The sequence below is a fragment of the Bemisia tabaci genome, chromosome 5 (assembly GCF_918797505.1).
Source record: "Bemisia tabaci chromosome 5, PGI_BMITA_v3".
Lineage (NCBI taxonomy): Eukaryota > Metazoa > Arthropoda > Insecta > Hemiptera > Aleyrodidae > Bemisia > Bemisia tabaci.
Genome location: NC_092797.1, coordinates 10,339,563 through 10,483,741, shown reverse-complemented (window position 1 = coordinate 10,483,741; position 144,179 = coordinate 10,339,563). Strand labels below are relative to the sequence as shown.

General features: G+C 38.8%; 2 protein-coding genes across 2 annotated transcripts; one reads left to right on the top strand and one right to left on the bottom strand.

The window, feature by feature from the left end:
• Positions 1-10,693: 10,693 nt before the first annotated feature.
• Positions 10,694-15,403, bottom strand: LOC109034557 (uncharacterized). The gene is made up of 3 exons (XM_019047777.2): positions 15,233-15,403; positions 13,332-13,823; positions 10,694-11,608 (listed from the first exon to the last, which is right to left on the bottom strand). Exons 1-3 carry the CDS (start codon positions 15,284-15,286, stop codon positions 11,330-11,332), a joined length of 825 nt encoding a protein of 274 aa, XP_018903322.2. The 5' UTR covers positions 15,287-15,403; the 3' UTR covers positions 10,694-11,329.
• Positions 15,404-61,316: 45,913 nt separating this feature from the next.
• On the top strand, positions 61,317-125,713 carry LOC109034500 (uncharacterized). The gene is made up of 3 exons (XM_019047700.2): positions 61,317-61,485; positions 100,349-100,840; positions 121,386-125,713. Exons 1-3 carry the CDS (start codon positions 61,468-61,470, stop codon positions 121,743-121,745), a joined length of 870 nt encoding a protein of 289 aa, XP_018903245.1. The 5' UTR covers positions 61,317-61,467; the 3' UTR covers positions 121,746-125,713.
• Positions 125,714-144,179: the final 18,466 nt, after the last annotated feature.

The window sequence follows — 144,179 nt, the reverse complement described above, 5'->3', positions numbered from 1 at the left end:
TATTGGTGATGATGCTTTTTCCAATTTAACTCTTGCCCCTCCATTTGACTATACCGAGCACAAGTATATACTTCCGACGAAGAATGAAATATACGGAAACGTGAATGAGGAAGTATTAGAAAATGTACGTTCAGTGGGAGAAACAGACGCATTTCTTGTGGAAGTACCTTTCTCATCGTCGTCCAAAGAAAATCTCCGAATAAGAAACATCCTTACATATGAGTGGTTTAATTATCATCTTGTAAGAGACTGCATGATGACGTATCCAGTGATGATCCCATTCATGAGAGGTTCTTTTTACTTTGAGACGGTTAATTGGATGCTCGCGCAGTATTTTGAAAATGGACTAGCCCGAAGGCTCTTGGATGATTTCGAGCAAAACTGCAGAATATGTTTAGAAGAACCCGAGGTTGAGGATAGTGGGGAGCCACGTCCGTTTACCATGAATGATCTACAATCGGCGTTCATTGGCCTCAGTATTGGCTTGTTTTTGAGTTTTCTAGCATTTTTAGGAGAACTATTAGTTGATCACTTTCAACACTCGACCTTCATGAAATTTCTCGCGCGATTGAAGGGGACTGTCTTCAGGAAAATTGGGAATGGAGTTTAAGCTCGAACTCCTGGTGCATCGAGAGAAAAGATGTTTGTATTTGTTCTTTTGATTTACTTTGGGTTACTAAAAAACTGGTGGGTCCCGTTTCAGGCCAATCAGGTGCCATTCCGCGAACTTCCAAAGAGCTTATTAGGAATGCGTAAATCTATCAATAGATATCGGGGTTTTTCAGGTTCGCCTTCAATTTTGTCACATATGCAACAAACATACCGTGGATCGTGACCAGTTATCTACTCGGAACATTTCCACCTATCTTGCTCTGCAATAACTCCGCTAAAGCCCAAAAAAGATGCTCAAACCTAACGGCAAATATCATCTACTCGATTTTCAGCCCCCAACTTTAGCGCATAGAGCACAAATATACCGAGTAGTCAAAAACTTGAAAGAAGAAGAAAAAAAACCCATATGTACCTATTAAACCTTGCTCCAAAAACTTTGGAAAAGCCAATTATCAGAGGGTTGGGCTGAATAGTAGACAGAAGGCCTCAATAATAATATACACTGGAAAAAAAACACATTGGGTCTAGAGTCTAGACTCTTAAAACCATCGACAAGAAAAAGCACTCTTGATTCAATCAGAATCTAGCTTAAATCAAGAACCAAGCCTCTTAATTTAGGCGGATTTTGTCTTGATTCAAGCAAAAATCCGATTGAAACAAGAGTATTTTTTCTTGTCAATGTTTTCAAGAGTCTGGACTCTAGATGTGTTTTTTTCAAGTGTAATCCCCAGCTCTGTGCCCCTTTGACCCGTGCTCAAAGTCAACCAATCGATGTCAAACGGATGACTGCCGGACGCGTGCTCCTTGAAAAGAAACGTCAGACGGCTATCGACGAATTTACGACCCTAGGAAGCAATCTGCAGAGAAGCCGTTCCGGTAGGTCGGGTGGCTTATAACTCAATTGAACAACTCAATTTCAAAACAACACGAACACCTCACCAACCACATTGTACTTACGTTCTTATTCGAATAAAACCGTCCAATTGAAATATGATTGATAAGGCTCGGACAGCGGTAGTTGGAGCGAGCATTTCAACGATGACTACAGTTGAATTATGGGCCGCGCGGTCGTATTTGCCTACCATTTGCTCGTCGCCGGGTTTGTTCGATGAAGAACCACGAAAATTGAGTGGGAATACCTATGCAGTTGCTTTGTTTTTGCCCGGTGTGGTGATGTTCGATACTCGGCTGGAAGATTTATCGGAGTCCCTGTCCGTGACTCTGGGACCCGAACTAGTCCCATCGTTGCCTCTAAGCACAAAAGCTATGTAAAGAAGTTTGTTCGCGCAAATATCCGACTCGATGTTCAACATCGCCTGGAGTAAGTCCTGCTGAAATGTTAAAAAAGAAATTGAAAGTAATGAAAAGGTTTGAATTTCTGACCATTATGCTGCGAATTGTTTTATGTTATTTAATTCATCCCTGAAGCCTTTCAGCTTGCGCCATCATCAGAAGGAACATATCGGAGTTGAGTATGCGCACACAAAATTCTGATGATGGCGCAAGCCAAAAAACCTCAGGGATGAATTAAATAATATATATGTAAAAAAATTTGCGGCATAATGGTCAGAAATTTAATTCTTTTTATTTCGTTTAATTTTATTTTTATTTTCATATTGGCTACATCTCCAAGCATGTGTAAATATACGGAAATTTTGGTAAGATGAGTTTTGAGTTTTGCCTTTTTTTCCTTTATGAAGAGGAAAAACTATTTTTTCTTCTGTCTCATTTAGAATTTTAAAGCGAGAACCAAATACCAGAGGGCTGATTGTGGAGCTTGATAGACAAAGTGGTTGGCCAAGAAGACGAAGAGAAAATAGAGCGATCTCATTGGTGGAAGCAGGTGGTTAAAATGGACAAATAATATAAATTATGGACCAACTAAATGCAACCTACAAAAGACTCTGTCCATCATGTTCTCTTTTAGCCTATAAAAACTACCCGTTTCAACCAATATTTCCCTTTCGCCTTCCTTGTCTATCGCTTTATTTATCTAATTCAATAACCAACTTGCTAATTACTCAAGCTGAAAGTTTGATTGTACATCAAACTTTTAAGTCGGTCGAGCGGGTAATCAAACTTCCGTTCCCAAGTGGTTTATTTGCATTCACTACTTCTAATGCAAAAAATGAAAATTAATATTTTTTTATTACTAAATATCGGAAACTTCCCTTATGCCCGCAATGCATTCCGAGTGAAATTGTTTTGGAGCATTAATACAGTGCTTTGAGGCTCACTCTGTCTGGTGGTCAAGGAATGCGGTCATTTCACTATTTTATGTATCAGCGAGCTAAATTTGACAACCACAAATGCTGCAGAATAAAGTCCTCTATCCCTCCTTTTGAACTTTATTCTCCCCACCAGGGCGAGGGGAACAACCGGGAATAGGGTGTTCAGGTCGGAGGTAACGTGATGCACGAATTGCGCTGGATCGCTAATCAATGGTGACGAATTTCATTCTTCTGATTAATTGCCCGCGTTTACCACCCACGTAGTAACTAAACGCGGAAAACGCCAGAGATCAAAGCCACTTGTTGGTTTTGTGCACTACTCTTTTGCTCCTCACCAGCGGCGATTTCACAAGTTAGCCATACTGTGTTTCCTCCATTTAAATCGTTTATAACATGGATTTTAGGTTGCCTCACCTAAAATCCATATTTTAAATGATGTAACCGTATGCTTTACCAAGAATCGATAGTTTTACACACATTTGGACAACATTTTGCAAATATTAGCTAAAATTAGAAACGACGTATGTAGTTTTAGTTGCCCTATGCAGATAAGTGCTTTTATTGGTGAGGCTGCAACCTTTATTGCAAAATGTAGTCCATTTAAATGTGTGAGAAAAAACAGCGTTGCCAACTTTCAAGAATCACCACGATCCTGTAAATTTTAACTTTGATTTTCCTCTTCCCTATTGGTGATAAGAAAAAATGCATTTATTCTTAAACATGATTTTGAAATAGAAAAACAATGCTCCTTCCAAATATCTCAAAAATCATACCTCGTAGCTAACGAAATAAGAAATTCTTATTAAGTGATTTCAGATCTCTAGCTACCCCTGAATGTGATATATATTGTCGCTCTATTTACGTAACAGCGTATCTCGAGTTACCAGTGAACTCTGTTTTACGTATAAATCCAAGCTTCCTCGGGTTCATGTGGAAATCGTGCCTGTATGTCAGAAAAACGACCATGTGTGCCTAAAAATTTGAGGTTCGAATTCAGCGATATTCAGCAACAAGGAACCAATTGACGTAGACTTGACACACAGGAAAATGGATTTTAAGTCCCCAAAGTGGATGGTCTCTCCATGCGACACAAAGTAACAATCAAACGATCGGTCCGCATTTTACATACCTGCTCGATAGGCGCATTTTGCGAACTTCAGATTTTTGCTGCCAAACTAAACAGCCTCAAAGCTATACTCAATTTTTCAATAATTTCTCTCGATTTCCTCTTGTTAAACACTGTCTAATTGAACTTTGGAGTTGATCTCTACTGAAAAGCTCCATGTCAAAAGTGACATACAAATCCAAATACATCGTCAAAGCAATCAATTATAGGTAGCTTACAACTCTTCACACTGGAATGTTCATTCACTTTCGACAATGAGATAATTTGTAAGAGTGACTGACATTACAAAATCCGCGAGACGAGTACTCAGTAACTTCAGCGCTCTCGTCTTACGCAAAATTAGATCTCAAAATTGTCGCCACTAATGATTGGAACGGTGTGACACTCCCCTGGCTACCTGGCTGGTGACTTACCTGGCGATCTCTACAACTAAGCGGTGAGTTTGCGGGATTAATTTCCACACAACTCCAGACGAGCTGTAATTTTGCGCCCAAGACACAACTCTTGCAAATCTTTCGGCAAAATTGAATTTTTGATTATTCCGCGAGGAATGCAACGCCGATGCTTCAACTCACGGTGGAGAGAAGCAATGGCGTGACGCATTTTGCGATATAATGATTTATCTGCCATTTAAACCTATAGAAACGAATCGATAAACAAGGTGTTCGCAACGAACATCTTAATAATCGATTTTTTATCATAGCTGCAAATGAGGAAATACCGATAGTCGATCGTTCACGCCTCGCTGCTGGAGAAAAGAGGCGGTGAAGGTGAGAAGTATTTGTTGCAAGATAGAAAGGGGAGCTCTTAAGTCGTATCTTCTTATAAGCTCCGAGACCTCCTAAATTTGCATATCTGGTAACGCTTAGTTCCAGCGTTCTACTCGGCCGATTTGCATGATTTTTGAGGGTTATAGATGGGCATTTATCTCTAAATGACCCAGCTATATTAAAATTTTGAAAATATGACCCAGGTTTTTTTCGTCCAAGTATCTCCGACTAACTTACTTGAAGTGTCTCTTCTGTGCGAAAAAAACTCAGTGAAAACTTCAAGGAATGCCTTTGATTTTTTTCTCCCTCAAAGAAAAGAAGAAAAAAAGGAGCGGAGATTTTTTGCCGAAAACTTGGAAACTTTGGTCACAGTAATCCAAAAGCATTGGGCCAGAAAATTTTCTCTCCAGGTCAATAATTCTTTGGTGCCACGGAGATAATTATTTTCTCTCCGGAGAAAGTAGTTGGGAAACAAACACAATATGGAAAAAGAGGAAGGGAAAGGATGCGCGTTTACGACGGCGCAGAGATACAACTATTCGTACTTAATGGACGTCCGTGCTGCATCTGAAAAATTGAAGGCGCGTTGACGCGAAGCGTGAGCTCTCAATGTTCTGCTATGCTGCCAATGAGGTGTCGCTCAGATTCGGGAGAAAAGCTAAAAAAAAAGAAGCTCAAACAAATCTCTCCTACCTTTGGCTGTGTTACTCACGTAGTACTTGAAGCACCATTACGAATAAGACGAAGGGGAACAAACACAAAATGGAAATAGAGCTAGGGAAAGGATGCGCGTTTACGACGGCGCAGAGATACAACTATTCGTATTTGATGGACGTCCGTGCTGAATCTGAAAAATTGAAGGCGCGATGACGCGAAGAGTGAGCTCTCGATGCTCTGATATGCGCTGTCAATAAGGTGTCGCTCAGATTCGAAAGAAAAGTTGAAAAAGAGGCCCGAGCACGTCTCTTCTACCTTTGGCTCGGTTGATACTCGTTCTTCCTTCTTTTTCCAGGTTCTTGTCTGATTCTTTTTTAGGATGGATTTTCATAGACCCGCGTCTTAAGCTCGTGTAAACTGCAGCAATGGCTTGGTTCTTTTGGAAAGAATGGTGCTTGGATGCGTCTAGTGGCTTTAATTTCTTAAGTTTTCTTTACTTTCAGAAGTCTGTCGGTTACTTTAATACATTCAATTTTGCAATTTTTACTCTGTGCGATTAATTGACTTTGAACCTGAAAATAGCGTAAGCTGCGTTGCCAAAATTTTCCGAGCCCATCGCCACGTAGGGGATGCCCAACCAGGGAATATCATATAACGCCCATTTAACAAGCCAAGGGTCTACGCCCTTAGAAGCGAGCCAGTCCGACCCTGATCGTCCTCCAAGCCTCTTTTATACAATGTTTGATTGGAAAATATTACACCTGAAAATATTTCCACATTGAACGAACAAGTAGCACAGGAGTTTGCGATGGACTGGTACTCCAGAGTGTGTGCACTGGGACAATTAGAACATAAATTCTGTTCTGAAAGAGAATTTTGTGTGAAAACGTTTCGGCGGAGAGATTCACGCAGTTATTTTGAAATGGCACTCTGAGATGTTTGTGGCTCATTCTACGCTCATCGTTTCACGCAACAAGGTTGTTTACACTACGTTTCTGTTTTTCTCAATCTACATTTTGCACGTCAACTGTTGGTAATCATGTGCTCATGAAATGAACATTCTTTGTGAAAGAATATTGTCGATTTTCTCCAAAAGAGTTTTTTAATTGCGTTTATCAGAACAGTCACAATATTCATGGTGGTACTCTACAAATTTTTTTTCAACAATCTTGAATGATCGCTTAATCTACTTTATTTTAAAAGATAATTTCAGGTTCGTTCAGCAACAGGTTTGTATCTTTTGCTAGTACTAAAGGCTAAAAGCTTAACTACAGTTCATATGATTTTATAAATGAGTGCAAAATGTTGCTAAAATATGATCCTTGCCCTATAGTGTCCATATTGTCCCGCTTAATAGGATCAAGGATCTTTTGCGCAAGCCAAAAGATGATTTGATTAGACAATTAATTAGGAATAATTTCCAATTAAACGTTTTGATACAAACAGAGCAACTCATTTACCGTACCTCTATCGATTGGATACCAAAAAATAATGAAATGAGAGGAAGCCGATGATGTATGTTTGTAACTGCTTGTTCAAAATATCAGAATGAAACACAAATTTCAGCATGTTGATAAGTCGCAGAAGTTGAAACAATTATGATTATTGGTTGCATACAATAAATTTGGTCATTTCATCATGAGTTTAGCGCCCGTGTAAAGAAGCGCGCACACATATACACATACATAAACCACACTAAAGTTTTTTTTTCTTACAAATTAGATTCTTTGATTTTACATATTACTCATATCTTCACTATTATACAAGCCACGAATCATTGAAACTGATTATTATATGTTCATCCAATAAACAATCAATAGAAATGAGTGTTTGTTAATGAAAAAAAGCTTAAGTGTGAAAATCATACTAACATTTGGAGACGGAATAGAATTTCGGCTGAATTGATTTCAGACGTGGTATCAGACATACATCAGTTCTACGTAGGATTGCGTGAGCAAAGCAAATATTTGAGCGTTACATTGTGTACTCTCTTAATTCCAGCACCTAGTTTTCCTCGGTTTGATGTAATTAGGGTGAACCAGACTTGCCAAATTTAGGAACGAGACAGTCCAAACTAGTAATTACCCACTATTATTTTTAATATCGCAGAGGTAGTTATGTAAAATATCTTGGCATACTCAATTATAAAATAATTACTAAGTATAGGTTAATGATTATCGATTTCAAACTTTAGATCGTTACATCAGCGATCGAGTGTTAATAAATGGTTAATTTTATCCGGATATTGACTACCCTGCATTTCGCTTAATGTTGTCTCTTCACACGACGTGAACATAGTGCGCTGAATGAATTGCTCGTCATCATCAACGTACTTTGAGACGTGCAATTTTCGGCTAGCACGTCACTCCGCGGATGATGACGTTAATTTTTTAATACGTCGCAACACCTACGTAAATGGATCACGCTCCGCAGTAAATCTCAATAGTTCTCTCAATAATTATAAGCTTTATTTGATCACGTTTCATTATTCATTTTGCTCCTAATCAGGATGAATTTCCTTTAATGAGATAGCCAAACGACATAATTGACATGGGACGAAAGGGAGCATGTGTAAATTTCTAGTACCAGATACCGTATGGACTGCATTTTCAAGAGAGGACTAGTAGTCCCCTCTTGAAACAGTGGTCCTGGACTGTTGTCACTACATCATCCATAAAATCACTTATCTGCATAAGAAAGCTAATGTCACATTCGTTGTTTCGAACGTGGCCCACAAATGGACGTATTTCTGCCAAAGGAAACTATGTGTATTAAGACATGAGCCCTGAGACCTATAAGAATGTATGTACAACAGGGCTCACATCATAATGCACGTAGTTCCGTTTGACAGAAATACGTCCAAGTAGTAGTTCCTCATTGCAAAATGCAGTTTAATTGTAAAATAATAAATCAACGTTTCAATATTCCTCTAATTCTTTGCATGTATAAGGAAAAAAATATAATTTATCCTAGATAATTTAAGAAACATCCGGAGAATTTTGAATTATTAATTGAAACTGTTTGTAGGGTTCATTTTCAGTTTTTTCTGGTGGGTTTAAATATTTAAAGAAAAAATATTGAGTTCATCACCGAAGGAAATGTGGCAAATTTGAAATGCTCACAGGGGTTTTTACTTGGGTGATATTCAGGAGTTAAGCTCCCTGGGAACTTAAATGAAATGCATTTCCCTCACGCAATGACCGATCAAGTTGCTGCAAATTTATTAGCGTATTGTCAAGGGATTAGGTTGCGATCCAGGTTTTTTTTTTTTTTTTTTTTTTTTTTTTTTTATAAATCTCAAGGTCCTTCGAGTTAAATGGTCAGACCGGTCCCTCTTCACTGAAATTGACCGTTTCATTTGTGTCTATCCGAGAACGTTGTATCTCCTTTTGATAATCCTACGCATGGCTGAATATTATTCAAAGTTCATCAATTTCCTTTCCATATTTTTAATGCCGTCAAATCAAACCGTAAAAAAAAAATAACTTGGGGTTTTTTACGCACCCAACTAAGGTTCAAAACAATGTTTTGGGAGTAAACGACTGAACTGTGCTTGTATGCATAATATATGTAGATCCGATTTTGCCAAAAATTTACAATAAATAAACTAGTCATTCGGCAGAATGATTCAAGATTTCGATATCTTAACCTTCCAGCCAAAGTATCACAAGTGGCATGCGACGTTTCAAAATGTCTGCCATTTCTTCTTCTTACAGAGAAATTGTTGGTTGAATCTGTTTGAAAATTCCCGAAATTTTATCGGCAGCACAAAAAAAATTCAGTGAAATTTTCCGGCAACTTCGTTGAACAATTGCTCTGTAAAAAAATAAAATTGCGGCGGAAATTTTGAAACGTCGTATGGCGCTCGTGATACTTTGGTCGGAAGGTGACGATATTCGTTGACTTATAATGTAGATTCATTGGCGGATCTAGCAAATTAATTGAAAACATCGTTTTTTCTCCATTCAAACCCAAGGAAATGTATCGATTCTTGGAGGGGTCTGATGCTCTGATAAAAATCGATTATTTAACATGAGTTGAAATGGAGGAAATCCGGTGTTGCCAAATTGCTAGATCCGCTTCTGTGTAGATTCGCTTTAATTTTACTATGCTATGACTACTTACTGTAAAAAATTAGCCATTTCTTAAAGGAATTCCGCGATATAGTAGACGACAGTAGGGGATTTTTTGATGCAGAGTATATGGAAACAAAGTACCCTCTGGTTTTAAAAAATACTTACATGGAACTTTTCGACTTATTTCAAGTCATTCATGAGGAAGTTTGGCATTTCAGTCTTATGCTAAGGTATTAAAAATATGATTCAATCACATAAAAAATAGTGTCAGCCATAAAGAGCGGGACATTTCAGGTCGAAATTCTTTAGAACAAGTGCCTGGCTGACCGTTACGGCCGTCCAAACCAGTCAAAGAGCCCTCCAGGAAGTTCGCGATCTGCCATTCGCGGACGTCTATGGCGGCACCGAACCAACCGCCGCACCGCGCCATCATAACGTCAAAAAGCTGACCCAATTGACCTTTTCATACTGATATGGGAGCAATGTTCGATAGTTTAAAATTTCACGAGTCAAACTTTCCTGCGTTGCGCCATCAGCACCGCAACGTCACCAAGTGGGCAAAAACGAACCAGATTCTTGAATACCTCAGAGATGAGCGCGCAAACAACTATACCGCCGTGCTAAGTAGAAATGCCGCATGAGCATTTGAATTTTGAGAAATTTCCTCTAAGAAAATATGTATTTTCAAAGAAAGTTATGAATATTTTCTTTTAAAATTTCAGACTTTTGACATCAATTTAAGAACCAAATCCTTCGAAAAATCGAAAGTGAAATATTTACACATTTTTATGGGTATTTCCGATTTGTCAGGGAAATTTGGCAACGCCCGACGGCTCGCACGGTGTTCTTTTTAGCATGGCAGTGCATACTTTCTGAATTTACGCTCGACACGTGACTGTCCTCTGCGAAAAAAGCCTTTGCGAAAAAAGTAAGAATTTATGGTAATTTCGACAACACTTTGGATTGATATTGGCACCAAATAGGCGTCTACTTGCATTAGCTAGAAGTATGGTTTGGTCAGACAGAAATGTGGTAGCACATAGCAATCATAGTTCTGGCTGGTGAAACTGTACCAATGGCTGACACCATAATTATCCAAGAACGTATTTGAAATTACCATAATTTTTTCCATATCCGCTTTGAGAAGAGATTTTGAAAAGTCTCAAAAGTGGCATAAGCTTAAAAGAAGGGAACACATGGAAAATAGAAAACTCGTGACAATTTGTAAATCATTGTACAGTAACTTCATTAGTAAATTTATAGTTATATACATTTTAGGAACTTCCTTTGAGACATCAACTGGACCGAGTTTAACAGAGACACACTAAGTTGCAGATCAAGTTTTCACCGAGAAAAATATGTTTGAAGTTTTCTTCCTCCATGGAACTCAACGTGAAAGACAAATTTTAAAAACTTTTTTCTCTCTCAACTTTTTACAACTTTGAATTTTTATTGGGACATAATGCACGAATAGAATTCAATGGTACTCCAAACTAATTTTCTCTCCCAAAATGCGAGGATTGTTGGTGTGGCTCAGTTAAACTTGGCAAAACGATTGTCTACCATACATATATAATAATAATGTTACAGTTAACCAAAATATATGAATTTATTCTATTTATTCGATAAAAATAGAGGAAAAAATTTAACATTTTCATTTTATCTCAACTGCACAGAAAATTTGAAGATGCATGAATTTGAAGTATGTATTGCTTTTAATTATGTTCCCCCCTCCCTCGTCATGCTTGAAGATAATTTATTGCCTACAAGACGAAGCAGGTAAAAAGAGCGCCGCATGTTTTAAAAACTCCCGAACAGATTTCGAAAAAACGACTTGATCAAACTAGAATATCTCGTTCACCATCCAAACCAACTTCCTGGTTTCGGTTTGGTTTCCTCGGCCGGTTTTTTCGGCTCCTCTTTCACTGGTGTTGGCGCTGATGGGCTCTGGGTCTGGGGCATCTGGTTTTGAATGGTTGCATCTGGGAGTTGTCCCCCTTTGACCCTTTTCCTTGCCTCCTGCATGCCCGCTTTAATGCTTCCTATGGACGATAGACCAAGGTCTTTCCAAGTTCGCACCCCTTCTTTCACCAAATCGGTACTGGCATCATGGATAGCGCCTGCAGTATCGGCAACCTGTCACACGAGAAATTTAACAAATTATAGACCTGTATTTTCTCGCTGGGTACGATATCGTAACTTACGGGAGTGAGGTCTGGCAACTCAAGAAAAGAACTGAAGACATGCTTAGGGCAACTGAGATGGACTTTTGGCGAAGGTCTGCTGGGATATCGAGAAGAGAGCGTATCCGCAATGAAAAGGTACGCGAGATAATGGGTGTGGAGAAGGACATCGTGCACGATATCAGGTCCAAGCAGTTGGTCTGGTATGGACATGTGCGAAGGATGGCAGATGATTGGTTGCCCAAGCAGGTCTTCGATTGGGTTCCTCCCGGAGGGCGACGGCGTGGACGTCCTGTGAAAGGTTGGCGACAAGGGGTGGAGGAGGAGATCAGAAGGTGCCAATTGCCTGATAATCTCTGGGAGGATAGGGGGCAATGGCGATTGGGCGTCGCAGAGCATGAGGCGGCGCTATAAAAGCGACTTTATGTATGTGTATGTATTTTCTCGCTGGGTTCTCGCTGGACTTTTGGATGAACGGTTTTGCACTTCAGACGCATCAACACAGAAACAATTTTTGACCATCCCAATTTAAAATCTATGACCTTTCGATTTGTCGTTGACGAATCTATGACGTTCCTAAACATAATTTTTAACCAATCCTGGGTACTCCTTAGTATTTTATGGAAGACTAACTTGGGACATAACAAATGTAAAGTTATTTACTGTTTTAGATGAGACTTTGGGTCCTGAAACTAATTGAAAAAAATTTTTTTCTGAGAGGAAATGAACTTTGTACTGAACTAAAAGCCGAATTAAGAAATGGGAGAAGCTCTGATCATTATAAGTTGGAAAATTTGGAACGTTTTAAACAAATTAGCCTTCGTAATCAATCAAGTTCTAATGTTCCTAGCAGTCTAAGATTTTTAACAAAATAATTCAGCTGTGATATCATGGTTGCATTTTTTATCAGCCATCAGGACAATATTATCGGCAGCAATACCAAACTCGTATTTTGAAACGCAGCAATGGAGATATGAGGGGCTTGGAGGACAAGGTGCATACGTGCAGTTTTTGCTGTTTCGAGAAATACGTGTTTGAAGTTTCAAAATTATATGGATCCTTATGGTGAAAAAAAGATCAAACTATCTTTTTGACGCTTAATGATCGAAATTCGGGAGCGAATTCTTCACAGCATAAGTATGCATTAAAACTAGTTTTACTTAATATCAGTAATATCTCAACTTTTTCGAAAACTCCACATATGCGTCTTGTCCTCAAAGCCCCTTATATGTGGTTTCGTACTTCAACCAACCATGTGCGTGTCGCAGGCAAATAGTCAAATCAGGCATACGTTGAAATTTTGATTCTTTTCCTAATTTCAGACAAAATAATTCATTGCTCCTGCAAGAAAAATTTCTCAGTAAAATTTAACATCACACAATAGTATTTTATACGATTTTTAGCTCCTGGATAGACACTGGTCTTGAAATTTTCAGCATATCATAGAATACAGAAGTTTTGGAATTTCAACATTAGAAAATAAGAGCATCAATTGAAGAGGAAGAGACAAAAAAAGTTCGTAGGTTTGATGAGTTATTTTTCCAAAAATAGAGAAAATCATGAGCTCTTCGCCATAAATTCACAAAATTTTGTAGACTGTTATTTGACTATCTGCCTAGGCATTTGACAAAATGCCTGATTTCATTAATTGCCTGCGACATACGCACGAAACTTACCTCTTCGCGGACTTCTCCACCCTTATCGACGACATTGCCAACCCCGTTGAGGACATTAACAAAACTGCCAGACGTATTGGACACGAGAGACTTGGCGACCCTCTTGCTAGCACCATGGACCTTATCCGATTCACCGAGAACGAATTCAGTAGCGCGCCTGGTAGCATCAACGGCCTCAGCGCCCCTGCGCAAGATCCCGGTGAGGGCGCCCATGCTCAGGTCCGCGAGAGACGCCCCGAAGCGACCGGCCGCGTGGCGGGCTTGCCGCAAGGCGTCGAACTTCATCTGCTGGACGTTGTTGGCCAGGTCGGCGGCGCCGCCCAGCGTCTTCACCCCGTTCGCCATCGAGTTAGTCGTCAGTTCCACCCCGGAGGCCGTCGCGTGCGCCCCGCTGTTCAGCAGGGTGCCCACCCCCTTCAATGAGCTAGACGCCAGCCGAGCGATGCCATTGGTTGAAGGTGGAACCGTTGGGTCTTCCACAGGCGGATCAGGCTGCAATATCATATTAGAGGGTACATGAATAGAGGCGTAACTAACAAATGGGTCAGTTGCGCTGGTCACAGAATCGCGTTTTGATGCTTGATTCTTGTAAATTAGCTAAGAATAATAAGATCTGTCCAAACCGCAATTTTCTACGTGCAATAATAACCGAGGTATCGCCCTTTTAAAAGTTGGGTTTTTGACGTCATCCACCGCGGCAGTGACACCCTTGGTTTCTCCCATCTTGCTTTCATCAGTCAGCGTGACGCACATTTTGCACTGGTTGTTCAACGTGAAACTCGGATAAAAGCAAGGTGGGAGAAACCAAGCGTGCCACTCCCGCGGTGGATGACTTCGAAAATCCGACTTTTCAAAGGGTGGGTGATGTTTTGGTCATTATTGAACGTGGAAAATTGCGATTTAGACAGGTCTCATTATTTTTAGCTTATATACAAAAATCAAGCATCAAAACACAATTTTGTGACCAGCGCAACTGACCCATTCGCAACAGGCCTGTTGCAAACTTCAGGTGGAGCAAAAAGGAGGGATATGTCTCAGAGGAATTCGTTCATAAATGCACTAGGATTCTACACAATATCGACGGTGAAACTACCAAACCACGTATCTCGGTTTGCGACGTCGCAGACTTTCTGTCATACTTTATTTTTTAAATGAAAAGCTACTTAACGTCCAGTCTTGAAAATTTCCGTGATTTTTCCTCTTCGTGCGGAGAAAATTCTGTGAAAATTTCAAGGAATGATATTGATTTGGTCTACTTCAAAAAAATAAAATGTGAGCGGAGATTTTTAAACACCGCAAACGAGACACGTGGTTTGGTAGTTTCACCGTCGATATTTAACATGGCTAACGCTTCCGTGCGCAAATCGTGAAGAAGCACCACGTGCATCATTGCAGCATTTTGTACCGCAATTTTTGTTTTCAGGCACCTAGGTTCTGAATGTCGGAAAGCGAACACCGATGTGACAGTCAACGGGAATACAAACTTTGGCTTATACAGCAAAAATTTCAAAAATAAAAAAATGGTTTGTGCCGGGTTTTTGCCCAAAAAACGGAGACTGAGATTTAGATAGAAACTTTTTTTTTTAGTTTTGTAAAGCAAAAATGACGATCACTTTCATCTTCACCATTAAAGCTGCATTATGATAAGGACATGGCATACCTTGCAATTTCAAATAGGATTTTATGGAAAACACGTTCTCTGAATTGCAAAACTCTATTCCTCTGATTTCGTTCAACATTTTTCATCAAAAAATTATCTTTGGAGACTCCACTAAGCTCTGGCATCAATAATTATATTTTGAATATTTCGAGTATGTAAACCTCTTGTTGGCCCAAGAAAATTAACTTATATTTTTAAAATTTTCATAACAATTTCGATTTGAAGGAAATTTTAAATTTACCTGTGAGAACACGAAACCCACGAGCGTGAAAATTAAAATCTCCTTCGCAAACATGTTTGCGTCTGGAGCACTCACGAACGCTCTCGGCACTGTTTGGGTTAACTGAACTAGAAGAAAAGCACAGCTGTTTTTATACAGCTCACTATTAGGACTGAGCGAAATGTGAAGTTGAAATGGGAACACCTGTGACTTTTGTACCTCGCGTTTCAGCGCTTATTAAGAGCGTTTTCCGGCGGCAAATTTAATTTACTTTTTGTCGCGTTTTCGGGGTGATTCAAACCCACGGAAGGATCGTTCTCGAAATTCCCTGTAAGGTGTTGTCATTTTGGTGTTTGCGAAGTTTTCAAAAGTGCAATTTTTCACTGAGTGACCATGCACGGCCATATGATTGGCCAGGGCAAGCCGATTTTGAACTAATACGTACGAATTCCGATCGAAATTTTCCGTCATTTTGCAATTATTGGAATGCGTTCACGTCTAAGGTGGCGAATCGCGTTTTTATAAAGAAAGAATCACCTTAAAATGTGGTATTCCATCATTTGGAAATTTTTGAATGTGCTTATAACTTTGATAAAAATCACGTTTTTTAAAAGAGACGAGAATAATCTTTTCAAACGTGCAGTGTGCCCCGATTCATTGGAAATTAATTTGTAAATGAGTGTTGTTTTTGCTATTGGTCTATCTTGATTTTTTCGTCATCCGTTTGGGCCCAATCCAACCATTTCAGATAAGCGAAAGTCTATTTCAGTTCAAAATAGCAGTTGATATTGATGGGGATTAATTTGTTGGACACGATATAATTAATGTCTTAGAAAAAGCAATCGGCTGAGAAAAAATCGTTTCTGGTATCAGCCAAAACAAATGCCTTCTCTTTTGCTAAACTCAGTCCAATTTTTGTGCATGATTAAGGTAGAGGGAGAGTAAATTGTGGCAACATTGCAACAAGTAAGTGCAAAGTAAAAAAAATTAATCATGGTTGCTGAGGCAAACAACGTCTGCGAGGAAGAAACACAACAATGTAAGAATGGTACGACAATTTGTTCCTGTTCAGCCATACCTCGATAGCGCCTGTTGCTGAATGAGTATGCAACAAGCTACACGAAAAATTGAAGTTTGCAGCAGTTCTGCAACAGTTTGCATATTGATCAATCTCACATACTTTCCGAGATCTTATTAAGATACGAAGCACTGAAAACAAGTTCATGCAGTTTTACATACTAATATTTCAGACCTTCCTTTCTGCTCTATTTACTTCTCAAAATTCAAAAAAAGAAAGATAGAGCTTTGAAATCTACATCTAAAGGAATTAATAAGTGCAATTCAGTGTTAAAACTAAAAAATCGTGTACGTATAGATCAATGATATCTAACAGCTAAAAAATTTGTCGGCAACTTCTAGATGGTATTTTTAATAATTTCTGTCATTCAAAAGCATTGGAAAGTTACTGCACCTAGCATTGTCATTGAACGCCGTCTATCATATGACCATTTTCTGAGCCTGCCGAAGGGGTACAATGCATTCGTGAGGCAGCATTTAAATCTCCCTCCCCCACTTGTCCAGTCATTTGCAAACCAACCGTTCAAATTTTCTCGGGCGATGACTGAACTAATTTAATTGACCTGTTACTCCTCCCATTCTCCTCCACCTCTTCACCTCACCCTTTTATCAACCCTTCCTCACATTGCGTTTGCTGGTGCAATTTTATTAGTGTGACATTTTAGCGGGTGTGCATCATAATAGGTCCATTCCTTACTGACTAGCTGTCTATGGCTTGCGGTAAAGCTGCGCAGCCAAATTTAAGTCGGCCGAGGTTACATTCAGGATAAAACGCTGGAAATTTGTAATAATACACACTTCAATTAAGAGTTCCTCTCACGTGTGGCAGAATCATGTTTAGATGGTTAGCTCTCAAGTCACAGAACATTTTGTGGTATTTGTCTAAACCTCATGGTTCTTCAACTCATACCCCCTGCTCCCTCGGAAAAGCACTGCTGGAATTGAAATGGGATTCTTTTTAGACCTTGTAAGTCCTCGCCAAGCTGAGTAATGAAATTGTGTTTTCTGAGCGTGATTTTTCGGGACTTGACGACTCAACATGTGCCCTAGACCTCACCCTGCATATCAAAAAACATTTTTGAAATATTTCAAAAATGATTATAAACTTGTCAAAAATATTACCGTAACACTCTACGAATGGTTTAAAATGCTTTGGAAATATTTACGCAATATAGTTATGTGAACAATTTGAGGCTGTCAACGATAGTTTAAAAAGATTTTTAAAAGATTTTTGACAACGTTTAGAAAATAATATCAGAGCATTTCGAAAACATTTTAAAAATATTGCCGACAAGATTGCTGACAATATTGTCGACAATGTTGTGACATTCTGATGTTTTCAAGAAGTTGAAAGCGTAAACCAAAAATTTAGTAAAAATGTCTGATTTCTTTAGATTTGCTTACTTCCGGCACGACTTTATCCCGCTATGAATACCATCTACATGGACGGCCAATAAGTTCCATTTTTAGAACGTCCGAGACCCGCATTTTTCGGAGCGGATGACACAAACGGCACCGTGGATGATGGGCTATTTTATTGGTCCGAGTTGGGTCTTAATTACACAACGCCCGCCCGCCGCACACATCGCGACGCCGGGTCACGACGACGCGACGGCGACGCGCCGCACAATGTCCGATGATTTATGGATAATTTTGGCGGGAATCTCGTTCTCGCCCGCACGGCACAGGCGCGATAAACCGGGTATTTACGGCAGGATCGTATTCCTCCCGGCGCCTCATAACTAATATTCGCCGCATAGTTCCACGCTTTCATGACCAAACGACGTATCTTCAGTTTGAAATGAGTCTCTATTGACTGTAAACTTCGAAGTTTTTCAGAGTTCACGTAAAAATAAAGTTACGCTGTTACGTCGGTGGTGCGACGATTTGTATGCGATGCAAGTCGATGAGTCCAGATCGATATACTGTCGTGCTACGTAGGAACGGCGTATGGACATCCTATAATTGCCGAATTTCTCCGATTAATAATTTTATTTTTATTGACTGTAGGAACTTAGATGAATCTAAATCAAGCCAAAAAACCATAAATTCAATGGCAGACTTGACTCAAATTTAGTCTGTATGCCTATCTCGATATTCGCAAGAGCCCCAGAAAGCATAGATTGATACGTAAAACAGGGCTCATGCGTAAATTGAGATACAAGCTTTCGTCAGAGGAAGGACGCTTTATCTATTATAACCACCCTCTTTCACCGATAGGATCGCTCCAATTTCGTTTTGTCTTATTATTTGGTTGTAGGTTTATTATTCTATAAATCTCAATAATCAGCCAACAATTTACTATTAGCAAAATGGGTATCGAATTATGTGATGCACTCCAAATATAGCTCCTAGGTTTCTGAGACAATGTTCTTCGAACCTCTCATTCTTGCCTTATTTTATTTTTTCTCGAATTGTGACCTACTTAATGACACTGGCGTCCTTCAGTTCAGGTAATTTTCTCTGCTAAACCCAGAGAATCAATTTTGCAAATTTTCGAACAACATTATATTTTATTCGAGAAAATGTGACAACATCAGAATAATCATACGCCGTTCCTTCTCAGCACGGTATCACACAATCGACGGTCTTCCCATCATATATCGAAGATCGATAGGAATATCGCTTAGTCGGAGAGGAATGTTGGAATATATAGATTATGATTTTTTATTCGGGTGAACGATGCGACTCATAAGGCGATCTTTGGCGCACGACCCTTTGCATGCTCCACCGATCTGGATCAAAGTTGATGCGGGTCAGGAACGAACTGATTGTGGCCGACGCTCGACCGTTTTGTAATATGCCGCGCGTCGATCCACTCAGCGGCTCGATTTGCGGCCTAAAGACAAAAGGATTCTGTAGGATCGCATCAAAGAAATTGGACTCTATGCGGTACACTCCTTTTAAATTGGGAGTTAAGACGCATTGCAGTGCTCTTATACTAGGTTCGTCAAAAGTTCCGGAATTCGGACCTTTTTTGCTCCAATTTCTTCCACTCCATGTCCGTCAAAAGTTCCGGGATTCGGAAATGTTTTGCTCCAATTTTTCCACTCCATGTCCGTCAAAAGTTTCGGGATTCCTAATATACTGGAAAAAAAAAACACATTGGATCCAGAGTCCAGACTCTTGAAAACATTGACAAGAAAAAATACTCTTGATTCAATCGGATTTTTGCTTGAATCAAAACGAAATCCGCTTATGGTTCTTGATTTAAGCTATATTCTGATTGAATCAAGAGTACTTTTTCTTGTCCGTGTTTTTAAGAGTCTAGAGTCTAGATCCAATGTGTTTTTTTTTTCCAAAGTAGATTTTCCCGGAAATTCCGGAAAATGCAAAAAAAATCCGGAACATTTCGGAAATTTCAAAAGTACCGGAATTCGGAACTAGTTTCGAGAAATGGGAGCACTGGCATAATGAGTCTATTTCTGATTTGCCTCTAAATTTCAAGTCTCCACAGTGTAACAAACGCGCGAATAAAGATTACATTTTCACTAATTTTAAAGACTATAAACTGGAATGAACTGGGGAATTGAGGGCACGTCGGGGAGGGAACGGAGGAAAAGGACTTAGGAATAAGTTGATCAAAGATTATGAAAATCGTTCAAGCCGAGTGATCTTTCTTCCCAATGCGATTTAATGCGATTTGCGATTTTATCATTGTAAAGTGTCTAATTTTGCAAATCGGCTTGACTCATGTAGACCCTAAGTTTTTGGCGAAGCTAAAGGAAGTTTTGATAGATGTATAGAATAGACAACTCTTAATTCTCATTAGATATAATATAAAATGGCAAATTTCGGATGTGTCCATTGTATTTGAATTTTGATTAAAAAATCGCACTTTAGTGCACCTTGTTGAGTCGTCCATCCAGACCCAGACGCTAGAAATCCACGAAGAGGCTATCCGACGCACAGTGGAACGAGTCAATAAGAGAGGTCGGACATGATATTTTGGACTGAAACTGCAAATTTTAATGTTTATTACGCTACATTTTAAATTTAAAGGGGTGCTGCTGGAAGAAAATTTCACCAGGAAACCAATGCAACCACTTTTAGAACCTCAAAGTTTTGTAAAACGGAATTTTGAGCTTTGGAAGTTTCCAAATTATATCCGACCTCTCCCATTGACTCGATCCACCGTGCGACGGTGCAAAAATCCCCTCGGAGGTTGGACTGCGCAGCGGTCAGGGATACCCCCCCCCCCCATTTACAAATATACACTGAAAAAAAATCTCGGTGTACTTACTAAGAAAAGGGTAAAATTACAAAGCATTAAGGGTTCTATTTGATCCCAGTTTTTTCTTGGTAAAATTACCATATATGGAATTGGTAATTTTACCGAGAAATCTCGGTAAAATCATTGAACTTTCTCGGTAATTTTACTGGACCTTGGTAAAAACGCCAATATTTTTTATCGACTGTGGTAGAATTACCGAGATAAAATGGCAAAGTTACCGGGAATTGATTACCAATAAAAGTGGTATTCTTACCTGAAAAAAAAACGGTAAAAATACCGGTTTCTAGGTAAGCTTACCAGTCTGTCTTGGTAAAATTATCAATAATTGGTAAAAAAAGTGAGATGGTAATGGTACCAACGGACCTTGATAAAAACGCCGAGAATTTTTTTTCAGTGATAATGGCACATTAAAAATAATCGCCGGGTCCTAATGAGCACCTTCGGCGAAACTCTGCGCAACTTGGCTACGTGGAGTTACCCGTCAACACGGATAATAACGAGATCGAGGCGTAGCGCTCTTACTAGTAGCGGCTCCATTTGCTCATGATTAAGCGGTCCGCGAAATAATTGCACTTTCTCATATTTCACGACTTGGTCGGGGGAGTCTGGATGACCGCTGCCGCTGACGGGCTCATGTTGTTCGAACCTTGGTCAACCTTTCAAAGGTGCCTCCTGCATCAATCATCCGCTGCAACGGGCAGGGCAGATCCTTGCGCTCATCGTTTACGGTTTCATGAATGAACTGGAGTATTCATTCAATTAAATCATCGCCGTGTTGTCATGTTGGGATTTTGTGACTCCGCGGAAACGAATTACGTGAACTTTGTGTTTTGATCAATATGCGGGAAAAAGTTGAAATCTCGCTTTACCTTGGTTGAAGAAGGTGCGTTTGGATAACCTTCCGGTTTGGTGGGTTTGGTGGTATTCTAAGAAATTTGGACTGAATATTTACCTCAAACACCCAGTGACATATAAATAGGAGTTTCTTTTCATTAGCGGATTATAAAAATTGATAGAAAGAGCGATAGACACAAAAGAGACAACCGAGAGAAATTGGAGGGGTCCTATTGGTTGAAGCAGGTGGTTGTATTATTGAAAGGAAGAAAGTGATAGACTAACTAAAAGCAACCCTTGAGCGACCCTTTAGTCCATAATTTTCCCCCTTTGTCTATAACGACCACCCGTTCTATCCGCTAGGATCTCGCAATTTTCCCTTTACCTTCTTTGTCTATCGCTTAGTGAATCAATTGCAATAATCAGCCTGATTATGACGATGTGGCAGATTTAGCTATATAGAATGAAGAGACCTTTCGAATCTGGGTATACATTTCAAAAGTTACCCGTTTGCACACAGCCGGCAAATTGCCTCGCGACTCGCGAGCAAAAAATGAACCTGAATCCGTCATCAATCATAATGAAAATTTGAAAACGGTGAACTCACCTGGAAATCTGACCGCCCAGTCACAATATGCAGCTCTTTAAAATGAAAACTAGGAATTGCGACATTTTTTAGTGTTAAAAGTGTGTAAAGTGATGTTCTAATGGGTGCAAAAATTGGTGCAGCCACTATTGATGATCTATTGAAAACTGTGAAATTCAGAGTCTGAACTTATGAACTGTGAAAATAACCACTAGTGCAATCTATGGAAGTTAACATAGACGTTTTGTTTCTTCGATCATCGTCCAATTATGGAGCAAAAGCAAAAGCTCTCTTGAGAACATCATTCACAGATAAGTTCCAAAGCATGCGAACTTCACTGGCCGATGAAAACCCCTGCATGAATACAACTTTACGTGCTCAACGGACGTCCGTATTGCTTATTCAAAAAAATGCAGGAGCTCTGGGTTTCTTTCCGTCCTCGCACTAAGCTGACAATAAGAGTCCTTAATGTTGATGGAAAGTTTCACACACGATAAGTGCTTTATGGACACATTCACACTTTAAGGGTCACACCAGTTATAGTTCTAGTTTACGTGCTGATCATTGAAAGTGATGGACAAAACAATAGCCATAAAAAGGTTTCAGGACATTTTGTCAACGATATTTGTCCGCGCGCCTTTTTCGTCCAGTAGTTTACGCCCACACGTAAAATAAGCAACAGTGACTTGGTCCTAGCGTTATATTTTAGTCGGTATATGTAAAATTATATTGACAATATGGAAGGAAATGAGCAATTGAGAGAGAAGGAGGTGTTGTTATGGTTGCTCATTTTCTAAATAAAATGTTATTACTTTCTCCTTTTGAATCATCTTTTTAAATTGTCATTGGTGAATATTTGGTTTTTTTTCTATCCTTAAAATGTTGCATGTACAATATACCTTATATATGTATGGGTACTTTTTTTCTTTTTTCTTCACGAAATTATTACTTCATTTTGAAAACATTTATATTTTTAAAACGCGACAAATATTTGTAAAACCTTTTCCAAGCGACATTAATCTCAATGAGCCGCAGTTGTGCCGACAGAAACTGCAAAAGTGAATAAAAGAGGAAAAAAAAAACAGAAAACACTCAATCTTTAGTTTTAACCAATTATTTTTGTACATCGATCTTTTAGGGTCAAATAGTTTTATTTTGAGCGTTTCGTTGCGCGTACACCTCGCTGCAGCACAATAAAAGCACAAAATATAAAAGAAAAAGTTAAAATGCTTTGGAAATCATTAAAATTGACACGGAACCACCAATATTTAAAAAACACACAATTTATTATTATTCTCCTTTGATAAATTGATACATATTTTTCCCCATCAATTTAAATGAGAAAAATCAATGCAGAGTGTGCTAACATTTCAAAATCATGAGTTAAAAAACGCTGACTATGCAAGTAAAAATATTAAAGCCTAACAGAGCGGAGCAGCGTGCTGCCAGCGCGAGAGGCTCACTGGCGCCTACAAACCTAAGTAGATACTTCACGCATTGCACAATACTGGAAGTATCCACTTAGGTTTGTAGGCGCCAATGCGCTTTTCGCGCTCGCCGCCCGCCCGCCCGCCATGCGGCGGCGCCTGAAGCAACTATTTCACAACAGAGGTATTGCACAGTATTATACGAAATTGAACGTATTAAGAATGACAGGCATCCTCTAAAATATGATTAATATAAGAAGAGATTAGCCAAGGTATTATGTGTTTTCACTGATTTATTTATTTAATAAACGTGCTAAAGCTTTTCGAGTAAAGCTTTCTAAAAGTACATATCTTTCCTCGCAAAATAAATCAAGATATTTATCGTACACAGGAAAAATCTAAGAGCCTTCAGCTGAGGCAAATATAGAGGTTTATCCGGTTCAGGTATAACAAGGTGGGACTTTCTTGAAAGATAATTGAGTCCTGTTACACCGAAGATGTGTAGAGAGTTTTAGTGAATTTTGTCTAATGGAATTGACGCTCCCCCATTTTTACCAAAACTCTCAACTATTTATTATTTTCCGTTGGACCAAACAGACAAAACAAAAAAACAAGCAAACCCTCATTCTTCCAAGACATTATATATTTTCATCCTTAAACGTCGCGAGCAATTGTCGTTTGTATTTACATGTGGGCCAATTAACTTTGGGTCTCAACTGGCACGTGGATTAAAACTCCCGTGCCGAAAAAACGCGTGGACGTAAATTACTGGAAAAAACAGGTGCGCGGACAAAAAATCGTTGACGAAATGTCCTATAATCCATTAAAGACAGAGGGAAAATTGAGTTTTTCTATTGATAGCAGAAGCGGTCGTTGAAATGGACAAAATATAGCCTAACTAACGGCAACCGCTCATCATTTTACCCTCAGTCAAAAACCTGTCATTTCAACCATTAGGATCGCTTCATCATCCCTTCGTCTTTTTCGTTCATAGCTTTGTCTATCAATTCCCGCTAGCTGAACACGAACCGAAATTCGGTCTTTGGAATCAAAGGCTGTGTCCCCTAGATTATTGCTCTAATTTTCCGAAATCTTCATACATACATATAAGTCGCTTTACAGCACTCCCTCGCGCTCCACGACTCCTAACCTCCACTGCTCTCTTTCAAACCACAAATCATGAGGGATTGAGCACCTTAACATTTCCGCTTCAATCCCTTCCCCCCGAAATCTTCATAAAAACTAAATTACTTGGCATAGTCGGAGGGGGGAACACGAGTTCTGCGGGCCGATTATTGAAATTGATAGACAAAGCTATAGACAAAGACGACAAAAGGGATTTGGAGGGATCCTATTGGTGGAGGCAGGTGGTGGCAATGGAAATAGGAGGTAGGTAATGGACTAACTAACGGCAACCCACTGAAGACCCGACAGTTAGTCCATCATTTTCTTCCTTAGTCTATAAGAACCAACCATGTCAACCAATAAGATCGCTCCATACTCCCTATGTCTTCTTTGTCTATCGCTTTGTCCATCAGTTTCAATAATCGCCCCGCTGGCGTGAGAGTGACGTCACTCGTGGAGAATGACGTCATGACCGATCTTGGCTACTGGCAACACGGTGCCCTCCACGGTAGTTGCGAGGAAAGTAAATGCATCTTTGATGAAGTCGGGACGCGGCGAACCTTGGCAGTGTGGCTCTGGAATTAAATCTGACATTAGAATGAGTAACTACGGTTTCACTTTCTTTTCGGCCGCTCTTTGCGCTTCCTCCCGCATTGTTTCTTTGCCTTTTTGACATTAGTCGGCACGGGTCGTCGCCTCTGACGGCCGTTTCGTGCACGGACATCATTTCGTCACTCCTCTGACGTAAGGGCGTATCTCTATTCTCTCATGAGCCCCAAAAAGCATAGAATTATACGGAGAACAGGGCTCACGTGGAAATCGAGAGACGCTCTTACGTCAGAGGAGCGACGATTTGAACGCTCCGTATGAAGAAAGACGTAAAAACCGTAAGACTCCAGTAGCACGTACGCTTTTCTATCAAACCTCCACGTTTATATTCGGTGATTCACACCTCCTCTGCTCTACCGCGCCTAGGAAAACGCCGTATGAACTTTTGAACGTTGCCAAATTGCATGCGAAGAAATATTTAATTGTGAATAGAGTTATGAATATTTTTCTTTGAATTTTTCGACGGATGCTCAAAAATTTGGCAATAAATTTTTTTGAAAATTTCGAAGGAATATAATTACAAGTTTTTATAGAAATTCGCGTCCAATAGAAAGGAACACTGGCAACTTCCGGGTGTTCATATGATGTTTCTCCGTAGCACTAGTGCTGCTCCAAATCCTGCACTCTTAGTAGAAAGCTGAAGCAGCATCGTTTTAAGATTAAGATTAAGCTCCCTGCCCCCTCTCTTGTAGTCTACAAACCTCTTTTTTCGAAAAAATACCATTATTTGCAATTTTTAGACTTGTTTAATCTTGTTTCCCCATGAGTAAACTTAAATGCCGCTGATTTAATCTAAAAATATTTGACCGCCACACTGATTAAACAGTAGTTCCTAAGTCTATGTTATCCACATGCTTAATTCATTCAACATTTCCAATCTAAACCGACGAACAAAATATCAGTTAGAATCAGTAAATTTATACATCCCTCTCACACAGAAAACCACGATCAATGTAAGCCGAATCAGTAATTTCAACCTAATTTATTTTTGGCATATAATTAAAGTTGTATACATTAAAATATCTATGATCTTCTGGTGATGCACGCGTAATTTTGTCAATCACAATGCTGCACACAGAAAAGAAGCATTAACTTTTTGTGTGTAAATCTCGGTAAAATTAGTTCAGAGCTTAATTCGGTCTTACGTAGATTTTGGTATTTTGGCGATATTGATGTGGGAATTGACGGATACAAGAACGCTAATCTCTCGTGCATGAGGTGACATGGCAACTCGTAGGAGTGCATTTTATATGCATAATACGTAAACTTTCGAGGAAAATGCAAACATTGTGATGCTTTGTTTCTAGCCTCGTCTATCAGTTCATTTTGGTTATGCCACAAAGAAAGGCCATATATGTAGAACCAGAGGCAAGAGACCCTCCACTGGCCTCTTGGCGACAGGTGGAAGCTTTTACCTCCTGGGACTCAACAATTTCCTATGGACAATTATAAGGGAGCAACAGCCACCACTCTAATTTCGACTGTTGACCTACCTACATGGTGGATGATGAGCTTCGGGTGACGTTATAAGCCAAACAAGTTTACCAAACTTTGGCTTTGTCTGCAAAACGAAACTGCCAACATGTTCTTAACCATCAATCATGTAGGTAGGTCAACAACAGAATGATGAAGTCCCGAAAGTAAAAGCTTCCACCATTGCCAAGTTACTAGCGGAGGGTCTCTTGTCCCTGTGTAGAACTTTGGACTTGCGCAAATTTTAATTGTGTTGATGATTTATAATTTCAATATTCAGGTATTTTTGTATTGCTTCTTGTTCAATACTGTCATTTTGGCTCTGACAATTTTATTTCAGTGCGATTGTTCTCGATCGTTTTGCATAATAAGTTGAAATCTTAGCCGGTGGTTTTGCAATAGACTTTTGATTCATGCCAAATGTAAGTGGTACATGACGCACGGATCATCAGGCTGGATGAAAAAAAATTCTGGCAGTCAGCGTCATTTTGTGAGTCAAATCGCGTGGATGCAGATGCCGGGATTTCCAATTATGATGGATCCTCATCGCGTTTTTGCGCAAGTGCTCTGAGTCTCTTTTTCAGCTCGCAAATGAACATTAGCTCTATCAAATGCAATCATAGAACCTGTAAAAGGACCTAAAACCCTTGCACTAAAACCGTAAATGAACATTCATCGAGATTTCAAAAATGAAAATCAAAACAAGATGCAGCTAATTTTAGTCTTTAGAGATCGTTCAGCGCACTGAAAAAAAATCTCGGTGTATTTACTAAGAGAAGGGTAAAATTACCAAGAATTCAGGGTTCTATTTAGTCCCAGTTTTTTCTTGGTAAAATTATTATTTATAGCATTGGTACTTTTACCGAGAAATTTCGGTAAAATTATTGACTTTCTCGGTAATTTTACTAGACCCCGGTAAAAACACTATTATTTTGTATCGACTGTGGTAGAATTACCGAGATAAAATGGCAAAGTTACCGGGAATTGATTACCAATAAAAGTGGTATTCTTACCTGATAAGAAACAGTAAAAATACCGGTTTTTAGGTAAGCTTACCAGTCTGTCTTGGTAAAATTACCAATAATTGGTAAAAAAAAGTGAGATGGTAAAGGTACCAACGGATCATGGTAAAAACGCCGAGAGAATTTTTTTTCTGTGCGTTCACCCAAAAAATTTCATAATTTGCATTGGTCCAGAGGGAAATTTTCGTAACGGTACATTCGTCTTATTTTATCGTGAGAGGGTTGAATTTGACGCGTTGGGTGCAAAAAGGGCATTTCTCGATTGCGGTGTCTCAGAATTGTATCTGATTTTTCATGGAAATTCATGAAATTTGTTGGAACTTTTACCGAATTTTCTTTATTTTACAATGCGGAATAAATGAAAAATGTCAGAAAATTCGCCCAATAGTTTCCTTTCTGAAATATAAATTAGCACTGGAGATTCTGGAACATCGCAACCAGGAAATGCCTTTTCTGCACCCAACGCCTCAATTGAGGCATATCTACAGATACGTGCGGTTTTACTGAAGACTGCAAAAACTGCACGAGAATCTAAAACTTGTGGACTGATGGAAAAAGAAAAAAGACGCAGAATTTCATTTTCCAGCGCTAAATGATGTACGCGGGGCTACAGTCTTCCAATATAAATACATTGTAGGTTAAAATACCTTTATGGCAGCGGATGGTAAAATAGTGTATGAAACCTTAAAATGAACTCTTAACTCGGGAAGAGACATTCGCAAACTTTCCAAAAGCATTTGAGTTCAATTAAACCCCTGCGGGCTCAAATTCTCCATTGTCCTCCTCTGGTAGATTTAGACTTGAACACTCAGTTTCGGGGCCGGATTTACCTACTTGCCGCCCATGGGCCGCCTGTATTTTGCCGCCCCCTTCTCATTCGTTTTGAAACATCAATAAAAATCATCAAGTGAACGTGCCGGAGGGAAAGGGGTGTATAAGACGCGTTTACATACTCGTGTTGGATACATTTTTTGCGAAAGCCCTGTCAACACTACAAGCAAAATTTCACGGAACTTTGCGCAAAATTTAAGTTCCGTAAACCTATCTCTATGTGGACAAGGTCCTTCATTTATAAGAAATAAACCAGAAAATTATAAAAGAGCAAATATAAATGTGGTTTAATGATTTTAACTTCCGCCGCTGCGCCGCGCTAATCATACTGTGATTGGCGCAATGCGTGAAGTATTCCTGCAGTCTTGTAGGCACTATACGTTTCACGCCAACCGCTGCTGACCGCACTGTGTTTGGCGCAATGGGTGAAGTATTCATGCAGTCTTGTAGGCGCTAGTATGTGTTACATGCCGACTGCCGTGCGGAAGGCTTGTCTTTTCATCTCAAGTCCTCGTCATCATTCCACTCTGCGTTGAGCTCCTGGCCAAACTGCGTGTTTAGTTCCTCTCTTCACTCTACTAATTAAAGATGCCACTTCTTGTATCACCGAAAAACAACAAAATTAGAAATTACTATACTCTCAGGAAAGCTAGATTTCGTCCCATTTTCTTAATGATAATTTTATTTCTGAATCCGATTTTTTTATACTTACATTTGAAAAATTGCAAAATTTGCCGCCATGGGCCGCGGCCCGCGGCCCATGTGGCCACCCCCTTAATCCGGCCCTGCTTAGTTTTCATTTTACACGAGGGAACCACAATTTTTGACTCATCCATGAAAGCACCTGTCTACATAGAGGACCTAATTATACATACATTGCTCTGCATTAGTCAATAATAGTGGGTTCATTCATTGCAAACTCCAGTCCAATTTTTATCAAAATATTTTGCAACTTTTTGAAATTTCTTTTTTTTCTTTAAATATTATATATTCACATGTACATGAATCACAAAAAAGCAATTTGAATTTTGTGACTTTTCTTATTTCCTGCGAGGGGAAAAGAAGATAAGCTGAACCGTAATCGCAATTGATTTACATACCAACCAAGATATCTACGTGTCATTATAGGTATCCCATGATTCATCCAGTGATTAATTTATTAAATTTTTCTTTACATTCTACCCCTTCTATGAAGTCTGTAAAGGTATTATTTTCACCCCCCCCCTCCCTGCGATGGTCCATACTCGCAAAAGCAACATGGCAAATGAAACTCAAAGGCACGCCGGCCGTCACGCAAGGTGCTTCCGCCTCCGTACTCCGTAGTAGTGCGTGACGCAACGTCATCCACGAGACAGTTATTAATAAACGGAGCGGGACTTTCGTTGCGGCTCCGGCTCGGATCGATTGATGAATATCAAGTTGCTATCGGAAATCCATCGGAACTCATCTCCGCGAGCGCGAACTTGACACGATTCAACAGTTGCGCAAGCGTTGATCTCATCGGACCGCCCGGTAATTTGGATCTCCTGGCCGTCGTACAATGGGTCGAGTCTATGAGAGAGATTGGACATAATGTGGAAACTAAAAGCTTACGACTCTGTCAATACCTTTGATCTTTTACTCGTAAAAGTGGTTCCATTGGTTTCCGTAACATTTTCAACTAATTTAAAATTTAAAATTTGATGAAATGGACGTATTTCTGCTCTGTGCAACCAGAAACAAGTGGGAAAGAAGGGCTTATTGCTCATTAGTCGAGGGCCGTAAGAATGAATGAGAATTACAAAGCGTCAGTGCGAAAGACCGAGATGAGGATCTTAACGTACGGAGTCTTTAACTCATGAGCCCCGTCCGCAACACTATTTTCACATGCCTACGGCTCACGTACAATTGGCGCTTAGTTCTGTTTGACAGAATGTAAAATTCCGCTTTCCCATTTTCCCGAGGGGAATTCCGCCCACTTTAAAATTGTTTCTTGTGCAGCTTCCTAGAGCAGGCCCGGTCTTTCCCACTTGTCTGCAGAAAAACGTCCAAATAACCATCAAAATTTCAAGCTTTAGTAAAAAAATTCGTGTTCGACCTCCCCCCGTGACTCAATCCACTGTGCGACGCCATAACAAGGTTTCTTATTTTGATGCTATCTCCGGCTACCGTAGCGTCAAGTCGGTGAAGTCGGTTCCTGGAGCTTCAAAAGTCTGATGGATGCGGTAGCGCTTGCAAGTATTTTTAGGCAAAGTTGTGTGACAGGAGACAAATCGAATTAGTCATTTTGTCAAATGTGTGGACGAGTAAGAGTGACCAGTGAAAGCGCTCATTTTGAATACCTCTCAATTTTGAGAAAAAATGCAAAAAACTAAAAATAAAAAAAAGTAAAAACTGATAACGGGTTTGAGAATATATTGCTAATTTTTCATAAGTAAAGAAACTAGAAGGCAGTGGTAACTATGTCTTCAATTTTCTCTCCTCACCTCACCGAAGTCTTTATATTTACCAATTTTGAACCAAATAGTTATTTAAATTGCATACAGATCCGTTTCAAATGATTTCCAGAGCTTTCATGATCAATTTTGTTTAGCATTCTATAAAATGCAGAGTATTTACATTACAACTTTCGCACTTTCAATCATGAGAAAAGTATTTATGGTGTAAATAGGAAATCGTGAGAATGGTAAGTAAGAATTTTGCTTCGATAATGATTTTCAACGCACGATGGCAAAAACTGCAAACTATTGTGTGAGCAAATAAAAAAATGCACAAATTCCAATAATTTTTTATGTCTGAAATATGCAAGAACATGCTAACCCCATGATCTCTTCAAAATTCGACCATCTGCCTCAGAATTAGGCGCATTACTTCCGTGCCAAGGAAATACACCGCATGAGTATTCATATGTTGCCAAATTTCATTGCAGAAAATACCTATTTTTGAATTTGTTTTAGAAAATTTTACCTTGAAATTTTCAGACACCTTGGATCAAATTACAAACATCGAAGCACAAATGGTCGCAGACTCTCCCGAAAATTCGTGATTTTCCCAAGGAAATTTAGCAACATCTGAAAGCTCATACGACGTTTTACCTCAGCAAGGCATGAACCGAGTTGAATTTTTTGCCCGCGACACTTACTTGACAACGGCGGAGAACCTAGAGAGGAGGGGGGGGGGGGAGAGTGCGGGCGGTCAGACTTCCTCTCGCGCGCCGGTCAGTGGTAAACCGGTTGGCATAAATGATTGTTCGCATGTTACGCACACCCACATCGATAGATCCGCGAATGATTTGAAGGCTGAGCGAGGAGGGGGAGGGCTCGGGGAACGCGGCGGGGGACCCGGCACCTGATCAGGGTCCGCGGGGGGCTCTCGGCGAACCGGTGGAGGTGCCCCCGAATCCGCTGGCGTGGCGTGAAGGATCGATTATCGATATATAGCCATTTGAAGCTATGGTAAAGAATCGATTGTTAAGGTGTTCGCTGCGAACACCCTGTTTATAGATCCTTTTCCATAGGTTTAAATGGCATAACAATCTATAAATCGCAAAGCACGCCACGCCACTGCCCGAATCCGCTGGCGCCACCACCGGCCACCGGCCATCGGCCACCTCTCTTACCGCACGGACATTCCACCGGTGAGGAGGTCACCTGCCGCGACCCCATCAGATATTCGCGTTCGGATTTACCACCTTCGTGAAGAGAGTGTCGCCGGGTAATGGAGATTGTGCGTGCGTCTGGCGCGGCAATCGGGACGCGTAATTGGACGTATTGAAATCAGAAAGAACTCCGTCCATTCTGGTATGAGCCCTGAAATTCATGAGAATACACGCGTGAAAAGACTCGTGATACAATGGATGTGTCGCAGACACGTGGTGAAATCACGCACTTTAACAAATGGCTAGGCATTTCGTCAAATTCTGCAGATATACGAGGTTGTCTATGTTTTTGACGTGGAGCTCTCAATCGGTTTTTAAATAATTGAAACGTGTATCCCGTTCAAACTGCGAATTTCTGTGGGATTGCACCATTTAATTGGCCTCTCAGAAATTTTAGAATTTAAAATTAAAAATGTACCGTATTTTCCGAAATTTTGCGAAATTTGACATAATTACTCAAACAAGCACTGAAAACTTTTGAAACAGCCGTGAAATAGTTCAAAATTCAACTGAAAAATTCTTCTTTACGCTCTTAAAGTCTTAAATCGTCACAATTGAGCAATTAATTGGTTTTTGTAATGTAGTAGAGGATATTTTCCTATTTGCCTAGGCATTTCACAAAATGCCTAATTTGACAGATACTGACTGTGACAGATATAGTTCTTTTTGATTTAAATACATCCAATTGACCAGTAGAAAGGACAGGAATTGGGCTGAATTGAACGGAATGAAGGCGCTAAGGTTGAAATGGAAAAAACGTGTTATCCCGAAAGGTGATAGAGATAACAAAACAAGAGCATATACAATACATAGATGACCAAGGTAAAAAATGTAATGCTTTGAAAGGCCAGATTTTTCAGCCTCCTAGGAGCCTCATCAACGACCGGATGAAAATAATGTAAAATAAACAAAAGCTTGATAAAGCCGGAAAAATTCAACTTGTTTTAATCGTGCATAAAATATCTGGTAATTTGGCAGTGTAACTGGCTGATAGGTGATGTTCGATAAAATATTGTAAAAAATATGGTCAATTCCATCAGAAATCGGGTTCACTTGGTCTGATGTCCACATATTGAACCGGATTTCCGATGTTTGAAATGTTTAATACGACTGAGGCGTGTTTGTCTTTCACTCATCAATTTGGCGACGTTTTAACAACACATTTAGCCATTAAAATAACCTCCTAACTCTACGCGATGTAGCAAACCACCGCAAGCCTTTTGGCTGCTGCATCCGCATGACCCTTGAATGCAATGTCTTGGAGTGAATGATCGACATTTCTCCATTGAAGCTACATGGTAAAGAATCGAGTATTAAGGCGTTCGTTGCGAACACCCTATTCATCGATTCTTTTCCTTAGGTTTAAATGGCAGATCAATCGATACATCGCAAAGCACGTCACGCCACTGCTTGAATGCATGTCTTTGTTGCGCCTCTCAGAGTTCAATTTTTTGTCATATACTCTCTCACTCCCTCTTCAAAATGTATTCATTTTAATGGCACACGCATCCATTTCAGTAGCCCTGATAAATATAGAACTCCAAGGAGAAGTTATGTTACTTTTTGCTCGTTTCGACAGGTCAGCCGTTGTTCATTAGTTATGGGCTGTAAATTGGCTATAAATGCGATGTATACTCCATGTTAGTTATCGCCTTTGACCTGTCCTGCGAACCAAGGATTCTTATTAATGGGAGAAATAGTTACACGTGTACTTAGCAGAGAATTTAGTCGCAATAAGTCTATGAGGATCTTATGGTTGATTGAAGCTCAAATTTTATGATACTCCGAGACTACTTCCAGTCCTAGTAAAATATAAGTGATCCATCGATCAAATTTAAGGGGGAAAGCTGTACAGGAGTAGGCTAGTTTTTTAAATTATAGATTTAGAAAAAAAGCTTCAAAATTTGCCCTCCTCAGAAAAAAAAATAAATAAATAACTGAAAAAGATATCCATGGAATGTTCAAATCTTCGTGAAAAGGTTTTCACCTCATTTTCCCCTTATAAAATTGTTATCTTATTTTAGTTATTCACATACAGTCAGTGGAATTTAATCAAAATATTTACAAAAATGAGGAATTAAATGCATATTAACATTAATTGTCGCCTGTTTAAGAGCTAAGTTTTTTTTTTAAAGTTTTTTTCTGGTTTTTTGCCCTGTTAGGGCACTGCAATCTTGTACGGCAAAGCCAAGTTTAATACAATAAAATGTGAAGTAATAGTAGTTTTAAGGACAGAATAACTATAGCTATCGGCACAGGTCTCCCAGTTTGATTCTTCACAGCCAAACAGTAGCGAAACATATCGATTTATGCCAGCCGCTACTGAAAACCGGTTGTTTCGGGAGGGCGTCAGTCAAACCATTTTGCGTCCAATAAGAGTTTATGTAACATGTTTATGTACAGAGAATGCAAAGAGCCAGACACGGCAGATAAAAAACCTCGCCATTCACCACTGTCTGCATTCGTGGTGAGGGAATATCTGCCGCTGAAGGTGCAAAAACTTCGCTAATTAAAATTTGCTACTTTATGTCCTGTCGCTTCTATGCCTTTTTTATAGGCCTATTTCTCGTTACTTGACCCTTTTTTGCTCAGATCGAAGCCTCATTTGGATTTTCTAATTGTCATCCGTCAACAGGTGTAGTGATTGAGTAGGGTTATAGGTTGACCATATCACGAAATCGTTATACTCATTACATGAGGCATGTGAAGTACTATTTGATAGTGAGGATCAATCTTACACTATTTGGAAATAAATCACCTCATATTTATGCTGAAAGTAATTATATGTTATCGTTCACGGAAAGGTGAATTGTAGCGCGCGGAGGCAATTTTTTTTGGATGAGCGATCTTTGTCAGGCAGCTAGTTTAAAAAGAATGGAATCACAAGTTTCATGGGTAAGAATATTTAGTACAAATATACTATCTTCAAAATGTTCAGCGTGTTTAAGATATCTTCAACTGCCAAGAAGGGCCATTTTTCTTTTAGGAATAAAAATTTAAAAAAAGTTATTTCCTCTGCCTTGAAGTAGACCCCTGTCAATCTCTTTGCCAACACGAAGATCTTGCACTGAGATTATCAGAGTGAGGATACGCACTGCCTAGCCGCACGCGACCAAATCCGTAGGGGACGCTTTATCGTCCTGAAAGGACCCTTTTCTTGGTCATAAGTTTCAAAAATCTGAAGAGAGCAAACTGTTTTGGAGGTTACAGTATTTCCTGAGATGCAATCTGGCCGATTAAATTCTCTAGAAGGAACTAATCAGTAATCAGTTAGAAAAAAATAACTTACATTTTGTGTTAAAATGGGAAGTAGCACACAAAGTAACCTAAACGAGCGGTTAATATACTTTGGTTACCTTTTCTTGGGATTACATCAACCAAATCATTAGGTTGCTTTTGCAACTGCGTTAAAAGTCAGGTGTAAGGCGCACGAGCCGAAGGTAAGGTGGTGAGTGCCTGGACAGTCAAAACGCCTTCAAATCCGCACGTATGCAACACGGACATCCATGGAGCTCGAATAGTTGCATGCAGGAGTTAAAATGAAATGTGTAGTGTTCGTCGCATAACTTTGAGCGGTTCAAACTACTGCTCAAAGCAACAAAAAGAAAACTGGAATTCATTCTTGTGCGTAGACGAATCATTTTTTAAATTTTTTGTTTTAAAAAAAAGAAAAATGCGAGGAATTTCATAGGTTCGAATCTGTGGCAACTACATAATTAGACGCATCACTTAATCACTCAAAAAAAAATCGTTTTTGAGAATCGGCCTGACAGCTCTCCAGATCTTATGTACTGGTACAACCAATTGCTTCATTTTTAAATGTATAAATGGAACTCAAAAGTTTTTGGTACGGGTAACGGAATTTTTTGGTCATAGGAATAGAACTTCGCTTCTAATAACCGAATTTCTTGGTGAAGAATACAAGTCTTAGTTTGGCTAAAAAAAACTCTAAAATACTACTTAAAGCAAAGTTTAGTTCCTTTGACTGAACACCTCAGTCACCTGGATCAAAAACTTCAGTGTTCCATATGAATTGAAGTCTTATCTCCGTGACAAATTCACAACATGACCGAGAGATGAAACCTAGTCTTAATAGTTCCACGAAAATATTGCCTGGCAATCGATTATTGAAACATTGCACAATCTAATGATCAACCATTTTCTTTCATGGCGGATGCATTAATATTTTGTAAATGCAGAAGACAGGTGAATATAAGCTTTCAAAAAAGCCGAGATGCACCAATCAACGAAAATTTCATTGCACCACAGACGCCCGGTGCATGTAAGTTGACTGCACTTTTGAAGGTCGCAGTCGTAAAGAAATGTTGATGAAAAGGCCTAACTTGAAGTTCACTTGAGCTTCGAGAGTATTGAGTCTAATCAGACTAAACGGTTACTCCATAAATGTACTTACGCCTTTTTTCCGTGGCGTAAAAAAGAGATGCGCGATGATTCCATCAGGCTTGTGCTACCCTCAGGCTCTCGCACTTCAGCTGTCATAACCGGACTTTGATGAGCGCCGAAATCGCTTAATCTGATCGGCAGAGCGCTCTCGGATACGCCCGAAAATCATATTTTGAAACTAATTGGAGCTAATTAGAGAGCTGTAAATTAATTTATCTCCCGATAGAGAGCGTTGAACGGGGTTCGGCCGCTCACCACATAATCGAAGGGAAGCGGAATTAAATTCCAACTCGCGCGGTTCCTTCATCCTACTCATCGAGGTGAAGGTGCGTTTATCAAAGTGGTTCTATAGAGTCATTTGTCTCAGAGCACTTTTCCACCACATGATGATATTGAAATGATTGATGGTCTCTACAATTCAAAAGTTTTAAAGTACTCTCTAGCTTATTTACTATTTAATATAAAATCATAAGAGTAACACACAATGCATAAAGCCCAAGGCGCACTCATTGAAACACATCGGCAAATATTTTAAAATTAAAATTTTTAGTATGTTGGAGTTTTTTGCCGACGTGCGTTAAAAATTCAACATAAAGCTGAAAATCTCAATTCAGAGGGAAAAATGTCATATGAGCACAATTTTCCCTCAAAGAGATATGGCGCATGGTGGTGTTGGTTTGCACCAAACAGCATATCTCTTTGAGAGAAAACTGTGCTCATATTATGAGCTTTTTCCCTCTGTATTGAGATTTTCAGCTTTATACTGAATTTTAACACAAGTTGGTAAAAAACTTTAACATACTGTCTTATGACCCGTGCGTCCACCGCAAACAGTTTGTAAAATTTTTAATTGAAAAAAAAAATTTAATTAAAATTGTTTATATTTATTTACTTGGCAAATATTTGGAACAATATCTATCCATTGTCTGGAGGTGTCAAAAATAGGGGGAAGGTGGGGTTGCAGAAAAAAACTGATTTCCGATGGATTGATTGTTGATACCGATACACGCACGTTAGAGATAATCCGGTGATAGCGACTGTGTATGCTATGTTCAAAAGATTTAATGATAATTGAATTAGCGCGTAATATGTAAATAGGGGGTATGGCCCCTGACCGCTACGCGGTCCAACTCCACGAAATTTGTCGCACCTGAGGCGTTATGTGTTACGCGTTACTCTCATGATTTTCTATTATAAAGTATGATTTGGACTGCATTTTGAAATTTGGACGTATAAATTCTGTCTCATCTGAAAAAACACTTATGTGCATATGGAAACTAATGCCACATACGTTGTTTTTAAACCGGGCCGGAATCTATAGGTCCAAATTGCAAAATGCGGTCCATATGATATAGGATAGCAAAAACTGCAACAAACATATATATGTGTGTTGGATTGCTAGGAGTTACCTATCATAGCTCAATGTCAACATTCTCCGATCTAAAATAAAATACATTCGTAGATGCTGAGAAACCTTCATGCCAAGCAATTCGTACCCGTTAACCTGATGGATAATTGAATCACTTTCAGTTAGACTGGCGGTAGACCAAAAAATCATTAGCCCTGGCTGTAGTTGCTCTCAATGGACGCTAGGGCTCATGAGTTTTTGAACTCTAATAGAAACCGATTATATTGGAGGTGCGATACACGTTCTTTAGTTCCCTCTACTCTGCTTTCCCACATCTATCGAGATGTGTAGGTAATGGCGACGGGATCTGTCTGCACATGCGGTGAGCATACTTTTTAACTGTCGTGAGAATGAGGATTAATGAACTTTTTTACTTATTCGCTCTGAAAACATAATCCCGCTGCACCGCGTTCACACACGGTTGCATCAATCAGACCTTGCTAAAATAACTCCGGTCTCTAGAGCGAACTATTGCAATGGACCAACGAACAGCAGGGTAAGATACGAGACACCACAAGATACGTTTCCTAATTAAAATTTCTCGTGAAACATAAAAAAAAAATTCAGAATATCCAAAATTAAATCATATTAATGCCACTGAAAAAAGTATGGTAACATCTACTATGAGTCTACTTTATTTTTTACACAGTGATACTATTTAGTGAACATAACCAAAATTACGGGAATATTCACCAGAGCTCTGGGGATACTTACCATAATATGGTAAATGCTACCGTAGAGTCTGGTGTCTATTACAATACACGTATCACTGTGTCCAAGTATGGTAAAATCTATCATATTTGTTTTTCAGTGATGGGGCGAATGTGTGAAACTTCGTAATTTTCATGTATCTCCGTTTGTGATGTTGTAGAATTCTTGTTATAAATTATTTTAACTATTTGGAAAAATAGTTAACGTAATTTCTTGAAAAATTCCTCAATTTTTTTCTCTCTGTTAGCAAAATATTCTGTGAAACTTTCCAGCCATGAGTTTCTCTTCGCAAAAATAAAATAGGAGCGAAAATTTTGAAAAATCGTGATGGAGGTACGTGTTTTTGCTTTTTGGCCATCGACGTGCGAAGAATTGGCGTTTAGAGTTTCGTAGGAGCCTCTAAATCGCTGAGGGGCTCAAAAAAGTATCCAGCTCCGCTTTGCTGCAATAATCTTGGTAATAATCCGAAAATATGAGGACAGAAGACTTAAATTTAGAGATTATTTGCTGCTTTTATAGCGACAAAGTCATGAAAATCGGTTAGTTTCATTCTGTTTATGACTGAAACAGAACAGTTTTGGAGAAGTTACGGAACCTAAACCGTCCGTATGGACAGGAATTTTGGTATTAAAAAACTCTAAATTGAGATATTAACACCACCCTATTGAGTCGGTATTGTGTTAAGCCGCTTAGCGGCCAACTCATCACTCCTCTGACGTAAGGGCGTACCTCGATTGCCACGTGAGCCCTGTTGTTCACATAACTTCATGCTTCCTGGGATCATGCGGCAATAGATTTGCGCGATATCGATTTTCACGTCATAGGAACGACAAGCTGAGAACCTATACATTAACAACGGCATCATTTTTAATATGCCGTGGGTATTTTTTGGATATTTATTTATGCACAATTTTAATAGAAAATTTCGAAATATTCATCAAATTTTACAATCAATACATTTGATGACACTTTTTCCCATAGAGATACTAGCGATGCAAATTGTTACTTTAAATTTTTGAGGGTATTCTTTGAAATAGATAGAAAATTAAAAGGGATTTAAAGAGTTGTGACTTTCAGCTCTTTGTGAGATAATAAAACGCGAGATGCGTCGAGGCAATCCAAATTGTACGCAGGCTGATTCAGGTTAAAACCACTCAGAGAGAAATCCGTCGACAAATTCGCCAAACCTGGTAAAATTTGCAACCCCCCCCCCCCCCGCCCCCATCAAAAAGAAGTTTTCAATATTCATCACAAAAATTTTCAAGCTTAAACTCTGAAACCTTGTAAGCATCATCACCTCCAAATTTTGCTGCATTGGTAAAAATACGAAAGCTTCAGTGGAGCATTGACCTAGTTCTTTGGCATTGATGGCTGATGATTTTGGGTGGGAGGGGGGGGGGCTGACACAGTAATTTTTTAAACAATAAACAAATCACTATGGATTTTTTTTTTCCAAATTTGACAACATTGTGATACATTTACACTACCATAGGTGAGACGTCTCAATTACTTGATAATCAAAATGAATTCATGTCTTGTTGCGACATACCCTTCATCACCAGTGGTTCGGATCAAAGGGAATCTCTCGGATTGCTTTGACAACGATGCAAAATGCGCTCGAGTCAGCAGAGCTACGCGACGCTAAGTGCGGCAATAACCATCAAAACCCTCATATACGCATTGACTGTTAAGACTGAAGAATGCAGTGCAGAGTCATCCCACTCATTTTTCTGCAATGTCTGGTGCAATCATAATGCCACACTTCGGAAGACTGCTGTAAGGACATTCAAATTTTGCAAAATTTCTTCAAGTAAAATATTTGTTTTTGAGTAAATTTAGCAATAATTTGCCTCCATACTTTATGGTTGAAATTATTAAAAAGTGAAGAACATTCTCTGCAAAATTCAAAGGAAACAAGTCACATACTGCTAGGGAAATTCTTATTTTATCAAGAAACGTTTAGCAACATCCAAATGTCCTTACGACGTTTTTCCGTAACATCAGTCCACTTGTCAGCACGTTCCATGGAGGTGTATTGACGCTTGTGACGGAAGTCGGACTGAACGGTTTGAGGCTGAACAGTTGTAAGTACGTTGAGCTATGTTGTGGACTTCGTGATTCGTTGTAAATGTACGACTTTCTACAGTACATCTGACACCATCTCAGCGTGGTCTTTTTGCCGCACTAAACGATTTGAGTTTCCACCTTAAGAAAAATTTTACCCGACTCAATTGCATTTATTCAATTTGCTTTTATCTGATCTTTTGTTCAGAACCTTGTTTGCTTCAAACCTTAAAATGAGGAATACGAAAATAAAAATAAACAAGCGGGAAAAATCTAATACTGTCGTATAAGAAAAGCGCTCAGGTGTTAGTAAATGTATTTAGTGAAGAAAGGAAGTATAAACTCCGTCGACTTGGCTGGGAAATGGAAATAAAACATCAGCTGATAGCAAACAAAGGTTACTAAGGAAACCGTAAACGCGTTTTTTCGTTTCCCGAAAATGATAGCCACCGTTGAGCTCATCAGGCGCGTTTTTTTTAGGCTTCATTTAAGTTCAACGATCAATTTCGATAAGAATTACTCTACCGCTAAGAAATGTTCTTATAGACAAACGATCGAAACTACCTGCGCATTACGTTAAAAGCATATAAAATACAGTTTTCACAGCCTTATTTATTTTAAAAATGGACCCCCCTAAAAAGCCTACACATCGATGAGCTGGTGCGCCATTTAAACGAATTAGCACTAGTATACTAGTACTCTAGAGGCAAGTCGAAATCAAAAAGCGCTGCCTATCGGCTGAGCGCTTAAAATCGAAGAACTTTCGCCTTGGAGGCCGCACAAGGAAATGATCCAAATTTTGTCTTAAAATATAAAAAATATTTTAAAATGAGGTCTGATATCTTATTTTTTCATCTTCTTTTTCCAGAATGGAAAAAATTATTAAGATGAAAAAAATACTTTTTAAAATCTGTACTCAGTTTCTTTTTTAATTAGTCAATAAATACGAGGGGTTCTAAATTGCAAAAAACAAAGTAACTCAATTTCAATCGACCGATCCGATTCCCGAAACGCATACTTCAAATTTGAAGTTAGCATGGCGTAACAGTAGGTACTGGTCGATAACTTTATGCAACAATCGACTAGAATTAGCGGCCTCATTGCCAAATAATTCACTGGCACGCTCGAAGAGAACACCGAATTGAGCGACCGGAGTTCACAACTCGGTAAAAATGTGCATTTTATTTTGACACGGCTGTAAATTACCGTTCCGTGATTTAAGGTGCTTTAAAGAGGAGACGCGTGACCAGGCTGTATACTTGCACGTATTGATCAAACCTCTCTAAATCTCTGACCTAGCATCGCGATGCCGCCAGCAGCGTGAAGTGTGCAATACCGACTATTGGTGTTCTACTGGTCCATGTTCTTAGTTTTTGGGTTATTGGTCCTTGCCGGGCAGTAGCCCGGTCAGAGGTATTATCAGAGTTGAATCATAACACAATATCGTTCAGAGTACCCATATACGGGTGAGTATTGTCACCTCAATCATTCTACTACACAGAAAGTGTGCCGCTCTCTGATTGGTCGGCGAGTTTCATTCTTTCATGGTTGCCCTACGCTAGTAGTTTGGTCCAATCTAAGTAAAGAGGATGGCGACAGAGCTCTATACGTGCTAGAAGTTTTCTTATATCCGACATTTGAACTGAGTTCTGATCAAACTTTGATTGATATACTTGCCGAAAAGTATCCACTAAGAATGCTTATTATTAATTGGTCACCCAAAAACAGGAACTCCTCTTCATCGGGTTTTCAACGTTGGGTCAGAAGAGACCTATGAAAAGCCTAAGCCTGGTGAACCAAATCAAAGCCTTTACCTCATTGTCGGAGTGCCTTCAGTTTTCAGTGTAGGCAACCCGAGCTCCTACGTGGCCGAATAGTGGTATCACTCCCAGATGTCACGATTACTCGAAGAAGAAAGCTGGAAAATATGTGGAGTGTGGCGTCATGACCTTCATTCACCGTCGGTTGTCGGTGTGCCTTCAGTTGTGCGTGTAGGCAACCCGAGCTCCCGTGTGGCTGAATAATAGTATCACCCTCAAATATAATTTAACCTTGAAAAAGAAAGTAGGATAGTTCCTTAAACGTCCAGCTAGCCTTGGAGCGATGACTGTGCCTCAATTTTTTATTTTTTGCGAGATGTTTTGCTTTAATGCATATCCAAATTCATCTATTAAGGGCAACTCGATTTCTTGGAGATCATACATAATCGAAAATCTATTGACCCTCTTTTTCATCCCTGCAACCCTCGGAGACGCGGAGCGCAGTGGTCAGCGAAGGTTGGGCCCCGTAGTGATGAAAGCGGTACCTTCCACTAGTATTCTACCGTGATAAGGAGGAACCGTATGAACATTCGGGAGTTGCCAAATTTCCCTCAATGAAATTTTTATTTTTTAGGAAAATTATGAATATTTTGCCTTGAGATTTTCAGGAACTTTAGGTGAAATTGCGAAAAAAATTATCTGAGAAATTGGAAGAAAAATATTCATAAGTTCACCAGGGAATTCATGTTTTATCAGAGGGAATTTAGCAATGTCTGAAGGTTCATACGGCGTTCTTCCTTAGCACCGCAGTATTGTTAATAGATAAGACAAACGTCGAGCTGGTCATTGGGCCAGAAGCAACATAAGTTTGATCCATAGTTATTCTTACGAGAGTCGTCTGCCAAGAGAGACCGCAGCTTTATAATATGATGGTTGAATGTGTACGGCCCGTGCGCGAAACGCACTGTCTGCTCACAAATTAATCGCAGGCTTTTCCCGGTCTCCCACGATGTAGCAATATGAGTTTGTAAATAGCTAGAGTGTTAAAATTGTTTCCATTAAAATCGGAATCAGGTCTCCCGAAGGAAACAATAATGCAATTAGGCTGTGCTCGAAGAAGAATGGGTATCACACTAGCTTATCACTCAGCTTTGGTTTGTGAGAATGGCGGTGCAATGCTGCGACCAAGCTCAGCTTTTGCTGTACTGCCAAATTGTGCTGGAAAACATTGATTATCCAGCTGGTTGCCTAGCTTATAATGTGCCACGCTAGCAGGCGCAGAGATCTTAATTCTCAACGAAGAATTTTTAAGAGGTACGGTTATAGCACGATTTGGGTGATAAATTAGGTTTTTGAGATATTGACAGAAAACTCTCTATATTTTTGCAAAAAGTTAATATTCCAGATTCTAAATTTGAAATTGTCTATTTTGATTTTGATTTTTTGAGTAACGATCGTAGAAATTGTTGATTGTCGTGGCTCTAAAAATCTTCGTACGTTGCGTAATTGACTTTGCGGTTCGATAGGGCCAAAGATTGGTACAATTTCGGCAAATCCAATGGGTCAAAAGTAAATCCTGAAAATTGTAGGGTCTTGAAGAACCTTGATGCCGCAGTGAAGTGCGGAACATATTTGATATCTGCGCTTGACCAATTAGCAACAGAACGAAGCTTCGAATGTCATTTCAAAACCTGCCATTTTTCTAACCCCGCGTTTAAGTCTCCGAAAATTCATCACTGAAGAATCAGCAGGTCAACTATTGAACTAACAGCACCATAATTGATAAATTGAGGGTATGTGAACCAGCAATATTTTCCACTCAACTAATCTGTGGTTTTTAAGTAAATCATAATTTTACAAATATCTTTCGCCTGTGAGGCTTTGAGCCGTTAATAATGTTTTCATAGGTTCGTATTTTGTAATTTTTTTATTATTCTTATTTTATCAAAATATAATTCCTGAGTGTCTAACCGATACATTTAAGTGTTCCCTTTACAATTCTAGAATTTTTCCCCATTTTTTACGTGTTTATTAACCTTTGACACTATTCCATAAACATGTTTATTTCATCTATACAGCTTAGCGGCGCATTGCGTCAGTTAGCAGGGTTCTCGGAAGGGAATCTTCCGAACTTTTTTTTTATTATTTTTTTTTAAATAAAAATGTATCAACAATTTCAGTAAAATGACCTCAAGATGGCGTTGAAATAGAGCATCGTGCGCACGAATCTGACAACTTTGCTCAACACAAGTTGAGCGCGGTCAGGATTACATGAGAATCCCTCCTTTATCTTGTTCCAAAATAATCTCGGCACTTATCTCAGCTGACTCTCGAAATGTCCCTAATTGTGAGCCAGTTGTATTCTTCAGTCTTTGACATCCTCCGAGTTGCAGTTTAATGACGCCTTTTGATGAGGCCGCGGGACTGGACCGCTTGCATCGAAAATTATCATTTTTCTCTCGCAGGCTCCATTTTTTCTGGGTCAGACTTTATTGTAGGTATTTTTTTATACACTGTTAAAAATCAAGGAGTGGAATTCGGTGCCATATTCTTATAGCGCACAAAAACTCCGAGTGGTATGAGTGCAAAGTGAAATTAGCACCTCAAAAGGGGATAAACTTCCGCAAAAAGAGTTAAGATTCCACTCCGTAATAGTGGAAGTCACTCCGTTAGGAGAATAGGTTCCGCTTCGCATTCATATCACTCGGAGGTTTTAGGCGCTATATCGATTCCGGCACAGAATTGCACTCCAAAATGTTTAACAGTGTGACCTGATGATCCTTAATCGCGTAACTTAAGTACAGACCTGCGGTTTTTCAAAGGAACGTATATGAGAATAAAAGAAGTCTCATTCGGGCTTCCAAAACACTCTCAAAACCATAAAAGGCCCCATTTAACTCTAAAGCCACCTAAGTGTTGCCAAAACTCCAGTAGATATGACCCGTTTCCTAAATGCGGTTTCCTATACAACGCAGTTTGATAATACGGCTAAATTTAGTAAATTTATAAAGGAAAAATGTTCTTTCTACCTAAGGCCACCGTCAATACTGTTTTAATTTTAATATTTCATTAAGCGAGGATTTTTGTATGAAATTACCCCAAATCCAAGCCTAAAACGGCTTAGTTTAACCCAAATTCATCCACTAAGAAGCAGATAGGACCTTTTTTGTCAATGCTAGATCTGGATAAAGCCGGTTTGCTCAGAGTATGTCGATGGCCAAAGAACGAAACCACATATTTCCGTTTGCAAAGTTGCAGAATTCTCGTCGTACTTTACTGTTCCTTTAGGAAACTGATCAACGTAATTTCTCGAAAAATTCCTTCATTTTTCCTCCTTATTAGTAGAGTACTCTAAAAAATATCAAACTATGAAGTTGGCTTGTTCCCCCCCGAAAAAAGTAAATAGGAGCCGGTATTTTGAAGCACCGCAATAGAGATACGTGGTTTCGCACTTTTGACATCGATGTAATTGAGGATATTAAGGCTGAAAATTAATCGCTCATTTCATCCTTATTGACATCGCCATAGCACAAAGTTCAGCATTTAACCGCGAAGTAAATGACACCAAACCCTTAAGGCTTACCAGTGCATTAACACATTTCAAGGTGCCGTTCCACCCGTTCGCGGTCCGGGGGGGGGGGGGGGTGGCTGAGGCGGGCGGCGAGTTAAAAGGAATCTCGCGCTTGTAATTAAGCGGATGAGAAACTAGGTACATCTTGCACTGATTCGTTATTGTCAAGTCACGCTCGCATCGCGTATTCACGTCGCTCAGAATGGGAGTTTCCTCCCCGGTCCGACAGCGATGGGTCAAACACCGATGCGCCATGCGCGGTTATTGGTGTCTGACCTTGAAAGATGAGGTAACGTGTCACATTATCATAGTTGGTCTGAATCCACAAGGAACGGCTCGGCTGTACTTAACCTACTGACGCTCCTCGTCATATCTGCAGATTCTCTTGTCTTGTCTGGGACTCTCCGTAATTGGAGCCGAAAACGAGGTGGGGGGAGGGAGGGTGTGTGCGTGTGTGTGTTAGAGATGGGGACTTGGAGGACAACGTCCATAAGTGCAGTTTTTGAAAAACTTGAGATATTATGAAGTGGACTTCATTTTGTAATAAGGAACCAAAATTTGTGACAGATCCGTAAAATCACCTATCTGCATTCCGAAACTAATTGCACGTACGTCGCTTTTCAAATGAGTCAGAAATAGTAGTTCCTTATTTCAAAATGAAGTCCAATTTAACGCTAATCTTAAAATATCACGGAGAAAAAAACTTCATGTGCGGGACCCGGAGTTTAGCCTATTGAAATTGGTAGAAAAAACGATGGACTAAGAAGACATTGGGAGTATGGATCGATCCTATTGGTTCTAATGGGTGGTTTCCCATACACTAAGGGAGAACATGATGGACGAACTAAAGAGTTTCTCGTGGGTTGCCGCTAGTTGGTCTGTTACCTACCCCCTTTGTCTATTGCAACCACCCGCTTCCACCTATAGGATCCCTTCATATCCCTCTTGTCTTTTTTGTCTGTAGCTTTATCTATCAATTTCAATAATGGGCCCGCAGGTTGATTTCTGAGGTTCTCGGACCTTGAATCCAACTTGAGGTCCAACTGCCAAGGTTTGGGTCACGTACCTAAAGTACCAAAGAACCTCAAGTATGTAACCCGAGCTTTGGCAGCTGGGCCTCATGCTTTGGATTCAAGGTCCGGGAACTTTAGTGATCCATATGATCTGAACTTTGGGTTCCATGCACCAAGTTTTTTTCTCCGTGATATTCTTTAAAAAATTCACTATTAAAATCCAATTTATAAGCATCAGAAAGTAAGTTCAAACTTTCTTTTCGCCATGAAGCCCTCAGGCCCGGATTTACCTACTTGCCGCCCATGGGCCGCCAGTATTTTGCCGCCCCTTTCTCATTCGTTTTGAAACATCAATGAAAACCATCAAATGAACGTTCCAGCGGGGGAGGGGTGCATAAGACGCGTTTACTTGTGTTGAATACATTTTTTGGGAAAGCCCTGTCAACACTACTAGCAAAAGTTCACGGAACTTGACGCCAAAATTAAGTTTCGTGAATCTATCTCTGTGTGGACAATGCCTTTCACTCATAAGAAATGAACGAAAAAATTATGAAAGAACAAACATAAATGTGGATTAATGTTTTTAACTTCCGCCGCCGCGCCTCGCAGACCGCACTGTGTTTGACGCAATGCTTGAAGTATTCACGCAGTCTTGTAGGCGCTATGCGTTTCACGCTGATCGCACTGTGTATGCCGCAATGCGTGAGGTATTCATGCATTCTTGTAGGCGCTATCAGTTTCACGCTGTCCGTAATGACCGCACTGTGTTTGATGCAATGCGTGAAGTATTCGTGCAGTCTTGTAGGCGCTAATATGTGTTACATGCCGATCGCCGCGCCGAGGGCCTCTCCTTTTCATCTCAAGTCCTCGTCATCATTTCTCTCCAAGCCAAATTGCATGTTTGGTTTCTCTCTTAACTCGACTAATTAATAAAGGAGCTGTCTCTTGTATCACTGAAAGACGACAAAAGTAGAAATTACTATACTCACAGAAAATTAGAGATTTTGTCGCCTTTTCTCGTTTGTAATTTTTTTTTCTAAATCCAAATTTTTTTCATACCTACATTTAAAAAAATTGCAAAATTTGTCGTCCCTTATAGATTTGCCGCCATGGGCCGCGGCCTATTTGGCCACCCCCTTAATTTGGCCTTGGAAGCCCTATGTAATTTTTAAACTTAAACACTTTTTTTAAAAAAAAATAATAATAATAAAACTATACTTACGCATCTTGGTCTCCACGCTTCTCGAATTTTTAATTTAAATCAACAAAAACCCGAACTTCGAACCGTCTGGTTTTAATTGAATAGTTTCTGCGTCAAAGTTATTGGCCCTGTCAAAGATTTGAACCAATCCAATTTTTTACCTCCGTTAATATGATTGTTTTTTGTTTCTCTGTTGTTATTTGAGAGCTGACTAGGTGACGACAGAAATTCTAATGTCTTCAACCCACACGGGTCTAAAACAACAATATTTTGAGTTAGGTTCGAATACGTCAGGTTTTGATTGATCAGGTAGCAAAACTGACAAAATATACGCCCCTCCATATACGAAAAGAGATATCCTTCTTTTAATTTGAGCCGTAGGACGTATGAACTTACACAGACGACACAGCTCATCTCATTTAGTAACTACATGCATGCTCTCTTTTTCCGATGAGCGACGATTATGTGCTGGTTTAAAATTTTTCGACATGCTCCTGTTTGATTGCTGGTTTGATCACGTAATGGTAAATTCACCATTTTAAACAATTATGTAAATATATTGCGATAAACGATACTCACTTCCATGATTCGGCCACAAGTGCGGATATTTATCAGAGGCCTCAGCCACTCACGTCAAAACTTTGCTACAATCCATCACTTTTAGCGCTCTTGCCAAGTTGAACTTCAACAAAACTCGACGAAGCATGCCCGAGAATAAGAGAGAGCTTTTAAAAATAAGATTTTCTCCTAAATGCCCTGCTACTGAGTAAAAAATTCATAAGAGGAAGTGATTATAATAAGAAAAGGAAGTTACAAATATTATATTGGACACTTTTGTTTATCCTCCTGTACAATCAGTAACTTTTTTTATAATATAACAGAATATACTACTAAAAATTCTACGGAAATAATTTGAGGCATAATTTTGTATAATATAAAGTATGTAAATAAAGTTTTATAAAAAAAGAAAATAAATGAGCAAAAAATAAAAAGATAATTTTTTTTAAAAAAAAAATGAAAAATAACTACGAAGACAACGAATTTCACGTTCCATGTAGTACGTTAGCCTAGTAACTTAAGTGGCCTATATTTAAATGAAACAAATCAACGCACTTTTTAAATCCCACACCATGAAGTGCAAAATATTTAATCTTGCATACTGCACGTGCAAGAATGTAATATTCTCAGCAAAAATGCAGTCCGTTGAAATTATGAGGCTAGCTTTCAAACTATTCAAAGAGAAACATTATTTCTGAATCTTTAATTTCCCCTAACTCCCGCGCCGAAGGATGGACCACGTACCGGCCACGGATCATAGCCCTCTAATAATAAACAGTATAAATATCTTAAAGCTGCACAGTTTGATAAGTTGAAATGATTTACTATAATGCTTGGGTTGCATTTAAGTTTCTAAAGTTCAGTGTAGTTTAAGCGCAGTTTATGTGATAAACTCAAAGTTATAACTTCATAGTTTTTTCCCAAAAAAAATCGTCAGATTGCCGCAAAATCTGGCGGGGGTGACTGCACTCCCATTTCGAGCAGACACGTTGCCTTCTTCGACATAATAACCCACAGACATATCATAGCAGACCTGAACTCCCGCATAGAGTATTGATGCCTTACGGAGGTAAAGGAAGGCCGAGAAATAAATCATCACCACAAACCTGATGAATTGCAGAGGCGTCGGTGTATTTGGTCTCTCGATTTGCATGCCGTAACCGGCATTGCCAGATTAACATTTTTTTAAGGAAAAATATGCGTGTATTGCGCGGAATTACTTAATTTACTGTGCAATCCGGCAAGATGGTGGGGAAATATTCAAGTGGATACTATTGACGAGTTAATTTGTTTCTTTTGTAGCGCAACTGTGAGATCGTTGTTTCACAGTCCACACGTAACGCTTTGTGTGCTGCTAAATATGTTTTGGTATGTAAAAAGCAATTTAAAAAGCTGTTATATTTTATGTAAGGCTCCGAAGATAATAGCTCTGAAATAAACTACCCATATGAAAAGGATTTTACGGACGGGGATGAACGAAATCTTATCTTGGTTTCAACGATAATCGAAATTTCTTTAAGCCTCAGTCATTTTTAGATCGATCATTTAAGTTAAAGATTCTTCTGAAGGCTTAATGGTTCATTTAGCAGAAAAATTATGCGATTTTAATGCGCTGACAGTAATTTTTCGATTTTCATTCGATACACAGATCTGTTACACGGATAAAATAATGTGAATTATACTGTTTCAATTCAGCATAGTGAAAATTGTCTTGCGCTGTAGGAAAAAACAATTAAAAAGTATCGACAACACGGTAAAATCGTCCCATAAATTACGCATCTTTGCGACATTTCTCATGACTATATTCCTTAAGAATCCTGTGAGGAGGCATTCAATGGTAGAAAATAGTCATCTCTATAAGCGGCAGTCGACTAAAAAATAGTTTATGTAAAGTTCAGTAAGTCAATTAGTATTTTATGGCAAAGTATTATTAAACACAAAACGGCAACGTCGATTTATTGTATCAATTAGGATACCATAAATTACGGTGTGGCATAATAGTATCGTAATAAGTATTAAATTATTCCCGAGCTGTGCACGACATAAATACTTGTTTCTAAATATGGTAACGTCTACCGCACATATTGCCTCTTCGTTCCAATTTTTTCGTTATTATAGGTCAGTGAATGAGAATCGATCATTCCTGGAAAGATATGAATAGGCAATCATACCTGCGTTCTGCAAGATCTATTCTAAAATATTTTAAAAGTTTAAGCTTGTTTGTGACAGTTCCTATTGAATGGAAGGAACATTTACATTCAACATTAAAATTATTTAAATTTGTAGACAATATTTCCAAACTTGAAAAAACATTTTAAATGTGAATATTTAAAAGGAAAAACTTTTTGTGAGTAATAGTCACTTTTTCATCGCACAAAAGCGCTTTGCGACGCCTTCGGCACGGAGATCTGTCAAGGCAAGGTAGAAATTTTCTGGAGCTGGGCATATCCTCATCTCTATCTACATACCATCAATGGAAACCTTGTAGCTTGTTACCCTCTATGACACCTACCTGGAGGAACGCACTCAAGAACCTTTCAAGCTGAAACTAGAAAAAAACTAAGATCCGAATAATGTCGCGGTGCTTTTTTTTTAAATCACGGAAAAAATGGAGAATAATTTAAAATCCTGATAAGGATAAGTCTTCAATTTCTATCAATTAGACAAAAACAATTTCCAACTTGTTTTGACGTCTCCTCCTAAGTTGTCGATTGCCGGCGACTCCAGGAAAAGGGCCTCAGGACGCGGAAAATATGAAAATACGTGATGTAGTCGGATTTCACGCATACGTTAGACTTTTTTAATTTGCTCATTTTAACATGGAAAATATACGTATAAAAATACAGTGCCACAGACCCATTTTGCCGTGATAAGGAAAAACGCCGTATGAATCCTTAGGCGTTGCCAAGTATCCTTTGATAAAACACGAATTTCCAAGTAAACATATGAAAAGTTTTTTACAATTTTTCATATAATTTTGTCTGCAATTTCACCTAAAGTTCTTGAAAATTTCAAGGAAAAATATGTATGACTTGCCTCAAAAATAAACGTGTTATCGAAGGAAATTTGGCAACTCTCGAATGTTCATATGACATTCTTCCTTAGCACGGCAGCATTGAAAAGCCATGCGCCTTCATAGTATTCTGCAATTTCAAGATGACAATATATCAGCTAGTTTCATTCAAGTATTCCAATTCCATCTCTTTTTTGCGGCCTTTTAACTGGCCACAAAAGACCCTTAAATATCGTCCATAAATCTTAACACGAGGACTGCAGTAAGGCTTCTGCGCTTCTGTTGGTCTGCCAGCGTATTTCAAAACGAATCATTCTATCGCCTCGCAGATAAAATGTACCGTTTCGCTCCTTAGAATCCTTTCACAGAGATTTTACGACAATTCCGTGCCAAAATGCAGGAACTATGCACGACGATGGACTTGATATTCGCGATCTTATTGGTTTTATTAGCCCATTAAAAATACTCTAGAGCAAGTCGTAACGTGAATGTAATATCTTCATTCTTTGGCAGCTGACCGATTATTAATAACAATGCTTGTTAAGTTGATATTTAATAGATTGAGATCAATCGTAAAATGATTGAAACATCATTGCACGATTTGCAAATTGCTGTGGGAATTAAGTGCTTAAAACTAACTTAGGCAAGCAGCTCTCCTTGATAAAGTCATGTTTTCTGAGCATGCATTTTACTCTTATGGTAGATAAACGTGATTTTATGAAACATATATTTCAAATCGAACGTGTCTGCCCAAAATGGTTCCCAATCTTGATATATCACACTTGATTGATGTGTCATGAAAACCCTTCAATGATGGAGAAAATGAAATAGTTTTTACTGTGATTTTAGTCGTTCGTTTTCTTGAAATCATCATGAGAAAATTTTTTGAAACGCGTGTTGCCTTTTCCTTTTTTCTCATTAGTTTATTTGCAAAACAATCAGAAGAATATCGACGTTTTATTTCTCTTATTCTGATTTTTTCCACGAGAAAAGGAGAAGTTTGAAGTATGCTCAAAAGTTTTTTATACATATTCGTTTTTGCACCAATCTACACAAGTTTTTTTTTCACTAAATATTATCCATAAGTACATTTATCATTGACGAGAATTAGCTGAGACGTAAGTATGCTTTTTTCCTTTATTGTTCTGAAAATAAATGGACATTTATCGCTAAAGGGCTAAAGTGAGAAATTTCCCAGTCCCGAAAACAGGAACTTTCTTGAAAAAAAAAAAAAAATCTTTCTATCGAACTTCATTTTAAAGTAAAACCAAAATCCTATAATTCAAAAAGAAAACATGTTCTGAGCCGAAAAATTTTCTCCATACATCAGAGACAAATTTTATTTTTTTTAAAAAAAATAAAAATAAACTGTTTTATCTTGCTTTTAGAGCAACACTAGCTTTATTACGTTTTAAAACTTGCGGTTTCAAAAAACGTAGTTCAAGGGAAACGAAATCAAATCAATCCAATCAAATCAAATTTTAGTGCAAGTCAGATTTTTTTAATTTTAAATATTTTAAGGATCACTTGACAAAATTTCTTCCCTAAATAAATTTCATGCGCTAGAAACTTTCCCCGTGGGTGGACGATCACATTATAAAACAATCTGGCATCAAAGTCTGCTACTCCTTCTGCGGTGGCTCTACTACGGTCACACATGATAAATGATAGCTGATACGATCGACATCTCCGACAACTGGCCCGCCACCTCGCGTCAACTTTAAAATTTGGCTAATTCCGACCAGCAAACGCTTCCGCTCACTATTTGCGCACTGTTGCCACGTTTCCGTTGGAATTTTCTAAATTTAGGAATTATTAGTGATGAAATTAAAAATATTCATTAAATTTGAACTGTGGCCACCTAGACTGGACGAACAGAAAGTTGAATCACGTCATGATATGGCTTAATTTTCTTACGCTGCGTTTAAGTCTCCAAGCTTTCCTTCGTGTTTTCTGCCTCACTCAGGTATTGGAAAATATAAGTTTCTCACCATGGCTATCATGGGCATGCAACTGGATTGGACAGAGGGAGTTATCACGCCATTAAATGGTTTACTTTTCTTCCGCTGCGTTTAAGTCTCCATGCTAAATTATTATTAAAATGATATACCTTTAATGAGCAAAGATGTAGCTTAAGGAATAACAAGGCGAGACTCATGAGATTGCTAACTGTCCTTCACTGCTGCCATTGTAAAAGTCACAAAAGCCTATACAATTTCCCATTCACATGATTTATATTTAAAAAAAACTTTAAATATAAATCATGTTTACATTAATAAAATCAATACATACTTCAATTTTTCTATTGAAGGACAGCTCAATTCAAATACCTATCACATTGGGAATTAAGGGAAGAAAAATGTACTTTCGGCGTTATGAAATCGCCCAAAAAAGGGTCTCTTTCTTCAAGATGAGAGGGCTCGACCTCCATACTTTCATATTTTATTATGCGTACATAAAATGAGAATCTACATCATTAAAAAGGAGAGGCGAAAAATTCTCACTGAGAAATTGATAATGAGTCATCTCATTAACCACGCCACCAACGGATCGTCCGATCTAGTAATTGAATGAGTCTGACCGAGTTGTTACGCATTTGATCGTTAGGTGGCACTCTCGTTGCTCAAGACTCTGGCACTCTTGAACTTCATCGGAAACATCGCTGCTGGTACAAAATCTTAACAAATAATGACTCTGTAAGGTAAAAATATCGATACAGTATGCTTCGCGCAAACGTCACCAGGCTTTCATTTGAAAGGAGTCGAGTTCCTAATGCTTACCTATATAAATAAAAAATGAAATTGTAAAGGTCGAAACCTTGCGATTCTTAATTCTGAGGAACCGCACCGCACAGTGGATCGAGTCAATCAAAGAGGTCGGACATTCACTTTTTGACTAAAACTGCAAATTTTGATATTTATTTCGTCACATTTGAAATTTTATGGGGTGCTATACTGAAAGAGAATTTCACGAGGAAACCAACGAAACCACTTTTAAAACCTCAAAATTTTGCATAGACGGAGTTATAAGCTTCTAAAGTGTCCAAATTTTATCCGACCTCTCCTACTGACTCGATCCACTGTGCGCCGAACCGAATTTCTTGACATTTGATGTAAAAAAAGCTGTTGATGTCCAGATACCAAAAGACCTGAGACTCTTAATATTCGCTCTTGAAAATTTTATTTTTAAAAATAAATTGGATAAAAACTCCTTATTGTGTGTTCTATAATTACGTACTAATACTATGGTATTACTCTTGCATCACTGAGAATTTAGGTCTGAGCACCCAAAATCACAACGTGCACCGTAAATGAGGTTAAGCTACTCGAATAGTGAATTATAGCTGTTTTTATGACCCCGGAGTTTTTAACCGGAGAGTGAGGATCATTGTTTAACAGAGCTCTTTCCGTGTTGTTGCAGTTTATTGTCTCGCAATGCAAAAAATACGGTGAACCCGGTAAAGTGCCAGCAGAGCATATTTTTTGGGGAACATTTGAGATTATACAACCATAGGGAATCGTTAAACTCTCATTCCCACTTTTTAAAATAGGTTTATTCAAAAGTTGATAAGCACGGCCCTCAAAAGAATAAGAGACCGCAACTACTTGAACGGGATATGTTTTTCATTTTTTATTTTTATTTTTTTCATTTTTTTTTTTGAAAAGATCATCATAAGGTATTTGAATCATTTTTGAAGAGTAGGTTTTTCATTTGAATTCTGAAGTCACTGATTCCATGGCTCAGTAGACGTTTTGTTATCATTTTCTCCCCAGTTTCTCCATTTTCTGGATCATTTAAAACAGAATTCCTTTCGCATACGCGATGGCAAAAGCGCAAATCCGCGTGTCTCCGTTTGCGAAGGTCCAGACAACCTTCGATACTTTATTTTCCTTTGGAAAACTAGTCAACGTAATTTCTCGAAAACTTCCATGATTTTATTTCTTTGGTAGTCGAATATTCTGAAAAAAGTTCAAGCAATGAGGTAGACTTTGCTTCTTTTCAAAAGAATGGGATAGGAGCAGAAATTTTGAAACGCCGACATGGAGGTACGTGGTTTCGTCCTTTCGCCATCGATATATCCTTCTTCAATGCAGTTGTCTCCAGGCGGTCGATTTTTTTCAGAACTCATTCCTGCACCTTCGATGTGCTTTAAAATTGCAGCATCCGCAAATGCTCGTATTATTGCTTTATTGCTTGTCCTCCAAATCCTGTAACGTTTGCGAAAATGAATGCAAGCATTCGCCCATCACGTGCTTGTCCAACTTTTCAGCACAGATGTGGTATTTTAGCAAACTTTGATGAATTTACGAGGAATGAGATGCATGTGATTCGCACGTCTTAGCATCCCGCTTGCTTGTAAGGCAGAATGACAAAATTATGATCCTTTTAACTCGAGTGTTGATGAGTATACGACGGCCATCTCAACCGTAGATTTCCTGTACCTGGTCGGGTTTCGAGTATTTTTGGACCTCTCTGACCTCCGCAAAAGAGAACCTTGACCCCTCCATCTGACAATTAGCGAAAAAAACGAAGATCCACTCTGTATAGCTTAGTGTCAGTATTTTTTATGAGTATTTTTCATGTCATCAGTTTCAGGAAAAATATCCTGGAAAACTTAAGAATGATTTGTATTTTTAGAGATTGAGTGAAGTATATTCATGTAGTTAATCAAATTGAAATGTGCAAATTGAAAAGAAAAAGTAATCTAACATGCAAAACATCAACAGAAAAAAGAAGGTGATGCTAATATCTTCAAATGTAGTTGAAAACAGTTTGAAAATCAGTCAATTGGTGCTAAGGAAGCTAATGAACCACTCTTGAGCGGTTGAGGCAAATTCCCAGAGGATATCTTGAATGAGCAAGTTCAGCAGAACGTTTATGATTTCGAAGAAATCGCGTTTAAAGGTGAAAAATTACCTGAAAGTTGATGCGTAGACAGAATTTTAACTTCATCAGCTCCGAACAGTAAAGAAGCCTAGTAGCGGCTCGTTCAGCTGCATAACTATGCATAGGGTCAGAATACACGCGTACGTATCCATTCTTTTTTTTAAAAAATCTTCGAATGTGTTTAAAATTTTTTTTTTTTTCAAGAAAATCAGTCAAAGTAACTCCTTGGAAGTTTCTGCACATAAGTCAAAATATTCACAAACGGTTTTTAGAGGAGCCGTTGGTCCTCTTTCTTCCGGAAAAATAAAATATAAACCGAGATTTGTAACGTATCAATTTTTAGACCTTTGTAGACTAGGTAATAGATTTCATGGGTGATACCTACTACTGTAATTAGCCACAAGACTGTTTAGTAGCCACTACCAGGTTTTTTTCTTGTTTTCCCACAAAGTATAAATTGAAAGAAGGGTTAAATTGAAATGAATACTAGATTTTCCACATAATATTGTAATTTGCCAGACAGTCTAGCAGCCACAACGAGTCTCTTTTATCCGTGTTGTGTTTAAGTTTTCCAGGAGGTATCCTCCGAAAGAACTTTCATTCGAACTGCATTATGCCTTAGTTTTTGAAAAATACACCTAAATCTTTCATCCGCAATTATCAACGGTAGAAATTGCGGCAGTATGTCACGAAGAAGAAGGCCAATCGGTGGATAGAGTGAGCGAGGGAACTTCTGAAACGGACGGTGCCACCCACGCAGTGCAAATCATGAGCACTGCAAGCCATGTTTCATTAACAGAATAAGATTTACTCCCCAACATCGGAAAGGTGTCAGCGCGTCGCGGCGTTCAGCAATTAGTTATTCATCGATTGATTTGTCATTCGAGTGGCTCAGGACCCAGACCCATCTCTCCGGTCACTGGGCTTTCCAGACCACGCTCAAGCCTCCGTTGCCAAATTTAACTCGAGTAAAAAGATGAATTTTTTTCTGAGTTTTTGAATTTTCTTTTGATGGAAATGAATGCAATGAACAACTTCGCGGGTGAATCAACAAAATTTTGCGATTAAGTGGCTTTAGATCATGTTTTCTACTTCCACTCAATCGAATACTGTAGAGAGGAAGTGAAGGGCCTAACAATACTTTTGGAAACAGTTTTTTTAAATCGGAAAGTAAGTTTTTATGTTTTCCTACAGATTTTGTCTATTTAAAAATCTGGCAGCTCGAAAAAAAAAGAGAGGACCAACATTGTCTTGAAGAGAGGAGAAAATCCTTGAAACCAACGGCTAATAATTACTTTTTAAAGTTCGTCTCGCTCCGGTTACCATACATTTTTGTGATAAAAGCTTGAAATTAGTGAAAAATCGTCTTTTCTTCAAATATGAGGATCACTGTATGTGATTAAAGGTAAAAAGTCGAAACTCGTTATTTAATCACCAAAAATTGATTATGAAATCAAGGAGTGAGGCAATCTTGAAACGTGTAACATTAAAATTCCAAACTTAGATAAAATATTTAAAAAAATTCCGAATTGAAAATGTATGTAAAAATAACGAAAATTTTGTGGTCATTATCTTCCTCTTACTCGTGACAGAATTGCAAAGTTTGGCAATTGAAGTCCTTCAAGTAGCGAGCCAGAAACACATTTAGCTCTGTCTCAAATCGACGGACGTGAAAAGTGCATACATTTTTTGAGGTTTTTAATATTTCAAATTTATGAATTGATGTTCTTTATTTACTCAGATTCTAATATAAGACAAAACTAATTATTTTCAAAATCATAAATACATTATAATTTAAATTTCACGTTCAATATTCATAGTTTATTTAAAATTTAGAGAATAATTCAGTTTTTCACCAGAATAATTCCGTAAATTATTCTCTGGGACGGAACCAATAGCAATAAATACAGACAAGAATATTAAAAAACAACGTTGCCACGGTTTACAGAGAAAAAATTGACAGATCCATCGACCAAGTGTTTAATTTCTGCGGACATTTGACAATAATGATTCGTTGCTGCCCTCTTACTTTGCCATCGGTCATAAAGGTATTTACTGTTTCGCACAATTCGTTCGACATGACCTTCGGGGACCATCCCATTCGAATGACGCATCTTTGCTTTTATTTAGCAAGTTCTTGATAATAAAGCGCATGTGTTTCACGCCCCCTTACATGCGGTGATTACTTGTATTGTCCACGAAAGGTTTCAACCCCCCAGTAGGCGCAGTCACCTCTATGCCTCACTCACACACGGCTAAACCGCTTCGCGGGAGACCGTTTCGAAAGCAGTCGGTTTTTAATCATCATTAAACGTTCGAACAAGGCATTTGCGCTGATGAAAATATGGAGATCTTTACGATCCTGGACTTGCTGAAGAGTGTCTGGCATTTGTTTTCTCACATGAGATGATCAAATGAAAGCAACTTCGTGAGTCAAAGAATTTTTCAATTATGATTTCATTACCTCGTTTGCAATTACAATAGTGATTTGGGTAGACAAATAGAACGCATCCTTTCGTGAAATCTTCGGAGGATTTTATTACCACCAGTAGCTGCACACCTGTGCTTTGCATGAAGTTCAAAAGTGTGGTTGAGAGGGAATTTATAAGTATGAAATGTTGAGATAGGTTAGTGATGAATTCAGAATTTTGGAATCAATAAATCGAGAAATATTGGGAAAATGAAGGGTACTTTTTTAGGCAAAACTGCCTTCATATAGAATTCGGGTCATCAATTATTTGAACGTAATGTATCGTTCTCTATGCCAAGATGAGAGAGGGAAAATCTCTGAATTTATCTTTTTTCATCTCTATCTGTTTCGGTTCACCCCAATATAGTAACCTCACAATTCCACCCATTATAGGCGCAAAAGAAAAAAAAATCATCGATTTTGTTCCAAATTCCATGCGACTTGCATAAGGATTGTTCTCTGAAAATTTCGCACGGGAACTCCAAAATTAGGTTTTCCGAAGGAAAAAAAATTCAAACAAAGTAGACCATCTCCAAAGTAGGTTAAATGAAACTTCACATGTCATGCTCAAGTATACCTAATTTTTTCCGATTTCGAGGGTCGGATACATATACTTAATGCATATCTCGGAAAATTAGCAATGTCGAGATAAAATTAAGTACAAGTTTTATTCATCGGCACAAAATGCAACGCTGGCATTAAGTGAATGAGTAAGACACACAATCAGAGCTTGATATAGTGTTGCATGGGACGGATACCAAACGAATCTCATATTAACGCGTAGATGCAACTATTCGAGCTCCAATGATGTCCGTATTGCATACGCACGGAGTTGAAGGCGTTTTGACTGTCCAAGTACTCACCACTTCACCCGCTGTGCAGTACCAACGGCGGGTCTTACTGCGAGGATCCAAAATGGCAGAGCGCTTGTTTGTACTCGCGTGTTTGTACTATAATAAAGATATCTCCCAAGCACAGTTAGTTTCATTTAGACATAGGATTTAAGTATATTTATATGAAAGGTCCGGGGGTCTTTTCGAGAAAATTTGTGCAAGATTTACCCATCTCTATACATCTAGTGCTTTAAAAAAATTGAAAAAATGAAAAAAGTATTCTTTCTCTCCGCGAACGGAATACGGAAAAATATCGGATAATCGGTAATCGTCAAGGGGTAAATAACATGATATTTTCCTAATTTTTGGAGTTAAAAATACGAACATTTTTAGAATATACCAGTCCATGAGTTTAAATTGATTCTCAGATTTCATTCCATTCCATCAAAGAAAAAGCTTCCAGCTACTGAAAAAAAACTGCGGATAGTTGAGGCTCTACTGCATTTCCGGGTTTTTCCATGTGAAATTATGAAAGATTTAACAATCTCAGGATGTCTACAGGTTCCATGTGAAATTATGAAAGATGTAACAATCTCAGGATGTCTACAGGTTTAAAAAGAAAAAAATTTATATAATATTATTATATTATTTTATAAAATATTAATATTTTCCGAGGAAGAAATTTTCCTAATTTTTGGAGTCAAAATGACGAAAATTCCCAGATCATTAGTCCGAATGTTTAAAAAGAGTTTGCTTTAAATTTGATTGGATTGACCCTCAAATTTCTATCCATATCAAAATTATTTGAAACCGATAATATCATTGGAGAAAATCGCGTGATATTTCCCTACTTTTTGAAATGGAAGAGTCAAAAATTCTCAGATTATCCATTTGTCCATGCGTTTAAAAGGAGTTTTCCTGAAAGTTGATTGGATTGACCCCCAAATTTCCATCCTTACCAAAATTACCTGATAATCGGTAATTTCCGTAAAGGAAATGACGTGATATTTCCCTAACTTTTATAAAAAAAAGACTGGAATTCCCAGATTATTGGTCCATGCGTTTAAAAGAGTTTTTCTAAAATTGGTTAGATTGACCCCCTAAATTTCTTTCCATACCATAAAGAAAGCCACTCGAAAAAAAGAAGAAAAACAGAAAGAAAAATATGGTTCATCTGAATCGCGGATAGTCAAGGCTCTCCTCCACTTGTTGAAATTTTATTTTTTCGTAGACGTATTTTGGGAGTCCGAGTCGGGGGCGGGGGAGCGCCGCCCCCTCTCGGACTCCGGGATGCTCCGGCGGGCGAGGATGGACGCGGCGGCGGTGCGGTGGCGGCGATATAAAAGTGACGTGGTTGCGCCAGGATCGCTTATTAGTGGTGAATCCCAGCGTCCGCTCGCCGATAGACTTTACCGACACTCGATATTACTCGTCCGACTCGCAGACTCGTGCGCGCGTGAAGTGATTTTACTCTTGTTTCATCCCCAACTTCCTCAAAGGACTAATCAATGGCTATACACTTCCAGGTAACACTCGCAGTTTCTCCGCACTTTTTCACTTTGAGCACAACTAAAACCGATGGGCTTTGAATTCGGTGAAATTGTTCCCTTTTTTGAGTAAAAACCAAAGATTCGGTTTGAGGGTAATAAGTATCAACATTTTTCAACGAAAAAACCTAAAGCTCGTCTCAATGTAGGTCTAATGGTCCCGGGTAACTTTCGTGTAACTTTATGGGTAACTTTTTAGATAACTTTGATGTCCGATGGTACTTTAAGAAGGGAAACATGTCACCTAATGCAAATTAGGTGGCATGCATAGGCAATATCGGTGAATTTTTTACGGTATTAAGTATTGACATTTTTTAACGCAAATAAGTGGCGAGCGTAAAGTTCGTCTGACTCTAGGTCAAAAAGTTCTAGGGTAACTTTGGGGTACCTTTCGGGTAGCTCTGATGACCGATCGGCTTTGAATTATGTTGAATTTTTCTCTTTTTTCAGCAAAAACCAAATATTCAGTTTATTTTTTAAGGTAATAAGTATTCACATTTTTTTTTTTTACATAAATTAAGTGGTAAGCCTGAAGCTCGTCTGACTCTAAGTTGAAAGGTCTCGGATACCTTCGAGGTGACTTTTCGGGTAACTCGGATGACTGACGGGCTTTGAATTCGGTGAAATATTTCCCCTTTTCAAGTAAAATCCAAATATTCGGTTTATTTTTCAGGGCAATACCTAAGTATTAACATTTTTCGACGAAGATTAAGTGCTGAGCCTGTAGCTCGTCTGATCTTACGTTAAAAGGTCTCGAGTATCTTGCGAGTAAACTCACTCCGAATTCCTCTGCAATCAATCACCCTTGACAGAGGGACTTCTTACACAGATGGGCTTTAAGTGGATGAAAGTCCAATTTTTTTTAGTAAAAGATTTATCTAGTCTATAATCAACGGCTTTACACTGATAGGTAAACCAAGTGGTAAAAAAGTGCTGGGCCCTCACCCTTCGGGGGGGGGGGGGGGGGGTTCAAAAAGTTAGGCAATTTCAATTTGAATCAAAATTTTCAAAAAATTTCAGGTAAAGTGGGCGCCAAAGTGCACAGCAGTTCGAATTTTACTCATGATTTTCAATGCTGTAGTGAGTTCAGCGCACCTGGCTTTAGATCAATAGAACCCGGCGTTGGACTCCTGTAGGGGCGAAAAAATTGTGGTTAGACTGACGTTTGGGTCTGATGAAACGGATTCTCCTCAGTTTCATTCTATAAAAATGTGAACGCATTTAAATCAAAAGGAAATTTATTCATTTTAACATGAGCCTTGAGATCTATAAGCATAGATCCATGACAGCTGGAGCTTATGTCACATTGGGTATAGACCCCTTTGATTCAAATGAATGCATTTGAGAACCTGGAGCATTGGTGTGTGTAGCCCCTTTCTCAAAGCAGCAGTCCATGCGTGGCCGGAGATTCTCCTCAGAATATTAGGCAAAAAAAAGAACCTCCTCATCACCTTAAGTTTTGCGTCATTATCATGAATACTTTGATTTCTTAAATTTTCATTTGTTATCTCAGTTCGTTGTCTAGAAATCCAGATGACTTCGTTTAAAAGTACATCCAAACTTCATTTCAAGTGGTCTACCACAACTTTTTTGGATCGAGTAACTGAAAGTTTCGGCCATAGAATTTCGAATCTTGATGCAAATAACCGATCTTTTCGGCCGCCTCACTAAGAGACACTAAAGACCTTTATATTCCAAACCTGAAAGTTTCATTACGTCAACCAAAGTTCGGTTTCTACGACCGAAGTCTTAGTTTACTTAATCCTTAAACATTGGCGGGTTGTACAAATCGAAACTATTGCATAGGAAAACATTCTCTACATGACACCTCTTACTTTACAAACTTTACAATTATGATAAAGTTTTTTTTTTTTTTGCTGCTAGAAAGGCCCTTTCAGGGTGTGCAGATTCGTTGGAGTGGGAGGTTGTTTTACACAGTGGCCAGGGCAGGACCCTTTAGAAAGAGTTTAATGAAATGCGTTTGGTGAAAAAAAAAAACTGTGTTATTACTTTTTATGATTTTCCCGGGGTCATTATACTGAGAGAGAAAACCAGTCAACAGGCAACTGTTTTTATAAATCTGCTCCTCTTTTACCTAAACAAATGAATGGGTTCTTCCATATATTATCAATGGAGCAATGTATACATTAACGTATTTTTTTTCGGTTTTCGACCTCAGGCTTGCCAACCTTATGTAGAAAATTTAACAACTCTCAAGTCACAAAAAGTTGTATCGTGTTTCATTTACCATTTATAAATGATCTCTACAACATTCATGCAAACATGTTGGCTTATTTTCATTTGAAAAACATTAAAGAACAAATCTTTTTTTTTTTTAACATTGCGATCTATGTACATATTTTCCAGTTTCTCATCGGTATGAAATTTGAACCGTTATGAAAATGGTTAAAACTACCAACCATACATACCAGACTCCAAATCTTTTAAATCTAATTGAAAAGTCTTTAAATTTTGTTATCTGTTTCTTAATGACTTCCTTCAGAACAAATAGAATATTTTTGATTTGAAAGAAAATAAATCATGGGGGAGAGCGAATCCTCAATATTCAGCGAAAAAGATACTAGCACTTTATTTCAAAGAGAGGAGTAATTGGACATTTTTCAGACATATGTCAGTATGGATTAATATATGCGTTCCCACTCATCTTTCTAATAATGCAGAAGCGCTAAACTTGGCATAAACACATACTGATCATCTTCTCCCACATTTTCCTCTCACTTTGACCTTATTACGTCTCTTCGCTCGCTTGGGTATTGTTTAGCATACATTGGCAGCGGCTGAAAGGGCCTATTAAAAATGGTCATAAAATATCAGCAAAGGTCACGTCAATTAGCTTAGCATGCGTGTAATTAACGCAATTAGGAAATTATCTTACGGACAAAAATGCATCAACATCGGCACTCGCACGGTACAAAATATAAAAATTAGGAATGTTGATGGCCACAATCATCATTTTCAGAGTTTTTCCTCTTTGGAGGCCCGTGCAGCAATTGAGTTTCATTTAAATGGTACAACTATCACGGAAGGAATTAGCAAGTATGATGTGGTAACGGATTCTAATATGTTTAGACGATCGAGTCCCCTAGTTTAAAGGATTGCGTAACTTAGTAAAGTTTTAATCTAGAAAAGGACTAAAAGGACCTTTTGGTCTCTTTTTGACGGGTTAGAGGTGCTTCAGAACCAATTTTTTCTATTAGCGTGACTTGATAGGGAACATAAATCACATTTCCAAAGAGATAATTTAAATTAAATCGAATTAAAAAACTACAATTATTTCTCCAACTGAATAGCTGAAGATAGATTCCTTGGATAATTTTTGTAAGAAAAGAAGAAAGAGTAAGCTGGGATCTCTTTCTTAGCGATTAGAAAGTGGAAGTGCCAGTAAACCGGCTAGATACGAATAGAGGTAGATAAATTGCACTTTCAATTAAAGGAGGGAAAAACAAAAGTAGAAAAATAGAAATGAAAGGAAATTTCACCAAAAATTACATATCCACCCTTTTCAACTGTTCGAAAGAAAAAAACGGAATATCTTTTTTGAAGTTCACACTATACGAGGTATCACTCGCTTTTTCTGACTCAATTAGATACGCTATGCTACCATGCGGAGTATGAATCGCCGTTCAAATTTTTAAAAAATGCCAACTGAAAAAACCAAAAATATCAAGTATTTTTTCATTGTATTCTACACAAGCAGTTTAAACCGACGAATATACAATTTTCAATTTAAAAACATTAAAACGGTTTTAAGAAATAAATATTTTCTTGAAGGAAATTTTGCAAAATACGAATGGTCATAAGGACTGAACTAAACTAAATTTCTTGAAAAGTCTCTTCATTTTTCTCATCTGTCGGAGAAATATATTTTGTTTAAATTTCCAGTTGTAAAATGTTGGCTAGTTTATCTACAAAAAGATACAATAGGAGCATATATTTTGAAACGACGCAAATGAGATACGTAGTTTCACACTTTGGCCATCGATATGGCGTTCTTTCTTAGCAAGGCAGCAGTGGCGCCCCCAACCGGTGTAAAATTGCACCTCGAGCGGCCCCGAGACGTGACTCGAAGCGGTGCTTTTCTTTTCAAAAACTGTCTCTTGCCCGGTTGTTATCAGCGGTCACAAGGTGCGAGGTGTCGTCTCGCGACTTGCGACACGATTTTTGCCAGATCGTGCTGAGATATCAGCACTTTTCCTCATTTAAATCCATGTAAAATATCAGCACTTTATCGCAAATCTGGCAACTCTGTGCGACACCTCCTATACACTCTCAGTGGCTCCTTTGAAATCAAGCCCGCAAGTTCATTGAGGCCTCTGTGTACTTGCTGTACCCGTTGGTTGACGTAAGTTTTCTCCCTTGTAGTAACTGGTACTTACATGCTTTTGGGTCGCCGGGTCACATAGTGTTGCCGCTGATTGTGCATGACAGCAGGCCTGAATGAGAATCAAATTAAGGTACTTCCGTGCATGTGTTCTCGTAAAAAGTTCAATCGACGACGTGTAACATCCCCGTATTCGCGTCACCGAACATACAAACCGTTTAGCAAAAGAATTAACTTTCTCCTGGAAAATGATCCATTGATGAAATTCTTTGAGCATCCTGGTCGTAGAAACTAATTATTGGGACCAACATTTCCGTTGCAATGACTTATGTGTCATTTTATTTTATAATGTTACAAGGAGAGCTTCAAACAGAGGCTGTGGCACTTGTCTATCTTATGCTCAGCACAATTAGAAATAGAGGCACATCAGCACACATATAATATTTTGGGTGATGTTATCACTAGACAAAAAGATTATATTCAGGAGATGTTTCCCTGGATCTTTTTTGTCTTTTGATTCCTCAAAAAACCCCAAATGCTGATAATCTCTTCAAAAATTTAAATTTTTCACAAAATCTCTAAATTCTCTGTCATACAATGCACCTATCCACAGAGTCATAAAAAATCTAAAACAAACCCTTGTAAACCCTCACAGACCCCAAAAGTTCCCATAGTTGTCCCAAAAATAGCTATGAATCTCATGAGTGCAAGTTTCTGTATGCCTTAAGAAACTATAATAATTTTCAACGGGCGCTTTTGCCACATTTCATCATATGTCACTACAAGATGTCATAAATGGAACAACCTTCACGAAAGTAAATTAATTTTTGCGGAGGAAATAATTAGAGGAACAGCTTTTGGCAACGCTACCATTAAACCGTAACATTAGATAATTCATCACTCAAGAAAGGCATTAGGTAGGTTCTGACGTTTTAGAGGAATTGTGTAAATTTTTTCGCATTTATGCGATCGTGCTCACCCGTGGTTGTTTGTATTTTTGCGCCACTTTGATGAGGCATAATCAGAGAGCCCTAGTAAAATGATTGCCCGCCTGCCGCGCCAAGTCATACTGTGTCAAATTGCAGAGACTTCGCCAATTTCCACCTGTATCCAGTCACATTTGTCAAATTATGCGGCAACGTAGGATCTTAATGAACTCGTGCTCGTCGCGTACAAAGAGGTTAGAACGGCTCCGCAAAAATTAAATTATCCGGCTTCGCAATGAAGTCGCTCTCATTAAAATTCTATTCAATTGTAATCGCGAATTGACCAGAGGTCACTTTTTAACACGCGGGACTTTTCTCATTTTTTTCGATCTTTTATAATGAATGTGTGTTAATCGAGATCGAAGTGCGCTCACAGTTGCGTTTACGCTTTGTGACGTGGACAACTGACCCATTTTAACCTCTGCTCTCGGTTACATTCGAGGTTGGAGAGGAATGTTGTATCATCGGTGTATTTAAATCTACGGAATAAGATGCAGCATCCGTATATGAATTTAAATCGAGATGGTCTTTGATTATTTTTGTCCATTCATTTTAATTTTTGTAAGAGATTTAGGTAAAACTACCCACAGATATCTAACGCTATCACATATCACATCACAGTGCTAATCTGGGAGCCTTAACAACAAGTTCAATGCCTATATTTTAATTCTTTATCGCGGTTCGGTCTTCCGTCCTACTAAACTGATGTTCATTATTTTTGCGGCTGAGCCCGTTCTCTTCAAATTTTGTAATTATGACTCGCTTTTCTTAATATTATACGTCATAAAGTTGTAAGTTATCCAATTTAAACAATGTGAAGTGCATTTTTTGTCACAGCTCTTTTAAAGAACTACCGGATCAATTTTCATGATTGCGATTATCGATAGAATACATAGTCCCTAGATGAGCATATGCTATAATTAATGGACGGGGAGCTTGCGAGGTATGTCCTTCGGGGGTTGGGCTACGTAGCGACCAGCGGGCGAGAGCCTCTAGTGCACGTATAATGTGACAAAAAGATCATGAATGGAATTTCAATTGTCTTCATGCAGTATGCGATTGGTTAGGATGTCATATTAGCCTTTTTTCCTATACTTGCGTTTAAGTCTCCAGTAATTATGCAGGCATTGTCGGGGTTTGCGCTCGGCTTTACATATGCCGAATCGGCTATTTTATGTGAAATTTTCAAACTTTATAGCATTCTGTTTGATCGAATCTGACATTCTTCTGCGGGCTGATTACTGAAATTGATAGACAAGGCTATAGACAAAGAGGACATGAAGAGTATGGAGGAATTCTATTGATTGAAATGGATGGTTCATATATAGAATAAAGAAGAAACTAAAGGCATAACTATAGGGTCCCTGCTCGTTTGTCGCCGTTAAGGAGTCCATCACCTACCTATTTTGTCTATTGCAACCACCAGCTTCCACCAATAGGATCCCTCCATATCCATTTTGTTTTCTTTGTCCATAGCTTTGTCTATCAGTTTCAATAACCGGTCCGCTGATGTAAGGACGTAGCTGCACATAGAGATAAGTTCTGCTGTCTGCACAATTCCATGATTTACACGGTTCTCTCAGAAACAAAGGTAGACCCTTACACTGGAAAAAAAAACACATTGAATCTAGAGTACAGACTCTTGAAAACATTGAGAAGAAAAATGACTCTTGATTCAATCAGATTTAAGCTTAAATCAAAAGGAAATCCGCTCAAATTAAGAGGCTTGGTTCTTGATTTAAGCTTAAATCTGATTGAATTAAGAGCCCTTTTTCTTGTAGATGTTTTCAAGAGTCTGGACTCTAGATTCAATGTGTTTTTTTTTTTTCCAGTGTACGTCAAATTTTATAATTTTCAAAAGATGTGTAGGGTCGAAAAATTATAGCCTCGTCGCTAGTTAGTCTATTACATACCTCATTTGTCTATTACAACTACCCGCTTCCACCGATAGGATCCCTACATATACCCTTTTTCTTCCCCCTATAGCCCTTCCGCCCTTTGAGACTGATGCGCTTTAAAATGTTAATATTGAATAAAAAATTCGCATCCTAAGGAAATGAGCTGTTTTAGAGACGACTATGAAGACGACATTTAATCAGAGGAACATTCTTTTGTGGCACGTTCAACCGACCAATGGACCACTAAACAAGGTACGAGTTAAAGGATTCTTGTACATGTTTATTGACCAAAATTTCACGTAGAACACGACTCGCGCAACGAAAATTACTGAAACCAACTCCTAACGAAGATATTAACGTTTTTATTTCACATTGGTTACGAGGAATTTGAGCTGCCCGCTCACAAGAAATCCGAAGCTCTGCGTGAGTCAAATCGCGTACTACAGCGGTTTCGGCAATCTTCTCTATCGAGCAATGTCCATTTCCCACCATGTGTTGTTCAAACTATAAGCAATTTGCTATAGCTGAGCCAAAGTGTCAAGATTGAGGTTGCCAGTTTTTATATCGCAGAGACTGTCATGATAAACGTTTAGCGCGTGATGTGAATCACGTAGAGCATTGAGTTTTCATGGGCGGGTGGTTTGAATTTGCGCATCAAGAATCATTAAATATCTTCGTAAGGAGTTGAATTTAGTAATTTTCGTGTTTTACGTGAAATTTTGGTGAAGAAACATGTATCAGAATACTGAAATTCGTACCTTGTCTAGTGGTCCATTCTCCACCCAGAAACTCAAGAGCGTTCCATGCGGCTATGGAACCCGCGTCGACTCCACGTGAGAGAACGGTCCAGACCTTGGAAAGGGGCGATGGGGACATCGAACGCTGCGCCTCCCCCGGGCGCGGCGCCCACTAATTAGCCAGCAGCGCTTCAATCAGCTGGTCGCACCATGTCGAGTCACCGACTCAACGGCCAGTCTCCTGGTCGGCCAGTCCAGTCGTCGCCCCTCACGGTCCAGACCCCGGCGACAAATCGCGGATCGTCCCTCTACCGCGCTGAAGAAAAACCCCATATGGACATTCAAATGTTGCCATATTTCCTCTTAGAAAATATTTAATTTTGGAAACAATTATGAATATTTTACCTAGAGATTTTCTGTCACTTTAGATCAAATTACGAGGAAAATTCTCTGAAAAATTGGAGTTTAAATACTAGCCATTGTTTCCGAAAATTCGTGATTTTCTCATGTCAATTTGGCAATGTCTGATGGCTCATACGGCGTTCTTCCTGAGCAAGGCGGCGTTCCCCGACGCCCGATGCGCATTGTGCAACGCGCATCTCGCAAGAGCAGAGCACCCAGTCCGCGCTAATATTTTGTGAGCTCCTCACTCCACGCTAATTTATTCCCCAACAGCTATTAATTATTTCCTTCACCTATTTCCACCGCCGCGCCGCGGTCAGATCGCCGGGAAATCCAGGTACGTTTTTTCGGGGTGAAAAATTGAATGAACTAAATAGAATGGCACATTTTGAACGAATTCGAAGAAGGGGTGGCTTTAGATAAACTGGCCGTGCATGTTATGCTGTAAAAAGGCCAAAGTTGAGGAAACATAATGGTGGCTAAATTAAAAATACGTTTCTCAATTGCAACGTTTCAAAAGCTTCAAATTCGTTTCTTTGAAGAGATTTTACCAACATAATTATTCATGAAATTGTCTGTGAGTACCTTAGGATGGGAGACAAAAATTCATTGGCAATTTCTCAAAATCTTCTTGATAGGTTCTTAAAAAATAAAACATGAACGGACACTTGCGCATTTTGAAAAAGGTAAATTTTGGACGAACATGTGGTATGAGTAGTAATGAGATGAAGTAGACCTGCATTTTATGCTGTAAAAAGGATATAGTTGACGGAAAATATTGGTTCGTAAAGTAAAAAAGGCGTATCTCCACTGCAACGTTTCAAAAGCTCCAAATTCGTTTTATTTTTTGAAAAAAATTTAACCAACAAAACATCTTCTTGAAATTTTTTGTGAATATTTTAGGGCGAGAAAAAAAAATTCATGAAGAATTTGAAAACAAATTTTTGATTTGTTCTAAAAAAATAAATGTAAAAAATAAAAATAATGTAAAAATAGACGTTCAACTTTCGTCAGTGTCTGTTATCTTCTGAGGCTGAAAAGAACTTTTTTGGTGCAAAACTTGGCAATACAATTTGCACTGGTAATAGAACCGTCTGTAAGACGTTTTAAGTAGGTGCTGACAAGATTGACTTTAAGAAGAGGTGAAGAAAAAGAAGTGACTTGCCAAGCTGCTCCGTGATCTTTCACAATTTTCCGAGGGCGTCCTGGTGGAATGAAAAGTATTCACTCTCTCTACGGAACTGATTTGTTTATTTACTCTGTGCCGCTGATTTGTTTTTTTCATCCCTAATAAGAGAATCTCATTAATTTTTAGAGCATAAAATAAAATACAAATTAAACCAAAGTAAAATGTCATTGTTTAAAGAAATCATTTATGAACCAAGTGCTGTTATTTGGATTTTCACCATTTAGCTAAAAGCTGAGCTAATATTAAATGGTGACGTTAATGACCACGAAAAATGTACGCACCGTGAACATCTAATTAATTTTTTTAATGCCTAAATTAAGTATTAAACTTAGTGTTTTTTACCCGTTTGGCTCCTCATCCATTTTTCTTCTACTTTTTTTTACTAGGTACCGCAGATACTCCTCTAATTTTACATGTTTGAATCATGTTTCACAAATTTATTAAATCATCCTAAAGCAAGGATGCTTTGAAATAAAGTTTGCCTTTGGAGAGTCTTATAATTAATTTAATGAATAAGCAGCAGGCATCACGCCAAGAATGGTCAACATCGGTGAGAAACCCAGCTTGGTGGCTGTAGATACTGGCAGCTCTCCATTTTTCGACGATTCGGTTCCGAAGTCAGTAGGTACTAGATCTAAAGTACTTAAACTACGGTACTAAATAACACAAACAAATGCGGTTAATTTGCCGTTAAATTACTCTACAGAACATCAAACAACGTTAGAGGCTATAACGTAGTTGTGAGACAACACTTCAAAGATTCTAGATCAAGCATAGTGTCGATTACTCTGTTGAATATATTATCTCGGTTCATCTTGAAACTTGTCATTTTTGTACCATAAACAAATTTAAAAAACAGCTCAATCCAAAATGTGGCAATTTAATGTGGGACATCACATAAAATTACAGAAATTTCTGAAGAGTGGTACAACGATTGGGTACATTTTCATGGTGGTTCATTCTGGTGGAACACGCGTAAAATTGCATTGAAAATCAAAGGAAAAATGCTCATTTCACGGATTTTATAATTTTGGGGTGAGAAAACAAGACATTAGTGGAAGGAAGAAAGATGTGCCAAACTATTCTATGTTCGAAACCAAAAATTACTTTGAAGCAGAAAGCACTTCTCTGCCGTGCCGAGGAAAAACGCCGTATCAGCTTCCAGATGTTGCCAAATTCCATTTCATGAGAATGCGAATTTTTTGAGGAATCATCTAAGAATAATTTTTCTCCGATTATTCAGAGAATTTTATTCACGATCAAATCGAAACTCTCCGAACATTCCAAGAAGAAATATTTATACCTCCCTTTTAAAATAAAGATTTTATTGAGAGGAAATTTGGCAACTCTCGAAGGTTCACACGATGTTTTTTCTTCGCACGGCAGTGCTATCGTGAAATAACCTCAAAAACTGTCTTTTGATATCCCTACTCATCCGCTCGAAGAAGATTTAAGGATCATGTAAAAATTTTGGCCTCAGTTCGGAGTTCAAGGGGCCCGGTAGCCGTCGGGCGGCTGAAATTCGCGGCTGAAACGCGTCCGTTTCAGCCGCGAATTTCAGCCCTCCTCGTGACGTGAGACGTCACGTCACGAGGAGGGCTCACGCGACGTTCGTGCGTTATGGGCCGAGCGACCTTGGGCGCGGGTCGGATGAAAAAGGGAGAAAATTGAAGATACACCTCCAATTATGAACTGTTGCAATGCAAAGGTCAGTGGAGCTCCCACGATTAGCATTTCGCGTCCACGTTACTGGAACATGTAAGGCGCCGCAGAAAGAGCGTATCCAGGCGCCGGTTTTTTATGGGAGTCGTGCGGTTTTTCCATCGGGGGGTGAGGATCTAGGCCGACCGAGGTTGGGTCCCGCTCCGGAGATATTTTCATATCGTGAGCAACATCTTTTGCGCGGATAATTGACAAACGGATGACCGCTTCGAGGGATTGAGTGGTGGTTCAGGGGTACAATTACCGTGCGCGGCTCTTTAAGCCTCGTTGCCGCCCTGATGAGCTTCAGCTCGATAGTTTGAATGTTCTAAGGGTTGTAAGGAAAAAGGTGATGAGATGGGAACCATACCTTGAATGGAACAGTGGAAAAACAAGGATGAAAAAACGGGAAACAAGGCCAAAAATACACAATTAATGAAACCCGAGACGTTTCGACTCAAAACTGAGTCATTTTCAGTCGAAAACAATAAAAATTGAAAAGAAAAAACGATAAAAAAACCTGAGCCCTACGTGGTAGTGGCCGGGATCTGAGGTTGAATGGTGATCTTGAATGGAACCAAGTCCCATTTAAAGTCTTGTCAGCTTAGGCATTGTCTTCGCAGGGCGTTTTCATGAGATTTGTCACAGGATCAAGTCTCGCTTACAAAGTTGGGAGAATCAATCTTAATCGCAGTACCAAGTTAGGTATTTTAGGAATCTAAAATTAGCTGAGAGAGGAAAAAGAAATGAAAGCAAATTGTGTGATATTTTATTGTTCGCTAAATTGTTTGCCTTTGCCTACTTTACCAATTTTTATTAGTCTTAATTATGTTCAATCATTATCTTACAATTCCTGTTCAAGTGCTCGATTTTTACGAATTTATTTTCCCGCGCTAACTTGTGGCAGGAACTTGAGCCCCGTCCAGTGAAGTGGAGACGTTTTCTGCGGCAAATCCTCTAAGTTTTTTCATCTATTTTTCAAGAGCATTTTTTCTCAACATGCTCAAGTTTTCAAGAATATCAAGTATTTCCTCAAAATTCAAAGATTTTCTCGTAAACAGAACTCATCCAGAAAATTGTGATGGAATGTATTCTCAAATTTTAATTTAAAAAATAGTACTTAAGGATCAGACCAAACTTCTTATAGTAATATGAAGTAAGCAAAAACTTACTGGAGCCCGTAAAATAACCCTTTTTAACTAATCCTTGACCAAACATCCCTTGTGAGACGCGTTTTCTTTATTGAAAATGTACCAAATTACTTTTTCCGAGATATTTTCAATTTCCCTATTATTCTCAAACTGTCAAGCGATCCAGAATCCTGTCCCAATTTTCTGAACTAAAAGCTGGCCATGAGCTTGAGAGTGGAACATTTGAGTCAGACTCGGTTGAAACAAAAATTGAATGTTAAGAAACTTGCGGCGCGAATCCTAATTGGCGAACACCCGCAACCGCTGAAATCATTCAAACTTCTATTCTGAGTCTATTCTTATTGTCCCGCACACCGACCGCACTCGCGAAATCGCCGTGCGGCATGTGCTAAAAACCCTCGCAAATTGCGCAGTGTTGTCTAGCAAGGTAAATTAAAACTTGTGCAAAGATACTTAATTTCAAAAGATCACAAATTGAAGTTTTGGTACCTCTGCTAAACCGCAGCTCAGAGATGTGTTTCGAAGACATTCTGCCACAAAAGGTCTCTAGAATAGGCACCAGAAATAGTTATGATGGCTTGAAATTTAGGCACGGTAGTTTAGAGGGGAAAAAACCTGCCTAGAGTTGCATTCAGGTGATTCAAATTCTTATATTTTAACGTGATCTTAGACTCTACGTTGACACAAAATGGGAAGTTACGACCGCTTTCGAACAGGAACAAATTTCCCGTGACAATCTCAAAGTTAAACTTTTGACTCTTTTGGTAAAATAAGCGTTTTCCTTGAAAACTTACCTTCAAGTAATAAGAACTCTCTATTGAGATTTTTTTGTTCCATGGACAGTTATCATTGTTTTATTTGCTTGCATCGTTGAAGCTGTCCTCCGAAGCAAATTGAGTACAAGAACTAAAACTTCATTTTGCAAATTAAGGTGCGACCAAAATTCAAGCGGTTTAAGTTTCTGAAGGGGACGATTCTTTATAACAACATTAAAATATTTTTTTCACAAAAACCTTTATGTATTTTTCAACCCTTATAAAACAGAATTTTCAATAATTCCGTTTATTGTCAGTGCATAATGCTGTTTTTAAAACGGTGGACCTCTTTTTCTAACGACACGAAACTTGACAGGCATGCTACACTTCCGTTTCAGGTTGTTTGTGGTCCAGTCGGGTCGTTAAAGATTCCACCTAAAAAGGTTCAGTTCATAAAAATAATTCCACTTAATTCGTATTCTCCCGCAAACCTAGTCCTACTCGAGTCGTAAACTGATCATCCTATTAATCCTTGCCATTTTGCAAGCTAGGGCGTCCTTGTTTCTGATATAGCTCCAAAGCTCTTTTCAAAACATATTAAAACTATTATATCACTTACGTAAGTTCCAACTGTGCGGGGGGAGGAGGGGGGGGGTTAGTCACAATGACCTAATCATTTTAAACTTAAAACCTGCATTTTACACATTAATGTTACGGCATAATTGTAGAGCTCATGAGCGAAAGTAATCCCTCATCCCTCGACTCATTTGTACTAAACTGCGCCAATAAGAAATTGATATTCCTTGCTCATCCGTAAAAACACCATTCTATACTGCCGTGCTAAGGAAGAACACCCTACGAACATTTAAGAGTTGCCAAATTTTCCCGGATTAAACGATTTTTTTTTTTTTTTTTTTTTTTTTTTTTTGAGGAAGGTTATACATATTTTTCCTTGAAATTTTAAGATATTTTGGATTCAATTCTGTACAAAATTGTCTGAAAAATTTAACGAAAACTATCCATCAGTTTCCTTGAAATTTTGTCGGAGTAATTTTTGCAACGCCTGAAGGCTCATACGGCGTTTTCCCTCAGTACGGCAGTATAGAGGGAAGCTAATGCCTTACATACGTTGTCTCTAGAATGAGACAGGAATATAGTCCCTTTTTGTACAATGCAGTGCATGCCTTGCAAATTGCAATCAGATTGACGGAAGCGCAGTCAATCCTTAATTCAAGAGTAAAAAAGAGTGTACAGAAGAAAATGTTAGTCTTAATGAAAGTCTTGGTTATACAGTAAGATCTATGGGAAATCTGGCAGTTAGTGCTAGATTTCTAACATTGCCTATCACCGGCTGGTTATGAAATCAAATGAATTATTAACATTGACAAAACTCTAGCATACGCTACTAAGTCTCCTAGCTATCATGTATAAATAAGAATTTTGTAACTGGAACATTCTTTTTTTCTTTTAAAAAGATCAAATTCAGAGAGCGTGACTTTCACTCCTTCATTTCTTCGCCCTCCCCCTCAAAAAAAGGCCAATAAGACGAGGCAGTGAAAATTAAGAGTCTCCAGTTTTCCGGTTTGTTTGGGTGCGCGAAAGTATCGAAACATCAAATCTCCGAAGATGACCATGTAACGACGGCTCGGCGTCAGTTAGTTTTGCTATTAGGATGATCATTAATTACTGTCAACAAAATGGTGAAAATAGCAAAGCGGAGAGAGCTGGGATGCTGGGATGATTTGTCAACTGACCGTGATTCGTGTTGGCAGACTCGAAATAAACATTCAATTTTAGATACATTACTTCATTTTCGGATTTAAGATTTGCACCTTGGATATAACCGCGCAATTAGGCAAACTTGGACTCAGCTGCCAAATTTGTCGTAGTGAATTTTTTTTATCTCATTGTAAATAGTAAAAATTATGATATTTACTTATGATTCGATTTCCCAGAATTTACTCGTATGATATAAATATGTTTTACTTTCTTAAGCCCAAGGAGCTTTGCATTATTTTTTTAAGACTAGCAAAGATTTTTTCTCTCAGAAATTCTCCTACAATTTACATTTATAGGTTGTTTTTTAAGTCATTTATTCATGTGCAGGCGAAAAAAAAATATCTTTCAACAATGAAATGAAGTATTGCTTTATGTTTGGTAGGTTTTTGTGCCAGCCAAGAAACATGCTTACATTAACCATATTTTTCAATGCAACCGGTCGACTTTTACGCAATACTGCCGAAAATTTAGCGTGGTGTACATGTAGGTATTGTCTCATACGTCATTTTTCCTAAAAATAGGGAAACTGACAAAACTGAACTTTTTTATCGTATAGGACTCCTGGAAGAAAGAGTTCAAAAAAACAATGTAACCAGTGTAAATTGAGGTTAAATGTTGACTTAAAATGAAGTTGAGTAAAAACAAGTTGAACCATAAAGACAACGTCAACAATGAAATCACTTAATGAAATAGCGATGAAAAAAATAAAGCACTGGCATTTAACCGAGCGATCAGACAATGTCGTGCGTCATTCAGGAGCACTGTCCAGCTGATGCGTTTTGATTCTGCAATAGCTCTTTCAATCTGTGGATTAAGAAACGCATGCTGGGAAAGTGAATCAGAGATTCTTCCTTGAGTAAGATCTTCCAGGGTGTACGATCTTACATCATAGCATTATGGTCTTTTTTACGTCGGATTGATACCGGACTCCTGTACATGTACAGTCTCGCTGTATTTCACTTCATTGATTCATTATTACACTATTTGGCCCTGGTATTCGATACCGAAGTTCAACGAAAACGATTTTCGTAAGTGATGAAATTCGTGTCTGAATTAGAATTAGATAAAGTGGTTAGATAAATATTTTAGGAAATTAATGAGTTGCAATGTTAACTATGCGGTATTAGGTCACGTTTGATACGTAAAGAAGTTTCCTTGAAATGGAATTTTTCATTGATGCATGTTCAAGCTTTTGCATCATTTTTGGACGTTTCAAACTTTTTTCCCGTTTTTACCATTACTTATGTATACAAAATCAGAAATGCAAAGAATCAATAATGGATTTTATGCAGCTTTAACATCTACTTTAAATTAAAACGTAAAAAAAAGATATTGGGTTACTTTCTAATATAAATATGATGTAGAATAACTACTTCTAAGCCGTGTTGTAAATTTTTCCCCTTCACACGCAACGCCTCATTTCGTCATTCCTTTGACGTAAGAGTGTCTCTTAATTTCCACTTGAGCCCTGGTTTACATATAAATCCATGCTAACTGGGGCTTATGCTGAAATCGAGATACGCCCTTACGTCAGCGTCAGAGGAGCAACGATTTATCTAACATACCCATAACAACTGCGGTTCTTCAGCATCATCCTAAAGTTATATATGTAACTTGTGAAGTTAGTGTGAAGATACTCTCCTCCATGGTCAAATATAGCGTTAACAGCATTTAATTTGTAATGTTTTCTTGAGAGCACTTCCATGCAGTGGCGTGGCATGCTTTGCAATACATCGATTGATCTACCGCCATTTTAACCAATGAAAAATGATCGATTACAGAGCGTTTGCAAAGAAAACCTTAATATTCGATTTTTTATCACAGCTTCATAAAGGGAAATATCGATAATCGATGATTCACGTCTCAATAAGCCAACCCGACTCTATTTGCTAGCTTTCCGTCCTCAGTAAAACCTCTCATTGACCTAGGGGAACAGACACATCACTTATCAAGAGAGCGTTCCTTAAAATTCAGCTATCCCGCGCGAATAATTGGTCGATCTTGGTGTTAAAAGCGTCACATGGGTGGTCGAGCAGCGCTGAAAACGATTAGATTTTCAATTGTGGCACGTGAGGCGCCGTGCAGTATTTGACTTGGGGTGGCAACCTAGCATTTACATGAAACCACAACTCCTTTCATCGCGAACCGCGCATCACCTTGTGCTCAAAACTCTTTACTCCTCACTTGTAAGAACATCATACCCACTCATACTCCACCGTGCAGTTGGCGCCGCGCTGCTTGGATATTCAATTTAATGATGGTTCGAGTGACTTCCAAGTCTCGCAGGTGACGAGCTCAGGGGGTAAATTGAAACTGAGAGGCAAAATTAACGTAAAATGGGTTGACCATGAATCGCTACATATTGAGGTATGCAATCAAATTGAACGGGATCCTCAAATTTCGTTCTGTGATGGTCTAATTTCTTATCTTCTCGTTCGTTGCTTAGCAATTTCTTTATTAGCCATCACTGGAAAAAAGTCGCTTGGATCTAGAGTCCAGACTCTTAATAATATTGACAAGAAAAATACTCTTGATTCAATCCGATTATTCCTTGAATCAAATAGAGCCGAGCCTCTTGATTAAGGTGGTCTTCCCCTTGATTCCAGCAAAAAGTCCGATTGAATCAATACTTTTTTTTTTTCTTATCGATGTTTTTTAGAGTCTGGACTCTAGATCCAAGCGACCTTTTTTTCCAGTGTATTGCAAAGTATCTTCTTTGGCACCCTGCTCAACTCCCACCCCAATAACCAATAAAAAAAGATTGAATGAATATTTTAACTATTAGAAAGATAAACTCTTTTCTATACAGACTTTCAGAAACAAAAGCTTCTGCTCAGTGGCGAGGCGTAAATGATCAGTTATCGATATTTCTCAGTTTGATACTATTGTAAAGAATCGATTATTAAGGCGTTTTTTGGGAACACCCTGTTTCTTGGTCCTTTTCCATAGATTAAAATGACAGATCAATCGGTATATCGCAAAGCACGCACGCCTGTTGATCTACCTGACAACGCCGGTGCGGAGAAAAGCTTACGCGCTGTCAGGACGTATTTAGTCTTGAGTTCATCCTCAACAGCTGGAAATGCTTTCAAGAGGCGTTCGGTACGCTCACGCACTTAGGTCCCGGTTACAAATTACGTATCAAATCGGTTGGACTGCAGATAAATTGTGAGCATTTTGCGTAATGTCATTAGTCAGACACTTGTGTCGCATCCGGCGTCCCAACAATGCATTTTACCGGAGACTCAAACGCACGGATAGGAAAAAGTGAGAATGTTTTTAATCCTGGGACATTGTCGGACTTACACTGCCTACACTGAGTGGCACTTGTAATCCTATTGGCGGGTCTTTTTGTCGCATCGCTGCAATTCTGATAATAATACAATGCTAGAATGAGCGATTACATTAAGATTTCGCACGAGTTTTTGCCTGAATAAGGTACCGGGCAGTCACTGTAAAATTTGGTGAAATTATACACTGCTCAAAACTCAATTAAACTTTGACCAACTTATTAATATGTTTTAGAGTTTTACTCTGTGTAACTTTACAGTGCATCATTCACCATTGAAGACAAGGCGTGTAAGTGCAGTTTTTGCTATTTTGAGGAATACGCGTTTGAAGGTTCGAAAATGCATGGATCCCTGTGGTGGAAAGAAAGTATAAACTGACTTTTTGATGCTTAAAAATTGAAATTTGGAAGCTAATTTGTCACAAAATATGCATCAAGACTAGATTTATCTTAAATCATTAATAACTCGATTTTTCAAAAATTGCAACCGCGCGTTTTGTCCTTCAAGTCCCCCAATCCATGATGACATTCGTCAATTGATTCATCCTACAAATGTTTCCGTAGTTACTTATTTTGCGTATCTAAATGTGCCACGTATTTGGAAACTTCCAATTCCCCTGTTGGCGTCATATTTTTATTTTTTTCTCATTTTTCGACATAATTTTCATTTTTGATTGACTGTAATTAACAATTTAAAAAAAAAAAAAAAAAAAAAAAAAAAAAAAAAAAAAAACATAAAAGCGGCGCTATTTACAAGAACACTGGTCATTGCGTTCATTCTAGAGTTTGTAGTTTGCTTTTTAGTTCGTAGTATGGCCGTCCTTTCACGTGTTTGAGTCTTCTACGTCGTCGGCGCAATAAGATCCTGCAATAAAAAAAAATCAATTTTCAGTTTCATTCAGTGGGATGGAATTTTGATTGCCAAGCTGTAAAGTACAAAATCTTAATAGAACAACATTGCTGGTCTGTTGTGGGATGTCATTTGACTACAGAGTATAGAGGCAGCAATGAACGAGTCTCTATACACATAAACTCCAAACTATCTACGCGTTGTAGGATAGCGCTCCAATCACTGATTAGATCTTGCTTAGCAAGGTTGCCGATTCTCAGAGATGTGATCCAAATTTTGAATTGTTTCAGCTTTTCGTTAAACTGCAATATTGATTCATTGTCTTTCTGGACATGTGATTTTATTGATAATTCGTTGATAAATCGGCGCAACTGCTATACTTGGGTTTTACTCAGCTCACTACAAAAGTTTAGTCTTTTAATGTATCTCTGAAGACAATGAAGCGAAATATTTTAGGAAATTTTAACAATCGTTATACTATTACCCCCACATTACTTCCAAAACGGTTTATTCGTAAAATGTTTGATTTTCCCAAACATTCCTCTTCTCCCTCTTTGAGCATCTAATTTAGGAACTCACATTTAAAAAAAATCATGACCGAACATTAATAAACGAGGGTAATTACTGACTTCCGTCACGTAAAAATTTTCTAGAAATCACAGTATTGTTACCATCTCCAAATCTATGTAAATTCCGGATTATGTAGTTCCCACCCTTTCGTCATTCTCTATCAACCCACAATGCTTACTTCAACCGTGTGTGTTATTATTGAATAATGTGCGTGCAAAAATTGTACATAGCCCAATATTTTCGCCGTCAACAAAATGAATGGTAATTCAGCACTAATCAGCCCCACTTAAGAGCCATTTCGATAGGAAAAGTTCAAAACCACGTATATTCGTTCCTGACGTTGCAAACCTCCTATCATACGTCATTTATTCTTTGGAAAACTAGTCAACGGAATTTCTTGAATTTTCTTCTAAATCAGCAATTATTTTCTTAAAAGTGTCAAAAAAACGTTGGCTTGCCTCTCTTCAAAAAAATTAAAAAGGAGCGGAAATTTTGCGACAGTGCAATGGACATACGTGGTTTTGTACTTCGGTCATCAATTTGGCATCATCGGTCGGGGGACAACTCCTACCGGCCGCGGCGGGCCACAGGTCGCGGGCGAATTCGTTGAACAAATCGTTTACCGAACGATGAAAGATACGATACGCTAATTGGTTGCGTGCGTCGCGAACTTTTGCCCCGCAGGACTCGGCTCCAGGTCCCATTTGCATTTTGTAATCGAACTCATCGACGCACGACGCACAAGCATCGAGTGAACGGGACAGGTCGGACATGATGTGAAAATCTTAAAAGCTTATATTTTTGTACATACGAAACGTAGAGATTTAAGGTAATTTTCAGGTTGGGCCTTGGAGGGTTCAGGGCCCAAAAGGGCAGCCAACCCTTTTACTCACTCCAGATAATTTCAAATTATCTGGAGTGATTTGGACCGCGTTTAGCAGGAAGGAACCAAGCCACATCTGCTATCGCCAACATTATAACTTGGCGATTGAATTTTTTACAAGAGAACGTTTGTGCGGATTTCTTTGAAAATGTTATGGGATTTGCTTCACACCATTCAAAAAATTCACAAAAATTTACACAGAAATCCTCAAAAGTGTTTTCATGTAAAAAATAAATTGCATGCCTAATTAAATTTGGCAATAGGTGATGTGGCTTGGTTTCTTTCTGCTTAAAGCGGATAATTAATACAATTGTCACGACCCGTTGTTCATATAGCACATATTTGACTTAGTTTTCACATAAATTTACTCATTGTTTGGCCGTCTTGGTTTCCTATTGGAATCTGAAGATTGGCATTGACATTGCGTTACAAAGTTGGATGCCATTTTGGGCCCCAAGGGATCCATATTTCGACTTGTCCGCACTCTCCCTGTATATACTCTTTAGATTTTTCGTAAAATTTCCAATTAGAAGCACCCATTAAAATTTAAAGTGTGATGCAGTTATCAACAAAATTAGTAGTTATAGAAAAAAATGTCGTGTCCGACCTTTCCTAAAAGCTAATTCTACTGTGCGGCGTGGCGACTAAAGTTCTTAGTCTTCCCGATAATTCGTCCCTTCTCTGATGTGAGGGCGTACCTCAATTTACTCGTGAGCCCTGTATTATATTTAAATCCATACTGTCTGAAGCCTATGCAAAAATTGAGATACGTCTTTACGTCAGAGGAGCAACGCATTCACGCCTCTCTCGTCGCAGACGAAACGCGTTAAAACGCTCGTGCGAAGCGTCTTCCGCAACTCAAACTGCAACGTCGCTCTTATCCACGGACTTTTGTAATTTTTCAATCGGACCCAACCATGCGGAAAAAATGACCATCAGCTATGATGACACTATTTAGATGGACCTCTTTTTTGTAATATTGGCACGAAAAAAAAGAGAATTTTTGCTCTTACGATGGGCCAGTTGTACTGCGGTCACAGAATCATGTTTTGATGCTTGATTCTTGTTGATTAGCTAAAAATAATAAGATCTGTCCAAACAGCAATTTTCTACGTTCAATAATATCTGAGATATCGCTCTTTGAAAAGTCGGATTTTTGACGTCATCCACTGCGATAGTGACACCCTTGCGGTTTCTTTCACCTTACTTTCATCAGTCAGGAGAACACACATTTGCACTGGTTTTACAACGTGTAACTCGAATGGAAGCAAGGTGGAAGAAACCAAGGGTGTCACTACCGCGGTGGATGACGTCATAAACCGAATTTTTCAAAGCGCAATATCTCGATTAATGTTCAACGTAGAAAGTTGTGAGCTATCTATGTTGGCGGACTTCTGTGGACTTTGCGGAGCTGCTGTCGTTCTAAGAAAAAACCCCATAAGAGCTTTTCGACGTTGCCAAATTTTCCTTCAATAAAACGGTAATATTCAGGAAAACTTTGGAGTGCGTTTCTTCCAATTTTTTAGAGAGATTTATTCGGAATTTGATCTAAAGTATCTGAAAATTTCAAGGTGAAATACTCATAACTTTCCATAAAAAATTAATGTTTTATTAGGGAAAATTTGGCAACATTCGGAAGGTTCGTACGCCGTTTTTCTAAGCATGGCAGAGCTCCTCTCCGATCGGAGCGAAGTCCCGGAAACATGGCGGTATTGTGTCTTCATCCTCGGGTCGAAATCTGACAAGATGCTTCTTTTGTAAATGTGTCATTTCACTTTCACGTCTGAAGCTGCCGCTGTCCTCATTATGACCGGCGCGGCTTTTCTCGCCCGTTCTGACTCTTTGGGATAAAACCGCGTAACCTTAGCGGAATTCTAATGCTGATGCGTTGTTTTACATCAGTCCGACAGCGTTACGACGCGGTCTTTTGTCAGTGACCTACGCGGACGTTCGCGGAAGCTGTGATAAGCTGGTCCTAGATCGTCGTAATCCGGCATTAATTCGTTAACTAGTTTACAATTTCGCTACGAGTTATTTTCTTTTTAAAATGCATGAAATTTGATTGTCACCTCCGACGCTTTCAAGACGGGTCAACGTACCGATATGGAAAAATGTATTATACAGCACTATGGTCATGGTAACCAACAAGAAATTGTATGGTAGCATGTACCAGACTCGTAGTAGAATTCGCCTTATTACAAATTAAGACAGTTGTATCAAAATGACTGTAGCGTGTATACTAGTGGAACTTTCTCTCTCATTATTTTTAAGAATTTTGCAATTTATTTGCTAAATTTTAATTCTGTGCTCTCAGTTTTTGTAGATACCCACAAATCGATGGCTAAAGTGAGAAACCACGTATCTCTATTGCGATGCTTCAAAATATCTGCTCCTATTTTATTTTTTCGAAGAGAAACGTGTCAACTACAATACATACTTTGAAAATATACGGAATATTCTGTGATAAGGAAGAAAAATTATAGAAGTATTTAAAGAATTAAGTTGACAAGTTTTAAATGAAAAAATAAAGTATAACAGGTAGCGTACAACGTTGGAAATGTAGATTCGTGATTTAAAACCTTGACCATCAATATGAATGAGGAAATGTCCAGTATGGCAACAAAACAGCCTATTTAAAAGAATAAATGGCTTTAGGTGTTATCTTACAATTTAGAGCATCCTCACATACGTTTGGGTGACATTCATTGATATTGTAGCTCATTTTAAATTTCTTTACGCCAACAAATGAGGGGCTCGGAGGACAATTGGGATAAGTGAAGTTTTGGAAAAAATTAGATTTTAATGATCTAATACCAGTCTTAATTCATATTCTGTGAAAAATTCACCGTGAAAATTCTAGTTTGAAGCATCAAAAAGTGACATTCCACCATAAAGCTCCATGTAATGTTCAAACTATAAACGTGTGTCTCTTGAAATAGCAAGGACTACATTTATACGACTTGTCCTCCAAGCCCCTCAGATCAGCTCGTGAAAAATCATCATTTTTCATGACGCAATAAAGGAAGAAAGAGGAGCATTGGCGAAGACAAAAGCCTAGTGAAATACGAGCAACCGTAAGATGGGATCGTGTAAAATCCTCCCGAAGGCTGAAATCGGATCGTGCAAAAGTCGGTCCCCGGACGACCCCGCCTGCAGCGCATCACGCAGGCAACACGCAAAGCCCGACTAAACTTGAACTGGAAACAATGATTTATGTTGGGTATTGAGTGTCAAAGGGGGCAAGCATATGGGAGTAGCCACGGGAGGATTTATACGGGGAGTATGGGATAGATAACTAGACAAGATTGTGACATATGACGATTAGTGAAATGAGTAGTTGCTCGGGCGACCTTTCCACGACTGTGAATCAACACCGCAGACAGGATGATACACTGATACTAGGTCACGGTTTCCCTTTCCCTCTCGTCGCGTTGCCAATTCACGGAGGGGGAAGCTTCTCGTCCCAACGAAAAATTCACGGGTCTGACTTTAAAAAGTGAAATAGGCCACGGGATTCACGGAGGGAAAACTTCTCCTCTTTACGGAAAATTCACGGGTCTGACTTTAAAAAAGAAAATAAGTCACGTGATTCACGGAGGGGGAAGCTTCTTGTCCAAACGGAAAATTTAGGGGTTTGACTTCAAAAAGTGAAATAGGTCTCTGGATTCACGGAGGGGAAGCTTCTTGTCCTCACGGAAAATTCACGGGTCTGACTTCAAAAAGTGAAATAGGTCACGGGATTCACGGAGGGGCAGCTTCTCGCCCCAACGGAAAATTCACGGATCTGACTTTGAAAAGTGAAATAGGTCACGGGATTCACGGAGGGAAAACATCTCTTTACGGAAAATTCACTGCTCTAGTTTAAAAAAGAAATAAGTCACAAGATTCACGGAGGGGGAAGCTTCTCGTCTCAACGGAAAATTCACGGGTCTGGCTTTAAAAAGTAAAACAAGGCACGGAATTCACGGAAGGGTAGTTTTTCACCCTTACGGCAAATTCACGGGTCTGACTTTAAAAACGAAATAGGTCATGGACCCCCAGACAGGGCACGAATCAGATCACAAGACATATTGTCTCATTTCGGGTATATTGTAGAAAGAAAAGAAAAGAAAAATTCGATCTCGGCTAATTCAATGCGTTAACAAGGTCAAAAGTTGGTTCCGAATAGAGCCATTATATTTCTTACCAATCCTGGACTAGGGTCAATTTTGAAAGGTTTCAATGAAAATTTTCGAGTCAAATTAGATCTCATTTTCAATCGTGTAATCCGTAATGGATACTTGGACAATCTGAATATTTGACCCATATGGGTGGGTAGGGGTAGTATGAACATTATATTATGTTCGTTAATTCATATTTAAAGTTTGTTCAGTAAAAACAAATCTTACTCGAGTCTGTTCGAACGAAACAATTTAACATTTTAATTAACGATAGAAGAATTTTTGAGTACAATGATTTTTTCCTCACGATTTTTCGAATTCCGTGAGTACATAATTTTTAAATTTCGAGACGAAGAAAGAAGACATTAAGTATACCCCAGGAACTTTTGTTCTCTCCAAGATTCGACTTTAATGACGCCATTGCAAGTTTGGATATCATAGAGTGCCTCAAAAGAGCGTGTGCGGACCCTGAAGAATCCTTCCCTCATCGAATTAACTTGGAAATTCGCGGTAGCATGTGGCTGTCCGGTACTAGGCGTATGACAGACTCATCAGGCATATGTGTAGCAAAGAGCATACTTAATGGAAAACGGTATTTAAGCTTCACATTAAAAATAGAAAAAAGAAGAAAAAATCTTCCTGTATACGCATTTTTATGGCAAAGTCGGCAACAATTGCAACAAGTTTTAAGGCTCAAAAGTTGGAAATAACCTTGCTCCCGTCCAAAGTCGCCATTTTTGAACACTGAGCAGCATCCATAGAGGTAAACCTTCTACACTCTCATTCCGAAGGTATCATCATAACGCAAGGGCAGGAAATAAAATCAAACGGCCATAAAAACCTCATCCCCGAATAACCAAGCCAACAGGGCGACAGAACGCTGAACGGATTCACACCTTATTTGTCACTTTTATAAATCATCCTGCGTGTCCGCCTCGGGTCCTGACCCCTTCAAGGTTTGTTGACGTGTTCATGTATCATCCGGACCAACCTTGAGGCGAGTAAATAAACGCATAAAATAATAAAAGCGAATAAATAGTGCTGGCAACGCTCCCCATCGTGTAAGTCTTTTACCCCATTATTCCGGGCGAGCATTGTCAATATCAAGCATCAAAGCTGGGTAAACATCGGAGCCTGGCGTTCCATCAATTTGATGATCAACACTTAGCGATGCCGCCCGCAACGGTTGCATAACGTACTTAACGCGGTGCGGGCGGAGCTGCCGCGGCGTCTGGTCAGTGGCTCCGGTTCGGCGCATTGTTGCCAGATAATGCTGAAAAATCTACAATTTCCCCCTATATAATATGTACAAAATATCTACATTTGATAGCACAATCTGGCAGCCTTGGTTCGGCGTTGTCGATTCGGTTGGTGATTGGTTGGCTATCGGAGAAAGTTCAAGATCAATGCCCTGTGTCGATGGGAACTGAAAAACTCGGTGTTGTGCACCACTGACCACCGTGCTGAGATTGCTCAACCGGGTGGTCGCAGCCGAAAAGTTCAAAAAAGCATGAAGATACGCACGAATTAAAAGTATTTAAATACAATGATAATTTAAAATCTCAGAGCTTTGTTTTTGTGCAGGAATCTTTGCCGGGAAATTCCCAGGAATTTTCAGCTAAAATCTATTTTCTCGGGACATTTTGACAGAAAAACTCACACAAACATTTATATGATGATTATTCACACTTCGTAAAGCCACCTTGAGCGCGCTGGGGAACGCTCTCCAGAAATTTTCTGATCTCGGCTTTTGAATTTCTCGAGAAATTTTGATCTCAAATTTCGTGGTATTTTTCACTTTTCATAATTAAGAAGACCTACAGCATTTTAATCTGTAGAATTTTGCATGATTTTTCCTCGCTGCTCAAACAATATGATTAAAAAGTTTCAAGTAAAAATATTATTCAGTTGTGTTTTAAAACATATTAGAACACGAGCAAGAATTTTAGGTTTAGAAACTTTTGAGTAAAAAAGAGTTTAAGTAACCCTCCCATCATATGGCGTGCGCTCTTCACCAGTCCAAGCTCTCCTTTTTTCAAATGTCGTTTTGAAAAAAATAAAAAATGAAATTAACAATTAACCTCATTTTCACTTTATTATAAGAGAACATTTTGATTTAATTTCTTCTATTGACTTCCATGTTCATTCTGATAATATTTTTATACTTATTCGATAAATTGGGTGAATAGGACCTTGTGGCAAAATAGACGTCCTTTTTCGCAGTATTGTGTCCTGAAGGTCAGCGAATCAACAATTTCTGAAACTGCAGGATTTTATAGCTGTAATTTTTAAAACCGGTCATAATATTTTCCGATACTCACCACCACAAAATAATAGTAATGACCTGAGTTTTTCTCCGCAATCCTCTTAAAACCATGGTCATCCTCTCCAAAATGCCGCCAAATCACTCCTCGCCAATCATGACCACACGTGCCGTTAGAGTATACATACACCCCTTCAACAGACGTGCAAACCACACGAATGATGTGATCGTTTGACGTGTGGTATGCTAAAAACGTGCTCCTCCTGACACACTGTTGAGACGTGCGAGTACGGATCGTCAAACTTAAAACCGGTTCGTTGGCTCGTGTCAGAACATCAACCGTCGGCCCAAGTGATGGTGAATAATGTACGTCTGCGCGTTCGGAAATCATTGTTCCATCCACTATGATGCCAAACATCCGGACACAAAATTTAAAAAAAGATAATTCTAATAAAACGATCGAAATTTTTATAAACAGCAAAAGCTGTTGTATTAAAATTTTTGAAAAATTTAAAAAACTCACGCTTTCATTTATTTACTTATTATTTATTTACGATTCATAATTAGTAAGTGAAAGCGTGAGTTTTTTAAATTTTTCAAAAGGTTTAAAAAAAATGTGTCTAGGCAGAATTTTCTTTCAAACAGAAAGCAATAATCGAAGAGGATAAGTGCAAATTCTAATTAAAGCCCCCAGTCAATAGTAAGATTGTGAATATGATAATCCTTAATTTAAATGATCCCTTCTATTGTAAAATTCTTGAAAAAGTCTCGGCTTGCTCGAAAACTTAGTCTTAGTCGCATGCAGGGGCGGATGCCATGGGGGCGGGGAGGCGATCGCCCCTAACAATTTGCCGCGGAGGTCCGAAGGGGCCCCCGCGGCGAATTTGTTTCGAATCATTGTTTTTTTCCCGTAGTGTTATAATTTTTCTATCCTTTTCAGTCACTAAGGCCCAAAATCCTGAAAATTTGTCTCTAAGAGACATGAAAGGTCGCCTAATAAAGCTTATGTGATGAAGGGGCCCCGCAGAATACTGTGAAAGGGTTCTTTTGAAGTTCAAGTACTGTAGAATTTAACTCCAATAATGCTTAAAATTGCGTTTAAAAAGTGTGAAATTTCAAAATTTCCGAGGGAGGCCCCCGGACCTTCTTAGAGGGGCCCCCACATTTAGGTCGCCTCCAAACTTTTCGACTACCAGTCCGCCCTGGTCGCATGGCAGCAATTGTTTTTCACGAAGCAAGGTTAACTGAGAAATATAGATGCACGATCTCAGCAACACTTCGTGGCAATTTAGGTCTTAGTTGCCGGTATTGAATTGTTTTCAGTGTTTTTTTTTTGAGAAATTGAAACGGTTATTTCGAAGGCACCTAAACTTGGATGTTTTATGAAAAATAGATTAAAGTTTCATTAATGAAAGCTCGTCGTTGAAGATTGGAGTCTATCCAATAAAGTGCTTTCTTAAAAAATAATCCGAATTAGCTTCATTCGGTAAACGCTTTAATTTTCCGAGCAGGGTGATACATGAAAATCTGCAGTAAAAAAATGAAAAAAGAAGGCAACCGATTACAGAGGAAATGAAAACAGAGGAATTTAAGTCACAGAAAATATTAAAATTGAACTTCTAAAAACATGTAATTTAAACTCGAGAAAAATGCGAATCCACGCAGTTGGTTGTTTCAAATAAAATTTTGTACGCAATGATTTTTTGAAATTACTGCCATACTAAGAATCTAAATTGTTTTAATCAAATTTTCCGCAGCATAACTGAGTAATAAGGGACACATTCTAAGTTACCATGGAGTTTTGAATGTCTATATGGAGGGTTTCCTGCGGGTTCAATGAGGAACATAAATACCATCTTTGGAGCTGCATCGAATGATCCGTAAACAACTATTGAATTTGGCAACCGCGGATTCAGGCTTGTTAAAAATCGATAATTCAGCGGTGTCACGGCACAAAACAGTGGCAATTCGAGCGTTGGTGGTCCAAGTCTTAAGTATCAATAAAGCGACTTCCGAATTTCAATGTCTTCTGCATCACCTGCAGCCTCCCACAAAATTTATCGGCAATGTTGTCATAACTGGCAGATTTCGTTGCTCATTGAGTTGAACTATCTCGTCCAAGTACATATTTGTGCATAGGGCTCCTGTAGGAATAGAGTTACGAATTGTCTGCCGGCACACGCGGAAAAAAATAGGATAGTCATCACAACCAGCGGCTTGTTAAAAATCTTCCAGCTACCGTGCGGTAGTTACGATAACTACCGCGGTAGAAGACACAACTAGTCCGGTAGTATGGCGATTTTTGCAAGTTTACGCTGATTTTGCGCCATTTTAATCCATTAAAAGTAATGTTTCCTGCTGAAATAATGCTGTGAAAGTGACTTTATTCGAGGCAGACTTTTTTTTTAAACAGAAAGCAATAATCGAAGAGGATAAGTGCAAATTCTAATTAAAGCCCCCAGTCAATAGTAAGATTGTGAATATGATAATCCTTAATTTAAATGATCCCTTCTATTGTAAAATTCTTGAAAAAGTCTCGGCTTGCTCGAATACTTAGTCTTAGTCGCATGGCAGCAATTGTTTTTCACGAAGCAAGGTTAACTGAGAAATATAAATGCACGATCTCAGCAACACTTCGTGGCAATTTAGGTCTTAGTTGCCGGTATTGAATTGTTTCCAATGTTTTTTTTGGAGAAATTGAAACAGTTATTTCGAAGGCACCTAAACTTGGATGTTTTATGAAAAATAGATTAAAGTTTCATTAATGAAAGCTCGTCGTTGAAGATTGGAGTCTATCCAATAAAGTGCTTTCTTAAAAAATAATCCGAATTAGCTTCATTCGGTAAACGGTTTAATTTTCCGAGCAGGCTGATACATGAAAATCTGCAGTAAAAAAATGAAAAAAGAAGGCAACCGATTACAGAGGAAATGAAAACAGAGGAATTTAAGTCACAGAAAATATTAAAATTGAACTTCTAAAAACATGTAATTTAAACTCGAGAAAAATGCGAATCCACGCAGTTGGTTGTTTCAAATAAAATTTTGTACGCACATGATTTTTTGAAATTACTGCCATACTATGAATCTAAATTGTTTTAATCAAATTTTCCGCCGCATAACTGAGTAATAAGGGACACATTCTTTGTTACCATGGAGTTTTGAATGTCTATGGAGGGTTTCCTGCGGGTTCAATGAGAAACATAAATACCATCTTTGGAGCTGCATCGAATGATCCGTGAACTTATCCGTTCATCCGTTCCGTGATCCAAATCCTATTGAATTTGGCAACCGCGGATTCAGGCTTGTTAAAAATCGATAATTCAGCGGTGTCACGGCACAAAACAGTGGCAATTCGAGCGTTGGTGGTCCAAGTCTTAAGTATCAATAAAGCGACTTCCGAATTTCAATGTCTTCTGCATCACCTGCAGCCTCCCACAAAATTTATCGGCAATGTTGTCATAACTGGCAGATTTCGTTGCTCATTGAGTTGAACTATCTCGTCCAAGTACATATTTGTGCATAGGGCTCCTGTGGGAGTAGAGTTACGAATTGTTGCCGGCACACGCGGAAAAAAATAGGATAGTCATCACAACCGGCGGCTTGTTAAAAATTCTCCAGCTACCGTGCGATAGTTACGATAACTACCGCGGTAGAAGACACAACTAGCCCGGTAGTATGGCGATTTTTGCAAGTTTACGCTGATTTTGTTGCATTTTAATCCATTATAAGTAATGTTTCCTGCTGAAATAATGCTGGGAAAGTGACTTTATGTTTGTATAAGTAATGTTTTCGGCCTGCTTTAATATTTCACGACTGTTTTTCATGTATCAAAAAGTGTGTTGCTCAACTTCGCTATCTGAGGATAATCATCACTAAAAAGAAGGTTTATTTTTATAATTCCAAATTCATGTGCTTGACAATAAAAACTCATGCGGTAGTATACTTGAGGTATATCTGAAGCCTTTTGTATATATGCATGCTATGGGTGAATATAACGAGTTTGTTCTTTCGGAAAAAAAAAGAGAGTTAAAACACTGTAATGAAATGACATCAAGTGTGCCAGTTGAGACCCAAGGTTAATCGGTCCAAATGTAAATATAAACGGCAGTTGCTCACGACGTTTTTGCATGAAAATGTAAAATGTCCTGGAAGAATGAGGGTTTGCTTGTTTTTTTGTTTTGTCTGTTCGGTCCAACGGAGAATAATATACAGTTGAGAGTTTTGTAAAAATGGGGAAGCGTCAATTCCATGAGACAAAATTCATTAAAACCCTCTACACCTCTTTGGTGTAACAGGACTTAATTATCTTTCAAGATTTTCCCACCTTGTTATACCTGAATCGGATGAACCTCTATATTTGCCACAGCTAAAGGCTCTTGGATTTTTCCAGTGTACGATAAGTATCTTGATTTATTTTGCGAGGAAAGATCTGTACTTTTAAAGGATGCCTGTCATTCTTAATACGTTCAATTTCGTATAATACTGAACAACACCTCTGTTGTGAAATAATTGCTTCAGGCGCCGCCGCACGGCAGGCGGGTGGCCAGCGCGGAACGCGCATTGGCGCCTACAAACCTAAGTGGATACTTCAAGCATTGTGCAATGCGTGAAGTATCCACTTAGGTTTGTAGGCGCCAGTGAGCTTCTCGCGCTGGCAGCACGCCGCTCCGCTCTCCTTGGCTTTAATATTTATACTCGCATGGTCAGCGTTTTTTAACTCAGGATTTTGAAATGCTTGTACACTCTTAATTGATTATTCTCATTTAAATTGATGAGAAAAAAATATTATAAATTTATCAAATGAGAATAATAATATATTGTGTGTTTTTTAAATATTGGGGTTCCGTGTCAAATTTAATGATTTCCAAAGCACTTTACTTTTTTCTTTTACATTTACATTTACATTTTTCTTTTCAAATTGTATGCCTAAAGACAGAGGAAACTTTATGTAATAGTCCATATTACATGAATAGAGTTTTACCATCAAATTTGACCTAAACTAAAAACATTTGACTAATATCGCACTTTGCACGAACGTGAGAGATGTTCTTTTCTCGCATTGCGCACCGGTTTTATTAGCGCATTTAGCTATGCGCATATCCTTATCTGTTCTGTCAATTCCTTTGTCTTAAAGACTTTCTCATAAATCTTTCAAATTATCGTGACTCCACTGTTATTTAACGCCTAGATGATTCTTTCCGGCGAAGCTCATAAAAAGAAAGAGTCAATATACACCCGGAAGTTTTGCAAAGTTCCATACATGGAACGATTTAACGTACCCCAGTTGATCCGTCATGATCATCTGTTTCATATGCGAGTAGTCAAAATATCAATTATCTGGCTATTAGGAAAGATAATTTATTGATACTTTATTCGATGAGTGATAAAATCTCACGGAGTCTTTTGAGGAACGGTCGTACATGACATCTGATGTGTTACGATTGGACCCGTCTCTACTTTCCACCGGGTCAGTCGAATGTAGCCTCTTTGATCTTCTTTGACAGCTCCCTCTTTTGACCGCTAAAAACGACCTGCATCTACAATTACTCCGGACAAAATAACTGTATATATCCAGACAGAGTTGAGGTCAGTGAAGTTGTGGGTTCACAAAGTTTCCTTATCAAAGTTGACAGGTCTTTGATTTATTGCTGTCACTCGAGACGTGCCAAAAAGGCCGAAGATGAGTTACAAAGGGACGCATTTAAATCAAAAATAACTATATCCGTTGAAACATGAGCCATGCCATGCATTTATTCTAATACATCGCACGGTTCATGTAAGAAAGGATATTGTTCCTTTTTATTGAAATATGTCCGATGGAGTTCGAATGAGCGAGAATATTTTTTGCATCGAGCGGATGCAAAGTTCGAGAACTGTTAGATCCGAACACATGGCTTCCGAGCCTGAAGTGAATGGCTAATACTGCCGAGGTATTATTGGACCGCTTCCACGAGAAGAACGTGCTCAAATGAATAGAATGTTGTACTGTTGCCAATTTTATTGTTATCAGAGCCTCGCATTTTACGTTGAAAAAATAAAGAAATGAAAAAAAAAACAAAAAACTCATGCGATATGATCTGTAAAAAAGATCGTTCAGTCAGTTTCATAATGTTCAAAAGAGTTAAACATGTGATTTTTGGCCAAAATAAAAATTTACGTTTCTTTTTACTCAAATGATTAAAGAACTATATAAGCCAGGTCGAACCTATAAAATCAATTTAAAACCACCCTAGATCGAGTAAAAGCGGGTTTTAAGTAAGACTCTCACCCGTATATTGTAAATTTCGACTTGCTTCTCTAAACATTTTCCTTTTTCCTTTTTTAAAAACATTTTAAAAAACCCTTTTGAAAACACCTCGGGCTAACATTTAACTGGTAGAATCTCACGTAAACAAGTATGCCTGCGGCCTCATCCTGGCGGTCATCCATTTACTCCATCTGGCAACAAAACAGATGCATACACCATAACCCGTGTTGCGGCGCCAAAACGTGACTAATTTTTGACAGCGCGGAATGTGACCCATGTAATTATTTGCTTCCATGTTAACGCTGAGGATAGTTTATTTTGTCTCCAGTTCAATCTGACGTTATAACTTTAAGATAAACATCAAAGAGCCTCTCTTAAAATTGTTAGTAGAGATTTATCATAACCCCAGATTAGTCTTCTTGTCTTGTTGCCAAGTTGGATAATAGAGTAAATTTCAAGAATATTTTGAGAATTTCTTTTTTCCAATAAATGAGGAAAGTGGAATAAGTAATGGACGTAGATATACAGGGTGTACCAAAAGTCCGTCCCACCCCTGCTAACTTTTGAACGAATTAAGCTAGGGTAATGAAACTTTGGAAATGTTCTTATCTCAAAGGGGACCATCTTCTGGGGGGGTCAAAATTTTGGTCCCCCCTCAGGGGGGGCGCGGGGGGCCCCCAACTTTTTTTTTTCAAATGGCAACCTGCCATGGCCATTCATGGTATCTTGTGATACATCATTTGAAAGAACATAAAAAACTAAGAATTTTGGCGCAAACCGCAGATCAATATCTTAATTTTTGACCGAGTTATGATAGGTCAAAGATCAAATTTGACCTATTTTCAAAAAATCATAACTCCGGTTCAAATTATCGTAAAGAAAAAAATAAAACGGGAAAATTTACCAAATTGTGTCCGCTTTTAAGTAAAAATTGCAGAAATCACTTCGCTGTAATTTTAAGGGGGGCTCGGACCCCCAAATACGTCAATTCAAAGGTCATTCAATTTTCCCGCGAAAAAAGGCAATTTCCCCTAGATTTGCCTACACATTATCACAGTAAGGTCAAAATTAGTTCAACATTACGTTGGCAAGTCCCCAAATTTCGGGAAAAGTTAAAAAAAAACGAAATTTAAACGGTCCAATTTAATCACCTTAAATTTCGGTTTTTTTAACTTTTCCCGAAATTTGGGGACTTGCCAACGTAATGTTGAACTAATTTTGACCTTACTGTGATAATGTGGAGGCAAATCTAGGGGAAATTGCCTTTTTTCGCGGAAAAATTGAATGACCTTTGAATTGACGTATTTGGGGGTCCGAGTCCCCCCTTAAAATTACAGCGAAGTGATTTCTGCAATTTTTACTTAAAAGCGGACACAATTTGGTAAATTTTCCCGTTTTATTTTTTTCTTTACGATAATTTGAACCGGAGTTATGATTTTTTGAAAATAGGTCAAATTTGATCTTTGACCTATCATAACTCGGTCAAAAATTAAGATATTGATCTGCGGTTTGCGCCAAAATTCTTAGTTTTTTATGTTCTTTCAAATGATGTATCACAAGATACCATGAATGGCCATGGCAGGTTGCCATTTGAAAAAAAAAAGTTGGGGGCCCCCCGCGCCCCCCCTGAGGGGGGACCAAAATTTTGACCCCCCCAGAAGATGGTCCCCTTTGAGATAGGAACATTCCCAAAGTTTCATTACCCTAGCTTAATTCGTTCAAAAGTTAGCAGGGGTGGGACGGACTTTTGGTACACCCTGTATGATACTGACAAGTGTTCTTCAATTATTCGAGTGCTATTAATTGACGATTCATGTGAATAAGTCATATCACTGCATTCTGACAGTTTTGACTGGTAATTTTGTTCAGATATTATTTCAAAAGTTGGGAACTAGAAAATCCATGAAAGCCTGAAATTTTTTAACCAATTGAGAGCGAGCCTTTTGTTTGTGTCGAAAAGGTTGAGATGCAATACCGTGTTTCTTTAAGCACTCTATTATCTGGATGCTGCAACTAACGACACATCCGATGTATTATTGCGGAGGTGAGAAAAGCGAAAGTGCCTTCAATTTTGAGCATGCCACCCGCATATCCGTAGGACACGAATAGTTGTATCAAGGTGCTACAGTCAACTCAGTCCTGTCTTTGTAAAGTGGAAACGCCTCAAATTTTTGAATATGCAATCATGATACTGAACATACGAGAAAAATTTTTAAAAAAAACTTTGAATTAAGAAATTTTGAGAAAAGTAAATCGTAAAATGTATTTACATTATTTGTAAATTGTTTTGATATTCGATTTGCGTTCAAAATCTCGCGAATACTTCATCAGGAGTTTGTCCATGGGAGACACTCGCCGTTTGGCGTATGGGTTGTTTTTAACATTAACGACCGGCCGATTTTTTGACGAAATTTTCAGACTTTTGACCGGCTAATTCGCGGATTGGCATTCACAAATACATAACATAAAAGCACAAATAATTACAAATTAACAAAAAGGATTTGTGAAAAGATCCTTGTTCTTGTAAAAGAAAGTTTCTAAAATCGTCCTTTTTAACAAGGTTTTCATAGTTCTTTGAAAGTCGAAATGTAACAGTTAGTGCTACTTGGGTACTTTAACAACATTCGGGCAAGCTTTCCTTCCCGTAGAAACCCGTGCAATGTTTCGTTTTCCACCGAACATAGATGGTATACATTTCAACAAGGTGAGTTGTTGGATGTTGGCACGGTACCCCGACTGGCGCCCGGTGTATGGCCGTTACTCAGCTAACGAATCAACTTAAACCACATTTCAAATGAGCCCTGAGCCCGCTTGGCGCACATACCTATCATGGCTCAATTAGGAGTGGAGTTTTGCTCTTTATTGAGCGGTTTGATGTGGTGTGGTGTGCGGTGGGAGCTGAACATTTGAACACCCATCATCGGCCGACACTCCCACTTGCTTCACCTTTGCTCCTCCGCGATGCGCTCCAGCATCGACGATCGCTCCACTGCTCCGAGGTAGCGTGCAAACAGAATTAGAGCTAGGCGCCCCGCCCAATCGAACCTTTTTTCGCGGAGAGTAAGGTTTCTAGACCCCATGGCGCACGGGTATAAGGATGTCAAAATGGCAAATACGCACGCAAAGATTTTCATAGGTTAGAATGACTCAAACTTGATTTAGATCGACTCAGAAAAGATTGGAGAATCTGCACACATAAATTGCATTGCTTCATCTTAGAGAGCTCTTTGAGCTGAATTTACAGTATTTATCAAACATTTTTTCTGCAATGGGATATTGTAGAGACACAGATTTAAAAGTGAAAAATTGTACCACCATGTGACGTCATCTGGCGGCATTTCCCACTTGAGGGGCCTGGAGGACAAGGCGTATAAGTGCAGTGTTTGCTATTTCGAGAAATACGTTGGAAGTTTCGAAATTGCATGGATCCGTATGATGGAGAGAAAGTTCAAACTGACTTTTTGATGCTTAAAAATTAGAATTCGGGAGCGAAGTTTTCCCAGAATATGCATTAAGACTAGTTTTACTTGAAATCATTAACATCTTAATTTTTTTCAAAAATTGCTCTCAAGCGCCTTGCTCTCCAAGCTCCTCAATCAAAAGTTTGCACCAAAAAATTAGAAATTATTTGCGCTATGATTTTTGGATAACAATTTTCTACTCAAGTGCATCAAAGATATCAATTTTGAGTTAGGTGATACTATGTCCCCTTTTTCTGAGAACAGTCAAACATACCGGAGGGACCATTTCAGTTCTATTGGAGGCAACCTTTAGCTGAGAACCACCGGTGCGCAACCATATTACTTCCAAGTAAAAGTATAACCTAATTGTCCAAGTATAAAAATTTTTATCCTGAAATTCAGCCTAAAATTTAAACATTTCTGATAAAAAGTTCATCAGGGCAAAGGCAGTGATGATGGATTGGGAGGAGGACGTTTCACATTGAAGAACATCATATTGTATATTCTTAAAACATAAGGCCTCGTATTCTAAGAATGAGCCTGAGTAATGAAGTTCCAAAATGTTTGGCATTTTCTTGCTTCAAGCCTCAAATTCAGCCGTAATATTTGATGCTCTGCCGAGAAAATTAAACATTACAGCACAGGAGAAACCAAGCGAACTCCTAGTGCACAGATCGACTCACTTGACCGCACGAGTTACCAATGGCTCCAAGTGCAAAATACGAGTGCGGCCGACCTTACAAAGAAAGCGAGTCACTTGCCATGACGCCCCCTCATTTCGTCGCCCCTCAGATGAAAGGGCGTATGTCAACTTCCACGTGAGTCCTGTATTACGCATACATTAATGCTCTCTGGGGCTCATGCGGAAATCAAGATACGCTCTTACGTCAGAGAAACGACGATTTGTTCGCCGGACTAACGAAAAGCCTCCCGAATTTCGTTCACCCTATCTCGCTGCACAACTAATGAACCCCTTGCGCAAACCGCAAGGAGGTCAGCTAAAATAGTTGTAATATTTCGGGGGGCTCCGCTCGTAAACGCCAAATGACCAGATGCCACGATTTTTCGGGTGCCCGCTTGCGAGTTTAACAGCTCCCGCACGATACGTATCGTTGTTGCCAAATTAAAAACGAAAATCTGAAATTTCTATGTTGTGTCCATCGAAAAAAGGGGGATAATGGGCATTATGTGGCATGTCTGCGAGGGGTATGTAGTCCGCGATGCGCTGGCCGAAAAATGTCTTCGGGCTGGATCAGACTGCAACTGATTTTGAGAGTCGTGAGACGGACTTAATGAAATCATCTTTTTTACTGGATTTCGAGAGGTTAGCAAACGGTTGCCAAATTTGAGGAAAAATTATATCCGTGAAAAAAAAATGATACCTAACGAGTTAATGGGCAGATTATTAAAGTTCGGCTCAACGGTTTGTCGAGTCTTCGTGCGCGTCGCAAAGTTCATCATCAATACCCTCACTTCTCCGGATACTTGTCTTTAACCTCACTTAATAAAAAACTTATAAAAAATTGTGTCATCCACCGAATTAACGATTTCTGTTTCCAAACATGTACACATTTAACAGTATCTATTGCAACACTAAATTTCACCATCTCCGCGGCATGGAACTGCATTAGGGATAATTTTTACAGATACCTATGAACTTAAACAGATTTACTTCTCAACGACATTATTCATAAGGAGTGAAAGATTCATCACTTGAAAAAAAAAAATAGAAAAAAAGCCTAAGAAAGCGGGGTTTGAAAATTTAAAGTAGATCTTGAGCTTAAAATTTGTTAAAATCGTAGAATTTTCCGTTTGTATTCCCCCTTAATTTTCATTTTTGTCACGATTCGTTCACAAATCTACTGGGTTAATTTTCATGATGTCAATGGCTGTCGATGGGGGATAGTCTGTAGATGAGCTCGCCCTATTTAGTCTAATTCATGCAGGCCCGCGTAGTGGTTAGGAGGCATACCCTCTTGTATTTCTATAGCGAACGTTACTTGAGGCCACTCTACCGTAAGTGCTTTACATATTACTTAAAAGATATCTTAAATATTTTACACCGGATTTTCTTACTGTGCAAAATTAGGATACGGCTTACATTTTTCATTTAGCCCTTAATATTCCAAGACTTATTTCTGGCGATACTAACTGGATTTTGTGTTTTCGTTTGTTTCAGATCTTAGCACTTACGTGCGTCATAGCACTAAGCACAGCTGAGCCCCCAGCCAACACATACCTGCCCCCAGACCAGGGATACAGCTACCCCCGGCCAGATCAAACCTTCCCCTCACCTTCGACGCCTTCATACCGACCCCCATCACCATCCCCCTCGATACCTTCCTACAGGCCGCCCTCGCCAGCACCTCCCCCGAGGCCATCCTACGGCCCCCCACTACCCTCCCCATCAGCTCGTCCCCCAACCCCCGTTTACACCCCGTCCCCCACGTACGGAACACCCTCCACGTTCGGAACTCCCCCACCGTACAAACCGGCCCCCAGCTACGGGCCACCCACTGGTTCCTACCCTTCACCCTCACCCTCTTACCCCTCCCCATCGCCTTCCTACCCCTCACCGTCGCCCACTTATGGAACACCTACCGGACCCTACAGGCCCCCAGCGCCCACTGGTCCATCTTACGGTGGTGGCGATTCTGGCAGTCATGATGAGGTAAGCTCACATTTCTTTTCTCCGTCGGGCTGATTACTGAAATTCATAGGTAGTCACAGCTATAAACAAGGGGATGTCAAAGGGAAAATGGAGCGATTCTATTGGTTGAAATGGATGGTTGATTTAACTAATGGAAAAATGATAGACTAACTCTTAAGCCCCTCTTGAGAGTACCTTATGTCTTGTAGAACCAAAAATCAGAAAATCGTTTTATCATTTATTTTATCGATATACAATCTTCCTAACACTTTTCAAACGTTCAACTTAAAATCTTCACCAGAAGTACGAATTAAGAAGAATCGGGGGCGGAGGCTTAGGAATCACTCCTCTCCTCCATGAAATGTATGAAGTTTGGCCTCTAGGTAATTTCGGTCACTTTTATGACATTATCAAAACTCCTCAGGGTTCCTCGCCTACTCCTCCCACGTGGATTTCGCATCATTCCATTAACATTTAGACATTTTCGGCTCAATTTAGAGGCAACGTATGTGCCATTGTGTCATTGGTTTCCTCAGGCACATACATGTTTTCACAGATGAGTCAGAAAAATGAACTCTATACTCGTTCCACTTAAGATCCAGCTGAAATGGCACCCCTGTCTACTAATTCGCGATTCTATAAGGAGATTTGCAATATTATATCATAACAAAATTACGAGCGAATTTTGATTCACTCAGAGACTAATTGAGCAAATATTTGAGCATGTCCAGCGTCGCTTACATCAGTATCGTGCCGCCTGGGCTCTTCCGTGTTTTCACCGGTGAACTGGAGTGCAAACTCGTCGTGAATAGGGCGGAGGCCCTGGTGATTCTTTTCTAACAATACCGTTCCGATATTACGTCATATTTGTTCCCCTCACCGTGGCTCTTTTATTGAAGTGAGCTTACACGCAGCCGGGCACTGTATATCGGTTAGTAAGTCAAATATTACATGAACGAAAATCCATGTCAGTGTGGTCGGGTAAGATTAAATGGTTTTTCGTTTATACGTCCTACATTTGTTCATTGCCGGAGACCTTGCAAAAAAATTAAAACTTTGAAAGATGTAGATTCGATCAATTTTCACCGCCTCGAATAGTAGGGCACAGGATCTAAATTGAGAGGCTTGGAGGACGAGGCGCATTGGTGAAGTTTTGCTGGTTCGAGAAATATGTTTTTGAAGTTTCGAAATTGCATGGATCCTTATGGCATAGAGAAAGTTCAAACAAACTATTCGGAGCTTAAAAATTTGAATTCGGGAGCGACTTTTTCACAGTTAAGACTAGTTTCACCTGAAATCATTGATATCTCAATTTTTCAAAAACTGCAATAATTCGTCTTGTCCCACAAGCCCCTTACTTGAACTGCATTTTGCAATAATTAGGGACTAAAATTTCAGGCTCAAGGATGATAACAACTATCTGCGTAAGGGAACTAATGGCACATGAGCTGATTCTAAAATAAGCCAGAAAATCCAGCTCCTAATTGCAAAATGTGGCCCATTTAAGCCTGCCTACTCTTGTTTCTTGGCTTCTTTTCGTTTAATTGTTAAGAGCATTTCATGAGTGCGTCGTGTTATAGTTTCTGAATAATCGGCAACAAAAAGCAACACAAAATAAAACAAAAAAAAATACTGCTGGTGATAAAGAGAAGCATATGTTTTGATTTCGAAGTTTCGAAATCGCATCTTTTCTTTGGAAAATTAATGGATTTTACTGTCCTCAAAATATTTCGTTTAGAATACCAAAAAAGAAATAAAAGAGGAAGAATAGTGAATATTCATCATCATTTTTTTTAATTTATAGACTTTTCCATTAAAATAAGCCATCCGCAAGCGAATCAGATTCAGGCACGTATTTCCAACTCTTTCCATCGACATGAGATATGTTGCAAGGTAGAAGAAATACAAATTTCTTGACATAGACACCTACTGATTTTGCAAATGCAGTATGAGCTTCAAACATGATACCTGTGTGCATCAAATACATTCTCTGACTCTTAGAAATATCTTAAAGCCCCTTAATGGCTGCAACCAGCACTACTCGTTGAAGCATTAACCACTCGCGTATGTATGACACGTCGCGACGCGAGGCACCTGCACGGCTCAGCGCGTGGCCACCTCAAGTTCACATCCCAATCTGTTGCCAAATCATGCAGAAAAACATAAGATTTGTGCTATTTTCTGCCTAAAAAGCAAAGGGTAGGTGCGTTAAATCTTTCATAACTGCTCTAGATCAATAATACAAGCTCATACAAAGTTCTTATAAAATATACTGTAACGGCAACTAAAGTTTTTTTATCCATCCGGCAACAACTAAGTGTGACAGCGTCTCGAATAAGCTTCGAATTAGCCGAACAAGTCGTGCCCTTAACCCTATGCCCCTGCCCTGTAAAGCTCCACAGCTCTTTGCATGTGTGACAGACTAATTATTCGGTCGTGTTGAGATCTTGTCAGTCTCAAATGATTTAATTAACACCAATAGGTCGTAAGCACCTTGTCATGATTCATTTGATCTCCCCGCCTGATGTTTGTCTTGTGCCTCTCGTACGTTAGACGAACTTCACTGATTCAACGCTGAAAATGTGTTTATGCGTAAATCATAAGGCTTACAACTTATGATATGTTGTATGCTCCGCAGCCCGTGACAAAGATATACAATAATAACAAATTACACAGCGGACAACAAGGCTGATTTTCATGTAAATATCACCAAAACGTCTCGTCTGAAAACTCAGCCTTCTTCGGTTGGATTATTTTTCTTGCTTTGGAAGGAACAGCCAAGTATTTCATTTTTATATTTTTACAGTTTTTTACTGTTTCTTATCCAACTGAGAAAGGCTGAGTTTTCAGCCGAAACGTTTTTGTGATATTTACATGAAAGTTTAGCCTTGTTTCTCGCTGTGTAATTTGTTATTATTCCTTAAAAATTAAAAAAGCCCAGAAATAGGATAGCGAAAGAAAATAACTAAAACACCCGTGAAGCAAGATTGCGTGGTTTCCATTACACTCGATGAAAAAAAGAAACCGTAAAATAATTTAAATTTCGAAAATCAAATTAATGAAATAACATGTTGCAGAGTGGCATTTACTAGTATTTTGTTGCTCATTCAGTTTTTGTCTTCAAAAAATTCAATCACCTAATATGCGAACCTTTTTAAATACTCAAAAGTTGCCCATCTGCTTCCGTTTACGTCAAAATGTTCGATTTTACTGTTTGCTCGGAACAAATACATTCCACTACGCAAACAGAATCCTGACTGATAAACGCATCTTCAGATAGAGCTTTCTTCAACAGTACAATGAACGAAAGGAAACGGAATGATGTAAGAGGATGTATACCGTTCCAAAAAATGACGCAGCGTGTTTCAAGCGATGCTACGTTTTGGGGAATGCCCTCGGGAATGTCGAAGCTGCGGTAGCCAAATCCATTAATTCAAGACTGTTGACCTAGTACGTATTGTTCTGGTGTTTGCACGCACTTCTCTTTTAGAAGGTTATAAAGACAAAAAAAATCGTCCCTAAATCCTATGTTGGCCCTGTGTCCTTCATAAATGTAGATAAGGCATTGGAATTCAGAATTGTATATCTTACTAAACGATGTCTTACATTAATATAGCTCGCGTCTTTCCGGTAAAATGGCTGTCAACATCAATATGATGTAAAGTGACATGATACATAGAGTACTATTCGCGCAAACAAAATTTCATTTCAACGAAATATGATGGTATGCAAAAAGTTGCATTAAACATGGTTTCAATGATGCATTGCTGCCTTTCCAAATATAAGTTTTAATGAGAATGATTTTATTCTTCGTCTGTTCATAACCTGTCGCATAGTTTGATTCAAAATTTAACTGAAATTCGAATGTAAAATTCAATGAGCTCAAACATTTGTGTTTTACGGCATTGTATTTTGTCAGACTTAATTGCAAACAATTATACAAAGGTCCAATTTGGCAACATTTTTCATATCTCTTACGTATCATGCGTTAAAGTTGACTATTAACGCGTGATTTTTGCCTGGTCATCATCTTCGGGATGGTTTTCTCATATCGGTGCGGTTGCAACTGGCACGGAAACAGTAACTTCAGCGTTGAGGAGACTGACGAATCATAGTGTAAGCTCTGTTAGCACTATCATAGCTGCGGTCAGGTAACGCATCTGTGTTTAATTGTGTGCTCTGCAATTACAACTTCGTTTCTGAACAGGTGGTTTTCTAATTCGGGACACTTCGGCTGCGTTTGGTCAAAAGACATCAAGATTCTTATATCAGCAAGGAGATTAGAGTGTTTAAAATTCGAATTACTAACTCTTAGACAAAGTTGAATGAGGTCCACGTATATAATTTGAACCGATCATTCGTATGGTTATCTATTTGTTGAGTTTTTGAACGGATGAAAAACTCTTAATTTTTCAAAAATGATCCTTGGACCGAATAAAATGTTTACCTAAAATTTAATACAAATATTTTGTTAGGATTGTGAGGAGTATATACTTTTACAAGGTTCGAGAGTGTGTACCGCGCAACCTTCTTGTCTTTAAACAGTTTAAAATGTTCGCACTTTTTGCTATCCCTGCGTTTAAGTCTCCGGTAAAACGTACGTCAAACTGAAGGCGTGGCGTGCTTTGCGATCCATCGATATTTCTCCATTTGAAGCTGTAGTAAATAATCGATTATTAACGTGTTCGAAGCGAACACCTTAATAATCGATACTTTTCCATGAGTTTAAGCGGCCGATCAATCGATTTATCGCAAAGCACGCCACGCCACTGCGTCAAACCTTTTCCACCACAATAGATGACGCTTTTTCTTATGCGTCAGAAGAGTGAAGATACAACGTTTTTCCTTTCTGCTAAGTACGAAAGCATAGTGGAGCCTCGAAAGTAGAATTTTGCACCTTTTACCAAAAAGATTTTTTAAAGAGTCTCTATATTTTTATTCGAGCCACCATTGCCTGTTCTTTCTCTATAAAACTGCAGTTCCATTTCTCTATGCAATGCAATCTAAAATCAAAAGCATAATACCCTGACCTTCCCTAACCTTCCGAGGTGTGGAGTTGCGCGGGTTTCATGATCCAACGTCATAAACTGGACTACTCCTCATTCATGCCAAACGGAGCCGCGGCGAAGAATACTAATCGCAAAAAGTCAACAACCTGACCGCAGTATGCAGGTAATTCGCACCGCCGTCGTATCATAAACTATACAGAGTGATCCAAAAGTCCTGTACCGTCCGCTGGGGTTCTTTCCCTTTTTCAGAGCTGTGCCTTAAACATTTGAGGGGTGGCACAAGTCGTATCCTTTGACCTAGGAGCACCTAGACATTTTCAAGTCCATATCTCACTACGTTCAAAATTTGTCAGGCCCAAGTAGCATTTTTCAACGGAGAATCGCATTTTTTTTAAAATTAAATGTCGATTTTGCACGATTCTTTGGCGATAAAATTGCTAGGATCATCGACATCTGAGCGACTATCCTCAATCTTGTCGCAATTTTATCCCTATTAAATCGCGTTCAATGAAATGGAAATTCTATCTCAATTTATCACAAATTTCGATAACACGACGCACTTGAAGAAAAAAAAATTGGATCTAGAATCCAGACACTTAAAAACATCGACAAGAAAAAACACTCTTGATTCAATCAGATTTAAGCTTAAATCAAGAACCGCAGACCTCTTAATTTGAGCGCATTTCCTTTTGATTTAAGCTTAAATCTGATGAAATCAAGAGTCCTTTTTCTTGTCAATGTTTTCAAGAGTCTGGACTCTACATCCAATGCGGTTTTTTTTTCCAGTGCGTGATACATTCTCAGATCGAACCGCAACTTATCGCAATCAATGCTACTTCCGGGGGAGGGAGGGGGGTAAAGCTGAGTGCTGGTGAAGGGATTTTGGATCACTCTGTACACAAGTACGTCGGTTTTCTTGCGAACGCCTGCACCAACTACCGGCATTTAAAGTTCAGGAGTAGCCCAGTAGGTTTATTTTCCTCGCTCATTGTTCGAGTGCATTATACTCTTCTTCCTGCGCGAGATCGCTCATCGCAGAATTTAATGCGTTATTGTTGAGAGCCATTGAGCCTGCCTATCTTCCGACTGCGGTAACGCTTATGCGAAATTGAGTATTACGGGGTTATGTATCGGTATGATGCATATTAACACAATGGGGTTTTATAAATGGGTCCGTCCGACGTAATTTGAAATCCTTTATATAAAATTCTGGACAGGTGGGAGGAAGAGAGAACCTTTATGAGAAGTGAATTTATAGTTTTCAAGACGGAAAAACGTAACTACATTTCAACATTGCAAAATATCTACTTTACAATTGTCTTTTTAGTCAAAAATCATTGGACATTTTATACCGAAAATTTCAGTGATTTTTCTTTTGACTACATGCAAAAATCAGCAAAATTTTGGAAATAAATCTTACAGTCACTTACTGGTATAAAATTGAATTCTAATTCGACCTACTTTGGAATGGAGTAACGTTCCTTCGTTTTAGGAACGACGAATTCTCATGAAAATATATAAATAGGAACTTCTGCAAATTCCAGTTTGCATGTCTGTATGTTTTTGATAGTCTTAAACGATTTAAACGATTTTATTAGGATTTCAAAACTCGAAATAAAATGCGGATTTGGAGATACTGGTAAATATTTGAAGATTTGTCTTAGAAAGTGGTTAGGCACTAAGCTATCTTAGTATCGCGAATAAATCCGCCCTGAGGCAATTTCTTGGTTATATTGATAATGCATCATTTTTTGAAGGAGCAATGAAGAGCATTTAAGGGTAGTAATATTTTTAGTTGAAACTGCCGTTGAAGATCAAACTTTTATCAAGCTTTTAAGGGGGAAAGTTCTAAAAATTATAGGGCAAAACAGTATCATTTCATCGCGAGGGTTGGTTTTCATCGAATTTGACATTCAATCCGGAATTGATAGGACGAACTCCAAACCACTAAAAAATCACACATTGCTCATTTTCTGATCTACCAAGATAATATTAATATCCCATCATTATTCCTCAGCGAGCTCATACTTGAAAGTATGAAACTGGAATCCAGTCATTTTAGCGGGGTTTCCCACACGAAACAACGAAGAGCGCACATTGCGTTAGCGAACAATGTTGAAAAGTGTAAGTTCTCGTACCAACCAGTGGACCATAGACCATCAAGTCGGCATTGTTGATACGGAATATTACAACATGATTAGGCCACAATCACAATCCTGTCGCACAGTGGGTCGAGGTGGACACATAGAAAGGTTTGCAATGAGCAAAATCCATCTTCAATATTCTAATCTAGATTTTGTTCTTTGTAAGGAAAATTGAATGTGCTAAAAGGTAGTCGCTTTGGACTCATTGCGACTACCTTTGAATCAAGTTTTTTGTCAAAGAGTAAAAATCGATGTGGGGGGACGCTTGTTTCACTTACTTTATACATTTATCGGACAATCATGAAGTTCGACAATCAGTAAAAATACATCTTTAAAATGAATGCTCAACAATATACTGACATAATTGCTTAAAGACATAACTTTTAGAGTATATACTGATGAAATTCCGACAGATCGGTGGGTTGGTGAAATTTTAGTCAAAAGTATATCTGGTCGCCAAAAGTTTCAAAACAAATTTTCTCATTTTGATCTTATGAACATTTCTAAACCTGCATATTCACTCAAAATGTTAGGTTGATGTCGATAAGAAGTGTGAAAATGAAGCCTGCAGCTTATGAAATTTTAAAAACACGTATATTTTAACGCAAAAAAAAGTTCACCAAACAAGTATTTTTAAGTAATCTCTAGTGTCCCTCTACAAGTGGCATACAGATAATGTTTAATCACAGGATTTCATAAACTTCTTCACACTAAAGAGGACGATTTTAGGAATTGCCGAATGAAATAAGCCATTGGGCGTCCCTATCTCATCATAAGGCCTGGTTATCACGGTTTGGACAAATCTCCCACTGTAAGAAGAATTAATGCGTCAAGATTCTCGCAAATTTTGATGGACCTCATTTTCCACGCCCTCAAGACATGTTCACGATTTATAATGGCAAATTTACAAGTTCATGCGCATGCGCAATGATCGGAGCTATGTCCCGAACCATAGTTGCCACCTTGCACGGAAAACAAAATATAAAATGAATCTCCCTTTTTTTCTCCGATAATCTTAGCCTTAAAATTTAAGTACCTGATTTGATTCAACCATTCCGTAAAGGGGGGGGGGGGGGTCTTTATCGAAAATAAAATTGGGTGTTTAAAATTCTACTATCCCATATAATTACTGCGTGTCTCAATTATTTTATTCGTAGAATAAACCAGTTGCACAGTGAAGAACCAGTGCTCATAATTACAGTTCAGCAGCTGACATGAAACGGTAATTCTGATTAGCTACTCTTATGAATTACAGAATATTTGCACCAGTTTGCTGTATTTTTTTTTACTTTAAGAAGGCCTAATTACCCATTTTAATGATAATACTGTTATAATAGAGATTTTAATTTTTATTGATAATAAAATTTTCTTAAAATTTAAAACTTTTACTCATGTAAATTTTGGTTGATTCATATTTTCAAATCGTTAAATCTTCTATTCTCATTTCCTTGAATGTGTAAAAATTTTATACATTTGGACGGAATTAGCCGACCTTAATGGGAGTATAGTATAGTGATAATATTTTCAAATTTAATTTTTGTTACGAAATTCAGGCAAAATTTTGACTTGAAATTTTGCGAGTACCTCCTTTATTATCTAGCGGACTTTTACAAAAAATTTCAAGACGTTAAGTCGTTTCATTTGCTGTTAAAAAAATTAAACACGAGAAAAAATTTGGCAATTAAAAACGTAGTTAGACTGTCCCTAGTTAAAATCGTCCATTTCACAGAAATGTGGAACGGGATATCTCTTAAAATTGTGGCAGGTACTACCCAAATTTGTTTGATGTTGTGGACATTTCCCTTTAACTGCGACAGCACCGGAACTCAAGTTGGGCTATTACCGCAACATTTGGGTTAGTAACCTAATTTATTGGGGCACTGCTGCAATTGATTTGAAATGTCCGTATCATCCAACAACCCTTGCAGATCGGCCAGAGGGTTCCTCTTAAAGAATTTCCCGTCATACACTAATAAAAACAAAAAACAAAAAACAAAAAATCGTACACTTTTTTGTGTTTTTTTATCAATTATTATTTGAAATTCAGGGAAAATGATGGGATAAGATCGCGATAGGACATGACAACTGCGGTCCGACCGCAATTCCCACAGAGTGCGCGCGTATATCTGTTGATATTTCATATTTCGAGATGCCGACTCCGGTCGTGAGAACGCCGAAACGTGATTGCATCGACACTGGACTTGAGACTTGAGAGGCACGCACACATGCCAACACGCGCGCTGCGGTCTGCAACATATGTCGTGCAGGTTGCAGCCCCGCCCCTTACCGGAGACCGGTGACTCTCTGGATAGGTCTCATCTGATAAGATCATCATTTTTCAAAATTGGGAATATTTGTTCGTCCATCTGTTATCAAGTTACTTATCTCTGGGTCTCAAAAATTATCGTACGTTTCAGCTTCAGCCCACCGGTCAGTGATAGACCCGCCTTTCTCCTCTTTTTTCTCGCGCATACTGGCAAATAACTATAATTAAATATATACACGTCTAAATTGTGTTCCTTTCTATCGAGCATATTTTTTTCTATAGATTGAGACCTCAATGGAATCGGTTCCTGTTAGTATTAAGTCCGAAAAAGCATCAGCCCTGCTTTTCGTTGATCACTCACGACGCTAGGGCTCAGTCGTTAGACTTACGCCCGGCCAACAGAAACCGATTCAATTGAGAGATTAATATGCTTTTATAGATTGACAAGGCGATGATGTTCTCTGATTGACTAATTAATCCACAAATTAGAGCAAAAATAGCACGTACTCGATTTTTTTAAATGAAACTAAGTTAATTGCTCATACTGTATTTTAGTATACCTCGTTACAACTATAACTTTGTCAATAAATCATCAAATTATTTGTAAAAGTAAATTCTGGAATACTGAAATGAAAATTTCTCTTCGCTGTTTCCTGGCATGTTCAGTATGTTCCAATAGGTGCAAGTAATTTTTGAAATATTCTGATATGCACTACGTAACTACCCTTCTTCCAGGCGGGACAACAGCACGATAACCCAATCGTGGAATGATATTTGGAGATTTTTTAATCATAGCGAGCCAAGATCCTTACTCATCCACCTCACACATAAGTAAAACGCAAGAAAATTTTATAGCCTCAGCATCCGAGTCAAAGATATCTCACCGGGCGTTTTCGATTTCAGTCGGGAAAGCATCAAAGTAAAAGATTGCATCACACGAAAATACCTCGGCTCTTGAAAAAACGCGTGTGAAACATCTCCAAGGGGATTCTGGACGTAAATCCGTCCTTTTTACGACCTGAGAGTTTAGCGGCCTTGAAACTTTGTGCTTATCTCCGTAAGCGGAGTCGCTTTTTTATAACTTTCGATTCCGGGCGGATCCCTGAACAGGCCGGCAGAAGCGCGCCGGGAGCAGTGTCTTAAAAACCTGTTTTTTTATCGATTTTCGGCGGGTTACTTTTCCTTTCACTCGATGACGCGCACCTGTGCCCGTAAATTTATAGGCCCTGCATTGAATGCAGCCGGCGAGTGAACTTGTGGAATTGACTCGGTCAATAGGCCATCATTAAAACTTGTTCCGTGCATTCTTGTTTGGAGTACCTCCACGTAATACGCACCGCGTAATAATTGAATCTCGTAATACCCGGGAGCCTCCTTATACTGATATCGTTATTGAATAAAACTTGAAAACCAAATGTATTCTAATATCTTGATGGTCCTTTCTGTATTATTCTCAATGCTTGTACTATGGAAAAACATAAACAGCGAAATAAAAACAATGAAATAAAAATGAAAAACAATCTACTCAGCTATGAAAACAGTAAAATAACAACTTAATTTGAGGCAGGAGTGCTACAATGCACCGAAAAAAAGTGAAAAGGATTTAACATTTTGGATGTAAAAAAAGTGTGCGTGAACTTATAAAATGCTGAATTACCCGCTACCTACATCAGTTACTTTAGCGATGCTAATATGTGTAAAACTAACTACTGTATCGAGTAATTAAGCATTTTATAGGTTTTCTCATACTTTTTTACACCTAGAATGTTAATCAACTTCACTTTTTTTCGGTGTGCGTCATAAAAGATCAAATACAAAAAATTAAGGGAAAAACGGAACGATTTGAGATAGTTACTTACTAATTTTCAACCCGAAAAAAGAGCGAAAAAATGGGTCTTTAATTCGCTATTTTTACGATACCGAGTTTTAAAAATTTGTCGGTCTCGCAAAAACAGCGAATTGACGACCTATTTTTTCGGATTGAAAACGAGGGTGCAACTATCTCAAAACATATCGGTTTTTTAAAATTAATTCTGTGTGTTTGGCCGACCTGGGAAATCAGTCTACTTCTTAGGCATTTACTATGAAAATACCTAGATTCAATCAGAATTAAAGTCACCTCAATTTTCCTCTTCTTATATTTTCTCAATCTTAAACTAATAGATATCCGTTCGAGTCTATCGGGTCATTTTGATTTTGACATTCAAGTCCCTTTGGAACGCGAAGAATTCTCCGCTAGACCAGGAGCGATTATGTAAAGCCCGCGCTTTATCTCTGCAGGTCGAGGAAACTGCAGCTTTCGATGCCGATTTTACGCCTCACTTACTCGGCACCACAATGTGAATCCAGCTCAGTACCGAGATTTGCCACCACAGCGCTACTATCGACCTTGAACTGCAAACTGCAGGTGACGACTGGAGTTTTATTGTCGATGCACCGTTACATCCTGTCGAGTCGCGATGTCGACGCTTTGTTCGATCCGCAGCCGCCAGATGGCGCACTTCCTCCCTTTTTGCTCAGCTTGGAGCTTGCGAATTTCACCGGTGAATCGTGCAATCCTGGTGAATTCCTCCGCATTTACTCCAAGGACGTATAAAAGTTCGGACTTCCACGCGCTGAGTGAGGAATTCGGGGAGGCGAATAGTTGAAGCGAGAATCTTCGCCTTTTCTTTAAATTTTTCCCCGCGTCTGCAAAATATCTTAACGGGGCTGAACAAATGTTTTCCGTATATATTCTATGCGTGGGATTTGTGATTGCACTCATACTTATTCTTCGAAGATTGTTTCCTGTTGAAGACCATCACTTTTCGCGATTAAAATAATGAAATTTCATGCGGGTGAATGAATTTTCTAGAATTTAGAGGGTCTTCCCTGTGTGAACACACGCTTCGGTACATTAAGTAGCAATCGGCATCAGTAATTTTATAGCCAAACTACCTCAGGGGCGGTCTGGCCAGCGGTGCTAGAATGCTGCAGCATCCCAGAAATCCCGGCGGGTGGTTCACAGGGCCTCGGCGGAACTCCTGTAGGGGCCTCCAAATTTTTTAAAAATTCACATGCCACGATTATTCTAACGCGATTATTCGAATAATCGCGCCAAACACAGTACGGCGGGCGTTAAAAGTATATTAGCGCCTGCAAGACTTTTGGAATACTTCACGCATTGCGCCAAACAGTGTGGTCGGCATAAAGCTCATATCAGCGCCTACAAGACTGCATGAATACTTCTCGCAGTGCGCCAAACGCAGTGCAGAAGACTGATTTACGTTTGTTAAGAGGCCTCACGAAAGAGGTGGGTCCCCGAAAGCGTGTCAAAGGGGTTGCCACGAATTTTCGAGCCAACCCGACACTGTTTGTTTTCACGTCGATGAGGAGCCTAGGTTTTGTCTACGAATCCAAACTGAAACTTTTCCCCGAAAACTTCTCGGAACTTCAGATATCCCGAGCAAGATCTACTTGTCTGGAAAACTTCGCACAGCAGATCGAGTCAATTAGAGAGGTGGGGCATGAAATTCTTTACTAAAACTGCAAAATTTGATGTTTAATTCGTCACAAAGTCACAAAGTCACAAGGTCACAAGGGAGCCAATGGAACCATTTTAAGAACCTCAAAGTTTTGTATAAACGGAGTTATAAGGATAAAAACACATTAAAATACAAAAAAACAAATGGGTGTACAAGGCTAAGGAGACAAGGGACAGGGCTTGGGTACCCGTTTGTTTTTTTGTATTTTATAATGTATTTTTATCGATGTCTGCATTCGGGCTATCATGTCTCATCTCTCTTATGACGGAGCTCATAAGCGATTAAAGTTTCCAAATTTAGTCCGACGTATCCCATTGGCTCGATCCGCTGTGCTTCGGCAGAAACACTAACACACGTGCACATGTACACACGGAAATCGCTCACATTTTGAAAGGTCACCGGAAAATTTTCCGATACATAGTTAGGGAACTCTCTCTCGGGTTTTCCCGAAAAACTTTAATACTAAGTTTTTTCGCATTTTTTTCCGAGTTGTTGGAGAGTGACACTCATTATTGTCTTTCAATTTTCCTGCTAATGAGTGAGAGATAATTGTGGGGCCCACTCGATATCCGAGCGCATCTCCCCCAGATGTGTCAAACTTGGCGAACCGCGCGGCGGCGGCGTCGCTGAGATCAACGACAGACTTCATAAATAAGTAGGAACTTCCGCGGATTGTTCGCCGAACAATGGATTTCAGCAATCAGTGAACTTTTGAAAAGTGCAGAGGCTTGCACCAAGAGCGGACTCCCGCGAGCGGCGGCCGTGCCAAGTCGGTCGACGGTTTCCCAACCGCCGTTGCCAAGTCGCCACTCATTATTGGTTAAATTGTGGTAGTTTGAGCCACACGAAGCACTTCTGAAAAAGTGTAAACAAATAAATTTTATCATGCGTTGAATGGAGATGTTGCATGTGTGAGGAATTTGCGATTTGATCATTGATTCTTGTGTAAAAGTTCGCAAGAAACACGATGGCGCCACTGGTTTTCTCTGAAATCAACTCCCAAGCTCAAAAAAGCTCTCAAGTTGAGGCCAAAATGGAGGGGATATCAAACGCTATCCCGAGAGTCCTTCTCTACATCAAGACGAACTCTCCATGCAAAGATAGGGAGCAAATACATCAGCAGGGTTGCCGTGTTTTCAGTTTTAGAGTCCCCAAATAAAGTGGGAGCCCTGTCAATGTATTTGCTCCCTATCTTTGCATAGGAGTTTGTCTTGATTTAGATGTGGACTCTCAGGATAGCGTAGGATATCCCCTCCATTTTGGCCTCAACTTGAGAGCTTTTTTAGCTTGGGAGTTGATTTCAGAGAAAACCAGTGGCACCATCGTGTTTCTCGCGAACTTTTACGTAAGAATCAATAGTCAAATCGCAAATTCCTCACACATGCAACATCTCCATTGAGCTCCGTATTCTAATCCGTAAGTAAAAATCGGTTGGCCTCATGTTTCGCCATAAGTAACACTTGTTTACTCTTAAAAACGGTCCACAAATGAGTCAGTTACGCTTGTCATAAAGTCATGTTTTGATGGTTCAGATTAGAAGAAAATATTTAGATCTGCCCAAATGCTAAGTGTCTACATTTAATATTAATGGAGATAATGCTCTTCAAAAAACAAGATCTTTATGATGTTATCCATCGCGATAGCGTATACCACGGTTTTCTCCATCGTGGATTCATCTTTACGTGGTATACTCATTGAACACTGGAACATTGTATCTAGAGTCCAGACTCTTGAAAACATTGAAGAAAAAAAAATACTCTTGATTCAATCGGATTTTTGCTTGAGTCAAAACGAAATCCGCTTAAATTAAGAGGCTTGGTTCTTGATTTAAGCTAGATTCTGATTAAATTAAGAGTACTTTTTCTTGTTGATGTTTTTAAGAGTCTGGACTCTAGATCCAATGTGTTTTTTTTTTTTTCCCCAGTGAAAATGGATGAAGGCACGAATGGATACATAACCGAAGGGTATGACGTCATACGCCGCGTTTTCCGATAGACGGTATTTCCTTGAATATTGGACCTTACAAACTTGGCGTTTGAGCAGATCCTATTATTTTTATTGATCAATAAATAAGTGTAAACTATCACACCATGAATCTTTGAAAAGCACAACTAGCCCATTGCAAATAGAACCAGAGTAGAATAAAGTCCGAGAATGTTCCATGACTAAGACATTGCTCCATTTTTCCTACCCTAGCGTTTAAGTCTCCAGGAATTGCTATCTAGAATTCGGCAAAGAAGTATCAACTTTGACGGATAGGTAATTATTTTATAATTGGGGGGTATGCACCCTAAACCTCCTCGTAATCCAACCTCCCAAAACGCTTCGGGCCTTAAGCGTTAAGCGGTGCGCGTTATTCATGCGGTTTTATATTACTCACACTGGATAAAAAAACACATTGGATCTGGAGTCCAGACTCTTGAAAACATTGACAAGAAAAAATACTCTTGATTCAATCGGATTTTTGCTTGAATCAGAACAAAATCCGCTTAAATTAAGAGGCTTGGTTCTTGATTTATAATCAAGAGTACCTTTTCTTGTCGATGTTTTGAAGAGTCTGGACTCCAGATCCAATGTGTTTTTTCCATGATAAGCGATACTGACCCATTTATGAGAGTTTCTCACAAACTGCTCCAGCGACAGGAATCGAAGAGAGATCATTATCTGCGATTCTAGAGGCCTAATTTGGCAACGCTGGGTCTTGGCGGCGCGCGCGGGGCGTCTGGATGCGCCGACGAGACGGCCTACTAGGATTCCGCTCTCCTGAATTCGGAGCTTTTATGACGCACGGTTCAAGGTTAATTAACCTTGCGTGGGACGCGTGATGGGTGACGAGATCAACACCGCACGGTGGATTCGCCGCGCGTTTTCTCGGCCACATGACAAGCCATCCGTCTTCTTCCATCTACAAGTCTCGATTACCCGCTATTGGATTAGGCCAGGTCTACCAAGGGGCAAATTTTGTCACTTTGGATGAACTAAAATGTTTCTCTGAGGTAGAGAACAGTATGTCGATGGCTAAGGAACAATACCACCTAGTTGACACTTTTAAGGAAACCAAGTTAGCAACTTTGTCGCACTCTACAGTATAAAATACGCAAGCTGATGTCTTTAATGTTTTTCTGAGGCAGAGAACAGTAAGTCGATGGCTGAGGAGCAATACCACCTAACTAAAAATTTTAGGGTAAATGAGTTAGCAATTTTGTCGTTTTTTCGAATATAAAATACGCTAGCTGATGTTTTTAGTGTTTTACAAGTCCGCATCAAAGCGCTGTAGAGCCACTTTAATGTCTACAAAAAATGCAAATCAAGCCTAAAAATTACAAAAATGGCGATGTTTTTTCTTTGTCTTTGTCAATCCGTCAGTTTGCAGGTTGGTAGTATTGTTCCTTACTACCCAGCTATATAGGAAAATTTGGCATCTCGATTTTTCGAAGGGAGATGAACTGTGGTATGAACGTTTCTTCTAAATCGGTCTTCTCATCTCTCATCATCAATGAATATTCAAAATGCAATTTTTTCGACAAAAATATTGTTTTTCGAAAAAAAATTGAGTGGCATTTTGATAGATTTTGCGCACAATTTTTAAGATATGTCTTTAAGAAACAAAGAGGAGCAAACGATGTGTTGAGAAGAACTGTAATAAGGCGTTTCTGTATGGTAAAATGTAACGGGAGATTCGTAACGTCCCAAATCGAGATCCAGGTTTTGGTAATTTAGACTTCGTCATCGAATTTTTCTCCGTATGTCTTAGTTTTACAGCCAACGGACGCGCAAAAGGAGGCAAAGTTCATCCCAGCGCCTTGATGCAACTATTCGTGCTCCTTGGATGCGCGTGTTGCATGTGAAAAATTGAAGGCGCTTAGGTTTTTCTTGCTTACACAGAAATGAGCGCATTGCGTAAGTTGCGCTATTCGTCATACTCGTGCTAAATAACCACAGCAGTGGGAAAAATTCCTAATCACGGACCCCGGACACGGTAAATGTCAAAAATAAGTTCGTTACCGTGTTTTGAAAAATGTTCTTTACTCCCAAATGGAAATATTAGATACAATCCAAAATAATTTCCAGCGTTTTACCTTCTTTAATATTTTAAAACACATTAATTTAACAAAACTGTGATTCAATTCTAAGACTCCATGCTCGTGAAATATATTGTTAGTTCAAAAGCCACAATTTTCCATGGGATACTGAACTCATATTTCAATTAACGCTACTGAGATTGAATAGATCTGACTCAACTATTTCAACTTTACGTGGAAATTTGCAAGACCACGCAACTACATAGTTTGGCAATGATTTTCAATTTTCTCTGCAGTTTTCAAGCGCACTGCCACCAACAATCTAGATATTATGAAATTTCGAGGTCGGGATCTCTTTCAGGATGTCCTATTGTGCGTTGCGCGGCTTTGGAACGCCCGTTGCGATACCAGCTCATTTTCTGGATCCTCGCAGAGTGTTTTCACTGATAGGCCGTTCCCGTTTCCCAGAGAAACGGAGCTCTGCATTATTGCCAAATCAGGACTTTAACGCAGATGCCACTATAGATTCTCGCGTAAGAAAAAGTTCGAATGACAACAATGAATCGATTATATCAGCATCGTTACTTTCGTAAGGATGCAAATATTGAAACATAGTTAACAGAACCATTATTTTAGAATCTTTCCCCTTCTACATTTATTATAAAGTGCAAAACCAGGTATCCCCACTGCGGTGTTCCAAAATTTCAGCTTCTATTTTAGTTTTTCGTGGAAGATTAAGCCAGTCTCATATCTTGAAATTTTTACAGGATATTCTGCTAACAGAGAGGAAAAATCAACGGGATTTTCAAGAAATCACGTTGACTAGTTTTCCAAAGAAAGAAACTGCGGCGTCGCAAACGAAGGGGTATGGTTTCGCACTTTGCCCGTCGATATATTGAAAAATATAAAAGTAACACTGACTAAAAAAGACGTATTCGTTGATTTGAAAACTAACAAATAATAGAATATATTGCGAAATTTTATACCAGTTACCATATTCAACGGCATTGTGCTCTAAATTAAAGACATTCATCGGAACTTCAGTTGCACGCAGGATCTTATAGTTGGATTTTTCGAGTGGAAGGTGCGATATTTTGGAGAAAGAACTCATATCGTAGATTCTGAAATATTTAAACGATGAAATCAAAGTTTTAGGACTTTCTTTGGGTATCAAGGTGTTTAAAATGTTGCGTTATGGTGTTTCCATTTCACTTTGAAATCCAATTACTTGAGTTACCTGCAAGAATAAAAAGATTTTGTTTCATTATTCGACTATGGCCGCTCTTTTTCCTCTACAGCCTCAACGGGAGAATACTTTTTTCTTCTAGACACGAAATTTGTTTGATGAAACACGAAGTTGAGAATTTTAGATTTAATTTAGGCTTCATTTTAAAAACTCAATCTGGGTTGATTTTACATTTTTGTTACTTTTGACTAAAATGATTAAACTATTCTCGCTTGACTATAAAAAACCTCAACTAAGCACAAAATTTCTTAATTAAAAACTGTATTCTTCTTGGTTTCTACAGAGGCTCCTTGTAATCGTCTGTTTTTAATTAGAAGACTGCATCGATTACACACAAAAAGCCGTCGTTCATAAATATAGTGATTATAGTTACGTGTTCATTACCGGTGGTTCGGTAGCGGAGATTCCAAGGAGTGCGAAAACCAAAATACGCCTCAAGTTCACAACTTTCCCAACACGGGTTTCGTAAACTCAAGTCGGCAAACAGCTATCTTCATTTAATTGCCGGTTGCACTTTAATTCGAGCGGCTCTAATCTGACCGAGAAAACACGCTTGCCGCGTTGCCTGCAGTTGTGAGACTTTGGCAGCAGGCTTTTAAACCGAGAATTTAGTCTTACCCAGTGATTCGGTTGATATTTTAATTTCTGACTCGCCATGAGCGGGTTGAGAAATTTCAGGTCATGTTAGACAACAATCGTTCTAAAAGCTGATGAAACTAAAGTCACTCATCAGGACGGTGTCGAAAATTGTTGCTGTCCATATAAGTTTTCTTTTCTTCTTTTTTTGGGGACAGGGCTCAATAAACAGTGGAATCGCCATTTCTGTGGTCTAGATATTACCTTCTTGACACCCAAAGTCCCTTACAACGATGAAATGACTTATTTGGAATATTAAACTCCATCTATGCATAAGGGATTTATATGGAACTGGACTCTAAACCTAACGTGTCTACATCACAACCTATGCTGTAAAAGTTTTTCATAAGTTTGAGAGCAGTTTTGTTGTTCTATTTTAAAGACTAAGCATGTGACAAAACTCCAAATCTCGGCTAATCTCTCGCGAAATGTAACCTAATGTTGGCGGGCTGAAGAAACATCCCCTCAACTTACTCCTTCATGCCGAATTTAAATCTCTCCATTTTCCTACGCCAGCGTTTAAGTCTCCGGTAAACTCCCTCGGCCTCAAGAGCTCTATATTTCGATATGTCCATACTCTTTAGTATCTCGCCGGCGTAAGTCCGTAATCACATATCTCGTTTGCGGTGTTTGAGAATCTCCACCCCTATGGTATTCTTTTAAAGGAGAACAAATTGGCATCATTCCTTGAAGTTTTTGCAGAATTATATTCGCACAGAGAAAAAAAATCACGGCAGTTTTAAAGAATTGCCGTTGAGCAGTTTTCCGTTTAAAAAATAGAGGATGACAGGAAGTCTGCGAAGTCGCAAACCGAGTTATGTGATTGCCCAATTGCACCGTTGATCTAGGTATTCCACGTAGATTATCCCACACGGAGAAAAAAACTTCGTGCGTGGGACCCGAAGTTTAGGTCATATGGATCTCTGCAGTTTTCGGATTGAGCATTCGAACACTTAAGGTCCAGCTGCTGAGGTTTGGATCACACATCTGAAACTTCAGTTCTTACGTCTGAAGTACTTCGGTTCTCACATCCGAAGAACTTCGGTTCTCACATCCGAAGAACTTCGGTTCTCACATCCGAAGAACTTCGGTTCTCACATCCCTAGCGTAAATATTACCTTGCGGTGAGCTAACCATCACCTTGCGGCAAGGTATCGGCCTATCCATCCTCTCCGAGCCCTATCCGAGCCCTCGCCAAGCCAGTGCAAGGAACTCGACGACCGGGATTAAAACCGTATGACAACACTGTAGACCCAAATCCAGACGCAGGGCTTGAAAAAGGCGACATTGCATCGGGAAATACCCCGTGTTGGATACGATTTTCGTCTCCAGCGTTGCCATGCATAATTATTCCCAGTCGTTAAGTTCTACGAACTGACCCGGCGAGGGCTCGGATAGGGCTCGGTGAGGGTGGATAGGCCGATACCTTGCCGCAAGGTGATGGTTAGCTCACCGCAAGGTAATATTTACGCTAGGGATCCGAAGTGCTTCAGATGTAAGAACTGAAGTTTCAGCTGTGTGATCCGAACCTCGACAGCTAGACCTTTAGTGGTCAGATGCTCAATCTGAAAACTTCAGAGATCCATATGACCTAAACTTCGGGTCCCAAGCACGAGGTTTTTTTCTCCGTGCAGTTTTCCTCATGCCATCTATTTTAGTTTACCTATTGTAAAAAAAATCGATCGACAAAATTTTAACATATCACGGTTTCTGTTTCAGCACGAGCACCACCACGAGCCCGGCATGCCGTTCGACTTCAACTACGCGGTGAAAGACGACTACTACGGCACGGACTTCGCCCACAACGCCATCAGCGACGGCGACGTGGTCCGCGGCGAGTACCGCGTCCAGCTCCCGGACGGCCGGCTCCAGATCGTCAAGTACACCGCCGACTGGAAGAACGGCTTCAACGCTGACGTCTCCTACCAGGGCGAGGCCTCCTACCCCGACCAGCAGCCAGGCGGCTACCCCTCCGGCGGCGCCCCCGGCGGTGGCTACCCCGCGGCTGGAGCCCCCGGCGGCTACCCCGCGGCCAAACCAGCACCTTCCTACGGACCCCCCACGAGCGGAGGATACTAATTGTGATCTAGAGGCGATGCACTCATCCCAGTCGCGATTCCTCCAAGTTCGCAATTCTGTGTTTCGTTCGTTTGAACCTATTAGAAATATGGATTCCTAGTCTCACCTGCGGGATGATTATTGAAATCGGTAGACAAAGCGATCGACAAAGTCCTTTTGGTTGAAACGGGTGGATGTTACAACACTGGAAAAAAAACACATTGGATCTAGAGTCCAGACTCTTGAAAACATTGACAAGAAAAAGGACTCTTGATTCAATCGGATTTAAGCTTAAATCAAGAACCAAGCCTCTTAATTTGAGCGGATTTCCTTTTGATTTAAGCTTAAATCTGATTGAATCAAGAGTCCTTTTTCTTGTCGATGTTTTCAAGAGTCTGAACTCTAGATCCAATGTGTTTTTTTTTTCATTGTGGATGTTACAAACTAAAGGGGAAAATAATGGGCTAACTGGACTGCATTTTACAACAAGGAACTACACTTTCTGGTTCGTGCATAAAAACACCTGTATGCACAAAAAAAACTAATGGTACATGTGTTGTTTCTAAAATGAGTCCAAAATTTTAGTTCCTAATCGCAACACATTGTCTAACTAGATGGTCCCTCGTGATTTGTCGTTATTTAGTCTATTACTTGCGTCTTTTGTTTATGAAAACCACCCATTTACTCTGACAGGGCCCCACCATTTTCTCTTTGTCTCCTCCGTCTATTTCTTTGTCTATCAATTTCAATACTCAGCTCGCTGAAATCGATGTAATAAACGAATTCAAACGGAGGAAAGACATTGCTGCCAATTGACGAGAATCGCTACTGTATTACTGCCATGTTCCCGGATGATCGTCCGACCCCCTCTCCCCCCTCTCGCGTGGAAAACGTTTGGTCGAGTCGGGAAGTTGTTCACGCATGGTGAATAAGTATAGTAAGTTTCGCAATACATCGGTTTTGACGGATGAAGGCCAGTTAAAGTAAAAGATACTTGGTTCAGGCATGACGATTTTTAAAATTGAGTACTATTTAATTTTGTTTTTTGCTGTTTAATTTCAGCTAATTTCTTACAAAAACTCAGCTTATTTTTAGCATTCTTGTTAAAGTCAGCTTGAAACAAGAAACACAAATTCTAGGCAGCCAATTCAAAAAGCATCATTCTTGTCCCGAGCACTATTTTTTATCAATGATGCCAGTGGTATCAGGTGGTATCAATGCAAGTGGTTCAAAATCAGGTAGAAACATAGCGAAACTTGCCATAGTTTTTTCTATGCTTGAATATCAAAAACTTGCATCGTAAAATTTACTATATACGTCAGAAAGACCATCTTGTAGCTCAATTCAAGGAAGAGAGAATATTTCTTTTCTCTTTTTTTCCTATTTTTTCCTAATTTCTTTGCAGCCCTGATAGTTAAGATTCCTGGAGAGAATTCAGGTCAACATTTTTCAATAATCCTCTCTGAATTTTGGCACAACGAGGACATCATTGATTAAATGAAATTCAATCTTTTTTCTCATAGTGTAGCGTTTATAGTAAATTTTGCGATGGAATTATTTTTCCATGGCCAAACGACAGGTGAAATCCCTCCCTTTAACACTCAAAGTATTTTATGAATAATCCAGCTATAGAATTGAGGCGCACTTCGAGTGAATCTGTGTAAATTAAGTGTAAGTTCTCCTGTTCGGGCATCCACGTTTGATCTTAGGGGGTTTAACGGTCGATCATACCAAAAAATAGGTCAAGACAATGAAGTCACTGCTCAATCGCTCAATTCACTAAGCCGTGCGATGAACTGATATAATTTTGATGGCATTTTAGCTGAAACTAATTCGCTTCAAAATTGTTTGAATTTGAACATCGTGATTATCGCATGATTTCCAAAGGAAAAAAATGTGAAGAATGTCATACACGCATCGGCTTGATTGTCCTTCCAGAGCATACGATTCTAAGTTGAATTCTTAAGTTTTCCTCAGAAGATCACCAAAATACATTTAAGCTCTAATTACGGCATCCATGTGATAATATTCCTGATAGAAGAGGGAACGTGCAATTTTTTGTAAACGGAGGAAGAGGAAGATACCCCTCCAGTTTTGGAATCAAAAATCAAAATTCTACATGTTTAATTTAAAATATTTTTAAAATTTGTAACTATCGTGGTAAAAATTTAGGAGTCTCTCGGTCCTGAAAAAAAACCAAGATGTCCAAATCGAGAGGCTATAAAACCATTACGAGCAAATAACTTCCTTTGTCTCACAGTAATGCGCCCAGGTGCATTGACTCTTTTATTTGCATATCTGCACACCAAGACTGTGTCCTTATCGTTCTAGCCAGCTAGGTAACATTCTCAGAAAGGAGGGTGGAATACGGAAAATCGTGAATGAGCAGCCTCTAGTCAAACCATAGAGCTATTATAATGTACTACTACAACACTACACTCATCATGCCATAAAATTTTACAAGAAGCTGAAAAATGATATTTTTCTTTCAAAAGCTGAGTGCCATGTGTCTGTATCCCCTATGATTGAGAAAATTCTCCATCAAATAATGGCCATGAATATATTCCGTTTACGGCAACATTCGAAATCAGCGCATAGTACCCGATACTATAAATAAACGATTTTAGAGGGTATATTTTCGAAGATATTAAGCTGCTCAGACATCGATTTTTCTTTTCTGTACTTGCATCATTAGAAACATTCATTCAATGTCCATTCATCTTCTTTATGATTGAAACATATGCTGATATTTTTCCCTTGTCATTTTTCTCTGATTATGAGGCGCAGGTCCTTTGAAAAAAAAAAAGAGGTCAGTTGCACTGAGCGTCATTGTTTATTTTCCAAATATTGTAAATACTACGTCCAAGATACCTTTGTACAAACTTAACAATAATTCATTTGCATTTAAGAGCTTATGTAACCGGCTTTTGAAAATATATTACACGTCTAAACTGGACACCTCCATTGTACTCATATGTTGCGTGAAACTGTTATTTTCTATGAGTTGAATTTTCGCTCTCACAAAAATCGTAAACATTTTTTGTTTCCCTTCCACTCCTCTAAATTACATTCGACTTAAGTTTTTTAAAAAAAAAAAATCAATGTGCAATTTTTTACGAGATTAAAATTCAGGATCTGTTACCAAGAAAACCAATATTCGTATAGCTGTTACCGATTGAATCATTTTGGTCTCATCACCAAACTTTTACTCACACTCGTGATACTTGAACAAGTATTGGAGAGTGAGCATCTACCAATCCGTTAAGGAACATGCACTTTAAGCAACCAATTACACGTTTTAAGTATATTAAGTTTGTTTTTACATATCATTAGAACTGCCAATTTCTGAGAAATTTGTCAACACCACTGATGAGCCTCATTACCATTTTATTTCCTAGTCTATAGAGTAATAATATATGAATTACATTTTGCAGTAAGGAACCACTCTCTCTGGCCCTTCCATAAAAGCACGTATCTGCATAGAGAAATCAATGGCATGTGTAAGTTGTTTCTCAAATGAGCCAGAAACAGTGGGTCCTAATTGCAAAATGTAATTCATTTGTATGAGTCAATTATAAGACTCTAACCCACGTGGTTGCAATAGAACCACTTTTGCTTCTTGCGTATTAAACTTATACCAAGGCTTACGGTACTCTTGATTAATAACAATAATGTGCAATAAATATGACAAATTTAATTTTTTTTTAAAAGAAAATGATGATAATAGGTCATCTATCTCAAATAACGTGCATTATTTTAAAACTAACGAAATTTGTCAAATCATTCCTGGCTCTTCAAGAAATTCTTCTTTATTTTACAATAACAAACGTGCATTTTAATGTACACTTGAGGTCCCAAATTTAGCTGTAGAAGATGTAAATTCGATTCCTTTTTGGTGAATTTATTATATTCAAGCCAACACAGCCTAGCGTTAAGTACCTACTTGTAAAGTTCAAAATAATTAAAATATAATTTTTATTTATTTTTTATGACTTGTCTTATATGCTTTTTCAAATATTTCCCTCTGCTTACGCAAAAAAGAGAAAGAAAGAAAGAAATCCATGGAAAAACTTTTAATAGATTATGATAGAAAAATTAAAGATGTTAAAAATTCAACAAAATTATTAAGACTTGATCAAAATTGCTGTTGTCTCTCGGACATACAATTCTACGTTATCCACACATAGAAATCATTCTAAAACATATGGGTTATTCACAAAAATTTTCTATTTAGGTTGTATCTTAAACAACTTAAAAGTGGCTGTCTCAAAAACGCCACGTATGTTAGTCATTATGGCGTAATTAATTAACTTTGTAGTTGGTAAGTTAATTGATTACGACGAACAGCAACTAGGCTACCTATTCACGCAAGTTACGCATCATATAAATCCATACATATACGACAAAAACACAAAAAATCAGTGGGAAACAAGGCTAAAATCAATAAACAATATGCAGGACGTTTTGGCTGGTCACCCGAGCCTTTATCAACCGCTAAAACACAAATACAAAATTTAAACCAAGGCTGAAAAAAAACCACTACATTAAAACGCGTGTGATCAGCCAATACGATAATTAGGACTGATCTGCATATACGATCCATGCATATATCTATAGCCAAAAAGCGAAACAACGTATCTTCATTCACAACGTTGAAGACTTCCTAAGTTTTATTTTTTCGTAGGAAACTCTGCCAACGTAATTTATTGAAAAGTTCGATGATTTTCCCTCTCTGAAAGCAGAATATACTCTGAGTAAAAATAAAGCCTCAAAGTTGGCTTGTTTTTCATAAAAAGATAAAACAAGAGCGGAAAGTTTGAAACACCGCAAAGCTGCCGTGCTGAGGAGGAACCCCGTATGAACATTCGGGAGTTGACAAATGGACTGCATTTTGCAATTTGGAACTAAAAATTCTGCCCCAGTTTAAAAACAACGTATGTGCCATTAGTTTTCCTATGCACGTAAGTGTTTTTTCAGATGAGCCAGAATTTAAAGTTCCAAATTGCAAAATACAGTTCAAATTTCCTTCGATAAAATGCTTATTTTTAAGGGAAGTTGAGAATATTTTTCTTTGAAATTTTCAGGAGCTTTAGGTGAAATTGCAAACAAAATCATCTGAAAAATTGGAAGAAAAATATTCATTCGTTTACCAGGAAATTTGTGTTTTATCAAAGGAAATTGGGCAGCACTTGCCTTCATACGGCGTTTTTCCTTAGCATGGCAGAAAGAAAATACGTGGTTTTGCATCTTGACAGAATGCTTAAGATTTTGAAGAGTACCTAAATGGTCTGTACGAGGTTCGAGAATTTGCACCGCGCAATCTTCTTGTCATTAAAAGTTCAAAATAATTCAAAATTTTCGCACTTTTTGCTATCCTTGCGTTTAAGTCTCCGATGAAATGTACGTCAAACCTATTCCACCACTATACTGCCATGCTAAGGAAGAACGCCGTATAAACATTCGAGCGTTGCCAAATTACCTTCGATAAAAAGTTTATTTTTAAGAAAAGTTAAGTATTTTCCTTAAAATTTTCAGGAGCTTTAGGTGAAATTGCAAACAAAATCATCTGAAAAATTGGGGGAAAACATTTATTGGTTTACCAGGAAATTTTAGTTTTATTAAAGGAATCTGGGCAACACCTGAAGGCTCATGCGGCGTATTTCCTTAGCACGGCAGAAAGGAAATACGTGGTTTTGCACCTTCACTGGAGAAAAAAACACATTGGATCTAGAGTCCAGACTCATGAAAACATTGACAAGAAAAAGGACTCTTGATTCAATCAGATTTAAGCTTAAATCAAAAGGAAATCCGCTCAAATCAAGAGGCTTGGTTCTTGATTTAAGCTTAAATCTGATTGAATCAAGAGTATTTTTTCTTGTCGATGTTTTTAAGAGTCTGGACGCTAGATCCAATGTGTTTTTTTTCTTTTTCAGTGTTGGTCATTAGTAGTACACTTGCTCGGTCCCTCCGCAACCGTTTTCTACGTCTGTAGGAGCGTTGCGTCAGAACGAAGGGCAAAATTTCACTAATTTTAGCGCGGAAAGTGTAATTAATCTGGAAATCAATGGTTGCGGCGCGGCGGCGAGTGAGAATGAGTCTAAGCCGCGCACAATTAATCCTACGCGAGGTGTGATTAAAACAGACACAAAGAAAACAATACCCGCGAACGTAGGTGGGCCGCAGAAGACTGTGCCAATGACTGCGCCTGCGCCTTTACCTCTCCGAGGGCAGCACTGACTCACAGACTGATCAGCTCAATCCTAATCAAGCTCAAAGGTCTGTTTCAAGACTAAAATCAGCTAATAAAGTATCTATCCTAGCAGTTGCGGGGCGTGCTTTACGATGTATCGATTGATCTGCACTGGAAAGAAAACACATTGGATCTAGAGTCCAGACTCTTGAAAACATTGACAAGAAAAAATACTCTTGATTCAATCAGATTTTTGCATACAGCAAAAGGAAATCCGCTCAAATTAAGAGGCTTGGCTCTTGATTCAAGCAAAAATCCGATAGAATCAAGAGTATTTTTTCTTGTCGATGTTTTTAAGAGTCTGGACTCTAGATCCAATGTGTTTTTTCTCCACTGTGCCATTTAAACCTATGAAAAAGGATCAATACACAGGATGTTTGCAAAAAACACCTGCAGCCTGATTGTTGAAATTTTGTGTTTGTCGGGTCGACACAGATGACATGGGTTAAAAGGCGGAGCGTGATTAGTTGACTTATCGCTGCTTTATCTTGCCTTTGTCCGGTGGAATGGACGACATACTGTCGGGAACTTAAGAGGTGCCTTTAGCTTGTCGTGTGTTTCGCACGACATACATAGCCAACCAATCATACTCCGCCTTGTAACCTAGTCATCTGTTTCTATCCGACAAACACACAATTTCAACAATCAGGCTGCAGAATCATCGATCTTTACCGTAAGTTCAAACAAGGAAACATCGATAATAATCGCCTCCCCACTGTTACTCACAATCAGCTGTGATATGTTTGAGCTGTGGCTGGCACCTGTTGATGCGTGTACTTTTCGTCGCTTCTCGGACGAAGGAACGTAACTGCATTCCAAGGTTGCAAAATTGACTCAAACAATTTAATGTTTTCCTAGATTGTACCTGTGCAATTTTTGCTGATATTTTTTGTGCTTTTGTTTGAGATCAGAAAAAAAATCAGTGAAATTTTCAGTCAGACACGGAGAAAAAAGAGTCGGCGTACATTACCACACCGGTTTACCATTTACCTGTCCGGTAAATCCCATTTTGGCGATGAACACCAGGAATTTATTCATCAAAACAATATTACGACGGAGTAAGTCGGCAATCACGTAACTCGGAAAACGCGATTTTTCAGGAGAGGGAAAAAACTCTCTACATTCCTCATCTTTGAAGGTAGAGGAGAAATAATTCTTAGAGACAGCAAGGGTAAGATTCTTCATAAAACTCTATCATCATTTTGAATAATATTCGCGTCTGTCAGGAGAAATGACCAAAAAACCGAGTTATGTGTTTGTGGAACTAAGGTCCAACACTGAATTCCGAGATACGTGGTATGGCGAATTACTGATTCAAACCTATTCTTTGCCGATGTTTACTGAATAAAGACCGAATAAGACTCCTCTCACTTTAAAAGTAACCTAAAGTTCCTTTTAACAAACTTTAGTTGGTAGCGAATCTTTAGCATGACACCGGAAAACAATTTGACGGCGCGGCGTACCTAAGTCGGCAATCACATAACTCGGTTTACGACGTCGCAGAGGCAGACTTCCTGTCATACTTCATTTTTTAAACGGAGAACTACTAAACGAAAATTCTTTAAAACTGCCGTGAGTTTTCTTCTCTATGCGAAGAAAAGTCTGTATAAACTGCAAGGAATGATGTCAAATGTGTCGAGGTTCTCCTTTAAATTTTCAGACACCGTGAACGAGATAATTATGTGATTGCGGACTTACGCCGTCGAATTACGAATTAAAATGAAATGAAGATAAAAATAAGCGGACGATTACTCAGTTATCCGTCGGATTAGATATTTGATGTTAAAAAAATAACAATGTTTTTGTTGTTTGAAGATTCCTTGACGTACTAACTTTTAATTTTCCCTCCTAAACTGTTCACGATTCTTCCCGGGAGAGCGCGCGTTGTGTAAAAATGCGGCGCGACGGCACGAGTTATGTGTTATTTGAATTAACGCCGAGATATGTGTTTTGAGTTCTACGTTTTTAGGTGACTTCCAGCTTTTTTTCGACTGAAATATTTTGACAGCAGGTAAAGGGCATCTACTACACTTCATTTCTGCAGCTAACTCAAAACCGCCAAAAATCGAGTTATGTGATTTCCGACTCACACCGTCAATATGTTCTCCAATAATTGTTCGATTTAGAAACCAAAGATATTCTCGTACTCAATTTTCAAAATGAAAATCACAAAATGTAAGACACCTGCATATTCTCTATTGAAGCTTATTATGTGAGATAAATTTGCTCTCTTAGAATAGACAACTATTCGAGCTTCCCGGTAGGTTTCCATCCTTATGCGGAAAATTGAGGGCGAACTCTCAGGTGGACTAAGAATTGATGCGCAAGAGATTGAATACTTTCCAGGCTGTCTATAAAAACCACGCATTATGAGTGCCTCCGAACCACTCTAAAAAAAGCAGGAATCTCCAGATTTTCCGGACCTGTAGACACCCTGATCTAGGGAGAGCGGGTTCAGCTGGAGAATATCTCTCATCGATTGCCGGAAAAATTAATCGGCAGAAAAAATGTTTGAGGTCGATACTCAAATCCCGTCAGACCGAACTCTGTCTTGCGAGAGAACGTCATATGAGCCCTCGGACGTTGCCAAAATTCGTGTGATAAAACGGAAATTTCATGGGAAATTTGTGATTTTTCCCCCTAATGGAGAATTTGCACGCAAGTTTTTTATTGCTTCATCTGAAAGTGCCTAAAGAGCTGATCTTGAAGTATTTCTTACAAAAATTTTCTGCGATGGGAAATAGTATAAAAATAAATTTAAAAGTGAGAAAATGCACCACCTAGTGACGTCATCTGGCGGCATTTCCCATTTAAACACATGTATTTTAGCAGATTGGGTTATTTTGTCATATCTTTACCAATATTTGTTCAATTTATGAACCAAGGGCATCCTCGTGTTCAGTTCACTCAGTAGTTTCCACTTAAACACGAAATTCATAAAATATCAGACGCCTGCAAATTCTCCGTTTGCCTATGAATTTTAATCGCGATTTCATCAAAAGTTTAACACTAAAAAGTGGCCCGAAACTGTATTTAACAAGGTGGAGAAATGGTGCTGGGTCCACACCATTTCGCGGGGAAACAAAGCCAAGAAATACCAAAAATTAAAATCAGAGTCAAAAATAAATTTTTAGAACTCTAATGCGCACCAGTATGAAACTGAGGGGGGGGGGGGGGGGGAGTGTTCAGCTCAAGCAGTTTGCAATGGAATATTAAGTTGGAGTCACGCCGAGAGATCTTTACCGGTTTGGGCCTTATTAGACCTCATCAGAAGATCACACTCAGCAGTGAACCCAACTTAACATGCCGCAAAATGCAATGCCGCAATGTATTGTTGGGTTCACTGCTGAGTGTGATCTTCTGATGAGGTCTAATAAGGCCCAAACCGGTAAAGATCTCTCGGCGTGACTCCAACTTAATATTCCATTGCAAACTGCTTGAGCTGAACACTCTCCCCCCCCCCCCCCCCCCGCTCAGTTTCATACTGGTGCGCACTAGAGTTCTAAAAGTTTATTTTTGACTCTGATTTTAATTTTTGGTATTTCTTGGCTTTGTTTCCCCGCGAAATGGTGTGGACCCAGCACCATTTCTCCACCTTGTTTCATCAAAAGTATCTAAATATTTCAAGGAAAAATATTCATACCATATCTTACCAAAAAATAATATTAATATTATCGTGATACGCACAGCTTTTGTTTGTGGAACTACGGACTACGCAGTTCACTTAGAGACTTTTTCTATTCTTTGCCCCCCCCCTCTCTTTTTTTGTAGTTCAGTTTTTTGCTGTTTCACTATAACGGACGTCTCCGAAATAATTTATTTCCGTGTTCTTTTTCCTGTTTACAAAAGTTGACCCTCTTTCATTGTTTCGCAGCCTGGAGGTTCCCTGATCGGACCGCCAAAGAAACAAAACAGGGGATTTCTATGTCCTGATTACAATGACGCACGTGAGATCCATCATCCACCTCGCAGTGGAACAAAGGACCCCTCCCTACGCACCACCTGACTAATGATGTTTACGATGGGATGCTGCACCCCTTCCTAAAATCCGCAAAGTTTGGGTTTCCTGCCACTGGAAAACAGGAAAAAGTTTCTGGAATACACCCTAATTGCGAGGGGGGTCAGCAAGGGAGGGGGGGGGGTGGAATCGTTTGTGGTGGACACAGACAAACGGGATACGAGCTTATAAAAGGGAAACCCCAACCCCTAATTTCAGTCAGTTTGGGTTCAGCAAGTGAAGTAGTTCAATGGGTGAGCAGGCCAGTGGATCAGTGATGTTGTGTTGTGTTGTAGTGGTGTAGTGGTGTCGTGCAGTCGGATACTGGAATTGCAACACTTATACTGTAGGTTCTAATCCGTGAGTACACCGTATGATATCTTATTCATAACTTCTACTGTCACAAAATTTAATGTTTAAAATTTATATCCCATACAATTTAAACACTTATTTTTTAATTTTTTTTCACTTCAAAATTTTTATGTTTCAAATTTTAGATTTAAATTTTTACTTTATAAATTTTAGATTTTAATTTTTCAATTTGATTATTATTTTAATGTTTCATATTCATACTCAATAGGTCAATAGTACACATATATTACTACTACCAAAACTATATACATACTTACTACTCATACTATACTTATTTACTTACTGTACTTACTATACTTACTTTACTGATTTACTGACTATACTACTCACTATATACTCACTACTACTATGTTTATAGTATATCGACGGTGAAACTACCAAACCACGTATCTCGGTTTGCGACGTCGCAGACTTCCTGTCATACTTTATTTTTTAAATGAAAAACTATTTAACGTCCAGCCTTGAAAATTCCTGTGATTTTTCCTCTTCGCGCGGAGAAAATTCTGTGAAAATTTCAAGGAATGATATTGATTTGGTCTACTTCCAAAAAATAAAATGTGAGCGTAGATTTTTAAACACCGCAAACGAGATACGTGGTTTGGTAGTTTCACCGTCGATATATACACTATTGATCTATTGAGTCTGAAAAAATTGTTAAAAATGATGTAAAACATTAACATAAAAATCAAATTGAAAAAGAAAAATTTTAAAATTTAAAAGGTAAAAATTTTATTGCTTGAATTTAAAAGGTAAAATTTTTGAAATTAAAAAAAAATTAAATTTTAAAAATCGAAAATAAAGTTTTTAAACTGTAGAGACTGTTAACTGTTAAACTCTTCTTAAGGTCATTCGATGGACGCCATATTTCGTGTCAGAACGGCATGCGATATATCGCATGAATTGGTTCTATTTTTTCAGCTACTCGTCATTTTTCTCCAAATTTGAGATCGCAATTCAGTTGTCAGGGGACTTATAAAGCACTCACTTAGCAATTTTCATAAGGAAATTCAACGTATTAAAGGCGTGGTTTTTTCAGAGAGAAAACATCGCATTCGATACTGATATCGAAACTGCACTCGAATGCGATTTTTCCCTCTGAAAAAACCACGCCTTTATTACGTTGAATTTCTTTGTTAAAATTGGTAAGTGAGTGCTTCAGTCTCCTGACAACAGAATTGCGATCTCAATTTTTTAAAGTTTTATTCAAGATTTCGCCTACTACAAAAGTATTAAGAAATATGATCTCAATATTGGAGAAAAATGACTAGCTAGTAGCTGAAATAATGGAACTAATTGATGCGAAATATCGCATGCCGCACTGACACAAAATATGGCGTCCATCAAATCACCTTTAGCCGTATATTTCCCCTCTTCAAACGCTTCACAGTTACTTTTCTTTCTCATTTGTATGAATCTTTTCAGAATTTACGAGAGATGCGGTTAGATGATTTTCAGCCTTTTAATCACAAGGAAAATTGGACTGCATTTTGTAATTTGCAACTTTAGTTTCTGGCCCGGTTTAAAAACAACGTATGTGCCATTAGTTTCCCTATGCACGTACGTGTTTTTTCAGAATTTACAGCTCAAAATTATTGGTCTCTCGAATGACAAACTAGTCTTACTCTGTGTGTGTGTTTTTTTTTTCTTTATTCAAAATATAGAGAACTACAAAGTATTAACTCTGGTCTCTATGTTTTACTTTCATTTATTTTTTATCAGATTAGTATGAAACAAACACAGTAAAAAGACCTTGTTTTATTTAGTGTTTTTTCTTGTATACTTTAAACTACTTTTACTCTTTTCCCATAGCTTAACAAAAACAGTTTTTCAAACTGTTTAGCTTAGTTTCATTTTCCGTTTTATATTCCGTAAACCTCAAACTACCTAATTTTCTTTTGTTTATCTTTTTTTTCAGATCGGCAAGAAACGAAGCACTCACAGTGAAAGCTGTTTACTCGCATTTTAATTATTGAATTTCACATTAATTATTTTTAGTGTTGCAAATATAAACATAGATTTTCGCATAATTTAGCACGCTCACAGTGAAAGCAATTTACACGCATTTTGATCATTGAATTTCACATTCATTATTTTTAGTGTTGCAAATATTAAGGTGATTTGATGGACGCCATATTTTGTGTCAGAACGGCATGCGATATATCGCATCAATTGGTTCCAATTTTTCAGCTACTCGTCATTTTTCTCCAATTTTGAGATCGCAATTTTGTTGTCAGGAGACTAAAGCACTCGCCAATTTTAACAAAGAAATTCAACGTAATAAAGGCGTGGTTTTTTTTAGAGAGAAAATATCGCATTCGAGTGCAGTTTCGATATCAGCATCGAATGCGATGTTTTCTCTCCCAAAAAACCACGCCTTTATCACGTTGAATTTCTTTGTTAAAATTGGTAAGTGAGTGCTTTAGTCTCCTGACAACAAAATTGCGATCTCAAAATTGGAGAAAAATGACGAGTAGCTGAAAAAATGGAGCCAATTGATGCGATATATTGCATGCCGTTCTGACACAAAATATGGCGTCCATCGAATCGCCTTAACATAGATTTTCGCATAATTTAGCAGGAAATACTAAGACATTTTTAGTCACTTATCACTTTTTTATCATTTATAATCACTTTAAAATGACTTTTATTAGTCGCTCACATCATCGCCTACTTGACATAAGGGCGTAACTACACTCTGCAGTGAACCCTGACACAATTCAATGCTTTTCCGGGCTCATCTCAATGTGTAGTTACGCCCTTCTGTAAGCCAAGCAACGAATTATCAAATAGCGAAAGAAAAGACAAAAGTAAAAATTAGCTTCATTACATTCCAAATAAATTATTAATTTTGCATCAGAATAAGAGATGGGTATCAGCTTTATCAAATTTATTTTATTTATTTATTTACGTACATGAGAACCCCATTATTGGAGCTGTGTCACAAGTCAAAAAACACTAGCTGATTTTACATGAACAAACTAATTCTCTAATAAATTTTTTTATTTTCAAGTTAGGTTAAGCTCCAACTAATCATTCTTTTTTTTTATTCTTATAGTTTGTTTCAGACCTGCAAAAAACGAAGAAAATGCTCCGCATGATGAGCCATTGATGACGGAAGTAGTGCCCTCCAAAATGTGCACCTATTTGTTCTATCGTATCCTTAACTTGAATTCCCTCAGTTGTTGAAAGAGATGAAAAGTATTTGCAATTCCTTTCAGTTCTGCATGGCTCTCTTGTGATACTATCGAACAATACTGCATTCAACTGAAAGTAATTAGACTGAATCATGTAGAAAGGAGTTAGCTTTTTCGGTTTATTGTAGCAAAGACATAAATGCCATAAATTTTTCTAAGTGAGCCAGAAAAATTAGTTTCTTTTCGCGTGATGCAGTTCATTTACTTTACAGATGAATGCAAACTTGAAATTATCCAGAAAAATAAAACCGCAAAGAAACGTAGCCCGGACGCATTGTCGCTCCTCTGGCGTAAGGGCGTATCTCGATTTCCGCATTAGCCTCAAAAAACATGGTTTTATATGCGAAATAGAGCTCACGTGGAAATTGAGATATGCCTTTAAGTCAAAAGGGCGAAAGTATGTAAGAAGGTGGTACAATAGTAATTAATAGTAAAATAGGCCAAATGGTACAATAGTGCTGCGTCCACACAATTTTGCTGGGAAAACAAGGCCAAAAAGTTCGAAAAAAAAAAGAAATCAAAAAGTTCTCTTTGGCCTCGTTTCCCCCGCAAAATAGTGTGGATGCAGCACTATTTTACCACCTTTCTGTAATTAACGCTGCATGGTATAGTCAAAAAGCAACACGGAACGGCAATTTTAATTTGAAAAAGTAAAACCTAAAATTTGAAACATTTTGGCATGGTGCCTTGACTAGAATTTTGACAAGAGATAAATGGACAAATGGATATCGCACCCATGCACGCTAAAAGAAAGTATGTTGCATGCAAATAGTTCTCTTTAGCATCCATAACTCCAGCTTAATAATCAGTGGCGTGGCATGAATTGCGACATATCGATTGACATGCCATTCAAACCTATAGTAAAGAATCGATTATGAAAGATGTTCGCTACGAACACCCTCTTTATCGATCCTTTTCCATAGGTTTAAGTGGCATACCAATCAAAATATCGCAAAGCACGCCAAGCCACTGATGATCATAGAACAGAACTTTTATTAACGTGGATGAGGGATTAAATAGAAACGTAGAAGCCAGTTTTGTTACCTGTTGCTAATCATGCTAATAATTCTTGAATTGCCTTGTTTGTTTCAGATGCGGCTGAAGAAACGGGCTTGGGGGGAGGGATCGCTGAGGGGGGAGGTTCCCAGGGAAGGGGGGTCCGTAGGGTTGGGAAGTATCGCGGATTGAGGATTCCCAGGGGGGAGAGTCCCGGGGAAAGGGGGGTACGTGGGGTTGGTGCGGCATCGCGGGATAGGGTTTCCTAGGGGGGGGGGGGGCCTCCCCGGGGAGAGGGGGGATGTTCGTAGGGTTTAAGTAGGATCGCGGAGTAGGGTTTCCCAGGGGGGAGGAGCCGCGGTGTAGAATCACGGGGGGAGGCGTAGGATTTTTTTTTTTTTTTTTTTTTTTTCTGCGACTGGCTTGCTGAGATCCTCCGGGGTGTTACGTCCCGGGGTCCGCCGTCGCCGGCAGGGGCGCCCGCCAGGACCCCGTGGGTCCGTTGGGCGTCCCTGCCCCCGACCCCCCGCGAGGGGGGTCTTTGCCCCCCCGCAAGGGGGGGCTTTTTCCCCCCTCGCGGGGGGTCGGGGGTGGGGACGCCCAGCGGACCCTTATGGGGTCCCGGCGGGCGCCCCTGCCGGCGACGGCGGCTCCGGGGCGTAACGCCCCGGAGGATCTCAGCAAGCCACGAGTGGAAAAAAAAAAAAAAAAAAAAAAAAAAAAGGGAGGAGGTGGGAAAGGAACCTGGGGGCCGGAAGCCGGGGTTGGGGGAGGCCGTCATCGTAACGGGATCGTCGTACCAGGATCGTCGTACCAGGATCGTCGTACCGGGATCGTCGTACCGGGATCGTCGGATTTTTTTTTTTTTTTTTTTTTTTTTTTTTTTTCTTCTGTTTCAGGTGCTGCTGCTGCTGCTGCTGTTCCGGCAACCGAAGGTAAGATACCGTATTATTTCGGCTCATTGCTAGATAAGGGTTCTAATCGTTAATCAGTTTTAGTGGGCACTACTTCCGTCTCACGACCAGAGCTGCTTTTTAGCAGAATCAAAAACGGCAGGGAGCAGAGGAAGCTGGAGCTGCGTCAGCGTTGGTAAGTGTGCTATTTTGCCCCCCCCCCCTCCCCTCCCCCTCCCCCGTGGATTAGGGCTCATGGCGACACCACGTTAAAAAAAGCGCGCCAAAAGCTCTACCTCCAGGAGCAGTACCATATCATTTTCCTGATCGGACTCTCCTAAGGTGGTGTGGAAATGAGCTTTTCAAAAGTTGTTCCCCCATTCCTTTTCGAGTTGCGCTTTCTAGCTTCTAGCTGTACACAGAAAAACATAAATAAGTAACGTCCAAACCTGAGAATCTTTTTATTGAACCGTGCGAAACTGAAATTTTCAGGTGAGAGCAACACGAAGCTGTAGGAGTGTGAATTTTTAAGCGTGCCAGTAGGGCTCGCTTTTTGAAATCACTCGGATGTACCATAGTACAGGACACCGATCAACCAATGCTATTCAACGGGCCGTCCAAATATTTTTTTCCTCGGACCCGTTTTCTTGTCTTTGAACCATTATACTGTCAAGCCCTGATGGTCTCTTACCAAAAAACCGAATGAACTGCTAATTGGGAACCCTCGAGAACATTTTCCTGTCAAAACCGTATTATTTCATTTGACAAAAACCTCATAGAAGCTTTCTTACGCTCGGAAGACTCAACTCTAGAACCTTCTTTCCCGCCAAAACTGTTTAGCCAATGAGCGTCTTGCACTGCAAGTGCAATCTGTGATGAGCCTCGTGACTCTTTATACCATGTACTAACCGTGGCCCCTGCAGAAATCCACTCAAACCACTGCAGTTATCTCCCGATATAGCTTTGGGTGTCAGGTTTCGAGCAAGGCAATAAAAGACGGCGAGGAGAGGGTCGCCTCGTTCCTAGGGTCGAACCTATTATCTTCCACGCCCGATTAACCATTCACCGTGACGCCAGGATCCACCAAATTTTCACAAAAATTGTTTTCCGTCTATTTAGCGAGTTTTTCCTTACTTTCCGTTAAAGTACAAATAAAAAGAGACCTCATTTGTAAAAATCGGCCGAATAGGAGAGAAGTTACAGTTCGAAATCCAAAGAGATTAACTCAACGCGATTTCGATGCACGGCAGTTCGCCCAAATCACGGTCGTGCGAAATGCCGCATATCAGCTTAAAATCAAGATAATTGGACGGAATCTTTAAAAACAATTTACATTCAACGTTGATGAATCAATATTTTCTCCCAAATTTAGCAAAAAGTACCAATTGATGCAAATAACAAAGACGTGAAAATAGTAGGTATGTGTCCAACATTTTAGTTATTCGGCACGCTTTTCCAACATATTCATGTTGGATTTTTCTGCTTGTTTTTTTATATATTCAGAGCAGAAATTCAAAATCTTGTGAGTTTTATCAGGTATTGCTATACCTAATGTTCTAAGTTTCTAATAGACCAAATTTAGAGAAAATTTCCTCATGAAGACGGGGCATTTAGGATCTTTTACGCTGAGGAGCGACATGCATATTTTAGCAATAACCTGATGACGCTCGCCAGGTTTTGAATTTCTGCTCGTCATGTATCGATGGCTAAAGTAATCTCAATTAAATCTCAATTTAAGCGTTTGAAAAACCTCCGATTATATGTTTTATTCTCTGCAAGGATTACAAACCAAAATAGTTCCATGAAGTTTTCTATGATTTACTTAGAATACATGATTATAAGTATGTTGGTTGATATTCACTCAAAAAATAAAACATGATCGGAGAATTTTCGTCGCAAACTGGAAAACGCATTTTTCGAGTTCAGCTATGAGGATGTGACCGTCAAAGGGGCCCCAAGTAGCACAGATTGCAATACGGAGTAATTACATAATGTAAATATTGCTATTCAACTGAGTGTTGTATATGTTGCCTAGCTCCTATTTGAAGGAGCCCCATTTACTGAAACTTATTGCAATATATCGACGGTGTAAGTCGGCAATCACATAACTCGGAAAACGCGATTTTTCAGGGGAGGGAAAAAAATCTCTACATTCCTCGTCTTTGAAGGTAGAGGAGAAATAATTCTTAGAGACAGCAAGAATAAGATTCTTCATAAGACTCTATCATCATTTTGAATAATATTCGCGTCTGTCAGGAGAAATGACCGAAAAACCGAGTTATGTGTTTGTGGAACTAAGGTCCAACACTGAATTCCGAGATACGTTTTTTAGATTTTTGACATTACACATTAACCACTCCTGAGGTCCTCTTCACAGGTTATTCAATTGAAATAACAGTTTTTGTACCCGTATTGATTCTTCGGTCAGTTTAACCATTTTTATTTTCCTCTTTAAAATCCAGCTCACTAGTTTTGAGTTGTTTTTGAACTCAATAATTAATTTTCCTGGTCGAATTCTACGTGCACGAATAGAAGAGAGCCACTATTAATCTGAGATCCCGTTTGAGCCTAAACAAAGCGACCATAGTCTGACCACGGTCTTGAAATTCATCACGGGAGGATTCGCTCATCAAGCACAAAAAATGACCGCCTCGTTTGAAGAAAGGTGTAATGCCACAGGGATCCCACCTCATTTACGTTCTTCCTCAAATAAACTGTTGAATTGGCGTAGCCTCACATCGCCTTGCCGGGAGGGGTGCCTAGGAGGAAGGCCGTTATTCAGACTTCAATTCTAATCTTATAAGGTCAGCTCTGGCCTGAGACGCTCGCAAAATGAGTCGAAATGAGACGCAGCGGGAACCCCGACTCAAAAATTAATGGAGTTGTCGGAGATTCAAGCCCTTGGAGATCGTTGGAAGTTGCACTGGGTTTAAGTTCAATGACAGAAGACGTTTGCAGCGCTCTACAGGAACACCTAAACTGAGGAGCTTACACTGAAAAAAAAATCTCGGCGTATTTACTAAGAAAAGGGTAACATCATTAAGAATTCAGGGTTTTATTTGATCCCAGTTTTTTCTTGGTAAAAGTACCATTTATGGAATTGGTAATTTTACTGAGAAATCTCGGTAAAATTATTGAACATTCTCGGTAATCTTACTGGACCTTGGTAAAAACGCTAATATTTTTTATCGACTGTGGTAGAATTACCGAGATACAATGGCAAAGTTACCGAGAATTGATTACCAATAAAAGTGGTTTTCTTACCTGAAAAAAAAACAGTAAAAATACCGGTTTTTAGGTAAGCTTACCAGTCTGTCTTGGTAAAATTACCCATAATTGGTAAAACAAGTGAGATGGTAAAGGTACCAACGGACCTTGGTAAAAACGCCGAGAATTTTTTTTCAGTGTAGAAGACAAGACGCATAAGTGCAGTTTTTGCTATTTCGAGAAATACGTGCTTGAAGTTTGGAACGGGTCAGTTGCGTTGGTCGCAGAATCTTGTTTTGATGCTTGATCCTTGCAAATCAGCTAAAAATAATAAGATCTGTCCAAACAGCAACTTTCTAATTTCAATTTTAACCGAGTTATCGCCCTTTGAAAAGTCGGGTTTTTGACGTCACCCACCGCGGTAGTGACATTCTTGGTTTCATCCACCTTGTTTTCATCAGTCCGGAAGAGAAACGTTTGCACTGGTTACTAAACATAAAACTCGGTTGACAGCAAGATGGAAGAAACCAAGGGTGTTACTACCGCGGTGGATGCCGTCATAAACCGAATTTCCCGTAGCGCGATATCTCGGTTAATATTGAACGTTGAAATAAGTTGCTGTTTGGACGGATCTTATTATTTCTAGGTGATCTACAGGAATGAAGCATCGAAACACGATTTTGTGACCATTCTGTGACGAACTGACCCATTTACATAGATCTTTATGGCGCGGCGGGAGGAGAGTTCAAACTGACTTTTTGGTGCTTAAAATTGGAATTTGAGAGCGAGTTTCTAATAGAGTTTGCATTAAGACAAGTTTTACTTGAATTCATCAATATCTCAATTTTTTCAAAAGCTGCACTCATGCGCCTGGTCCTCCAAGCCCCTCAACTCTAGGATAGAGACATATGCCCCGAAATCTCAGTGACGAATCGAGTTTATGGACTGTTTGGATTGAGTTTATGACGGAAACGAACAAAGCAATTACATCAAGATTAAACTGAGAGTGTGAAAGAGTATTTTTAGCCACAAGGACTCAAGGTATACGTCAAGGCTAGGTGCATGATTACATGGTACAGTGTATGACACATAAAAAGGTACATTCTTATGGTATTCCACCCACACAGTGGGCCAGGGAGGCCCGTTTTACGCGAAAAATACCGTTTTTATGAGTGTCCAGTATTGTATTGATGATGAGGAATTCGTTAAAGTGACTCTCTAAGGGATGAGAATTCATCAAAATTTCATTGAATAATCGCCCAGCAGCGATGTATTGGAGGGGGGAACTTGGGTACCTCTCACACTGCACGGATAATATATAGTAGCGCGTCCTGAACTGCAACCGTGTAAGGCCTTATCACGGTTCAGCGGTTTTGCGGGGTAAAAATTTGTTCACTAGGACTTATTCTCCTAAGAAAGAGCTTTCATTTGATGTACACACTTTTTCCATTGCGCACTTTTCACTGTCCAAAAAGCTTGTTAGAAAATGTGCCTAATAAATCTTAAAAATTCCATCGAAAAAGCTTTCTGCAGTTTTTTCCTTAAGTTTCCTTAGAGTTTTTGGGCCAGATACTTATTCTTTAAATCCTCAACATTCATTTGCACTACAGCTTTGCTGCGGGAAACTGCGGGAAACCCATTTTTTTAATTTTTTTAATAAAAAAGTCGACTCATCAAAAATAGGTTTAAGTTCATGTTTCACATATATGACCTTAGATATCGTACAATAAATAAATTCTTCCGAGTGAATAGTAATAATATTATTAAATTGAGCTGCTACGCTACTGAGGGTGCGCAATTTTTCCATGGTTGCCACATTTTCTCGTATTTAATAACTACATAAAAGGTTCTCAGATGAGACGATACTATAAATCTGTCTGTCATTCTGTCTTTTATATTTTTCTTCTTTTTCGTAAGTGAAATTATTAATAGTACCATACGGGTACTATATGTGACCCAGCAGGACAAAATGCGCCTTTAAAGGAAAGCTGATATTGTTTAGTACATCAGAAAACAGTTTGAGGGTAAAAAAAAACCCCACACTACTTCAGTTTTCAATGATGATAATTCCTAATGTAATATTCTGAAGGGCATTTGGGTCAATCTCTGGAGCCATGATTTGCGTTATTTATAATGTAAGCTTTTAAGGTGGATCGTTCCTCAAGATAAGCAACTGTGCAGACAAACTTTAACCGCTATTTACTTGGGAAACTTGTGTTTCTCCCTCGGACTTTTAAATGCTGCAAAGTGGTCAAATTCAGGAATTTTTCAGTCATAACTTTGTGCCAACTAATGCAGAACTAACCCCTCTAACCCATGGTACTGTTCACCTAAAGGCAAATTTTGTCCTGCTGCTTCACTATGTCGTTTGGTTTCCTGAATGTAATTGTGTCCTTTCACATACCAGACCATCACAGCAACTCACCTACGGTTTTCGTGCTTCTCAAATGTATTGACGATTTCAATCGCACTAGAAGCTGCTATTGTTGACTAGCTCAATCGACGGCAAATCCGTGGATATTTGAATTTAGATCTGATTTGATACAAAACTTTTTTTTCTCTTTCTTTTTTTATTTTTATTTAAATTTCTGAATTTTGAGCTTTGTTAGCCGATAATTGGTAAACATTTGGGCGGAACTTATTGAAGTCCAAGAATGTTGCACCAAATGCAAGAGTGGTAAATAGACACTGTTCAGCTGACCGTCATTTCCAATAAACGTTGTAAGTAAATGTTGTCCATTCTCATGCCAAGCGCCGCTAAACAAAAATTCATAGAATGCTTTTTTGATCCTCTGACATGATACTTGATAGCTTACAACAGCAAAACGTAGAAACATGAAACCATGGACGGCATTACTTTGCAAACTTATTTTCACTTAAACATGGTAACCCACAAGAACCAATAAAACGAGGAGACAGTGACCAAAAAGAAAAAAAAAATTAACATGTAAAGCGTTCCTAGGTGAACATTCTCGTCTTTTATACTTCTAGTTTTAACAATATTAGATCGTTTTCCAGACTCTTCTTGGTCACATCCAAGTTCTCAATTTTGTTTCTGAAAGTTTCTCCAGCGTTAAAATGGTTCCTAATCTCAGTGAGATTGCTCATAAAAAGGAATCATCACTGGACTAGCGTATATCCTCATAACATACTTTTCCTGTGATTTTTGAAAAAATCTGATATCAAATTCGAGTTCAGCGACCCAAAAAACCCCCTTAAACCAAAACTTAGTGATTTTCGTTCGGATTTAGCCGAGATATCAATTATTCTCGCGCAACCGGCACCTCTGGCCCACAGTGCAAAGTGGGAAAAAATGAGAATTTAAATGAGCCTATAAGCTCCTGGAGGTCGTATAAAACGCACCTTCGATTACATTTCGAATACAAGTGGCAAATGGTATGTAACGCGTTTATAAAAAAAGGCATGTCTAAACTCAACCTTTAGCTACTCTTAGTTCTCAGAATACTAATTAAAAGTTTTTCCGGGCGGCAAGTCCGTGAAGCACCAAGAAAACGTGTTTCACGCCTTGATGCTTTCAGAATTTGT

What these genes read in the sequence shown, in the direction of transcription:
- LOC109034557 (XM_019047777.2), bottom strand. Translation starts at nt 15,286, where the DNA reads ATGTTTGCGAAGGAGATTTTAATTTTCACGCTCGTGGGTTTCGTGTTC. An exon ending in TGGGTTTCGTGTTCTCACAG is followed by an intron (nt 13,824 to 15,232) that starts GTAAATTTAAAA and finishes ATGATATTGCAG; the next exon opens with CCTGATCCGCCTGTGGAAGA. An exon ending in GTGGAGAAGTCCGCGAAGAG is followed by an intron (nt 11,609 to 13,331) that starts GTAAGTTTCGTG and finishes CTCGTGTGACAG; the next exon opens with GTTGCCGATACTGCAGGCGC.
- LOC109034500 (XM_019047700.2), top strand. An exon ending in ATTCTGGCAGTCATGATGAG is followed by an intron (nt 100,841 to 121,385) that starts GTAAGCTCACAT and finishes TTTCTGTTTCAG; the next exon opens with CACGAGCACCACCACGAGCC.